The sequence below is a fragment of the Abrus precatorius genome, unplaced genomic scaffold (genome assembly GCF_003935025.1).
Source record: "Abrus precatorius isolate BTA unplaced genomic scaffold, Abrus_2018 Scaffold5, whole genome shotgun sequence".
NCBI lineage: Eukaryota > Viridiplantae > Streptophyta > Magnoliopsida > Fabales > Fabaceae > Abrus > Abrus precatorius.
Window position 1 is genome coordinate 3,656,233 of NW_020874395.1, and position 121,896 is coordinate 3,778,128.

General features: G+C 30.7%; 9 protein-coding genes and 1 pseudogene across 13 annotated transcripts; 9 read left to right on the top strand and 1 right to left on the bottom strand.

Annotated features, from left to right (window-relative positions):
- Nucleotides 1-4,084: 4,084 nt before the first annotated feature.
- Nucleotides 4,085-6,731, top strand: LOC113867662 (DNA repair protein RAD51 homolog 1-like). Its single transcript, XM_027503075.1, has 9 exons — nt 4,085-4,254; nt 4,413-4,491; nt 4,948-5,058; nt 5,147-5,238; nt 5,408-5,502; nt 5,594-5,707; nt 6,014-6,140; nt 6,274-6,365; nt 6,445-6,731. Exons 1-9 carry the CDS (start codon nt 4,174-4,176, stop codon nt 6,566-6,568), a joined length of 915 nt encoding a protein of 304 aa, XP_027358876.1. The 5' UTR covers nt 4,085-4,173; the 3' UTR covers nt 6,569-6,731.
- A 34,945-nt stretch (nt 6,732-41,676) lies between these two features.
- Nucleotides 41,677-42,126, top strand: LOC113868183 (pectinesterase inhibitor 10-like). The gene has a single exon (XM_027503789.1). It carries the CDS (start codon nt 41,677-41,679, stop codon nt 42,124-42,126), a length of 450 nt encoding a protein of 149 aa, XP_027359590.1.
- A 389-nt stretch (nt 42,127-42,515) lies between these two features.
- LOC113867759 (DNA repair protein RAD51 homolog A-like) lies at nt 42,516-45,165 on the top strand. The gene is made up of 10 exons (XM_027503211.1): nt 42,516-42,648; nt 42,786-42,896; nt 43,060-43,204; nt 43,297-43,407; nt 43,500-43,591; nt 43,770-43,864; nt 43,947-44,060; nt 44,367-44,496; nt 44,662-44,783; nt 44,865-45,165. The coding sequence occupies exons 2-10, from the start codon at nt 42,795-42,797 to the stop codon at nt 44,986-44,988; spliced, it is 1,035 nt and encodes a 344-aa protein (XP_027359012.1). The 5' UTR covers nt 42,516-42,648; nt 42,786-42,794; the 3' UTR covers nt 44,989-45,165.
- Nucleotides 45,166-50,857: 5,692 nt separating this feature from the next.
- On the top strand, nt 50,858-56,162 carry LOC113867292 (DNA repair protein RAD51 homolog 1-like). The gene is made up of 15 exons (XM_027502523.1): nt 50,858-51,003; nt 51,163-51,232; nt 51,667-51,777; nt 51,868-51,959; nt 52,128-52,222; nt 52,314-52,427; nt 52,722-52,851; nt 52,985-53,088; nt 53,172-54,529; nt 54,620-54,709; nt 54,888-54,982; nt 55,074-55,189; nt 55,470-55,599; nt 55,765-55,858; nt 55,938-56,162. The coding sequence occupies exons 1-9, from the start codon at nt 50,950-50,952 to the stop codon at nt 53,293-53,295; spliced, it is 894 nt and encodes a 297-aa protein (XP_027358324.1). The 5' UTR covers nt 50,858-50,949; the 3' UTR covers nt 53,296-54,529; nt 54,620-54,709; nt 54,888-54,982; nt 55,074-55,189; nt 55,470-55,599; nt 55,765-55,858; nt 55,938-56,162.
- On the top strand, nt 53,384-56,046 carry LOC113867701 (annotated as a pseudogene).
- Nucleotides 56,163-59,308: 3,146 nt separating the features above from the next.
- LOC113867702 (stress-induced protein KIN2-like) lies at nt 59,309-60,085 on the top strand. The gene is made up of 3 exons (XM_027503141.1): nt 59,309-59,362; nt 59,443-59,511; nt 60,011-60,085. Exons 1-3 carry the CDS (start codon nt 59,309-59,311, stop codon nt 60,083-60,085), a joined length of 198 nt encoding a protein of 65 aa, XP_027358942.1.
- A 6,092-nt stretch (nt 60,086-66,177) lies between these two features.
- On the top strand, nt 66,178-67,430 carry LOC113867703 (stress-induced protein KIN2-like). The gene is made up of 3 exons (XM_027503142.1): nt 66,178-66,231; nt 66,315-66,383; nt 67,356-67,430. The coding sequence occupies exons 1-3, from the start codon at nt 66,178-66,180 to the stop codon at nt 67,428-67,430; spliced, it is 198 nt and encodes a 65-aa protein (XP_027358943.1).
- A 7,641-nt stretch (nt 67,431-75,071) lies between these two features.
- On the top strand, nt 75,072-75,974 carry LOC113867705 (stress-induced protein KIN2-like). Its single transcript, XM_027503144.1, has 3 exons — nt 75,072-75,125; nt 75,209-75,277; nt 75,900-75,974. Exons 1-3 carry the CDS (start codon nt 75,072-75,074, stop codon nt 75,972-75,974), a joined length of 198 nt encoding a protein of 65 aa, XP_027358945.1.
- Nucleotides 75,975-78,510: 2,536 nt separating this feature from the next.
- Nucleotides 78,511-91,433, bottom strand: LOC113867723 (EVI5-like protein). Of its 3 annotated transcripts, none has more exons than XM_027503165.1 (9): nt 91,225-91,387; nt 90,223-90,427; nt 89,925-90,126; nt 89,254-89,409; nt 89,046-89,162; nt 88,652-88,849; nt 88,512-88,571; nt 88,329-88,427; nt 78,511-78,995 (listed from the first exon to the last, which is right to left on the bottom strand). In XM_027503165.1, the coding sequence occupies exons 2-9, from the start codon at nt 90,354-90,356 to the stop codon at nt 78,882-78,884; spliced, it is 1,080 nt and encodes a 359-aa protein (XP_027358966.1). In that variant the 5' UTR covers nt 90,357-90,427; nt 91,225-91,387; the 3' UTR covers nt 78,511-78,881. The 3 variants fall into 3 exon arrangements, with proteins under 3 accessions (XP_027358966.1, XP_027358965.1, XP_027358967.1); XM_027503164.1 differs by having other exon boundaries at nt 78,543-78,995; nt 89,239-89,409; XM_027503166.1 differs by having other exon boundaries at nt 78,613-78,995; nt 88,512-88,549; nt 88,645-88,849; nt 89,239-89,409; nt 91,225-91,433.
- Nucleotides 91,434-112,706: 21,273 nt separating this feature from the next.
- Nucleotides 112,707-119,621, top strand: LOC113867103 (probable inactive ATP-dependent zinc metalloprotease FTSHI 3, chloroplastic). 3 transcript variants are annotated; one of them, XM_027502114.1, is made up of 7 exons: nt 112,744-112,885; nt 113,022-113,142; nt 113,212-114,215; nt 115,960-116,283; nt 116,582-116,882; nt 117,282-117,667; nt 119,020-119,544. In XM_027502114.1, exons 2-6 carry the CDS (start codon nt 113,058-113,060, stop codon nt 117,482-117,484), a joined length of 1,917 nt encoding a protein of 638 aa, XP_027357915.1. In that variant the 5' UTR covers nt 112,744-112,885; nt 113,022-113,057; the 3' UTR covers nt 117,485-117,667; nt 119,020-119,544. The 3 variants fall into 3 exon arrangements, with proteins under 3 accessions (XP_027357913.1, XP_027357914.1, XP_027357915.1); XM_027502112.1 differs by having other exon boundaries at nt 112,707-112,885; nt 113,022-114,215; nt 119,020-119,621; XM_027502113.1 differs by having other exon boundaries at nt 112,711-112,885; nt 113,019-114,215; nt 119,020-119,552.
- Nucleotides 119,622-121,896: the final 2,275 nt, after the last annotated feature.

The window sequence follows — 121,896 nt, forward strand, 5'->3', positions numbered from 1 at the left end:
TTTATACATACTTATTTATTTAAAAAATATGTTATTAATATTAATAAACATAATTAAATAATATTATATAGATATATTATATAAATAATTATATATTTAATATAAATTACAAATACTAAAAGTTTAAAAGTTGCAATGACATTCATAAAATTAAAAATGACATTAAAAAAATTTTAAAATAATAACAACAACATAAATCAATGGCGGGAACTAGAAGCTTGAGCGTTGTTTGGACATGTCTTTCGTGTGTGACCAGGGGTATGACAATAAAAATAATTTTTTGCCTGACTTTGTTATTCTCTAATGTTCATATATGTTCTTATCCTACTCTCTCATACCAAAGTTTATTTATAAATATGTTCATCAAAGGCCAGTTGTTTTCATTCAAACTTGCATCTATCTTTGTTCTTCGTTTCTCTCTGTCTTTGCTCCCATTACTAAAAATGTTGTTTTGGAAGAAAAATGAACATAGGTCCGCCTTCATTGAAAGAACGGTAAGTTTTACACATTACCATTATTAACTGAATATGTAAATCAATATTCTATATATAATGTTACTAATTTATTAATAACTGCAAGAAACTAAAAACATGATTTCATCTTTCTGTCATTCAATGCTAGAACTCAGTCCTCTAGTTGTTCCTATACTTGAACAACTTGGTTTTGCTAAGATAGTAAAGTTAAAGCATCTTAAGGTGGATCACACATTGATAATAGCTTTGATCGAGAGGTGGAGACCTGAAACTCACACATTCCATTTTCCAACAGGAAAGTGCACCATAACTCTGAAGGATGTTGCATACAGAGATGTCCAACTGTGGACATCATGTACCGTCATCCTTTGTTTTACAATTGTTGAATGGCACCAAACAGATAGAGTCAAATTACAGTTTCGTCTCTTCCAAGAAATCCCTTTTTCACCGAATAATTTGAATGACCTCAACAAAATTGACATGAGAGGAAGACAAGATAAAAATTGGGTTACAAGACATGCTCAATGGATCGAGATATGGAACAATAGACGTGAGCTGATAATAACGAGTCATCCAATGCAAGGTCTATTGTGTCACACACAAGAATACATGGAATGGTATATTGCCAATTCAATTTATTTCTTATCTATGTCACCACTACTATGAGATCTAAGGAAGAGCGACCAACAACTAAGGACTGCCAACACATTTGAAATTGGTACGACTTCTACATCGTCATGCCACGAGACTGCATCAATTCCTCTGAATATTACGCCAGAAACAAACATAATTAACACAAGACATTCTTTTACAACAACATCAAAGGATTTTTTTACAAACTTATTTGGAGTTGATTTTACAACTTTATTTTCAGCACAAACTTATATGCAGTCTCTTTACCAACTGAATTTTTTCTTATGAACCTGGTAATTCATCAAATGCATTCCAACAACTAGACCTTAATAATGATCCAAATCCTCCACAAGTTCATCCTGAAATCCTAGAGTAAAAATCACAACGACAAAACTCACCACGTCACAGACGTTGCCCTCATTGTAGAACTGACCACCATTACAGACATAGTTAATTATTAATGTTGTTATGAATTTGTTATCATTTTTATTAATACACTTTGTCTTCATCAATGTTACATTAGTAATATGAAAACGTTAATTTCAAAATATTTGTCTCAACTATAAATAATTAACTTATAATTTAATATTTTATTTACTTTTTAAAAATATACTCCCTCTGGTCCTTTTTATAAGAAACAAAAGACTAAATCTCCATGATCAAGGAAAATAATTAAGTTACTTATGTTTTCCATAAATACCCATGATATTTAATGTTGTAGTTAGTAATTTGTACAATTAATAATACTAATAAAAGAAAGGTATAAAAGAAATTTAACAATTAATGCTTATTGAATCTATCATTTATTTCTTATAAAAAGAACCAAAGAAATGTTCTATTTTATTTTTTATAAAAAGGAACGGAAGGAGTATTTTTTATTTTCAAATAAAATTTATTCAAAATTATAATAGTAAAGTTTTAGAGTTTAGGGTATTAAAAAATTATAATATTAAATAATGTCATTTTTAAAAAAACTAATTTAATTAAAATAAAATTTTTATTCAAAATATCATTTTATCATACTAATATTTAAAAATATTAAGTCAAAATTACATATTTAAATAAATAAAATAATATTTAATATATTTATTTAATTTTTTAAAATATATTTATTATTCTTTAAGTATAAATAATCTAAGTATTAACATTATTATCTAAAATAATATACTTATTATTTAAATATTTTAATTAGTTTTTCAAAATATCTAAAATAATTTATTTATTATTTAATTATTTTTATTAATTTTTAAATATTATAAAAATATAAACATAATTTAAATAATAAAACTTATTTTATTATATATAACTAACAAAATATTTATAAATATATAAATATAATTTAAATAATAATATTTATTTTATTATATAATAACATAAAATAAAACTAAACTTAAAAAAAAAAAAGCAATTCAAAATTCAGTTACCTGAATATCAAGATTGTTGCTCAAAATTTAGATTTAATTGAATAATTAAAATGGTCTTCATTCTATTTAGGTTTTTTTTTTTATTTTAATATTGCTGTGAAAAACTCAACATTGGTTGGTATAAATACTGTAGCCTTGTTTTTTGATCACACAACCCCTCGGTCTTGGCATCCCTCTTAGGGATGGAAACAGACCAGGCCGCCTGACAGGGGCCTGTGGCTTGGCCTGATTTAGGCCTGACCTGACCTGACCTTTTTAATAAATAAACTAGGCTTAGACTTTTTTTAAAGCCTGTTTAAGTAAATGAACCAGACTTGAGCTGTTTATAAAGCCTGTTAAGCCTGACATGCTGACCTGTATAAAAATATATATATATATATATATATATATATATTATAATTTAAAAATAGAGCTGTCAAAATATATTAAAATAATTAAGTTATTTAATAATATATTTTTTATATTCTTAATTTTGTTATTATTAAATAAATATATTATGTTATAATTTTATTTATTTATAATTATAATAAACATAAATTATATTCTATTAAATATTAAAAATATTTATACATGATTACACTTTTTAAATAATAAATTTATTTAATAATAAGTTATTGCATTTATTATATTTAAAAAATTTAGAAAATAGTTAAATCTTTGCTAACAGGCTTCAGGCCAGGTCAGGCCTAAAATAAAGCCTTTAACAGGTAACAAGTCAGGCTCAGGCCTAATAATTATGTAACAGGTCAGGCCTGTTTAGAGTAAAGCCTGGGCTGACTTAACCTGTTTCCATCTCTAGTCCCTCCCCACTCTTTTGAACACACAACCCCTGTTCTTTCTGCCATCATCCATCACTTCTCAAAGATCGAAGATGTCAACCATGCTGGAACAATCGAAAAACCAGAAAGCTGTCCCTCAACATGGCCCTCTACCTGCGAGCAACTTCAGGTTCAAAGATATCTTCTTTTTTATATTTATTATTCTTTAAGTATAAATAATCTAAGTATTAACATTATTATCTAAAATAATATACTTATTATTTAAATATTTTAATTAATTTTTCAAAATATCTAAAATAATTTACTTATTATTTAATTATTTTAATTAATTTTTAAATTTTTTAATTATTATTATTTTTTAAAAATATTATTTATTATCTTATGTCAAATAATTTTAATAAACATTTAAAATTAATATTATTTTTATTTTTATTGATTTTTAAATAATATAAAAATATAAACATAATTTAAATAATAAAACTTATTTTATTGTATATAACTAACAAAATATTTATAAATATATAAATATAATTTAAATAATAATATTTATTTTATTATATAAAAACATAAAATAAAACTAAACTCTAAAGAAAAAAAAAAAAATTCAAAATTCGGTTACCTGAATATCAAGATTGTTGCCCCAATTTTAGATTTAATTGAATAATTAAACTGGTCTTCATTCTATTTAGGTTTTTTTATTTTATTTTAATATTGCTGTGAAAAACTCAACATTGATTGGTATAAATAATGTAGCTTCGTTCTTTTGATCACACAACCCCTGGTCTTGGCGTCCCTCCCACTCTTTTCAACACACAACCCCTGTTCTTTCCTCTGCCATCATCCATCACTTCTCAAAGATCGAAGATGTCAACCAAGGTGGAACAATCGGAAAACCAGAAAGCTGTCTCTCAATATGGCCCTCTACCTGTCGTCGAGCAACTTCAGGTTCAAAGATATCTTCTTTTTTATATTCTTACTCACCTCATTTAGTTTTTCCCCCCTTTATATACCTTTTTCGCATTTCAATTCACACCCATTATATTTTAGGGCAAAAATCTCTTTTGTGTTTTCTGTTGATACCTAACGCTTAATCACAATGTCAGACATTGGATATAGCCTCCACAGATGTTAAAAAGTTTAAAGGAATCAGAAAAGCTGAAGTTGACAAGGTTATCGAAGCAGGTATTATTCACCTTCATAAAATAATATTAATAAGTATATTCGAATACTAGTCTTTCTTTTTTTGGAAATAATTTCATTTTTTTATTTATTTTAGAAAAAACATTTCTATTTAGAATATATTTCATATTTATTATTCTATAAATATTCATTAACATAATAATCAGTAACATAATAATAATTCTCAAATGTTCATTCAAATCGACTAATAATTAATACTAACCCAGTATATTTTTCACATTCATAGGAGTCATTTATTTTTCTGCTCTACGAATGTGATATTTTTTGGGCATTTCTAATTTTATCAAGCTTTATCCCTATTTTGGCATTTTTAATTTCTGGAATTTTAGCCCCGATTAGCAAAAGACCAGAAAAACTTTGAGAATCTATTATCCTTGGCCATTTCTTTTGATTGTTATGAAGGTCTTCTGATGTTTGCTTTCTTTTCTTTATTTACAGCTTCTAAGCCTGTGCCTATGGATTTTATTAGTGGTAGTGAACTCCAGGCCAAGCGCAATGCAACCATTCAGATAACTACAGGATCAAGAGAGCTTGACAAGATATTGGAAGGTCAGAATCAGAAACAATAACACCTTGTTTAATGTCTGTGTGGAATTCACTGTTAGTGTCTTAAACTTGATACTGCTGTTTATGCCAGGTGGAATTGAGACAGGTTCTATCACTGAGTTACATGGTGAATTTGAAACTGGGAAGACTCAATTGTGTCTCACTCTCTGTGTCACTTGCCAGGTCTTTACGGCAGTCAGAATACATTCATGCTAAATAAGTTGTTGTAGTGTATTCAGTTTCAAACTTGTCTTGTCATGTTTGGCATGAAATTTGAGTTTGTGAAGCTATTGGTTCATACATACTGTGTCATACCTTTGCCTAATGTTTCAATTTATTGTTGATGTTGTAGTTGCCACTAGACAAAGGAGGTGCTAAGGGGAAAGTTATGTACATAGATACAGGGGGCTCATTTAGGCCTCAACGACTCTCACAGATAGCAGATAGGTATAATGATTCTTGATATTAAGACTTTGCTTGCATGTGTCTTTGATATGTTGGTATGTCCATTCAATATTTATGTTTCTTTTTGCTACAGGTTTGGATTGGATGGGTCTGATGTATTGGGAAATGTCACTTATGTTAGAGTGAATAACACTGATCAGCAATCACGGTTTCTGCTGCAAGCAGCTTCAAAGATGGTGGAAACAAGGTGTGACTTTTGATGGTTCCCTTTGCTCAGTTTTGTTTAGGTCTGCCAAAATCAACATAATATGCCTTTTAAATACGCATAATGATAAACAAGTGCATTATGCTTATCTTGATTTATCATAGGCTAGCATTATTACCAGATGAAGTGGCTGTGTTTTATTCCTTTGTGTTTTTTTTTTCTTGGGCCCAGACCCAGAGTTGTTAGATTTCCTTAAATAGTGATATTTGATTCTGCAAGTAAGAAAACTCTTTTTGTTTGGGTGGCAAAACATGCTCTTGAGGCTTAAATTTTGATTGATATACACAGGTTTGGTTTACTGATAGTAGACAGTGCTATTGCCCACTATAGAACAGATTTTGGTAGGGGAGAGTTTTCAGACCGGCAAATGCATCTAGGCAAGTTTCTGAGGAACCTTCAGAAATTAGCATATGAGGTAAAACTCATTGTTGGGCTGGCAGTGCACCTAACTTTCTTGGTCAAACTAATTCAAGATCCTGGCTTAGGATATTAAATTACATAACATAGTAGTTTGGAGCTAATAAGTTTTTTTTATTCTTTAATTGTAGTTTGGTGTGGCTGCTGTAATAACAAATCAAGTAGACGGTGGTGAACCTAAGCCTATTGGAGGCAACATTGTGGCTCATGCTGTAACAACAAGGTCAAATTTGAACTGCAGAATATGAAATGTTTCTTTTTTATTTCTTCTTTAAGTTTGACCCTTAATTTCTTGATGATAGGTTAGCTCTCATGAAAGGAAATGGGAAAGAGCGAATATGTAAAGTGATAAGTTCTCCGTGTTTGGCCAAAGCTGAAGCAAGATTTCAGATTTGTGCTGAAGGAATTGTGGACGTTAAAGACTGATATAATCAAATTTACTTTTTTACCTGTGCTTGTGTCTTTTTGTGATATACATCCTTAGTTTTAGAGTTTTTTGAACTTCTCTTGAATGATGGATATTCTTCTCAAGATCTATTTCTTTTGCCAAAGATTTCTCAAGCATTTGCAGAATATATGTTTGTTGCTCAACCGTTTGAAGTGTTAGCCCGGCATTTACATTCAAAAATTTATCATCTTCTTTGATGATTTCACCTGCTTCACAGTTATCTGTTGTCATCGAAAATGCACCAATAAGATAAAAAGAAACCTTTATTAAAAAAATGCAGACTTATTCACATTAATTTATTCTTAATCAAGGAACAGAAATTTTGAGCCAGACCGTTCAATGTCCTCAACAGAACAAACTTTCTTTCTTTCTTTCTTTCTGTTTCTAATTTTATAATAGAAGTAATCCTAAAGAAAAGTTCTGGCTGACTTTTATAGGATCAATTTCACATGGAAATAGAAGAGAAACCCCATATAATTTAGAACAGAAATAAAAGAATGCCCTTTTTAACATAACTTCATGAAAACATAAAATTTGTAAAGAAATGTGTTAGAAACTTAGAATATTATGAAAATATTCAATATTATCTACTTCGTATCTCAGAATATCGACCTTCTAGGGTCAGTTTCCTATTTCCTCAATATATCTTAAGATTGATTACCATATCTCCGTATTTCATGATTTGTTTCTACGTATTTAGGATCATGATTAGTATAAACAAGGGTTAGTGGTCTAACCTTTCATGAATAATTCTAAATCATCTTACCTTTTACGCCAACAAATTCTCCTAATTACTAAATGGAGAAACTGTAAAATATTTTTTATATTTTCAAGATGTAAATGCATATAGTTGTTCATTTAATACCTAGTTTATAAAGTTGGAGGAGGATTATTAGGAAGATCTGTAGGAGGACATAGCAAAACTCATCAAGTCAATATCAATTTCGTAGTATTTTATAACTATTCTTTCTATCATCTCCCTCTACACCTAAAACCTGATAATATCAACAAAATGAATAAAATGAGATCCCCAGCATACTGTTTTCTGCCTTCTTAAAAGAAGACAAAGTCCTCACAAAACTAGCTGATTGCATCTTAATATCATTAAACTGCTCTTCAGACTGCTTCAACTTTTGTTCAGAATCAAGCAATTTGTCTTGCATTGCCATGAAAGCCTCTCCCAAGTGAGTGCAAGAACACTCTCTCTCTCTAACTTCAGCAATCCAAGCTTGAAGACTGTCCAAGAATCCTCCCAACTCTCTTACCTCTGAATCCAACACCCCACATAACAGATCAAATTCCACACACTTTTCCAAAGAACCAAGCCCCCTGTGATCCTCCAAATCCAAGGACTTAAATTCACTCTCCATGGTTGCAAGATGCATCACAAAAATGCTCAAGTTGGAACTTTCTCTGAGAAACAAGCCAAACTAAAATCCAGCTTTGTAAGCATTGTACTGCAAACAATGCCCAGATCTCCCACTGCATCTCTATTTGATGATGAAACAACACCTTCAAGATCAACATTGACATCAAAAGTAGATGATGTAACTGCTTCAAGTTCTGCACTTTGAGCGCTGATTCTAACACCCCACTTACTAAAAGTAAAAAATTTAAGAATTTTAGTTGTCACAAAGTGGATCCAATGAATTTGGGTGAAGAGATTGGGAAAAAGAGGAACTTGAACAAAGTTACAGAGTTTGAACAGTAGAATACGGAGACAGAATCAGAATTTTCCAATTTACAATGTTTCGGATAGAATAAGAAATTACATCATACCGTTGATCCGATCTATAACTTGCAGTTTCCATGTTACATCCCGCCCTTAACGCAACGTTTTGGGTCCAGTGTCATTAGTTTTTTTTTTTATAATGGCTATTAATTTTTAGGCTTGAATATGATTCAGTGTTTTAAAATATATTAAATTTTAATGCTTATAAAATTAATTTTTAAAATTTTCACGTTTTTCAAAAATTTCTTCTTTTTAAATATAGAGATTAAAATGGCAAAAATAATTTTATAGGAATCAAAATCAAAATCAAAATATAATATATTTTGAAGAACGAAATATATATTTAAGGCTACTTTTATTTACTGTTATAGTTTTTATTTACATGTGGATTGGTCAAAATATTTATTTAAAACATTTTAGTATGGTTTGCTTTCATTGTTAAGAAGATTTTTTTAAAAAGTATTTTGATAAAAACAATTATAAAATAATATTTCTTTGCAGTAAGACAATACAATGATTCAATTCTAATAATCAATTTAAATTTTGGATTTTTTTTTCAAACTCATTTCTTCACACTTCCTTGTGCTCCTTTTGCTCATTATTAAAACTTACTTCTTTGAATCTCTTTCCACTAATTAAGTCATCTTCACTTTATATTTATCAGTAACTTTTTCTAGATTCACTTTTCTAAATTGAAATTTTAGTTTTGAAAATAATAAGCCTCCACTGGTTGGTACCTTAATATTTTTTAACAAAAGTCCAGCCAAAAGCATAAATAATATTGCAAAGAAATATTTTCTATTTTTATGTTTTATTAAATATTCATATAAAATGATAAAAAAATCATTTCAACTACTAATAAAAACACAAAATAATTTTTTTTAACTAAAGTAAGCATATTAGTAAGTTTTAATTATCAGTAATGTTTAAAAAATACACGACACATGGAGAGAAAGAAATTGATGTGCCAATGTTAATCCCTTCCTCAACAACTGAAGACTAATCCTTTTTGAGCTGAATAAATTATTAAAGTGAAATATAGTTTCTTCAAACAAAATATATTCTATACATGTAATCAATTAAGAATTAAAGTGACACTAACTTTAATTTCATTGAAGTGATTATAATTTCTTTCAACAAAATTACGTGGGAGTGAATTTTCGATACTTCTGTAATACGCACTTTCTTTGCTGATTTATTATTTATTTAGTAACTTCCTCTTTACTTTTAATTTAAAAAAACAAATAATAAAAAAATTATTCCAAAGAAATAAATAAAAGAGATATAAGATAAATATAAAATTTGAGGGTGAAAAATAATTATAATTATATATTCTTATCGATAGGTAATGCTACTTGAAATTTAATTTCTTTTTTCTTAATGACTACTTGAAATTAAAAGAAAAGAAATTTGTGAAATCACATAAAGCCCCTGGCCGACACCAGAACCACAAGGCCAACCATGCAGTGTCCTCTCCTTTTCTCTCCCATGTTCACTGTTTTGTTTAAAACATTATCTATGTGGGTCATCATTCTCATGCTACAATATCTCATTTTTCTTACTTAATTTTAATAAATTTTGTAAGTTTTGTTACAAAAATATAATTACATAAACATAATCATGCATGACACATGAAGCGTGAGATCAATTAGAAAACTAGTTCCTTGTATATTTATCAAACCTTGTACTATTTGCCTTTATACTATACAATGTTCCAAACATGACACAATGAATATCAAATTTATGTAATATGAATAAATAAATGATTTGTCAAAAAAAAAATAAAAAATCCCCAACTATACACCTTATGTGACTCTGCCAAGTAGAAGTAAGCATGACTTAGAAAATCTATAGTAGAATCTAAGTGACAAATCATATCAGCAAGCCCATGTAGGGCCGTAAGGCGGAGAATTGCATTGTGTTACAAAGAGTAGGAAAAAAAATTCACAATTTTTAAATTTTATAACAAATATCCAAATAAAGCATTTAAAATTTTTCTGTCACACAAAATAAATAAATATAAAAAAAATCAAATTATACCAATGTAAATAACACTCACTTTTACACCATCAATAACTACATAAAATATGATTTTCATTAATCCAATCATTCAATTATAATTATTTATGACCTTGACTATGGGTGTTAAAGTTTATCAATCAACAAAAATGTATATAACTAAATAGTCTTTATTTTCATATATTTTTAAAATATAAATTATGTTAATTTTAATGTATATGAAATAAGATATCAAATAATTTTCCATTGATTTAAAATGTTACATATATAATTTATGTGATTAGAACTTTAAATCTAACAATTGATTTTAAGATTAAATTATCCAATAAAAAATTCTTAAACAATGCAAGAATGGGTATAACTTATACTATATATATGTCTCCTATTTCTCATGGCCACATTCTAGCCATAAACACCTTGGATTGACTCTAAACCTTATATTGAACTGATCATACAGTGAAGTCTAATACTAGATAAAGGATTTAATATGCAATTATGCCTAACACACCACAACAAATTCTTTAGTCATGGTAATTTCACAACAACAAGACAAGATAATTCAATATGTTACAAAGAATTCAAATATGCTGACGCATTGCTTAAATCTTGATCATGAATCTGGAAGACCATGCATAAAAATTGTCCTCCCAGAACTGTATTTTCAACACTATTCCTATGGAATCAATTGATGAAAAACTTCTAGTTCTTGTTAAGTAGATAGCATATGTTGTTGTGATGCTCTTCTGCTTGCAAGCTTTCATAATATTTGACAAGAACCTTCCATCCACTTGGCACATAAACCATCTGGTGGATTCTCCCACTTCTTGCATAACCCCGCGTCTAGAAATATAAATCACCAAAGAAAACATAAAATTTTGCAAGGAACAGTTGTCCAATTGTCAAAGGAATTCAGAATCCAACTTATGATGCATGTTATTCACTTTAGTTATGTCTCTTTTGGCAAATTTATTTAAATAATGCTAATTTAAAAACAAATTCTCAAATTAGGATTTTTTTTAAACATATTCCCTGTCTGGTGCAAATTTTAGCCAAATCATCACCTGTATCGCACCTGCATATACGATAGCCTATTTTTTTAATTTTTTATTTTTTTAATAAACTATCAATGATGTCTAATCGATACTTGCTTAGATTTATACACATGTTGAAATTAGAGGTGTATTGTTTATTTTTAAACGATAGATAAGTCGTTAGTCAAAATGCGTAAAATCTATCGATTATCAAGGAGCGATACAGGTGGATGAATGACACGTGTCAACTAGATAACTGTATCGGTTAGTCTTGAGAGATAGCCAATTCGCTGGTCCAGCTGCGTCAGCACTATCGCCCTGTAGAGTGCGATACAAGTGGGTACCTGCCACGTCTCTACATCTGTTGGTTATATGAGTGATGCATTGAAAAAAAATCTATGTAGCAGTGGTATATATACTGCACTCTTCACGTTTGCCTAACATTGCTGAAGGAAGAAAAAGCTTTATGTTTTGCACTCTTCACATTTGTCTTACATTGCTGAAGGAAGAAAAAGCTTTACGTTCCTAAAGCCTTACGTTCCTTAAGGAAGAAATTTTTTTGGAGAGACCAGATTACTTGAGTTTTTTCAGTAATTATGTTATTTATTTATTGAGTTTTAATTATTTTTTGTTTAGATAAAATTTTATATTTTTTTTATTTTTTATAGAAATAATTTTCTTTTATTTAGTAGTTAAAATAAAATTGAATAGTGTGATAGAAATTTTATTATCAGATAAAATAATCTGTATAAACTATTATGATTTTATTTCACTATGATTGTAGTATTTTATAATGTATTAATAATTTAAATATTTGTATATATTATTTAAAAAAATTAAAAAACTGTGAGAAGAAATGTAAAAATAATGTAAAACAATTTAACAGAGGTAATAAAATTATTTTGAAATTAAATTGATATAAAAAAATATGCCTGATTTGAGTAAAAATTCATTATAAACAATTTAATGTTTAATTTATGTTGATATTTAAATATAATTATACTAATTTTATTGTGTTAAAAAATTACAGAAAAAATTTTATATATTAATGCAATATTATTTAATCTTTACATGGTAGGGTCTTAAAATTAGGTATTTATATTAAGAATTACATTACTTTGTCTATTTTATAAAATAAATATTTTAAATAAAAATAATTTACCACTGTTAATAAACTATACTTAATAAAATAAACTGTTAAAGTTGTAAAAATAAGACAAAAATATAGTTAAAAATAATTGTTTTATATAAAATGGAGAACATAAACTATTATTTACATAGTATATAGGAAAATAGATACTGAATTTAAGAAACCATGCTGGTAATTAAAATTTAATGATCTGTTATGTTTCTAATTTGATGTTGCATATGTGAATTTTTAATAAAGTAAGTTTGGTTACGTAAATAGACAAATATTTGTGATTATATGTATGATGCAAAATTAAATGATTTAGAATAAATTGTTAATTTTGACTGATCAAGATTGTTGTTTGTGGATTTAATTTGTTAATGCAGAATGATTGATTTTGTGATAATAGTATATTGGAATGGTCGAATATTCTCAAGTAACGAGGGTGTTACCTTTAAAGGAAATAATAAAATGATTAAAATTGAACTAGAAATTTGTTTTGAGACATTGAAAGGAAAGATTCATAAAAAATTGAAGCTCTCTACTAATCAGGTTTTATACAATACACAATGATGGATATATGTGGTGATGAAGATATTGATTGTATGTTAAGTGCCTTTTCACAACAAAATCAGAGAAATGCAATTCAAGTATATACAGATATTGCGTCCGGTGAAAGTTCTTGTATTCTATCAGAAGGCGTGGACTTAAATGTTTCATTTTTATGTGACATTACAAGTGATGATGATGAACCTCATTTTGGATTATGTATAGTAAAGTTTTTGGTTTGATGGAAAATGATATTAAATTTCTTATAACTTATCTTTATGTTATAACAAATTTTATGGTTATGTAAAAAGTGAATATGAGGATGAAGAAGGTGATGACAACGAAAATGAATGGGATTTCTCAACAAATAGTTCATCTGATACTAACGTGGAGGGTGAATTTAATTCCATATTGAATAGTCATGAAAATGCACAACATGGAGGTAATAATGTTTGTGGTTTGATTTATATGTTTCATGAAAAAAGTTTATTAACTGTTGCATTTCGTTTTAATGCAAGCGTCATTGAAACTCCTTTTTAGAATTCAAGTCAGAATTATACTTATATAAATTGGGAACATGCTGATCAAGAAATGGAAATTTTAGATAGTCATGTAGATGAAACATGGAAAGAGGATGATGCATTGTATGTTGACTAAGTGTTTGACTCTAAAGATGATGTAAAAATGGCTATTAAACATTTTGCAATGAAGGCACATCAAAGTTATTTTGTGGTGGAATCAAAACCAACAAAATTATATGTAAAGTGTCCAAATCATACAAGTGGATGCCCTTGGAGAGTTAGAGCAACATTGGGCAAAAATTACCACAAGTGAAAAATCACAAGATGTGGTGGAACACATACATGTTTTAATCTAATGATGTCTCTAGACCACAAAAAACTTGATTCAAACTTCATTAGCTCTTGTGTTCTTGGTAAGTTTTACTAAAGTAATTATAGATACTTATTTGAAGATTGGTAAATTTATTGAAGAACATTACTAAATTTCATATTCTTAAATGTTGTAGGTATGGTAAAAGAACAATCATCGATGTCAATCACATTAATTCAAGAAAGAATTAATGGTCAATTTGGTTATCAAGTTTCTTACAAGAAAGCATGGAAGGCAAAATAAAAAGCTATAGTAAGGGTTTTTGGTGATTGGGATGAATCATATGCGACATTGCCTATATAGTTAGAATACATGTAATTACATGCTCCTAGGTCTATTTATAAGATTGAAACCAATGACTATGTGAGGGGTCACCAAGTTGACAATAGATACAAAGTATTTCATCGCTTATTTTTGTCATTTAGACAATGCATAAGTGCTTTCAATTTTTGCAAGCCTTTAATACAAGTTGATGGTACATTCTTGTATGGTAAATACCGATAAATTTTATTGATAGCTACCACTCAATATGAAAATAACTGTGTGCTTTCAATTGCATTTTCAATTGTGGAAGGGGAAACTTTGTCAGCATGGAAATGGTTTTTGGCTCTCATTCGTCTTCATGTTACAGAAAAGTCAGGTATCTCTTTAATATTTGATAGACATCAAAGTATCAAAGGTGCAGTTTCTAATCCACATGTTGGATGGCAACCTCCCAATGCATATCATGTGTATTGTATTCGTCATATAACAAGTAATTTTAATCAACGATTCAAGAATCCTATTTTGAAGAAAGAGCTGATAAAATTAGGTATGTACTGTGTTGCTTTAATTTACATGGTTTAGGTGGAAAGAATATTATTTTGACGATTACTATTATGTCATTGGGTTTAATAGCATACACAGCATGCAAAGACAAATTTGAAGATAAATTGCAATGATTTTGTAATCAGTCAGAATCCATAAAAAGCCCGATCGACTGTATCTCCAAAGAAAAGTGGAGTTTGGCCTATGACGATCAAGGAAAGCATTATGGACATATGACAACAAATTTATCAGAGGTAGTTAACAAAATTTTTAAAGGAGCAAGGAATTTGCCAATAGCAGCACTGGTAAAATGTACGTATTCGCTTTTAGTTGAATATTTTGTTAAGTGTGGTGAAGAAGCAACAAGAGAACTGAATAATGGTAAAAGATTTTGTCATAAATTAATGCAACAAATGGCAAAAAATCAAGAGGAAGCGTCTTCACATCAAGTTCAACGATATGACATTGAAAGAACAAGGTTTGAAGTAGAAGAGGCATTTAACCCTGTCACGCAACGAGGTGGTAATAAGTTTGTTGTCATATTATCCAATCAATATTGCAAATGCGGAAAGTTTCAATCGTATCAATTTCCATGCTCACATGTCATAGCTGCTTGTGCATTAGTCAGTATAGATTATTAGCAATGGGTTGATCCTGTATATTCGATGTAGTATGTTGTGAATGCATACTCATCACAATGGTAGCCTCTTGGAAATGAAAATAACATATTAACATCCAACGAGTGGAAGTTATTACCTGACGATCGGGGAAAAGATCGACCAAAGTCCACACGTATTAGGAATGAAATGGTTTGGGTGGACTCTCAACCACCTCAACAATGTTCTTTGTGTAAACAAATTGGTCACAATCGTCGTCATTGTCCAATACAAAGTCAAACAACCGAGAATAATCTGAGTGTTTAGTTATTATCATTGTGGTGATGGAACCAATTTCATCATCGTTAATATTAAGTCTTTGTGATAATTTGGCAATGTTGTGTAATTTTTTGATTTGGACTATTTGATCTATTAAATCCTCATTTAGACCAATGCCAGTTTTTATGTTGGGAGTACTTCTTATCAAAGTTTTTATATTGGTTTACATTTTAATATTGGTAACATTGCTGTGGTGGCAAGGGATGCACATTGACATAAAAACACATGTGTTCCTACACAGGTTTGCAAGGTATATTTGTAATACCTTCATGGTCAAATTACGTATAACCCAGCGTGATGATATTATGATTTATCCTTTTCACATGATCCTCATTATGAGTATTTTAATCATTGTCTTGCAAAGCAATTATAATTTTTAATGTTATTGGTTATAATTTACATTAAAAACAAATGAATAAAGTTATAATTTACACTAAAAACAATACAAAAAATGAATAATAATGTTTTTTTTGTTTAACCATATTAAATTACAAAATAAGGTCATTATATTTATATGCATTTCGAATAGTGTAAACGGTTTATAAATAAGTGGCATGAGTTAATATTTTAAAATGATATGAGAATTGTTTGGTTTTGTATTATTAACGTAATGATAAATATTTAAATTATTAAATAGAAAAGTGTCGGTTTTTAATAATAATTAATGGGAATTTGCTGTACAAGTTTGTATATTATGCAAAGGCTAATATCAATCAGCCAATCAGCATGTAGTGTTCCCTTTCATCAAATTCCTTTTTGGTTTTTACATGTCAACAGGTGCAGTTTTTAATAATGTAAGTTTAAAATGACATAAATCTCGCAATATTTTAGAACGAAACATGAACGAACAACTTGTATGCATACTATTAATATGAGGAGACTGAAATACAATGCGATAAATTCATAAAATAGATGATGAGAATTGTTTAAAAGATAAACACATGAAGTCAAACACATACACGTTAATGCTATCTTTGGTCAAATATATAACATTTCAACAGTAATATCATTGTTATGCTCTGCGCTGATAATGTTCTCATGTGGCGTCAAGATACAATGATGAGGTCGATCTCTAGCCTTTCAATGAGGATTACGTCGCACATATGGCTCCCCAGCATCTGTAACTGCTCCAAACTGCTCATTGAGATCAATGCTAGTATCCCCCAATGATTCTGCATAAGACCCTCCACCTGTCTCATACAATGGACCTGGTGCAGATAGTGTGAACAATGACGAATCATATGGAGGGGGAGTCATGAAATGATGGAAGTCAGGAACATACTCTTGTCCACTATTGAACGGAGACCCAACATGTGTGGTAGGTTGTGATGAGTAAAAATATGAAATCTGTGTAGATTGAATGGAACCTGTGAAGGGACATAATACAATCTGTCTTGTCTAACCGGTAGGGGAGTATAGACCATGTTGCCACTTGCACTTGTGTCCTACGTCGTTGCAGACCTCTCCCTTCTTTACATCCCTCATGCTGTCCAAGATCAATATGAGGGTCTTCTGTGCGCCCACTCTGAACAGGTTGGTCAAATGACGAGGCTGGCTCCAAGATGCATGCTTGTTCTCTCCGTAAAGACAACATGGTCTCACTTAATGTACGCAGCTCATCGAATGAGAATGATTGTTGGCCGTCAGTAGCCAAGTAGTATGTCTTCTCATGTGCATCTCCCTGCATTGCATCTCTCGTCATCCAATGTCTAGTAACTGTCATATACCACTGCATGTACTCCGAATTGGAACTCAATAATGTCATATACCACCGCATGTACTCCAAATTGAAACTCAATAATCCCTCTTGAGGGCCATTACTGAAAACCCAATCAGTGTGCCTCTCCCATAATGCTAAAACATGTTTAAACTTATCATTCCAATTCTCTCCTGTCTTCCCTCTAAGTGTGATGTCATGTAATGCATCAGGTTGGTATGGAGCACGAGGAATATGTTGCACCATTCCAAACTGACGCATTACACGGTCCAGTTGGTGCCACTCACAGATCTGAATGCAAATCAAAGCCACGACTAACCTCCAAATGTTTATCCCTTGCAAGCATATGGGGGCAATGACTCAAGTATATCATGATTATAAGGCTGCCAAACAATCTGCAAAATGATTAATAAGATTCATTAAAATATAAACATTTGAATATTTATAATATTTATTTAAGTGTTTGAAATTAAATAATACATTGTCCCGTTTAAGACGATCAAGTTTATATCTATAATATGTGACATCCTTTTTCGCCTTTCTGGGCACCCAATTAACTAACCACCTAAACAATAACAAAGTAAACTAAGTTAATATAAAAAAATATAAATATATATATGGAAATTTATAAAACTACATAAGTTATATCATTTCATACCTAGCACCATACGAAAGATCATGCCGCAAATGTGGAGGTGAGGGAGGAGTAAAACATGGAAACCTATCCCACGCCCACATAACTAACAATAGAGTCAATCCTCCAATGGCAACTCTGTCAATGTTTGTCGCCATGCATAATTCTCTATATAAAAAACTAAGAGCTGCTCCTCCCCAATTATACTGTTCTATGATAGCAAAGTCGTCAAGTAAAGACAACTATCGGATTGTGACTCTACTGCTAGAGTGATCTGCTAACATAAATCTTCCAATCAATCCATTAATATACCCTCTAGCAAATCTCATCAGTTGAAGCTCATTCTGATTATGCATAGCCACGTCAAAGAAATATTGGTCTAACCAAGTAAGCTTCAAGCTGCTCCCACAAATGCCTCTGGTGGTGGCCTAACACCTAGACTATCCTCAACTATCTGTGGCTAGTTACCTCCAGTAACTGCAAATACTAGAAGCCCATCAACTCGAAGACCTATTTATATAGCTATATCTTGAAGCGTTATGATGCATTGTCCTGGTGGCATATGAAAGGTGTGTGTCTCAGGTCTCCATTTTTCAACTAATACGGTAATCAAATGTCTATCCAATGGAAAGTTGGCAAGCTGTGCCACTCCAGCAAAGCCAGCCAGCTCCAAATGTGTAGAATCTCCGGTGGAATACCGTCTAGGCCAGCTGGTATAAACTGACACTTCCTAACTTTCATCATGTCCTAAATGTGTTCAGGTACATGTATACTTTGAAAACGTAACAATGATGGATCCTTAGGCCCTGGATTAATCACTAGACCTTGTGAAGAAGATGATGTCATTTGATAATTTTTAAAAAAAAAGATGTTAGTATTATTAACATATTAAACATGACAAGAAAATGGTAAAATTAATATTTTACCGATCTAAATACACAACTACAAATTTAGTGAACTAAGTTACATAATAATTGAAAATTTTAATAATCATATAAAAAATATAAAATAATATTACAATTACATATTCATATTCAATATTACTTTAACTTCATTTTTGTACAAACTACAAATTTATTAACATTACAAAACTAGTTAGTGCAAATTAGCATTTTTTGCTTAAATGCACATAGAAATTTTTGTGTTAATAAATAGTAAATATAATAATTATGCGTAATATTTATTACATTTCTAATAATATACTTTAAATTTTATATACCTAATATTTCAGTTTTATTATATATTTACTTACATTAATGGCTGATTTAATATTTTACTACATGTATAATTTGTTTTTGTTTAATTTTATAATAATACAAATAATTCCTATTAGAATATGCATATTAAAATATTTATTTATTTACATATAATTTTTATTAGGCTGTACTAGTTTAATATTTATGTATGGCAATATATTTAATAAGTTATGTAAATAATTTTGTTTAATATTTCTATTATAATAGAGGTCAAAATTACGTATAATTATAAAACCACGTAATTACAATTTTTTAAACAAATGACCATTATAAAATCTATATTAGTCTATAATAACCTAAAAATTCAAAAAAAAATTAACTTTATATAAATATAATTCAAATAAGTTACTAGATTTTCTATCTTCAAAAAAATATTATTTGTCGTAATTATTATTTTTAACAATTTTACATTTTTATTATTTTAAATATACATATATTTCATTTAAACTATATTTTGAATTTCCTCTTTATATTGTTATTAAGAATGAATTTATTTATAATTTTAATCTTTTGAAATTCTATTAGTTCTAATCTATTGATAACAAATTATAAATTACTGTTTATTATTTTTTAAATTTATTTGCGTGAAATTTTGATTTACTCTACTCAAAATTATTCTACATATTAAACATGTTTCATAAAATTATACTTTCTACACTTATAATATACTATTCTAATTAATCTTAACAGTGATGAAATTTTTTTAAAATTTTATTTAATTTATCATGTTTTATTATGCAATTTTAATTTCTTAATTTAACTCATTATCTATTTTTCTTCTAAGTCAACTTAATATATTATTATGCTGTAATTAAAGATTACTTTAATTTTAATTTACTATTTTATAAAAACACTCAACCAAGAATTTATTTTATTCACAATTAAAAAAATATTAATCTATTTTTAAAATAATATTAATATATTTTTAATGACTTTACTAAATATTTTACACAAAATTTAGAATTTTTTCACAACTGCACTTAAACTTAAACATATTATAATTTTTTTCAATTTAATGCTAAACTTCAGAATTAAATATAAAAAAACTACTTATAAATCTATTTTTTAAAAACAAATTAATTCAAATATTACATTTTCAATTAATTTTATATTAAATTACTCAAAAAATATATAAACATTAAAATAAAATACAAAAAAATTATACATTAAAATTTTTATCCTTCAGTAACCTCTTTTGCCGATTGAAATGGAGTTTTACTTCTATATTCTTCGGTACCAGCACCTATAAATATTCAAAATATAATAAACTATTATTTTTCTTTTACAATTAAAATAAACATATTTATTACAAAATTTCATTTTTACCTTTGAATTTCGTTTAGAAGAACACGGTAAAATCAACAACTTGTTGTCCCAAATTTCACACCAGTAATGAAGAAATGCTTTTGGCAAGCATTAATGGAAGATGAAGCACAGGGAGGGAAGAAAAAGGGCTTCTGCGGCACCAGTATCTTCCTTGCCATTTTGTCGCAATCAGAAGCACTATCGCCACTGATACACCAATAGGCTAATCGAGGAGACAGAGTCGATACAGCACAGGATTTTAACACGTATTCAATTCTCCCTAACCGTTGATTTTAAAAAATGCTATCGTTGCTATTGGTGTGATACAAATGATGATAAGACACATGACAATTATCGCCCTTATTTGTTCGATACAAGTAAAAAAAATTTATTTTTTAAATTACTCAAAATTTTTTGCGTCTACATGTCATATTTTGATAAAGTATCAGTTGGAGGTTGCCGATAGTGTATTAAAAAATTAAAACAAATAGGCTATCATATATGCAGATGCGATATAAGTAATGATCTGTCCAAAATTCGCACTAGACAAAGAATATGTTTAAAAAAAACCCTAATTTAAGAATTTATTTTTAAATTAGCATTATTTAAATAAATTTGCCGTCTCTTTTAGGCATTTATATAATGATGTCATTAGGAACAAACATCTTATTGATATTTTGTATTTAACATACTTTGTACAAATGTTGCTGCCTTTGTTTAATTTTTCCAAGTTCCAACTCACTAGCATACACACAAATTACTTTTGTTTAAGTTGCAGCCAGCCAACAAGAGTGTAAATACAGCAACCAGGATGCTGACATTGTAACCTAACATGATACATTGACAACAAAGCTATGTAATTAAGAACCAAATCTGAAACACCTGATTGAATGACATTGAATCAAATACCTTGGTTCTAGATATAAAAAGGAAATCTTTAGCAGGCACTACAAGAAATTTATCTTTCTTTTAACGACCATATTTTAATAATGAATATAAAATTTGCATTAATAATTAATTATTTGTGATAAACTTTTTTATATCGTCACTAATATTATTAATAATAATGACTTAATTAAAAATCGTTGCTAATAATAAAAATATAATATTATAAATAATTTAATAATATATAATTTTAATATTTAAAAAATATATTTTAAAAATATTAATGTTTAAGAGTAGTTTTAAAAAAAACATCTTAAAAGAGTATAAAAATGACTTTATGATTTTGTTTTTTTTAAAACTATGTTTCATGATTTTTTTACATCAAATATTTAATTTTTTTAAATTCAATCAGTTTATAATTTACTCAAATTTTTTTTATCTCTTTGCAATAGTCTTTTTTATTATAATTGATCATGTAAATCATTAACATGAAATTATTTTAATATAATTATTTGTATGTTATCTTATTTGAGTGAAATATTGTATGAAAGATATTTGTACTTTTTGATTTAGGAAAAATAATTTTTAAAATTTAAAGTACTATTACAATAATTAATTTTTTAAATGCTACGGATTATGTTTGTTGACTAAATTATCTCTAGCAACTTTACACCTTCTTTAAGTTTACTTTTGAAGTAAAATGAGCCTTCATTAACTTGATTTTTTTAAAATTAATTTATGCTTATAAAATTTAAATTCAATATGTTTAATATTTATTATTTAATATTTTATATAAGGTAATAAGATAAATTTAGTAAATATAAATGTAGAAATTCTTTTGAAAATTTATGTATTTTATATAAAAGTAAATGAATAACAATTTTAAATATCGTCACAAACTTACTATGACTTTTAAAGTTTTTAATAATAAATACTATAATTATTATATATGTGGTTTCTTGTAGCAAAGAGTTAGATTAAAAGAAAAAAGCCATCTTACTAGCCACTTGTATTCTAAAAATGCCAAACAAAGCAACAGATATCATAGACTTAAGCGTGCTCTAAATAATCATAAAATAAAACAGTTCATCAGCATTTGGTAGTATATTAAACTTATGAAAGAAATTTTATGTAATAATGAACAAGTAAATTTTGTCATTTCCCTTCTCAAACAACAAGAGACATGGTATGCATCACCAAGCAATCAATTTCATCGACCAAATATCAAATTCAGTGAAACATTGCTAAAAATATGAAACAAAACATAGTGTAGAAGATACTATTAAAAGAACTATCTAATAGAAAAGAAAAATTAGCCATGGGTAAAAGTAATTCTACTTACCCTAAATGACAAAATTTTAAGCACCAGGACCATGCTGAGCACCTTTTTCCCATCATCAGAGTCGTACTTCCCTTTTCTCATTTGGGTGGCCATACAGGTCCTACTGAATTACAGTAGGTGCCAAGAAACGGATAATATTATGAAAAAATTATTATTATTATTATTATTATTATTATTATTATTATTAATTATTAATATTACTATTCGTTGGTTTAAAAAGAAACAGAATAGAAATAAAATAAAAATAAAAATCACTAAAAAAATTGTTATTCTTTAATTATTTACAATTTATCATAATATTTGGACTTTTATTTTTTTTATATGTATTATTGGTTTTTGAACACAAAAAATATAAAGAAAGAAACAAAAAAAAAACTCAAGAAAAAATTGATTATAAAAATAAATATAATGTAAATATTTTATTTAATCCAATAAATAAGATAAATTTGTTTTTATTTTTGTTTTTTTAACTTCTTTATGATGATATAGAGTTCTTAATTAATTTTCTCCCATTCAACTCTTAGATAATATGATAATTCAGAGTTTTTAGGCTTTGAGAATAAAGAGTTTTTATTTGCTAATGTTTTTAAAACTTTTATTCTTCTCTTAATCTCTCCTCTTCTATATATATATATATCATTCATGTTTCTCTTTATATACTTCTATCTTGTATCTTCTCATTAATTATCTTTATTATATTTTTATCCATCATTTCTTTATACCTTATTTTTTATCATTTTAAATTTATTCAAATAAATGTTTTCAAGTTCGTATAATATATAGTTCATTGTTTGTCATTCTATGGATACATTATAAATAAGCTTTAGTGGCTTATATTTAAAGTAGCTTTGGCTCATGTCATGAAATCGTATCATATATTAAAATAAAGGGAGATATTAACATATTATACATTCTATTTAACATTTCAATTTTTTTTCTTATAGACTATTTTCAAGAGTCCCATAGGAACCGAACCTGTTGTGGTAGATTTGAAAGGTTTAGGAAAAGGTCAAGCTTGGGTAAATGGAAACAATATTGGTAGGTATTGGCCTAGTTATCTGGCAGATGAGAATGGTTGCAGTTCAACGTGTGATTACCGTGGAGCATATACCTCAAACAAATGCTTGACAAAGTGTGGAAGGCCAACTCAAAGATGGTAACATGAATAATTTGAAATGATCATTGAAGAAATATTATGTATCAATGACATGTGTACTAGTTATTTTGTTACTTTCTTTTTGTAGGTACCATGTCCCACGCTCATTTCTTCGTGAAGATGATATAAACACGTTGGTGTTATTTGAAGAGTTAGGAGGTCAACCCTATGAAGTTAAATTTGCCACTTTAACTATTGGACAAGCATGTGGAAATGTTTATGAAGGACATGAATTGGAACTAGCATGCGATGAGAACCAAGTCATATCTGAAATTAAATTTGCTAGCTTTGGTGTGCCGGAGGGTGAATGTGGATCCTTTAAAAGAGGCCATTGTGAATCTCGTGAAGCTTTATCTGTTGTGAAAAGGGTATTTTACATTTTTTTTTCATCATCACTTTATTTTAATTTCCATCGTAAAGTGCGGGGAAAAAAGTGAAACTAATTTCTGTTCTTTTTATTTTTTGCAGCGATGTTTTGGCAAGCAGAGATGTTCCATTCATGTTAATGAGAAAATGCTTGGACCTACTGGGTGCAAAGTCCCAGAGAACAGACTTGCAATTGAAGCAGTTTGTAAAACAACAATAAGCAATGAAATGAGGAAGCACTAGATTTTAGTATTTTCTAGGAATTTTTTTAGAATTTTGTTTATAATTTTAGAGATAATAATAATGGTCCCCTATTAATGAAGCATGTTTCCTATTATTGAATCTTTTTTTATTCTTCATACTTCTGATGGGAACAATCTTGGGTGAAAAAAAAAGGAGAGTTTATAAAGGTGTGCGAGGCATGGAATGGACCATGGTGAAGGTTATGCGGATACTCATGAAACAAGTATATGCTCTCAAAAATTAATTTATTTTTGAGAGGTAAAAAAATGAGAAAATAAATTAAAAGTGTTTTTGGGTAATTTTAACACAACTAATCAATAACTCATTATTCTTTAAAAATTCCCAAGTATGGTTAATTAATCCATTTGAGACCTACCTCAAATGCCAAAAAAACATTAACTAGTTGATGGGTTTTTTTTCTTCTTTACGTTGTTTATGTTTGTTTTACTTTATTTTAAGAAATAACATATTTTTTAACTTTTTGGTAAATCTTATGAAAATTAAACAATTATTTTTCTATATTTAAATTGAAGTAAACATGTTACTAATACATTTTCTAGCATTGATATTTTGTTGGCGGTTTAAGGGCATGCGGCTTGGTTCAAGCACAAGCATGGCTCAGAGATCGTGATTGATGTGAAAAATTGGCGTCTAAAGGTGTTGCTTAATATACATATCGAAATACGTTAGGCAAATAAAATAGATGAGCAATCATTAATAAAATGAATTATGGGTTCAGGCTTCCTGTATCCTTAGCTATAGTTGTGCACTTAGAATCTCATGTGTATTGCGTTGCATTTAAGATGTGAGCTTTTATTTTCTTTGTTCAAAGATTGTGTACAATTTTGATATAATAATAAGTGTTTGTTGCATTTATGATTGAGGCCCAATTCATAGTTTGAAGAAAACTGATTACAACAAAACAAAAGGAAAATATATATGTGTGAAAGAGATAATGTTATTTTTCTAAAGAAATAAATGTTAATCATACAATCATAAATAGATTATTAAAATTAAAAAACATTAATGATTACATGTTAAATTTATAAAATGTCACATGATTTGTAATTTTAATCTTAAAATTTATAATTAGATTAAATAATTAAAAGTTATCTCCCTTATATTAAAATTTATAATGATTAAGTATTTATTATTATTTTAATTGACCAATAGAAAAGAGTATTTTATATATTTTTTTAAAAAGATTACAACAATTAACATTTTGGAGTGCCAATAGATGTATTCATTATTTTTTTATAAGACAATTTCATTATAAAATTACCATAAACTTATAACAGATAAATAAAAAAATTAAAAGAGAAAAGTTAGAGAAAAAAAGAGAATTTTCATATTCTTGATATAAATGATATGTCCAATATTTTTAAGTATGAATTAAACAAATTGTTACAATCTTTTACGCTTTTAAAGAATATGAAAAGGTAAAAAGATAAACATTCTCTCATAATAATTCATAACGCTCTTTAACGTGCCTTATTTAAGAATATGCTTCACTAAAAATTTACTAGGAAAAAACCTTGTTGCAACATGGGGTTACACTTTTAAAAAATATCAATTATAAATAAATATTTTTTAAAAATTAGAGAAAACGTTAGTAAAGTTTATTTAAATAAAACTTTGAAAATAAAATTTTAAAAATAATGTAATCTTTAAAATTAGGTGTGTATTTAGAAGTCATTTACGTGTAAAGAATGTAAGAAATGAGTTAGCTAAGATATCCTTATTGTAACATCCTCGTTTTTCTAAACAGTTAATTTGTTAATATAATTATAATTTAGATTATAATTCTTCAATTTTTTTGGAAAAAAAAATTATAATAAAAAAAATAAAAATAAAAATAATTGCTCATTTATACCGGTTAAAATTGCTCTATGAGGATAAAAATAGCATTTTTAATTACGAAGAATTATTTTAAATAATAAAATTTATATTTTTAATTAGAAATAATATTTGGAGTGTAAAAATAATTATTTTGGTAATTATTGCTTATTTTTAGATTTTGGTTGATAATGTTTTATGTGTTAACAGGAACTGTGTGATTAGTTTTTTTCCTTTTTCTTTTTCTTTTTAAGTGATAACCAAGGAGATATTGATGTCAAAAATTATGTTATAATTATTTTAATTGTTTGACATCAATTATTTTTATTTTTGAGTTTTATTCATAATTATTTTATTTAATTACATTAAAATAGCAAAATAATTGATTATTATATTATTATTTCTTTACCTATTTGACTAAATTGACCACTTTCTTACGTGAACCTTCTTCTTCTCCAAGTCCATAACCCCTTCTTCTCCCTTTCACCATTTTCATTTTCTTCCACTCATTTAAGCTTGTTTTAAGGTATGTTTTTAATATATATCCTTAATTAAGCTTAATTATTTGTTAATTATCATTTCATCCGATTAAAATTTTAATTTTTCCATGTTTTTTTGGCTGTCATGAACAGTAAAAAATGGGTCTTACTTTGCTTCAAAATTATTGGTTTTAAACTTGCTTTCTTTTGTACTATATGTAGACTATGCATGGCTTATATTGTTTACATAATTAGTTTTTCAAAAATGTGATTAAAAAGCACTAAACCCTCACAAGGGTTGGCTGCCATGTGGTTTTAGAGAAGGTGAAGTGAGTGTTTTTCACTTCCATTTTATTCCTTTTATATTAGTTAGATGATAGAAACTAATTTTGTGTTAATCGGACTTTTATAGCAAAAGTTAGAAAATTTCAATTTTTACATATACATATAAGAGTATAAAATTAACATCTCCTTAGTATTAATTATGTTTAGGCATGATTAATTGATTAGGTTGATCGTTTCGAAGATTGGATTGTTCGAGTTTTTCTAAAGAATCAGAAAAGAAAAAATTCATCCATACCTTCATCAAAGAACATCCGTAAGGTAAGGGGTGGGATGATTTTATTTCAATAGGTGGCATTAAGAACCATAAGGGAATAATTCTCTATTGTTCTAATCAAATAAAATGAATTTGGGTTGTTTTAGAGCTAACCCATAATTTTTAGAAGATTTTGTTATAGTACTGGACATGTATGAAAGGTTGCCTTAGACCAGGAAATTGATTGAACAAGGACTCTCCCTTATATGTAAGGTCCTTTGTGTATTTAAATTAATGTATTGGAATGATTTATGGTTGAAGTGCTGTATTGAATTATTTCTTTATAATTGGTTGAATTCTCATTATGTATTTGTGTAGATATTCTTGTTGGTATGAATGCCATATAATGGTAAAGATTGGAAGTAATTTAGTTTTATGTGATGTGAGCATATAGATTGACATAATCTAAATGTCCATTCAGACTTGTTGGAGAGAAGAAAATATGTTTTTAAGGTATATATATATATATATATATATATATATAATTATGTATTTTATATATAGTACAAGTATCTTTTGACTTCTTTGGAAAATGGATTTAATAAAAATAAATAAATAAATTATATTACTGAGAAAGTAGTATTAGATATTTTGAAGGCTTGAATCATTATTTTAAAAAATGATTAAGTCCTCAATTTTTAAGCATGAAAACATATTTAAAGAAAGAGGGGAAGATACGATTTTCTTGGATTTTGAGGTGATGGAGGTGGAATTTAATGAATTAGAAGTATTCTGGATTTTTTTCTGGTTGTTTTACAGGAAGAAGAAAATTTTGGAATATCTGATTTACAAAGGAGACTCTGTCGAATTTCATTGAGAAAAGAAAAAGTTAAGGATTGTACTTAACCAAAAAAGAAAAATTAAATTTTTTCTCTAATTAAATTAATTAGGAATGAAGACATGCATCATGAACATGTGATAGTGTGATGAGTGGACAGGGAAGTATAAGAAATCTAGGGGCGGCTCCAGGGTAGTCTTGGGGATAGTGACGTGTGATTGAATCTGACAGTGGCCAAGGCTCGCCACCTTGTGCTATGGACTCTCACTGCAAAACTTTACTATCCTGACTGGTCCCGAGAGATTCTTGTATTAGTAGAGCTGTTACTGTATTATGAGATTAACAAAGTTGGCAGTTAAGTAACAGTGAAACTCCTGATCCTTCCCTGAGTAAAAGAAACAGATTGATGGTTCTGGGCCCACATGCATGTGTCAAAATGTACTAAGTTATAATAATAGACTTGCATCATTTCTCATTCATGGCATATGCATTTGCTTGGTAGATTATGGGTGTTGATAATTAATTTTGTGATTGAAACCCTTATATGTCTTTTGCTGCTGGAGATTGAATCGAATTGTCTCACCCTTTTATTGCTATGTGTGTTGTGTGTGAATATGTTTATTAGGTAAGAACATTGATGGCTCGACCACCGTACCAATTCAGCGTCTCGATCAGATATGATCCCGAGGGAAGATGGGTGCACGACTGGGAGTAACAACGATTCACCCACACTGGATCTATTACCTTTTTGTTAGATAGAAATGGGCCAGGCCCACGAGCTTACCCTATCCCCATCCGAGTACCCATGAGACTTACTTTTCCATTTCCTCCAGATGTACAGTTTGTGCGACCCCCTACCCCACCTCCTGTCCCTGTATTATCACCCCCGGTATTACCCCCAGGTTTTCTTAGACCTTTACGTCCTTCTATACCATATTTACCACCTGTTGAACGGACTAGTTTAGTTGACACACTTTTAGCAAGACCTATCTCTATCTCATCCACTTCCTCTTCGTCTTCCTCTAGTTCTTCAGACTCTCCTGATTCTTCTCACTGTTCAAACACCTCTACTGCTATCGGAAGGAAGATGACTGCTTCTCAAGCAGGACTCTTTCCTAATTTTACCTCCTCTGAGTAGGAATCTAGTGGAAAGGAGAGTAGGATAGAGTCGAGTAAGGAATAATCTATACATATACGTAGGTGTAAGTACTTTTGACTGAAAAGAAAATTGGGTATATAGGAAGCCTAACCTTAGCGTTGTTGAATTTTGGGAGGAAATGGACACTTTGGTGATCATGGATCCAGGGGAAAGCTCGTGAGGTCTTCGTTTTGGGTTGTCATCTCTGATATCGTGACCCCACTTTATTTCGTATGTAATTCAGTTATGTATATATTTAGATAACTGGATGATTGTATAAATTAACAGATGACGTGTATGTATGAAATGAAGACTTCTAGTAATGGTAATGTATTTAATTTCACTATATCTGAATAAATATATATATACCCATGCATGTGATGTTCTTACTGCTTAGTTATTTTATGATTGTATTTATATTTATTGCTTAGTAAGTAGTAAGGGTGTCACACCTATTACTATTAACAGTTCTATCTCAATAATCATCTCAAACACTAGAGGTAAAATTTAGGGGTTACAACAATTTCTAAGTTACCTACACTTATATTTTACATATTAATATCTTATGTGTCATGTTCATAATGTATGATAAAATATTTTACAAACCTTCTAAGTTTCTTATTTATACAAATATAATACAATCCAAGGTAAAAGAAGGTCTAAAGAGAAGTCCTAAGTACATATAATATATAACTTTTCTTCCCTACTTGCTCCTTTTCTCAATCATCTAATCAATCAAGAGGAGGGTTATCATCAAGTTTTAAGTAGGCTGCTGCACAACAAAGGGGAAAAAGAACCTCAGCTCTTAGTTGGTCTTGTAAAACTATGGGTGCAACATGATAATTATGCATAACATATATAGTTAATATAATGAAACCTGTAAATATAATTATTTGGTTACCACCATTAGAGCTCTATTCCCCCGTTTCTAATCTCAATGTCAAGATTTGCATAGGGTGCATCTCTACCACTCATTCTGCATTCATACTTATTTAATTGACATAACACAAAGAAAGGACTGAGTATAAATATTCATAAATCATATCATAAGTCAATACTTAATGCTAAAATGAATAAAAATATGCTCAAATGATTATCCAAGTAATCAACAACCAACAACTATTGTAATGTCTTTTATTTATGTTTTTTACATTAAATAATTAATTATCCAACATTATAACTTCTGGTTGAAGATTAGGAGTTATGTGTCTATAATTCGGCTAGTGCCATAGGTACATTCTCTCTTATCGAAGACATAAATGTTAGTGCACAATTTCCTTTATAGTCACTCCTAGCAACACACTCTCACACCAATCATGGAATGTTTTAGTGTTTGTCAAGATAGCTTAGCTAGACTTGGTCTTTTGTAGTACTTGGGTACTCAACTATCCCTTATGGTTACACCAATACTATTGGCCTCACACCTATACCTAGCATTTTCAATCAGTTTTTTTGTGAAATTAATTCATATTTACAATCACAAAAAATTTACGGCCATTACCTTGTCTATCTAGTACAATTTCCTATCCTTTAAACAAGAGAACAATCATTGTCATGGACATGGCTACTTTTAGATTTTTCCAGATTCATACACTAACTTGTAAAATTCATAAATAAATCAATACAAGTCCAAAAATCATGAAATCACTAAGATTTTCTTTCTTTAAGTGTCTACTTTCATATGAAAATGCAAGTATAATTTAGACACATACAAAGAGCTAAATGAAGCTCAATTTCTCTTTGTTGTTCACAAATTACTTTTCTCAGTACTCAGCATATTAGAAAATTTATACCTAATTCATTTTAATTCCAAAAACTCTAAGATTAGTGAAGTTATTCTCCTATGTATGTTTATTTTCAAGTAAAGTACCTTAATAGTCCATAAGCTTACAAATATCATTTCAAGTTTTGGTTTCTATTTGCAGGTCACAGGTTGTCATGTTTTACAAATAGATTATTGAAAAATTATGGGTTTTGTTAATCTCATCTTATAGGAATGAAGATAAGCAACTAATAATAGTAAAATTTTATTAGAAAGAGAAGCATTTATTGTATTTTTATAACTTCAATACAATAACTGTGTACTTTTTTCATAAAATTTTCTATTTGTGGATGCTTAAACTCAACCCTAAGGGATGAAGTTATATTTATTTATTTGAATTCTATATTCTAACTATATGATTATTCAAAATTTTCAGATTGGAATAGAAGTTCTAATGCTTTTGAAATTTTTTCTAAGAACATTCAATTACAACTGCGAAGAACTGTGCTTCCTAATGAAAAATTCAGTCATTTTGTAGACTTATAATTAGTTTCCAAGATATAAATCAAAATATACGTATTATACTGGAAAAATATTAAATCAATACAAATATTTTTTTATCAATATAATTATTTATCATGTTATATTCTTAAAATTATTCATTTTTTAATTTAAAAAAGAATATTTAAATCAGGTTTACTAAATATTGACCTTTTTTTTTTTGTAGAACTAGGTAATGTATTAGATATTCCAAGACTCCTTATCATGCGTTTAGAAGAGAGGGGATAATTGAAACAAAAACAAGTACAGGAAGCAACAATGGTGTAACGCCCCGAATTTTATAATATAGATTATTATTAATGTGTGTGTGTGTGTATATATATATATATATATATGAATGGATGTTGGGATATGCACTTGAGTGCGTGATGAGTATTGAATGATGATTGATGTGTATAAATGCATGTGGATAAATATGCGAGTATAAAAGTATATATATACATGTAAATATGTGTATGTTTGTATAATTTGATGAGGATGCTGATTGTGCATCGAGATTGATTTTCTGGACTGTTTGAAATAGGCTAAGTGATGTTGCAGGGTGTTTTCGCTATAGCCACTATGCCAAAATGGAGATGTAAGAGCGGTCCTGTTTTAATTTAGAAAGTCTTTAGAATTGCTCTAAAATCTCTCGCTATTTAATATGTTACGCTTAAGAGAGCGGTTAAAAAACCGCTCTTAAATGTTAATATTTGAGAGCGGTTCTACATGGAATCACTCTCACAAAGCGAATGTCATTTAAAATATACCTCGAATCTAAAATTTGAAATTTCTTTCTTTGTGAGTTTTCTATTTCAAACCAAAATTAATTTATTGTTATACTTAAACTTTCTTCATTTTTATCACAAATCAAAAGTGAAACTTGTTGAGTTTGTACGTTGTATTAACTAAACAGTTCACATCTGCAACACTAATAAGCAAAAAAAGAAAACAAATTAACGGGATAGTTTACCGTTAATAGACAAAAAAAGAAAGAAAGAGATAACATAGAGAACAATTAGAAAGGTAACAACAGATGTGAAAGAAACTAACTTTTTTAATGCAAAGAAGAAGAAGAGAACCTACAGTGAAAGAGACAAAGAACAACTTTGTTAGCACATAAAAGATGAAGAAGATGAAGAGAACTTACAGATGTAAAAGTGACAAACTTTGTTAGCAAGACGAAGAGATTTAGGAGCGTGCTTCATTTATAAGATAGAAAAAAAGGACTTTAGAGAGCGGTTCTCTATTAACTGCTCTCAGAAATATACATTAAAGAGCGGTTCTTTATCATCCGCTCTTAGAAGTATAGATTAGAAAACAGTTCTTTATCAATCGCTCTTAGAAGTGTGTGACTTTAAAGAGCGGTTAACAAAGAACTGCTCTCAAAAGTATAGATTAGAGAATGGTTCTCTATTAACTGCAGCAGTTCAATATTAACCGCTCTTAGAAGTATACTTTAGAGAGCGGTTCAACGCTAACTGCTCTCTAAATATATTATTATAAAGCAATTCATACTAACCGCTGTTTAAGTTCGCGCTTTAAAAGCTCATTTCTGTTGTAGTGAGTGAGAGATGTCGAGAGGGCTCTGAGAGGAAGGCGTGAAACTGTCGCCTTCTCGCTGTAGCGAGAGGTCTCTTGCTATAGCGAGACAGCGACAGTGAGGGGTGCATTTCTTGGTTACAATCTTGCTGTAGCGAGAGGGTCTCGCTATAGCGAGATTCTGTAGAAATTAGAGTGCAGTTTCTTTTAAGATTTTCACTGTAGCGAGAGGGCGTGTTGCTACAGCGAGGTCCTCGCTTTAGCGACGTGTCGCAACAAGAGAGATATTTAAGGGGTTTAGGGTTTAGAAAAATCATTTTGCCACTTCTCCCTTTGAGCCCTCTCTTCTCAATTTTCAAGTCATTCTTACCGATTAGATTGCCTCTAAAGCCGTTTGGGAGTACGATTGAAGGTTGAAAACGAGTTTGGAGCATTTGGAAGTAAGTTTGTTAGTTAGGGTTTTTGGAGTTTATCCCCTTTTCTTTGATTTCTTGGTTTCTCATGGGATTTTTCCTATATTTAGGACAAAATCCGTTTGGGGAGCATGTTTATTGTTGAATTACGTCGTGAGTCTTTATTCGAGGTAAAGGAGACTCTACCTTATCTCCTTGTGTTTAGAATTAATTTATATTGTCATGTATTAGAATGTGGTTGAGATAGGGCATAGAAAATGTATATTTAATGTGAATTTTGTGCAGAATGCTATGCAATTAACATTGGATGCAATGTGTATTTGAATGGATTTGATTGATTGTAGTGAGATTGTGATGAAAATTGAGTATATTGTGGATAATGTAATAAGTTAATTGTGAGGAAGTTTAATGTGGGAAAATATGTCGTGTGATGTGAATAAGTGAGGACATATGTGCCATGTGTGAGCTTGGATGTAAATTGTGATGAGAATATAGTTGAAATGTGAATGATGGGCATGTTAAATGCGCTTGTGAATGTGCTATGAATGGTTCAGCGATACAATGGAGGTATGAAAGATGGAGACGATAGAAATACCTTAGGGAAGAGAGAGTGGTGGTGACACCAACAGTGAGTGTGGATGCACCACAGGCCACACACTCTCTTCTTGACTAAACCTTTAACCAACATCTTTGTCGAGCGACTCGTGGCCGCACACGTGGTATCCGTAAGGCGGGGGTAATCGGCGACCATCTATGGTGTGAAACTGTGATCACAGTGCCACAGTGAGCATGGCTACATGCAGTGAGCGCACGTGTGTGAAATGTTGTTGGTGCAATGAGCGCACCGGTTGTAATTTGAAATGGAATGTATGATGAGTGTTGTTTGCAACTAACTATATTTATGTAGGATGTGTTAGAAATTATGTGAAGTGTGTGAGGCGATTCTCTATGTGTGTGTGTGTTAGATAGTGTAGAGTACTCACCCTTACATTTGTTTTTCAGGTAACCAAGACGATTAACACCGAACTTAGTGAAGGGATGAATGAAACTGCTATAGGGCCTAGATTTTATTTGAAATTATGATGTAATTGAATTAGTCCTGTAGCAGTCACTGATATAAACTTGTAATCCCGTATCATTTTGAAATGTTTGATGATACTCTCTAATGGGAAATTATATTTTAAATGAAAATTTTATTATTCTCATTTTGTGAAATTGATTATTTTGAAATTAAATTAAGGTGTTACAAATGGTGCTAAAATACTTGTTCCGCAGATAGTTTTAACGACAAGTGACTCCAGATGAGTGTAATGTGTATGAATTAAGTGCATGAAATTTTGTATGCCTTGAATATTAAGACTGATATGTGCATAGAATGTGTAGATTGATTCTGCCCTTACATGTTGTATAGAATAATCTTAGTACATATACACAAAATGAGCCAATGAGATTTGTGTTAAAAACTAATATCTCAAACCAGTAGAGTTATGAATAAAGTTAGGAAAGGACTGAGGCATGAATGCTGATTTCAGTATGTATGAACCTTAAATACTTACGCAGATATTGGCTCACCTATTTTTATAAAATATATGTAAACTTTTCTTCTACAATTATTAAAGTGTACATATTGTATGTGTGTTGATTTCATCCTTGAAGAGAGTGTCGGCTCAAGTCCACATAAATTGAACTTTTTGGCCTCTGTACGATACAATTATTATTTAGGTATATGAGTATACAAATTTTACATGAAACATATGTTGCTAAGTTCAATACTGATACAGGCATTTGCAGGGGTAAATTTAATTTCTATTGAATATGTGAATACATATGAATTTTATAAAGGAAACATTAGATTAATTGATACATATATATATACACACACGCTGATGAACTAAGGTGGATGTAATAAATGTATACTAATTTTGTACATTATAGATGATGACTTTTGGTATATAGGAAAGAAATTAAGAGCACAAATTGTCTGTATATTATGAATATTAAGTACATTACAATATATTTCTTTGCACATTGGGTAAAATAATCTCAATATATATGGACAGAATGAACATGTTAACTCTTTTCTTGTATCTGATAGGAAATAAAGTTTATAACATGAATGTGTTATGTGCTTGTTACTTGTAACACCCTACTTTTAAAATTCTAAAAAAAAATATTAATTTGTCACAAACCAATGGAATAAATCGATTCTTCATTAAAACGGGTAGTATAAATATTTGAAATTGAAACTTTTCTTTATCGAATATATTCGCAATTAATTTAAACAATAAAATAATCAAAATTTAACTGCCCTTTTATGATAATAACTAAATTTAAATAATATTGAGTGTTCAAGTATTAAATTTAAGTTGTATTTAAAAATATACTTTTTACAGACTGTTAATCTAAATACATATTTGATTTAGAATACATCATTATATAACCAAAATAAGCAAAAATTTTCTTTTTAGAGCAGTTCTGATTTGTAACACCCTCAATTTTGTTATTATTGAATAGGAAAAATAGGAACTTGGATAAAAGATATCTCGCTCAAGCGACGTAGGATTTCCTAAAAGAAGAATGTTCTGGAACTCTCTCGCTTATGCGAGATGAGATAACGTTGCTCCAACTGTCCTCTTGCCCAGGTGAAAAAGGGGTCTCACTCAAGCTGGGAGCAGCTCCCCCAAGCGAGATAGAGCTCGCTCAAGCGAGGAGTCACGAAAAAGATAAGGTACTTTCTGGATTCTAGCTCAAACGAGGTAGATCTCGCTCAAGCGAGAGTGTTCTCGCTCAAGCGAGAATATCAGAAAAAATGAGTAGTTCTACTGTCTGGTTGTCTCGTTCAGACAAGGAAGGCTCACCCAGGTGAGGAAGGCTCGTCCAAGCGAGGATGGAATCTCACTCAAGCGAGAATCTTATTGCTCAGGCAAGATCACGCGAGTTTAGAAGGATATTTAATGAACCTCTGCCTCAAAAACATTCATTTCTCACCAAATGACTTTCTCTCTTCATTTTTTCTGTTTTCTCTCCTTCCTCTTTCTAAAGAGAACTCTGACAGACTACAAATCTCTTCCAGATCTTATCTTAAACATCAATTTTATTCAGATCTAAGTAAATTTCTCAGAGCTCAGATCTCTATTTTATTCCTTTTCTTCAGTTTTCTTCTCATATTAAGACATCTATCTTGAAATACTTAGGAAACTTCATCTTTTGGACTATATCTCTGTTGATATCATGGAATCTCTCAAGAAAACTAGTTTTGAGGAACCGTTACCAGGTAAAGGGAGTATTCTCTAGCCTTATATATATATATATATATATATATATATATATATATATATATAGTGATTCCATAGGGATTTGAGTAAACTGTTTTAGTAATAATTATAAATTTTATGAAATCATATGATTAAAGTGTATTTTTGTTATAAAGGAAGGTTTTAAGTTTATTTGAAATTAATGAAATCGGATTCTTAGAGAAAGTTATGGCTTAGAATAACATCAAGAAGTTTTAAGGCTAAGTTACTTAGAATGCATATGAGTTAAGTAAGAAAAGACACAAAATATTGAACTTTAGGATAGAAGATGTCAGGCCAACATATTTATAAATGAATTATTTCTATTAAGTCATGTTACATATATTTGGATAATATGAAATCTCATATGCTAGAATATGAGTGGATAAGTCGTTTGGTTACGGGTTAGAAGTTGGGAGTTGCAGTGTCGATTAGTTGGTTGTTGAATAAGAATAGTAGCGAGAGTTTTGATTAGATATCAAACATTTTATATAAGCCTTGCTCCTTAGATAGCATTATTATTGTAGTGATGTATGATTGTGTTGTTAAACGTGAGTAGCAGTGTGGGTTAGGGATTGAGTTTTAAGTGGGCTGTATGTGTGATAACTTAAGAATTATAGCCAAGGGCTTATATTGTTTCATTTTAGGAGGAATTGAGAGTTTTGGATGCTGAGTGTCTCGCTCAAGCAAGGTAGTTTTCGCTCAAGCGAGACTGAGTTGTGCAAAATGAAACATTATGGAGTTTTCTCGCTCAAGTAAGAGAAGCTCGCTCAAGCAAGGAGTAGTAGGAAAACTAGGTGACTCTCTGGAACTGATCTCGCTCAGGCGAGAATGCTGCTTGCTAAGGCGAGATGGAGCTCGCTCAAGCGAGAATTGCAGAAATCTGGGAGGTTTCACTATTTGGTTTTCTCGCCCAGGCATGGGTGAGCTCGCCCAGGTAAGAGAGGAGCTCGCTCAAGTGAGAATTAGCTTGCTTGAGCGAGTACGCGCAAATCTTTAAGGGGCCTCAATGCTAGAAACATTCATTTTCTCACTATATAGCTTCTCTCTCCCATTTCTCTTTGTTCTCTCACTTCTTATTTTTAGAGAAAACTTTCTTCAAGCCGAATTTCTTCCTGGTTAAAGTGAGATCATTTATCTCTTCAAGATCTAGGTGAGTTTTTGGAGCTCAGTTCTCCATCTTTACTTATGTTTCTTGCTTTCTCTTTCTCAAGAGACTTAAATCGTATTGTTCTGAGTAGATCTAAGCCGTCCAAGCTATAGATCATACCCAAACGGTTGATTTATCTCTTTGGGACCCATTAGGAGCAAGATCTTGGAACTCGTCCCAGGTAAAGGGAGTTTACCTAAGCTGATTTATTCGTCTAGTAATTACGAAGTTAATGGTGAACTTAGTCCTGTTATAGCTGAGAATAAGTCGTTGAATAATCAGATTCTAAAATAAACCCTAAAGTAGTATAGCTAAATAGATTCCTTAGTTACTTACCTAAGCTGATTTGGTTCATGAGATAGATGATTTCGTATTAAATAAGGATTAGCTATTGGAGGAACAAGTTTTAGGATAAAACCCAAAGAATGTATGGTTAAGTATATTTCTTTATTGTTTGATAATTGTTTGGAAAGTTATGGTAGAACATGACATGTTGTATATGCCAAGGATGTTAAATATGCAAGAATACTTAAATAATGTTTTAAGCAGTTTAATTTTATTATGCAATGAATGCTGGAATATTTAATTAATACTGTGGAATGCTTAGTTTTATTGTACTAGTATATGTATGGGTATGCTGTCAATACTGGATGAAAATGAATACATTGTTGTATTGCTGAATTTGAAATTAGATTTAATGTTGTTGTATTCTACTGATTTAATTGTGCTAAACCACATTCATTTTCATCATCATAAAACTGCATAAAACACTGAGCTATGCTTGTCTGGATCCAGACACCGGGATGGATCTCTCCTAGACTAGAATAGTTTCTATGGATTACTTAGGTTGTGAAACCAGATGAAAATTGAATCGCTGCATTTGCATTAGATGGGCTGGAAAAAGGGGCTAGACATGCTGCATTGCTTTATTGAAGTTGCTATGTTAGTTGCTGTAAACCATAAGTGTTGTGCAAGTGATTTTGCTATATTCATACTTTGTAACTATGATCTTTGTTTAAATAAGCTCACCCTTGTGTTTGTTTGTATTGTTATGTGTTTGTGCTACAATGATACGTGAGCAGAAGTAACAGGTAGAACGTCTAAATTACCTGCTGAGGAGTCTGGTTAAGGAGTGATCTAGGCTGAAGATTTTAGGATATGTATTTTATTAAGTTATAGTATCATACAATTTCCAATAAAATATAGGTTCTTATTATATATTAGATACATATTTGAATAAATTATATTCTAAATAAATGATTATAATTTTTTTAAAACTAAACAAATTGGAAACAAAATAATAAACCAAACTAAAATTTCAAAAAATTTTAATCTAATGAAGCTTAAGATTTAATTTTTACACATTTAAATAAATGACTCATGTTAAGGTATTTCTTTTTTACAAATCAACCTTCGATTTTAAATAAAATTTGCCTCATTTAGATCTCTATTACTACCATTTTTTACTGTTAATGACAGTAGCATTCATGCTTATATGATATAACTTAGATAGTTAAGGTTCACTTAAAATATTCAACACACACCTGTGAACACTTTTGCAACAAATATTTCAACCATAACATCAAATCAAAATTGTCCTATTATTAAAAAAAAAGATAAGATAAGATCCCATCTAAGCTAAGGTTAGCAACTTTCCAAGAATGGCATGACATGTGCCCTTGAAAACGCTTGTGAAGGAGCAAACTGTGAATTGGAATTGGTGTAAGAAAACATGAGAAAAACCACGTATTGAATGCTACAATGCATTAAGAAACTATATAAGTTACAACAGGAAGTAAGAAATATGCATCAGAAAAACTAAAACAACACCTGATTTTCAAAATATTTGGTTTGATTACAACAGTTTAATAGAAGAATCAAGATATGGACTCCCAAAACATGAGCTACCAAGCAGGACAAGCCACGGCCAAGCTCAGGTCTCTTAATCTTTTCACTGCTATGGTCACTTCACATTCTCAATTTTGATAACCCAGACAAATTTTTGTGCTGTTTCAGGAAAAGGTTAGCACCTTGATGGACAAGGTTAGCAATGCTGCTGAGTCTGCTCAAGAATCCATGCAAGAGGTTCCTAGTTTTATTTGTTACCATTTGTCTTAATCATGATAATGTGATTTGTATATGCAACACACACTAATAACCGCATGTTCAATTTCCGGTGGGTTTACTCTTAAAAGATTATTTTTTCATTCTTTGAAAAAACACACACACGCATTTTAATAAAAATGTGGTGAAAATTAATTTTAAAATATTGGTTCAATTTTACAGTTATATTATTCGAACATAAAAATAATAGACAACATCGTAAACAATTTTACAGTATATATACTGTAAAAAAAAAACTCTTTTTGTTCCATTTATATCCTCAAAAAACATTTTTCTATTTTTATAACTGTTAATAAAGTAGAACCCTAAAAGTAAAGCTTATATTCTGTTAATTATGTATAGGCCGGACAGCAAATGAAGGCTAAAGTACAAGAAGCTGCTGATGCCGTGAAGAATGCAACAGGGATGAACAAGTAGAGTAGCTAAATGGATCATTGTGCTAGACAGTGCTTTCCCATGAAATAAATCATGTTCTGCTAATTGGTATTTTTCAGAAACATGTCTTTCATTTTATTTCAAGCGTAACCATTTCAATTCCAGCTTAAGTTCAGCAAAATTAATTTTATCAAAAATTAATCTTCTTAATTCAATTGTCCAATTGTTTAATTTAACTTTTCAGAAAGTTCATTCCGTGAACTTTAAACGTACGTATTATCTGATAAAATAAAATAATGCAGCGAAATAACAAATAATTTTATTTTTTATAAATTAATCTACTTGATAAGAAACTTTAAATACAGTTGTATTAATTTTATATTTTTTAAAATGTTATTAAATAGTATAAATATCTAGTTTAATCATCGATAGTTGGTTTAATAAAATTTATTTTCAATAAAATGTTGCTGTATATGTATATGAAATTGTTGGATGATATATTACTTTGGTACTGTTTCAAGGTAGAATATTGTGAACTAGTTAAAAAGGATTGCATCAAATTTCACTGATACACAAATGGTACTGTAGAGGAAATTTAGATTAATCGGTTTAGATACCCATCTTTCTTACTAAACTTAATGACACTGTTTGTTATGCACATAAGAAAGAATAAAATAAAATCTAAGAAGTTCGAGTTGATTGATTTCGATAACTATTGACTTTAATCAAAATAAAACTGCAGTGTGTACAGAAAGAGAATTTTGATTTATTAATTTTGGAAACATAAAACGGAGTTCCATTAATTTAAATTTCATTAAACCTAAATCAAAGTTGTTTGAGTTTGATACGGTTTAAACTGCAATATATAATCCAAACTAAACCAAACTAAGTTAGTTAATTTAATTTGATTTTTTAAGTTTATCCAACTAGTCTAAACTACTGGACTGCCCTAGTTTAAACCAAATTCACCATTTTTATAATTAAAGATATTATTTTCAATTTATTTTTACATGAAAATAAACTTATATATGACACACCAGCATAGGCACAAACCTTACACAATGGCATCAAGAAAGACTTATAACCAATTTGTGCTGATGATTTGCTTTGTTTTGCTGGGTCAATGTGGTAGGATACATAACACAGAAGGAGGAGAGGATTTGGTGACAGCAACCTGCAAACACACCCTTCATTTTCAAGTATGCATTTCTTCCTTGAAATCAGTTCCTGGTAGCAAGAAATCAAATCCCAAAATTCTAGCTTATATTGCATTAAATCTTAGCACAACATATGCTGCGGAGACTTTGTCCTATATTCATGAGCTAAAGTCTTCTTTTACTGCCAATGGCCCCAACAACAACATTTACGTGTCCCGTTGCTTAAGTGATTGTGCTGAGGAATACTCAGAAGCCATAGAGAATTTGCGGGACTCAGCTCAAGCACTTCCTAATAGAGAATTTGACAAAGTGGATACATTAGTTTGTGCTGCTATGTCAGATGCTGAGACATGATTTTACCTCTCCTCTTACAGAGTACAACCGTTACTTCTCTGAACTCTCTAGTTGATTTGTTATTAGATGTAAAACCTGCATTCAGCAGTGTCATGCATGATTTATGTTTTAAAATACGGTATCAATGATTAATTGCTTTTGTAATGCCTTCACTTTATTTTTAATTTTTGTATTCTGACGTTCGTGAAAATATAAATCTTTATGATTACAATTCCTAAAAGAAAAAAATTGAAGACACATTTAAGGCTGCAAAAAAAATCAAATATAAAAGTTCACCCATAACTAAATTCAACCGGTTTAAAAATTTAAATTTTTTAAAAGATTAGAAAACTAAATCTGTAACTAAGCCCAACCGTTATAAATTGGTTTTAATATATTAAAATCAGATTAAATTTTAGGAAATCAGATTTATTATTCTCGTTTCTTCTAAACCTAGATTTCTTTCTTGACAAAAAAATCGCACTGATTTGATTGGCAGCAACAGAGATTCGGAGCAACAAAATTCACTTGCCTCGCACGCAGGTACTTTATGCAGTGTTTAGATGTTAAAGGAAAGCATGTTATGCATTGTTAGTTTTATGTCATCATCTACAGCTTGTAAGTTTTGTTCTTTACGCTGAAACATACAGCTTCTAATAAAATTAGAACCTCTACAATAGTTTTACGGGATGTCAACCAGCGTGCAGCATTCAAGAAAGCGGAAAGCTGTCCAACAACATGACGGTTCTGAAGAAATTCAACATGGCCCTCTACCTGTCGAGCAACTTCAGGTTCAAAGATCTCTTCTTTTTCGTATTCTTACTCACCGCATTTAGTTTTTTTTTTTTTCCTTTATATACCTTTTTCGAATTTCGATTCACACCCATTATATTTTAGGGCAAAAATCCCCCTTGTGTTTTCTGTTGATACCCTAATGCTTAATCACAATGTCAGGCATCGGGTATAGCCTCCACAGATGTTCAAAAGCTTAAAGATGCTGGTATTTACACGGTTGAATCCGTTGTCAACACTGTCAGGAAAGACCTTTTAAAAATTAAAGGAATCAGAAAAGCTGAAGTTGACAAGATTATCGAAGCAGGTATTATTCACCTTGGCTTTTATTTCCCTTGGCTATTTCTTTTGATTGTTATGAAGGTCTTCTGATGTTTGCTTTCTTTTCTTTATTGACAGCCTCTAAGCTTGTGCCTATGGATTTTATTAGTGGTAGTGAACTCCAGGCCAAGCACAATGCAACCATTCAGATAACTACAGGATCAAGAGAGCTTGACAAGATATTGGAAGGTCATAATCAGAAACAATAACACCTTGTTTAATGTCTATGTGTGGAATTCACTGTTAAAGTGTCTTAAACTTGATAAACCTGTTTATGCCAGGTGGAATTGAGACAGGTTCTATCACTGAGTTATGTGGTGAATTTCAATCTGGGAAGACTGAATTGTGTCACACTCTCTGCGTCACTTGCCAGGTAAATGGTTTCTTTACGGCAGTCAGAATACATACATGCTGAATAAGTTGTTGTAGTGTATTCAGTTTTAAACTCGTCTTGTCATGTTTGGCATGAAATTTGAGATTGTGAATCTTTTGGTTCGTACATACTGTGTTATACCTTTGCCTAATGTTTCGATTTATTGTTAATGTTGTAGTTACCACTAGACAAAGGAGGTGCTAAGGGGAAAGTTATGTACATAGATGCAGGGGGCACATTTAGGCCTCAACTACTCTTACAGATAGCAGATAGGTATAATGATTCTTGATATTATGACTTTGCTTGCATGTGTATGTTGGTATGTCCATTCAATATTTATGTTTTTTTGCTACAGGTTTGGATTGGATGGGTCTGATGTAATGGGAAATGTCACTTGTAATAGAGCGTATAACACTGATCATCAATCACAGCTTCTGCTGGAAGCAGCTTCAATGATGGTGGAAACAAGGTGTGACTTTTGATGGTTCCCTTTGCCCAGTTTTGTTTAGATTTGCCAAAATCAACATAATATCCCTTTTAAATACGCATAATGATACACAAGTGCATTATGCTCATCTTGATTTATCATAGGCTAGCATTATTACCAGATGAAGTGGCTGTGTTTTATTCCTTTGTGTGTTTTTTTTCTTGGGCCCAGACCCAGAGTTGTTCGATTTCCTTAAATAGTGATATTTGATTCTGCAAGTGAGAAAGCTCTTTTTGTTTGGGTGGCAAAACATGCTCTTGAGGCTTAAATTTTGATTGATATACACAGGTTTGCTGTAGTGATAGTAGACAGTGCTACTGCCCTCTATAGAACAGATTTCTCTGGAAGGGAAAAGCTTTCAGCCCGGCAAATGCATCTAGGCAATTTTCTGAGGAGCCTTAAGAATTTAGCAAATGAGGTAAAACTCATTGTTGCGTTGGCAGTACACTTAACCTTCTCGGTTAAACTAATTCAAGATTTGAGTTTAAGATATTAAATTACAGAACATAGTACGTTTGACTTTCTTGATAAATATACATCATCAGTTTGGAGCTAGTAATTTTTTCTGATTCTTTAATTGTAGTTTGGTGTGGCTGTTGTAATAACAAATGAAGTAGTTTCACAAGTAGACGGTTCTGCAGTCTTTGGTAGAGCTCAAGTCAAGCCTATTGGAGGCAACATTATGGCTCATGCTACAACAACAAGGTCAAATCTGAACTAATTTCTTTTTTATTTCTTCTCAAAGCTTGTTTTGACCCTGGATTTTAACTAATTTCTTGATGACAGGCTAGCTCTCAGGAAAGGAAGAGGGGAAGAGCGAATCTGTAAAGTGATAAGTTCTCCCTGTTTGGCCAAAGCTGAAGCAAGATTTCAGATTTGTGCTCGAGGAGTTGTAGATGTTAAAGACTGACCAGCTTTACCATGTCTGATTGTAAATGTTAGTTACAATGAACTTCACTTTAAAGGAGGGAAAGTGAAAAGAATTATGAATAGAGCTGGCAATTTGGCACTTTTGTTTTTGAAACTTTTGTTCTTCTCTTACTCTTTCCTCTCCTTTATATATATATATATCATTCATGTTTTTCTTTAGATACCTCTCTCATGTTTATATATTCTCTTTAATCATTTTTGATATATAGGTGGTTTATTGTATTTAGGTAAAAGAGATTGAGAATAGGCAAGCCTATGGTAGGGTGAGGTAAAATGCATGAATTAAGGAGAAACACTTAATCCAAAATGTTATTGAGTGAAGAGTGAAACATCATCTTGTTAGTTAGATAATTTCTTTGGATTATATGAGTCACATGAAATCTTGCCGAGTTTTTGTTTGAGTTTAGTGGGACTTTGCATGAAATATTTGACAAGAGTGTGATTTATCTGTTGAATGAGTCCATGATTGCGGAAATTTTGGAAGAAGTGCCAGATAGATGTCTAAAATTATTGGAATGAAAAATGTTGAGGAAATTTTTTGGATAAATCTAACCCTTATTGCTCAAGTTCCTTGAATTTTGATTTGTTTGAGGACAAGCAGAGTCTAAGTTTGAGGTTGTGATGAATCCACATTTTATTGAATTTTTACTTGTCTTTTTTATGTTCCTTAATAAAAAAAAAGTACACTTAGAGAGTGTAAATAACATAGAAATCTTATTCAAGTAAAATATCATAGGTTTTTTAATTTTTTATTAATTTATACTGATTTACATAGATATAGGTTATAACTTTGATTATTTGAATAATTATACAACAATTTCCAAATTTATTTTATGAATTTTTGGCCTTAAAAAAAATTTGAAGTGAAAGTGATCACTTTCAAAAGTGATAGTGACCACTACAACAAGCTAGATTCAGAGGACAAACCAAAGTGACTATTTTCAGATGTAATAGTGGATACTACAGGAAGCCCAGAACGCAATAGGCTTACGCGTATCTACTATCACAAACAATAATAGACACTACAGCGAGTGCAAAACTGACGCAGAACTGCACGTGGCCACTTTCAAAAACAATAGTGGCTACGCACGCTCCACTATCACTTGCAATAGTGACTATTACAAAAAGGGTGGGCAAATCTGAGAGCTGCACGTAGCTACTATCATTTACAATAGTAGCTACTATGGAAAACGTCTACTTCATTATAAATAAATTTTTGAAAATTAGGGTTAAAAGACTTTTTAAACTTTACAGTTTTTACCAAATTAGGATACTTTGCAGAGTTTAGGTCAACCTTAGGTGACAGCTAAAGGTCCAACCTAGGGTTTGATTTTCATTTCTTCTTTACTTTGCTTTGATTTTTGCATTGATGTTATTGAATTCTCTTTATTTTCACTTTGTATTTGTGAGACTCATCCTTATGGAAGGCTGAACCTTTTTGTAATCCCTAGTGAGTTCACTCAAATTCTTGAATTTCTAGGTTTTGAATGTTAATACAAATAATTTTCTTTCATGAATTTCTTCTTCTCAATATCTTGAATTGAATTAATGGTTGAATGAGGAAGATGTTGTGTAATTAACTCTAACTAATTTTAATACGATTCTAAACTTGGTTTGCTTAATTTTGAGTTTATTTCTATGATTGCTTAATCCTGGAAAAATAGATTGGAGCCTATTAAAATTGCTTAATTTTGTATGAGACATTAAGACTGATTTTCGCTTGTTAAATCAACTTAATTCTGAAAAAGAGGAAGAGTGTTAAATTTTGAGAGGAATGAGAATAGAATCATGTGAATGAACTAGGGGTTACTACACTTTATTGATTGAGTTTTATAATTTTAACTTCTGCATCTCTTTAAACTTGGAATCAACAAACTCCCCCTCCCCCCCCCCCCATTTTTGTTCTTTTAATTATTTTCTTAGTAATGTTTTCATCATGTTTGATGGGTGTTTTCAATCAATGTCCACGAGACAACTTAGACTTGCATCTTAAACTACATTAATTTTTCTGCATACTTTGATGATAATTAGCGACAAATCTTTATGCAAATCAAATCATTCATCACTAATAAGGATGACTTGTGGTGAATTGTATAGTAAAATGTGTGATAAGTGTTGCAAATGAGTCAATGGATGAGGGAGGTAACTTAGTAAACCAGTTCAGGGTTGGCTCGTGGAGTGATGTTGGGAATATTTGGCATAGTAAAGCATCATTGTCCGTGTATAAGCCAACTTGAATCGTGAATATATCTATGTGTTCTTTAGGGTCAGAAGTTCCATCATATTTCTCCAATGTTATACCTTTCCAAGTATCCGGCAGTTTAGCTGCCATAATCATTTGAGTAAATGGACTTCGTCCCGGTGTCCTGTCTTGTTCACTTGAAGGAGTAATAGTTTTTTCCTGTTAGAATGTTTTCAGCTTTTCTTGCCAAGCTGATGATTCCCCTTGCTCTTGAATAAAAGGTGTGGTATGAGCAGGTATATAAGTTCTAATTTCACTTCGCATGTTAGCATTCTCTTTACATAGAGCCGATAATTCGAGAACGTCTTTTTCTTTTTGGCGTTGTATTTGCATCATCTCGGTCCTCGGCTGTTTTACTACCAAGGAGAGGTCCTCATCTTCCCCCCTTTCAGCCAGGACCTCAGGTGTAGGCTGATTTGGTGTGTTCTTGTCTTGTTGGTGAGGAAACTCCCATGGCTGGCTCGAACCCTCGTGTTGGCTCCTTGTTAACGCTATGTCTAGTTCACGGTTGAGACGGTTAATGCCCCACGATGGGCACCAAAATGTTTCTGTATAGATACACTAAGCTGATCATAATGGTGACGTTTCCCAGGAATGCTTCCAAATGTCTTTGTATGTGAAGAGAAGGAAGGGTAGCTGCAAAAGGCACTCCAAAGCTCAAATAAGAGCTCGGTTTTAAGTGATAAATGCTAATTAAATGTTCAAAAAGGTTCTCCTTACCTTTCTCTTTTACTTTCTTTTTATAGGCATTATATTAGACTAATGAGCTTTGATAAGTCAACCCTAGATTAAACCTCTAATTATTGGAGTAATTAATCTTACCTTTTTGGGTTAATCATCTTATTATTTTAATGTTACGACCGAAAGGGTGTCGGTATTTTTAGAGTGAGGTCGAATGAGTATTTGATTTTTTTCTTCTTATACCTTTTGTCCTTGGATAAGACTGAAAAGGTATTCAGTTTCTTATCTAATACAAACACAAAATCTAAACCCCAAGGTGATGTAAAAACCAATGGTTATGAGTTCATCTTCGTCTCCATCTTCTTCAACTCCATTTTTATTGATACTTCCATTGGCGAAACAGCATTCCCTTGGCAATGATTTGGGAGTGGTGGACCACAAAGCACAGTATTCCCTTTATATGCAGAGGCATTGAAGGTTTGTAACTGAGTGCATTGTGGAATTTTTTCTAACAAGTTGTTGAAAGACAAGTCCATGTAACTGAGAAAAGAGATGGTTTCCTAACAAGTCAAGTGATTTCAACATTTTCATATGACCAATGTTGTAGGGAATGAATCCTGTGAGATTATTTCTTGAGAGATTCAAGCCAGCTAATGCCGCAAGTGTTGTTATACTTTTGGATATCTCTCCTGTTAATTGGTTGCAAGAAAGATTAATGATTGTCATAAGTCGTAGATTTTTCTCATATTCTTGCTTTTGTCCTTTCCATCCCAACGTTGCTTTGTTAATGAAATTGTGAATTTGATCAGGAACTATAAACATAGTATCATCTATTGGATAAACCATTGTCTGTCCTGAAAACGTCGTATTTCATAAAGCAATTATGCGACTGAGACACACTCGAATTCTCCCACTAATATTATTTCTAGAGAGATCCAACACTTGAAGAAATAGAAGATTACATAGGCTTGTAGGTATACTTCCATTGAATTTATTTGCCTCTAGACGCAACACCATCAATTGTGGCAAGTTATGGCCTACCCATGCTGGTAATGTTCCTCGGAGATATTGTTATTCCCAAAATCAATAAATCGTAATCGGCTACAAAAAGGTCAAGGATGAAGTTTCACCAGAGAAGTTGTTGCTATTTAAATTAATCGACTCAATTTGTAGTAAAGCGCCAAAAGACTGGGGTATCCTTCCTGATAAATTGTTTTTTGCCGAAGTTAAACAAACTAAATGACGAGGGTATCAGGGATGAACAATTAGTAGTTAAACGAACGATAGTGTTAAAAAGTTTCCTATTAAATAATTCATGTTTTCCTCATTGACTTATTTTACAGAATAATGCATTCTGTTTTATTACAGGTATAATTATTTCAATTCCATTGTAATTTTAGCTAAACCTATTTCATTAATGAGTTGAGTAAAGATTTTAATTTTAATGGCTTTAATATTAATTATTAATGCTTCATGTTACATTGTTGCAATTACGACCAACATATTATTATTTGTAATTCATGACACTAAAATGACTAGTTATTAAAATATTGATATACATCACATTAATGTATGGAGTGATGAAAGAAAGAAAGAGAGAGAAATGGAAAATGTAACAAATAACAGAAAGTGATGATAAAAATAAATTTTAAGTGAAAAATAAAGTAAAAAGTAATATTTACATATATGGTTTAATATATATAAAAACAAAATAAATTTGTGACAATAAAATTTAATTACTCACTAGATAAATTTGTATAAAAGATAATTAATTACCTTCATAAAAGTTTGACTAAATATGTTAATTTTAAAGAATAATATTATTTTACACTCAATTTGGATATGCACTCTATACAAATTAAAAAACAGTAATATTATAATTCTATAAAGTGTTTGACGTAAATATCCAAAATGTTAAAATAATATTATTTAATTTTAAATTAGCATAAATATAAAATAGTTGGGACATTCAATTACTTATTTTATTTTTTGTCCTATTTTTTATTTTAATTTTTTATAAAATATATATTTTTTAATCCCTCTTATTAACATAATTCAATAAAAAATTGTCACATTAATCTTTTTATTGAATTAGATTAACGACAAATATAAAAATAAAAATTTAAGAAATAAGATTAAAAAAATCAGAAACACCAAAGAAAAAGCATTTAAATATGTAGATGAATTTTAAATTTTATTAGCATCTAGATTAATATATTATTTAATATATTGTAAGAATTTTTATACAATTTCTTAGACGATACCAAATTATAGGTAAAACTCATGAAATTATTAACGGAATTCAAACAAATTAGACCTATTAAATGAAACATTCTTTATCATCTTTTTAATTAATCAAATTTATGTTTCTTTTTTAGCTTTTAATATTGAGCTTAGTTTAAAATCTTGATTAAGGTATACAACATTTTAACATAATACAATGGATGCTAATTGTGATGGTACTTTGTTTTTTTTACTGTTACACAAAATTTAAAAGAAAATAATAAAATTCCTAATTTATTATATTTTTTTATAAAATGTTTCTTACAATTATTAGAAAATGGTAATAAAATATAAAAAAATTTAAAATATTTTAAAAAGGGTTAAAAGATTAGAGAAAGAAATATCAAGTAACATATAATTGAAATAAATTAAAATTTAAATAAATCTAACTAAAATCAAATAAAAGTGAAATATGAAAAGAAATAAATAAATTTTCATGTGTTATTATAATAATAGAAAATTAAAACATATAAAAATATAAAATATATCACAAACATATTACTAGAACAAAATATTTTTATAATTAAATAATTTATGTTAGGGTTTTAAACCCAAGTTATTTTTTTTATATGGATCCTCATCTTAAGAAGTAGGGTGGGAGGCAGAATAAAACTATATAAGTAAGCTTCGTTCTTTTGAACACACAAGCCCTCGGTCTTGGCGTCCCTCCCACTCTTTTGATCACACAATCTCTCGTTCTTCCTTCTGCCATCCATCACTTCTCAAAGATCGAAGATGTCAACCAGGGTGGAAAAATCGGAAAACCAGAAAGCTGTCGAGCAACTTAAGGTTCAAAGATATCTTCTTTTTTATATTTTTACTCACCCCATTTAGTTTTTTTCCCTTTGTATACCTTTTTCGCATTTCAATTCACACCCATTATATTTTAGGGCAAAAATCCCCTTTTGTGTTCTCTGTTGATACCCTAATGCTTGATCACAATGTCAGGCATCGGCATTGGTTATACACTCCACAGATGTTAAAAAGCTTAAAAGAATCAGAAAAGCTGAAGTTGAAGGTATTATTCACCTTGTCTTAAATTTCTGTAAGAATATATTAATATTTGATAAAACAATACTAATATTAGTATATTCGAATACTAGTCTTTTTTTTTTTTTGGAAACAATTTCAATTTTTTTTAGAAAAAGCATTTCTATTTAGAATATATTTCATATTTATTATTCTATAAATATTCATAAATATAATAATCATTAATAGAATAATAATTCTCAAATGTTGATTCAAATCGACTAATAATTAATACGGATATGACATTTTTTGGGCATTTCTAATAATATCAAGCTTTATTCCTATTTTGGCATTTCTAATTTCTGGAATTTTAGCCCCGATTAGCAAAAGACCAGAGAAACTTTGAGAATATATTACCCTTGGCTATTTCTTTTGATTGTTATGAAGGTATTCTGATGTTTGCTTTCTTTTCTTTATTGACAGCCTCTAAGCTTATGCCTATGGATTTTATTAGTGGTAGTGAACGCTATGCCAAACGCAATGCAACCATTAAGATAACTACAGGATCAAGAGAGCTTGACAAGATATTGGAAGGTCAGAATCAGAAACAATAACACCTTGTTTAATGTCTCTGTGGAATTCACTGTTAAAGTGTCTTAAACTTGATACTGCTGTTTATGCCAGGTGGAATTGAGACAGGTTCTATCACTGAGTTACATGGTGAATTTGGAACTGGGAAAACTCAATTGTGTCTCACTCTCTGCGTCACTTGCCAGGTCTTTGCGGCATCAGAATACATTCATGCTGAATAAGTTGTTGTAGTGTATTCAGTTTTAAACTGGTCTTGTCATGTTTGGCATGAAATTTGGCTTTGTGAAGCTTTTGGTTCGTACATACTGTATCATACCTTTGCCTAATGTTTCAATTTATTGTTGATGTTGTAGTTACCACTAGACAAAGGAGGTGCTAAGGGGAAAGTTATGTACATAGATACAGGGGGCTCATTTAGGCCTCAACGACTCTCACAGATAGCAGATAGGTATAATGATTCTTGATATTAAGACTTTGCTTGCATGTGTCTTTGATATGTTGGTATGTCCATTCAATATTTATGTTTCTTTCTGCTACAGATTTGGATTGGATGGGTCTGATGTAATGGGAAATGTCACTTATGTTAGAGTGAATAACACTGATCAGCAATCACGGTTTCTGCTGCAAGCAGCTTCAAAGATGGTGGAAACAAGGTGTGACTTTTGATGGTTTCCTTTGCTCAGTTTTGTTTAGATCTGCCAAAATCAACATAATATGCCTTTTAAATATGCATAATGATACACAAGTGCATTATGCTCATCTTGATTTATCATAAGCTAGCATTATTACCAGATGAAGTGGCTGTGTTTTATTCCTTTGTGTTTTTTTTTTTCTTGGGCCCAGACCCAGAGTTAAATAGTGATATTTGATTCTGCAAGTAAGAAAACTCTTTTTGTTTGGGTGGCAAAACATGCTCTTGAGGCTTAAATTTTGATTGATATACACAGGTTTGGTCTCCTGATAGTAGACAGTGCTACTGCCCTCTATAGAACAGATTTCCTTGGAAGGAGAGAGCATTCAGACCGGCAAATGCATCTAGGCAAGTTTCTGAGGAACCTTCAGAAATTAGCATATGAGGTAAAACTCATTGTTGGGCTGGCAGTGCACCTAATCTTCTCGGTCAAACTAATTCAAGATTCTGGCTTAGGATATTAAATTACATAACATAGTAGTTTGGAGCTAATAATTTTTTTTTATTCTTTAATTGTAGTTTGGTGTGGCTGCTGTAATAACCAGTGAAGTAGTTTCACAAGTAGACGGTGGTGAACCTAAGCCTATTGGAGGCAACACTGTGGCTCATGCTGTAACAGCAAGGTCAAATTTGAACTGCAGAATATGAAATGTTTCTTTTTTATTTCTTCTTAAAGTTTGACCCTTAACTAATTTCTTGATGATAGGTTAGCTCTCATGAAAGGAAATGGGGAAGAGCGAATATGTAAAGTGATAAGTTCTCCGTGTTTGGCCAAAGCTGAAGCAAGATTTCAGATTTGTGCTGAAGGAATTGTAGACGTTAAAGACTGATATAATGAAATTTACATTTTTTCCGTTGCTTGTGTCTTTTTGTGATATACATCCTTAGTTTTAGAGTTTCTTGAACTTCTCTTGAATGATGGATCTATTTCTCTTGTCAAAGATTTCTCAAGCATTTGCAGAATATATCTTTGTTACTCAACTGTTTGAAGTGTTAGCCCAGCATTTACATTAAAAAATTTATCATCCTCTTTGATGATTTCACCTGCTTTTCAGTTATCTTCTGTTGTCGAAAATGCACCAATACGATAAAAAGAAACCTTTATTACAAAAATGCAGACTTATTCACATTAATTTATTCTTAATCAAGGAACAGAAATTTTGAGCCAGACCGTTCAATGTCGTCCACAGAACTTACTTCCTTCCATTCTTTCTTTCTTTCTTTCTTTCTGTTTTCAGTTTTATAATAGAAGTTCTGGCTGACTTTTATAGGATCAATTTCACATGGAAATAGAAGAGAAACCCCAAATAATTTAGGACAGAAATAAAAGAATGCCCTTTTTAACATAACTTCATGAAAACATAAAATTTGTAAAGAAATGTGTTAGAAACTTAGAATATTATGAAAATATTCAATATTATCTACTTCGTATCTCAGAATATCTACCTTCTAGGGTCACTTTTCTATTTCCTCAATATATCTTAAGATTGATTACCATATCACCGTATTTCATGATTTGTTTCTATTTATTTAGGATCATGATTAGTATAAACAAGGGTTAGTGGTCTAACCTTTCAAGAACATACCATCACATCATAGTTAGAATAATTCTAAATCATCTTACCTTTTACACCAACAAATTCTCCTAATTACTAGATGGAGAAACTATAAAATATTTTTTTATATTTTCCAGATGTAAATGCATATAGTTGTTCATTTAATACTTAGTTTATAAAGTAGGAGGAGGATTATTAGGAAGATCTGTTGAACATATCAAAACTCATCAAGTCAATATCAATTTCGTAGTATTTTATAACTATTCTCTCTATTATCTCCCTCTACACCTAAAACCTGATAATATCAACAAAATGAATAAAATGAGATCCCCAGCATACCGTTTTATGCCTTCTTAAAAGAAGACAAAGTCCTCACAAAACTAGCTGATTGCATCTTAATATCATTAAACTGCTCTTCAGACTGCTGCAACTTTTGTTCAGAATCAAGCAATTTGTCTTGCATTGCCATGAAAGCCTCTCCCAAGTGAGCTTGACAAGATATTGGAAGGTCAGAATCAGAAACAATAACACCTTGTTTAATGTCTGTGTGGAATTCACTGTTAAAGTGTCTTAAACTTGATACTGCTGTTTATGCCAGGTGGAATTGAGACAATTTCTATCCGAGTTATATGGGGGATTTGAAACTGGGAAGACTCAATTATGTCTCACTCTCTGCGTCACTTGCCAGGTAAATGGTTTCTTTACGGCAGTCAGAATACATTCATGCTGAATAAGTTGTTGTAGTGTATTCAATTTCAAACTCGTCTTGTCATGTTTGGCATGAAATTTGAGTTTGTGAAGCTTTTGGTTCATACATACTGTGTCATACCTTTGCCTAATGTTTCAATTTATTGTTGATGTTGTAGTTGCCACTAGACAAAGGAGGTGCTAAGGGGAAAGTTATGTACATAGATACAGGGGGCTCATTTAGGCCTCAACTACTCTCACAGATAACAGATAGGTATAATGATTCTTGATATTAAGACTTTGCCTGCATGTGTCTTTGATATGTTGGTATGTCCATTCAATATTTATGTTTCTTTTTGCTACAGGTTTGGATTGGATGGGTCTGATGTAATGGGAAATGTCACTTATGTTAGAGTGAATAACACTGATCAGCAATCACGGTTTCTGCTGCAAGCAGAGCTTCAAAGATGGTGGAAACAAGGTGTGATTGCTCAGTTTTGTTTAGATCTGCCAAAATCAACATAATATGCCTTTTAAATATGCATAATGATACACAAGTGCATTATGCTCATCTTGATTTATCATAAGCTAGCATTATTGCCAGATGAAGTGGCTGTGTTTTATTCCTTTGTGTTTCTTTTTTTTTCTTGGGCCCAGACCCAGAGTTGTTAGATTTCCTTAAATGGTGATATTTGATTCTGCAAGTGAGAAAGCTCTTTTTGTTTGGGTGGCAAAGCTTAAATTTTGATTGATATACACAGGTTTGCTGTAGTGATAGTAGACAGTGTTACTGCCCTCTATAGAACAGATTTATCTGGAACGGGAGAGCTTTCAGCCCAGCAAATGCATCTAGGCAAGTTTCTGAGGAGCCTTCAGAAATTAGCAGATGAGGTAAAACTCATTGTTAGGCTGGCAGTGCACTTAACCTTTTCGGTCAAACTAATTCAAGATTCTGCCTTAGGATATTAAGTTACAGAGCATAGTATGTTTGACTTTCTTGATAAATATACATCATCAGTTTGGAGCTAATGATTTTTTCTGATTCTTTACCTGTAGTTTGGTGTGGCTGTTGTAATGACAAATGAAGTAGTTTCACACGGTTCTGCAGTCTTTGAGCCTATTGGAGGCAACATTATAGCTCAACAACAAGGTCAAATCTGAACTGAAATGTTTCTTTTTTCTTTCTTCTCGAAGCCTGTTTTGACCCTTAACTAATTTCTTGATGATAGGCTAGCTCTCATGATAGGAAGTGGGGAAGAGCGAATCTGTAAAGTGATAAGTTCTTTTTGTTTGGCCAAAGCTGAAGCAAGATTTCAGATTTGTACGGAGGAGTTGTAGATGTTAAAGATTGATGTAATGAAATTTACCTTTTTATCTTTGCTTGTGTTGTGATATACATCTGAACCTCTGATTAACCAATAACTAGGCTCCAGATAACAATTTTTTTGTTCTTTTGTATATACTATAAATAGTCAATATTGTCCTGATACTCATTTTAGAACACAATATTCTAGTAAAATGGAACAGACTATTTTTTAGGGCAATTAATCTTTTAAATTGAATTGATTTTGAGATTCTTGCTATTCAGTCATTTTCATGATAAATCAAAATGCAAGTGAAGAAATTTCAAGGTTCCAACCTCATCGCCTGTGGCTCTAGTCTCACTAGCTTCTCAAGAAGGGTCCTTATAAGTCTGCTTTAACTTCACTATCAAAATCTTGTTCTCACTTGCGAGGGAAGATAACTGTATAAAACCACAACATTTTCAGCAGGTCAAATAAAAGTACAATTGTTTTTAACCTATTCATCAGTCTATCTTAACTATGATTCTGAGTTCTAAATACTGAAAGGATCTTAAGAGAGAGTGGAAAATTCAAAGGAAAAAACTGCTTGGTCTAGTCGAGCATATACCGTGCATATGCACATGAACACAAATATATGAAAGTAGTAAAATGACTAAACTCATTCACAAAGGTATGGAAAGGTAGGCATGTAAACTATGTCATTGATGCAGGCATCCTTACCAAGGCATCCATCTGTTTATAGGGGTGAGATGTGTATGAATTTTTGTGAAATCTTAGTAATCAAAAGAGATCAAAGAGTGAAGACAAGTGACATACTCTTGAAACAGTATGACAAGGGATTTGAGAGAATTGAATCCTAGAAGTCTATAAGCATGCTCAGATAGGACAGGTTATGAAAGATTTATGATTCAATCTCTATCTTAGTAATTACCTGCTGCTTAAGACGCTCTCTCTCAATGGCTAGCTGTTTCAACAATGAATTTATACCAATAAAATATTTAAATAAAAATACAATATAAAGTATAATAAAAGTCTTAAGAAAGTTTGAAATACTAAAAAGATATAATAAGTAATTATTGGTAATTTAAACTACACTGCAAGGAAACAGCCACACAATGGACATTGCTCTCGTTTCTTCGTAATTTGTTTGGATAAAATCAAAATTTATTATTATAATACTTTACTTCTTATTAAATTACCAGCAATTATTTATTAATAATTAAATTAATAAAAAAATTTATAAACAAAAATAGAGTAATGAATAAAATAATGAACTAGTTAAACTCAAACTTTAAATTGAGTAAAGATAGAAAGTATTGGTTTATGATGAAAATACGTTAGACTATTTGATAGAAATTTAAGTTTAACTTTTTTTAAAGTTTAGTTTGACTTAATTTATTTAATTCATAAATTTAATTTAAAAATTTAATTAATTAAATAGATTAATCTTAAATTTTAAAAAAACTTTGTTAATTTTTAGAATAATCTATTTAAAATTTATAAAAATATATTAAATAATTTTATATAAAAATTATAATATAATATTATATTAAATAAATTAAATTTTAAAATGAATAAAATTTTAAATTAGAAATTATAATCCTTTTTGTTGGAATTAAATAATGTCTCTACTACATACCCTCTAAAAAAGAGAGTTATATTTACTAGAATCTTTTTTGTTATTATTGTTTCATCTATCTTATACACATAAAGTTGATTTGCATTTATGTTATTTTATCTATAATCTTCCTATGTACTTGTTTATATTATATATAACTTTTTTTATTATTTTTTTATTTTTATGCTAACAAAATGTCTTCTTTAATTAAAATAGTTTCTTAATTTAAAAATTTTAATACAAAGTTATTTAAAAAGTTAATAGACTAAAATAAATTTTTTAAAATGTTAGATTAAGCTTAATACAAAGTCTATAACACATATTATACTAAATTTAGATTTCAAAATAATTATACAAATTATATCTATTTATATAAAATCTATCTTAACCTAACTTATTTTATTTTAAATGTTAGATATATTAGTCCATAACTTTTTAAAATTGCCTCGTTAGTCTCAATTATGATAGTCGACAATGGTACAATATGTTATTCAAGTGAGAATTTTGCAAACCAAACTTGTACCTCCTTTTTCCTCATATTAACAACCCAATTTTGAATGTGTATATATGAAGCCAACGCGATACTAAAATAATATTTTATTATCTTTTACAGGAATATGCCAAAAGAGATTTGGCATAATTTTTAAGTCTTGGGACGTAGAGAGAGAAAGTTATTACTTGCCAAGAAAGGAATCGTAGTAAGATTTAGCAGTTCAAACATAGGTTCTCAACAATAAAGACAACTATGCAGTGAGGAAAGGAAAAACAAGTTGAGTTTATGAGATTCCCATATGAGTAGCAGACTAGAGCCATAGTAGTTGTGACAACGACTCTACAGATTAAAGTAACATGTTTGTAAAAGTTAACATTTGTTATGCATTAATTAATAAACGTGGGAGTATAATTGCATGACAAACTGTAATATAAGAGACTAACTAAATAATTATAAAAAGTAAGAGACTATGTAATATGCTTACTATCTCAAAAGATTAATATGTGAATTTACTTTTATATATTTTGATCAAATTAATCTCAACTTTTAAGTTTATCTCATTTAGATAAATAAATTGAACTTAAGCATCCATTTTTTTTTTCAAAAGTTAAGCTTCAACTTCAAATGTTTAACTAAACTTGATTTATTGATACCCCTAACTTCTACCATTTTTTTCTCTTAGTTTGACCAGCAGGCATGCTTGTATGATAAACCTTGGATAGATTGATTAACGGTACACATACATCACTCATAATATCACACACTGAATTATTGTGTGGACATTTTTGTACCGAAGATTTCAGCCATACATCAAATTAAAATTACCCTATTATTAGCAAATAAGATAAGAACTCGTCCAAGCTAAGGTATAGGAGTTGAAACCAGTGAAGGAATCTCTTCCATGTGCATATATGCTGATCTACAAGCTAGGTGCCGAAGTTGCATTCTAAGAATGGCATGACATGTGCGCTTGAAAACGAATATGAAGGAGAAAAATATGAATCGCAATTTGTGTAGCAAAACATGAAAATAAAAATAAAAATACACGTGTTGAATGGTGCAATGCCTTAAGAAACTATATAAGTTACCTAAGAAAGCCAGAATTTTGCATAAGAAAATCTAAAACAACACTTGATTTTCACAGTATTTGGTTCAATTACAACAGTTTAATAGAAGAATCAAGATATGGACTCCCAAAACATGAGCTACCAAGCAGGACAAGCCAAGGGCCAAGCTCAGGTCTCTTAATTTTTTCACTGCTATGGTCTCTTATGTTCTCAACTATGATAACTCATAAACAAGCTTTTGTGCTGTTTCAGGAAAAGGCTAGCACCTTGATGGACAAGGCTAGTAATGCTGCTCAGTCTGCTCAAGAATCCATCCAGGAGGTTCTTAGTTTTATTTGTTATCATTTGTCCTGATCAAATAATAATGTGATTAATTAATATGCAAGATACAACGAAAACATGCATCTTCTTTATCAGTTCGATTTAAAGTTGAAGAATTAGCCTTACTTTCTAAAGAAAAAAATGAATTTTAAGGGAAAAAAAATACGGTTAAGATTAATCTTAATATAACCCAATGAAGTTAAATGGTTGAAATTTTTTTATCAAAATTAGTTGTAGTCAATTATACAATAAACGGACCCTTAATCTATTTTTACAATTATGCTGTTTGAACATAAAAATATTGACAATATAAAGAAAATTCTATATTTGTCACTTGTATATATTTTTTTTATATACATGAATATTAAATATACACACTAAAATCAAAAGAATAATTTATTCTTGTCTCATTTTTGTGTTCAAGAATTTGTTTTATTTTACTTTTGTGATATTTAATAAATTGCACACTCACAGTAAAGCTTATATTTGTTATGTATAGGGTGGGCAGCAAATAAAGGCTAAAGCACAAGAAGCTGTTGAAGCTGTGAAGAATGCAACAGGGATGAACAATTAGTATAGCTTAACGGAATCATTGTGCTTCATAATTTGTGCTTCATAATTTACCATGAAATAAACTTTGTTCTACCGATTGACGTATTTTGTAGACTGCATTCCATTTTATTTCAAGTGCAAACATTCTATTTCATCGTAAGTTTAGTTAAACCAATTTGATTAATGAGTTTATTAAAGTCTCAAATTTGAATAGCTAGCTCTAATACTAATTACTGATGCTACTTACTAAATTGTTGCAATGACTCCCCAAATATTAATATACGTAATTGACAACAATCAGTTACGCATTTTTATGCTTAAGAAAAGAAACCACTTGTGCAGTCGTAATTGCACACAGTTGCCTTCATACAGAAACAAGGTAGCTAACCCCAAAAAGTGACTAAAAAATTAGTGAACCAAAAGATCGTTGTATATCAGTAAGTGTATGTACTTAGTGACTGACAACGAGAGAGGTAAAAGATATAAAGACTAACATAATGCGATAAGAAAGAATAAAATATAGGCAGAGAAAAGTGAGGCAAAAAGCAGTACAAATACTGTTTAAATATATAAAAATCAAAATTATGTAGCAAAGAAACTCAACTATTCTGTAGACTTGTTAACTCCTTAGCAGCTTGACTAATTGTCTTAATTTTAAAATTTATTAATATCTAGTTCATGTCTAATACCAATGTGGGACTTAATTACTTAATTCAGGTTAATTTGCTCATTTTATGCTTTAGCTCATGGCCTAGTGCATGTTCGTTTTATCTCAATGTTAGAGAAATATTTTTTTTTATATATTTTTTATGAAGTTATAAAATAAAAAACATTTTATTAAAATAAATAAAATTAAACACGACTTAAAAATGAGAATAGGAAAGTCAATGGAACGAAGCTATCATGAATAGCAAATACCCGTCATTCACTCCACGGATAAGAACTGACTTCATCCACACTCCAATGCGTCTGAATCTTCTACAATTTGAAATTTTTTTATTTTTTTATTAATGACTACCTAGTTATCAAAGATTCTTACATATATTATCCTATTAAATATTTTAAATATATTGTCTAGTGAGATACTTATGTTAATCATTGATGATGTATAAATATTTAGATTTGAGTTACATAATCTAGGATGTAGGTATTGTAGTATGACAATTCTTACTTGATGAGTTTTTCTTTAAGGAAACAAGTGAGTGTTGAAAAACCTCCAATTTGCATGTTAGACATTGTGACTTTTGTTGTTTTTCATTTTCTGAAAAGACTTTTTAAAAATGAAGTCATTTGTACATACATGACTTGCAATAAAGATGACCTTTATAAAGTATGACAAAAAATCTTGCACAAAGGTTCTTCAAGTTATTCTTGGTTTAGAAAAAGAAGAAGACGAAGTTTTAAATTTTTTTACAATTTTAGGTTAAACAAATTTTTTTGACTTAAGAAACAAATTTGAACTACAAATTGTAATTTGCGCTAAAATTGTAAAAGATTTGGATTCCACTCCAACATTCACATAGGTTACCTAATTTAACGGATACACATGAATACTTACAAATTTTTATGTTTTCTTTATAAAAAATATAAAATTACAAAAAAAAAGATAAAAAATAAACTATCATCAATTATCCAAAGCATTCATATAATATTAAAAGGTCAATTAAAACATAACATTAGGGTTAAGTAGTTTTTTTATTTATATAAAAGGAATAGTTTTATAATTTCATCCGTAAACAGATATTGCAAGCACAGGTATCTCACTTGAACTCGTCCGTTTAATAAATGAATTTTAAAATATTTATTTATTACATTCGTGGGTACTCATTTAAAAACTCGAACCCAATCCACAAAAGTACTACAATGGGTCGGTATGAGTTTTTCCACCATATATACCACATAATTATTCTTAAAAGATAATAGTCTTTGATATAGCTTTAATTCTTTTTTAGTTGTAAAATTAAATTGTTTAACAACACAATAAATACTACTATTATTAACATTGCCATAATTTTCATTAGCACCATTAACAAATACTTATTATCGATATCACCATCACTTTTATCGCACTAATTAATGTTGTTATCTATTGTCACCCTTATTAACGGTAACTCTTGCCTTTATCACTATTATTACAATTTTTATTATCACCTTTACAATATCATTATTTATATCACCTTCTCTATGACCACTTTTAGGATCATTATTATTAGACTTAAATATATTTTAATTGCATTTAAATTGAGCTTATTTCAAATTACTATTGATTAAGTTTTTTTTATTTTAATATTTAACTATTTTTTTTAATTTTGTACCTGACGTTAACCTCCATTAATTAAATGTCACATCATTCTCAATCTCTCTCCTCCACCTTACCTTTAAATTTTTACATTACGAATTCACTTAAAAAATTGAAGGCTTAAATATGTTTTAATTACCTCTAAATAGGACTTATTTCAAATTACTACTTCTAATTTTTTTTATTTAATTACTACCTCTAAATAAGATTTCTTTTTCGTTAGTTATTGTTGTTCATCTCAATCTCTATTTCCATTCTTTGTCTTCACAAAAAAAGTAGTGTGGGTGATTTTTCATGTTCATCTTCTACACGAGCTGTTGTAACTTGTAAATCGAAGAAGCTCGCTATAATTTTCACCTCACGAAGTAAGAAAAATTCTGATAGAAGGTTTTGAGGATGCTCTAGTTGTATTTGGAAATAGATGTGTTTTTGTGTTTATAAATTTGTGAAAAAAATTAACAGGTAATAATTTGAAATAAGCAGTATTTAGAGGTAGTTAAAACATATTTAAACCTTCATTTTTTTATGTAGATTCCTGAAGTGAAAATTTAAGGGTGAGGTGAAAGAGAGAGATTGAGATGACGTGACATTTAACCTCAAGTACAAAATTAAAAAAAATAGTTAAGTATTAAAATGAAAAAATTAATAGGATAATTTAAAATAAACCCTATTTAAAAGTAGTTAAAATATATTTAAGCCTTATTATTTTCATGGTATAATCATTATCTCTAATACTAAATTAAACATTATTATTACCACCCTTATTATTAGCATAACTAGTATCATTATTTTTATTACCACTTATCCATTGTTACATCACTTTTGTTTAATTTTTTTGATTCCTGCCTCAATCGTCACTGTAATGCTCTGAGTTTTGTAATGCTATTATAATTAATAACATGAGTATATGTGTTATGATGAGATGTGCATTTGATTTATGTGGTGATGTGAATATGTATATATGAATATATGTGGATAATTATGTAAGTATATGTGCATATTGTAAATTAAAGTGTGAATGTTGATTTGTGGATTGGGTTGAACTGGTTGGAAACATAGGCCAAGGGGTGTTGCAAGACTATTCACACTGTAGTGAGATTATGCAAAAATCAGAGTGCAAGTTCATTTAATATTTTTGCTGTAGTAAGAAACATAAGCCATGGGTGTGTTGAAGGGGTATTCTCGTTATAGCGAGATTATGCAAAAATCAGAGTGTAAGTGCATTTGATATTTTCGCTGTAGCGAAGAGGAGTCTCGCTACAGCGAGAGATACCTCGCTACAGCGAGAATATCGTGACGTCTAAGGTATTTGAAGGATTTAGGATTTGAAAAACTCATTTCCCACTCCTCTCTTCGATCCCTCTCTCGATTCTCTCGATCCTCAATCCATCTTCACCGATTAAATTGCCTCCAAAGCCGTTTGTAGCTAGATTAGGGTTTGGCATCACATTTGGGATGTTTGGAGGTAAGTTTCACGAGTTAGGGTTGTGTTTTTCATCCTTTCTCTGTTCTCTTCAGTTTCTCATGAAATTCTTTCATGTGTTTAGGACGAAATATTGCATGGGGGACGTTTTCTACCATTATTTTGTGTTAGGTCTTTATTTTGAGGTAAGAGAAAACTCTATTCTATCTCTTTGCATGTAGAATTTATTTAAATCATTAAGTATTGAGATGTGAATGAAATAGAACATAGGAAAATATGTGTATTGATGGAAATTTTGTGTAAATCATAATGGGTGATATGTGAAATAGAAATGCTTGGTATGGAATTTGTATGTTGAGTATGATGTTGTTGAATATGCATGGACGTGCCTTGATTGATAATGAATACTATGAGATAATTGAAATGGGTGTTAATGGCATGATAAATGTGGATGCAATTGTGATTGTGAAATATTCAAAACTATGAATGGTTACAGCGATATACTAGGAGTGTGAAAAATGGGACGGTAGAAAAAACTTGGGAAAGAGAGAGTAGTGGTGACACCAACAGTGAGCATGGGTGTATCACATGCCACACACTTTCCTATTGACTCGACCTCTGACTAACGCCTTTGCTAAAGAGTCTGCGATCGCACATGTTGTATCTATGAGGCGGGGGCTAATCGGTGACCATTCATGATGTGAAACTGAGTAAGTCCCTGAGGTTGAGAGTATCAGGCAACTGTGGTCACAGTGTCACAGTAAGCGTGACTGACATGCAGTGAGCGCACATGTGTGTTTGTGTGTGGATTGATTAAAGGTGCAGTGAACGTATTTGTACATGAATTAAAGTAAAATATTGTATAGTACTAATTTGTGTTTGTTCAATGCATGATTCAGTTTATGTTGGAAATGTGTGAGTTAGGCACAGTGAATATCTATGCTTGTGTGTGTGATAGTGTAGAGTACTTACTTATATATTTATTTTTTAGTTTACCAAGACAATTAACACCAAGTTTAATGAATAAGATGGATAAAACTACTATAGGACTTAAAAAATTTACTTTTAAAATTGTATTAATGAATCTTGTAGCAATGATTTGATTCAAACTTGTAATTTATCCTTATTTTGAAACACTTTATGGAAAGGATTGTTTCAAATGATTTAGAATGAAATTTTACCATTTATCTCTTTTTAATTTGTGAAAAATAATTGCTTAAAAATAATTACACAGAAATTAAATTAAGGTGTTATAGTCACCCATTACCAAATAAATTTATATTAAAATTAAAAAATAATTTTTGTAGTTTAAATTTTAATTTTGATTTTAAAATTTAAAAATTAAAAATAACAACATTTGAAACTCAAAAACTATAAAATTAAAATTTGATTTTAAAATGTTTAAACATTAAAACTAAAAATCACATTAAAGAGGGCATATTTAGTTCATTTTAATTTTTCAAGTTTATGTAATTAGTTCAATCTAATTTTCTCTTACTACTGCCAATGTACGTATTATGATTATTAAGGGTATAAATGAGGCGATATATTGGAATTATTTAAACTTGACCTATTACATATTTCTTCAAATTCTAAACAAATGAGTTTAGGTTTAAGTTAGATTGGATTATTTAAATTATTCAAATTAAAATTTTATAAATTTGACTTTAATAGCTTGAACATATTTGTATACTTAGATAATTATGATTTTATTTATTATTTTACTTAAAAAATATAATTTTAATTATGTGTGGATATAACATTTATCTTATTCAAAATAAATGATCAAAAATTCATAATGTTTATCAAGAAAATTTACCATTTCATAACAAAAGTTTTATTTATAATCATAAGTTAATTGTTGGATTCATTTATACCTTTAGCTATTACTTTCATCATTAGCTTGCCTTTAACATGCATGCTTTTATATATATATATATATATATATATATATATTCGATAGATTAATTAATGCTACACATGCATCTCTCGTAATATCCCACTCGATGATATAAGAGTGGACATTTTTGTACCAAAGATTTTAGCCATAACATAAATTTAAAATTAGCAAATAAGATAAGATCACGTCCAACCTAAGATAGGAGATGGGATCAATGAATGGATCTCCTCCACATGCATGTGTGCTGATCAACGAGTGCTGAAGTTGCTTTCTAAGAATGGCATGACATGTGCCCTTGAAAACGCATGTGAAGGAGAAAAATGTGAATCGAAATTTGTGCAGCAAACCATGAGAAAAAAAACACGTGTTGAATGTTATACGGTATTAAGAAACTATATAAGTTGCAACAAAAGTGAGAAATATGCATCAGAAAAACTAAAACAACACCTGATTTTCACAACATTTGGTTTGATCACAAACAGAAGAATAAAGATGGACTCCCAAAACATGAGCTACCAAGCAGGACAAGCCAAGGGCCAAGCTCAGGTCTATGACATAACTTTCTCTTTGCTATGGTCTCATCATTTGCTCAATTTTGATAACTCAATCAAGTTTTTGTGCCAATGCAGGAAAAGGCCAGCAACTTGATGGACAAGGCTAGCAATGCTGCTCAATCTGCACAAGACTCCATGCAAGAGGTTTTTACTTTTATTTCTTAACATTTCTCCTAATCAATTAATAATGTGATTAGTAATCAAGACATAAGAAAAACATGCATGTTCTGTGTCTGTTTGGCTTACAGTTAAGAAAATCAATTATTATACTCTTTTTATTCTTTTTATAAGAAATAAAAGACTAAATTATTAAGACTAAGAAAAATAATTAAGTCTGTTATGTTTTCTATAAATATATATTTTATTTTAAAAATACCTATAATATTAAATAGTGTATTTAGTAATTTGTATATTTAATGTATCTTGAATTTATTATTTATTTCTTATAATAAGAACCAAGAGAATGCTCAATTTTGTTTTTTATAGAAAAAACTAAGAAGATACTTTTTAACAAATTACACCTATAATATAAGTATTTAGTTAAAATTATTTTTAACATATTCTAAATATGCTAAAAAATGGTTCAAAATTTATTCTATCAAATTTTTTTTTATCAATTAGAAAAAATGACCTACAATTTATTTTTACAATTACATTGTTTAAACATAAAAAAATTAATAATATTATAAATAATTATTTTTTAAATGAATTTAATTGCATTGTGTAACCTATATAGTCAACTTTATTAGTAGGATAAAACTTGATTTGATGTTGTTGTTATACTGTAAATAAATGTTTCTATTTTTCAATTACTTACGAATTTTTCTACCAGGTGCAACAATGTCTATAATAAAAAGTTATATAAAATAATTTTTTATAAGAAAATTATAATATTTAATACAATTAATAATGATATTGAATTATGTATTTTTTTAATAAAATTTTATTATATATAACTTTTCATCCCTTGCAATCTTGCATGTATTAAAAAAATTATACTTTAAAATCAAAAGAATAACTTTTTGTGATCAAACTTCAAGAGACATTTTACTATCTTTATAATCTTTAATAAATCAGAATAACCAAAAGTAAAGTTTAAATGTGTGTTATGTATAGGCTGGGCAGCAAATGAAGGCTAAAGCACAAGGAGCTGCAGATGCTGTGAAGAATGCAACAGGGATGAACAATTAGAGTAGCTAAATGGATCATTGTGATAGATAGTGCTTTCCATGAAATAAACCATGTTTTGCTAATTGATGTATTTTGCACAAACATGTATTTCATTTTATTTCAAGTGTAACCATTTCATTTCAATTCCATCGTATGTTTAGCAAAACCAAATGCAATAATGGGTTCATTAAAGTTTCAAATTTGAGTCTATAATATTCATGTCTTATTGCTTATAATAATTAAATTTTGTGGTTCAAATCATGTGACATTTGATGCATAACAGACTTAATATAATGACATTTTTATAACTTTTCATTAAAAGAGAATTTTAACAAACCAACTATTCAACTTAATATTATTGTAAAATAAATTAAATCTACACAAATTTCACACATTGTAAATATTAGTTAATACCTTGCCACCTCAATATGTTTTAACACGTTATACACTGTTTAAATATAACCAAATAGTTATTATTGGATTAAATACTGACAAATATTTAAATTTTGTAAAAATTTTAAATATATGATATTCATGATAGTATTATAATAATAAACTGTTGAATCAATATTAATTTAAGTTGTGATCTTTTATCATATTTTAAATTTAAAAATTAACTTTTATTAAATATAATACAATATTTATTATTAAGAATTAAAATTACAATTTTTTAAATTTATAACTTTTATTAATTTTTAAAATGATAAAATAATATATTTTTATTTATTATGTAGTAGTTATTTTAATTTAATAATTGGTTTAGATACCTAGCTTCTTTTTCTTTTTTTTAACCAAAATGACATTGTATTATGCATTCAATCAACAATAACATAAAGTCTAACGAGTTTTAGTTGATTGGTTTCGGTAAAATCGCATTGTGTAAATAAAATTGAAAGAGAATTTGGATTTATTAATTCAGACAACAAGTCATGGGCTCCCATAATTTGAATTTCACTAAATTAGCTGAATTGAATAAGTTTTAGTTTCCTTAATTTCATTCCGTTGAAACCCAATATATAGATCCAAACTAAACCAAATTAATTAATTAGCTTAATTTAATTTTTTTAAGTCTATCGAGCTAGTCTAAACTAATCGACTTTTCTACTTATGCTAACATATTATTATTTATAGGAATATTAATCAACAGCGCTATTCCTTAATTATTTGAAATTATTGATTAAATAATAGTTTAAAAAATAAATTTAAATTTCAAATCGTGTTTAATAATTTATATAAGTCATAAGTCAACCTTAATATATATATATATATATATATATATATATATATATTTTTGTAATTAATTATTAATTAATTTATTTTAAGATAAATATATTGCTAAAATAAATATAATTTCCATCATAGTCAATATATCCAGAACACTTATTTATACAGTACTGAAATAACATTATTACAATATTAAATAAAAATTTAATTAGAATACATAAATAGTGACCAAAAAAATTTATACTATCATCTAATAATTATATGACTATACTTTGAAATTGATCTCTAAATTTGTTAGATCAAATATTCCATTTTTTTAGATTTTAAAATATTTTTTATGGTCTGTAAAATTTTCCTTCGTCTACCAATTTAGTTCTAAAGGTCATTCTATGTTAGAAAACAATGACAAAACAGTAGTAGTTATGTGAATGTTTGTACTCATGTTTCTTATGCGAAGAAATACATTTTCATCTTTCAACTTAAATTTTTTTTTTTAAAAGGCCTTTGATTGTGTGTGGTTGTAAACTCTTTTTTTTTCTTCATTTTTTTAATTGAAAGAAAAAAATATACTTTTAAAATTGGTAAAGCTGAATTTACTCAAATCAATACTATACAAATTTGAATAAGCGTGACAAATAAATTAGTTCCTAAACATGAGGTTCTACAAATTAGAAACATATCTATAATAATAACAACATAAATTAGAAACATATCTACCATAATAACATTATCTTATCGCTTCCTTTAAGTTGGTGCATGCGAATTATGAATGTTCAATTTGACTATCAAGAAAAAGAATTGCGATCGACCAAGCACCTTGGGGAGTATGTCGGCTAGTTGTATATGGAGACATAAATTGGTTGAATGTTTATACTATTGATCTCATCTCGCACGAAATGACAATCAATGTCGATGTGTTTAGTCCGTTTATGAAAAGCTAAACTTTTAGCAATATGAATAATAGCTTAACTATCACATAAGACATACATTGCTTGAGGATGAGAAACACTGAGACAAGATAATATTTCCTTCAACCATTTTAGCTCACATGTGATGGTTGACAATGGACGATATTCAGTTTCGGTAGACGAACAATATACTGTATGTTGTTTTTTAGTCTTTTAAGAAATTGACGGATGACCTAAGAACACAAACTACCCTGTGAGAGATCGTCGAGTTAGAGGGTAAACAACCTAATCAGAGTCATACCAGCCATGCAATTTTAAGTCACTATCTCTGTGCAATAGAATTCTTTTTATGGGATTGCCTTTCAAATATCGAAACAATTTGCAATGCATCCTCTCATATTCATACCTTGGCTGTTGCATAAATTGGGAAAGAGTGTGCACATAGTATGAGAGTTTCAATCTTGTAAAGCAAAGATAGATAAGTCGTCCTACCAATCATCTATGCCGCTCTGGCTGGTCAAGAAGGGGACCATCAACAAGTGCCAAGTGATGATTCTATTCCAAAGTTGTGTTGGCTCATTTGGCTCCAATGAGACTAATTTTAGCAATTATATCTAACATATATTTTCGTTAGCAAAGGAAAATACCAGTTGAGGAACTAGTTACCTCAACTCTAAGAAAATACTTAAGAGTTCCTAAATCTTCAATGTGAAAACAAGCGTGCAAGCAAATCTTAATCGTTGGATAGCTTCTTAATTGTTTCTGCAAACAATTATGTCATCAACGTATACTAACATGACAAGGTGCATTTTTGATTTCTGCAGCACAAACAAAGCGTAATCATAGAGAGATTGTGAAAAACCATAGCATTTGAGGAAATTTTATAGCTTGGAGAATCAACACCTAGGAGCTCTTTGTGCAAGAACACGTTATGCACATCCATTTGGTGTAATTCTCGATTTCTCGTTGATGGAACTGCTAATACTATCTGAATAGTCACCATTTTTGCTACAGGAGAACTATCTGAATAGTCACCATTTTTGCTACAGGAGAAAAGGTCTCTGTATAATCTACCCCTTCTACTTTTTGATTTCTGAGGATGACCAACCGAATTTTAAATTTTTCTATTGTTCTGTTAGATTTATGCTTTATCTTTCAAACCCACTTGCAGCTAAGTGCCTTCTTCCCTTTGAAAAAAGATGCTATTGTCCACATTCCATTGGATTCAAGAGCTTGGATTTCACTTTGCATGGCTTCCCTCCATTTAATATGCTTCACAGCTTCAGCGTATGCGGTAGGTTCATGATAGTGTGTTATACTTGCAAGAAAAACATGATGTGCCAAAAAAAATTTGTCACAATTTACATAGTATGCTAAGGAATAGGATGCAACTAAGGGATGTGTTGGAGAGAGTAAATGAGAGAATGGGCTCAACTTCTAAATTGTGTTGGGCACATAGCCATGCAACCGAGTAGAGGGTTGCTTTACTCTATGTCCTTTACTAAGAAGTTTGGTCTCATGAAGCGTAGCATTCACGTATTCTTGTATAGTTGCAGGTACACTAAATTCAGGCCCAAGTTCTGTGATTCCTTTGTCCATCTCACTCCCCCTAACTTCAGTATTTAGTTCAAGACTGGTCTCAACTTGATTTATAGATTCATATTCTAAAACGCTGCCTGAAACCCCTAAATTTTCTTCAAGAGTGTCAACAACAGCTTCATCATAAAAGAACTCTATGTTTGGCACCATTATTAGCAAAAAGATATTTCGACTCAATAAACTCAACATCTCGAAAAACAAAAAATGTTTTTGTTTCCAAATCAAACAATTTCCAACCTTTCATACCATACCAATACCCAACAAATACATATTTTTTACTTCTACTGGCAAACTTTTCTCCTTTCCTTCCCAACATAACACAATGAACCAAATACTCTCAAGTGTTTCAACGAGAAGGTTTGTCCATGCAACACTTCATATAGAGATTTCCCATTTAACATGCTAGATGGAGTATAGTTTATCAAATAACCTGTAGTCAAAATACATTCTTTCTAAAATTCAATAATAAGGTTACCTGGAAACCATAGTGCTTGTACAACATTCAATATATGGCGATGTTTCTTATAACATCCTATACTTTGATTTAAATAAAATGAGGTTTGTTAAAGTATAATTGGAATAGATTTGGATAGAATTTATATTTAAAAAAAAAAATGTGAACAGTAAAATCGTCTATGAACAATGTCGATGAATAGTAAATCTGCCTATGAATAGTAAAACCGTGTATGAACAGTGAAACCGCCTATGTACAGTGACCGATGACGTCATTAGTGACATCATCATGACATCACATACGCGTATAGTTCGTGTACAGTAAGCGTGCACAGTGTTTTTGGCATGAACATTGACCGCGAACAGTGTTTCCGGCAATGAACAGTAAATTTTAAAAATTTTCTATAAAAAGGAAGTCTTACATGAAATTTTCATTTCTTCACTCCTATTCAAGGTTCTCAAAGGTTCTAAGGCTATATCTCACCATTTTCTCTCATACTAAACCCTCCTAAACTTATATTTCTCTTCAGATCTGTGATTCTACATCCGTTTTAAAGGATTTCAAGTAAGTTTCTCTAAGTTTGAAGTTAGATTTACCATTCATTTCTCTTCTTTTTCTTTTTCTTATAGATGTTCATGGTGTTCTTAGGAAAAACTTCGTTCTAGAGTTAAATCTTCGGTTAAATCTTTATAAAAGCTCTGTTTTGAGGTAAAGGAGGCTCTACTTTATCATTTTGTTATGTTTATTACTTGTATTCTCATAGATCTTGTCATGTATGTGATTATATGTGGAATAATCCTTGTTTTATGAGAAATAATCAGTGAAAAGTGAGAATAATTGGCTGTTTATGTGATTTTATAATGAATACATGGTGAAAATGTGATATTATGTTCAAATAGTGCATGATAAGGTATATTGAGGATGGTTGATATGATTTTATGATTTTGTGATATGAAATATACAAAGAGATGGATGTTTCATGTTTGAATATACTGTGTTTCATATAAAAATGATGTGTTTTATGAATATGCCATGGTTTGATGTATATGATGAAAAGTAGTAGAAATATGATGAAAAATATGTGTGAACATGAGAAATAGCATATGTGAACATGTGAATATACTTGAAAGAGTATGAGATGGAAAAAGGATATGATGTAAATAGTTACAGAGATACACTGGAAAAGTGGAAGATGGAGACGATATGGGATATCTTGGGGAAATGCAAAGTGGTGAGTGACATTTAGGATTGCGCATGGAATATTGTGTATGAATGCACCACATGGCCGCACACTCGTTTCCCGATTTGACTCTGACCATTACTTTTGTTAAAGAGCTGTCTATTGCATGTGTTGTATCCGTATTGCATTGGACCATCTGGCGACTATTTATATGGATATGTAAGACCTCGGGATAGAGGCATTGAATAACTGTAGCCACAGGACGCAGTAAGCGCGGATAAAAGTAAAAAAAAATTGTGAATCTGTGGAATATAATGTGTTGAGATGAGAACATGCTTTATATGACACTGTGATATGTAATGCCATGATGTTTTCTTTAATCGTGATAAGATGTGTTTTGTGATGAATATGTGTGTTATGTATGAGTGGTAGGGTAGAGACTCACCTTTATACAACATTTTTCAAGAAACCAGGTTGAATAGTACCAAGCTCATAGTGCATGGATGGATGAGAACTGCTGTATGACTTAGTTATTTTGAGTTATGTAATGGATATTTTCAGTTCTATAGCATTCTTTTGAAACAGTTGTAAAACTACTATTTATTTTTTGTTGCTGATGAAAATTTTAGGATCTTTATTTTTCTAAAAGTACTCATAAATTAATAAAATTTTACTCTATGAACTTTATATCATTTCATTGTTTCTTTCTCATTAGAGAGTTTTTGAAAGAAAATTTACTTTACTATTTAAATTTTTATGAGAATTTATCATATATTTAGAAAAGAAATATAAGGCGTTACATTTCCTTTTGACTCTTCCATTTTATTGTGGTGTCCTTGTGCAAGATGTTTGAAAAATATTTCTATGATAAAGAAAATAATTCTTAATAAAAATGAATTATGTCCGATTATCACTTCTAAATATCTTTACTTGTTTGTTATATTGTCTTTCTACCAAAGCAAAGAAATTAGTAGTGTTCTTGACATTTCTCTTTTATCAACAAGTAAATAAATCCAATAGCACGTGAGAAATTATCAACTATTGTTAAGAAATAAAATGATCTACATGAAGAAGGAGTTCTATATGCTCTCCACAAATCACAATGAACTAGTTCAAATGCACTATTTGCTTTGTAATCACTCAAAGGAAACTTTTCTCTAATTTGTTTGGCTCTAAGACAAACATTACAAGCCTCATTCAATGATTCACATTTTTTATTTTCACTAACACCAAAAACTAATTGTGTGATTTTCTAAGAAAGGTGTCCTAAATGGCTATGCCAGAGTTTCACGTGGTTCACTCTATCAACACGAAATGTCTTTGCTCCTTTAATTCCATGAAAGAAATAAAGTCCATTCCTTCGGTCACCTACTCCAATTAATATCCTTGTAGTGTGGTCCTGTATAACACACAATTTGTTAGTAACTTGCATAACGCAGTTGCATGCATCTAATAGTTGGGTTACAGTTATTAAGTTGCATTGCAACTTAGGAACATAGAGGACACTAGTAAGTTTTAGACCCCCATCAAGTACCACATCTCCTTCTTTGGTTGCAAGAGTGCTCTCACCATTCGAAAGTCCTACTAGACATGCTTAAATATCCCGTATGTTACACTTCAAATTTCATGTCATATGATTTGATGCTTCGTAGTCAATTATTCACGGAATGATGTTATATTTACTTGTCATCTTTTGGTTTGTCTCATTCAAGCTTGCCTTCCGAACATTCAACATTCCACTAGCACTTGCCATTGTTCATCATTCTATCCAGCAAGTCTGCTCATGTTGAAGTGTATATATTTTTTTAAAGCTTCAATTTTAAATAAAATTTTCCTCATTTATATCTCTAATTACTACTATATATTTTTTTACTATTAATTTGACAGTAGCATTCTGCTTCTATAATATACCTTGAATAGATTAATTAACGGTTCGTAGTTCACTCATAATATCCAATACATGTGTGGACACTTTTGCAACAAAGATTTTAGCCATAACATCAAATCAAAATTGCCCTATTATTAGAAAAAATGATAAGATCCCATCTAAGCTAAGGTTAGCCACTTTTCAAGAATGGCATGACATGTGCCCTTGAAAACGCACGTGAAGGTAGCAAAATGTGAATCAAAATTTGTGCAGCAAAACATGAGAAAGAAAACACGTGTTGAATGCTGTAGTATATTAAGAAACTATATAGGTTGCAACAAAAGTGAGAAATATGCATAAGAAAAACTAAAGCAACACCTGATTTTCACAACATTTGGTTTGATTACAACAGTTTAGGAGAAGAATCAAGATGGACTCCCAAAACATGAGCTACCAAGCAGGACAGGCCAAGGGCCAAGCTCAGGTCTATGACATAACTTTCTCTTTGCTATGGTCTCTTCATTTGCTCAATTTTGATAACTCAACCAAGTTTTTGTGCCAATGCAGGAAAAGGCTAGCAACTTAATGGACAAGGCTAGCAATGCTGCTCAATCTGCACAAGACTCCATGCAAGAGGTTATTACTTTCATTTCTCAACATTTCTCCTAGTCAATCGATCATGTGTTTAACAATCAAGACACAGGGAAACATTACATGTTCTGTGTATCTTTGGCTTACAGTTCAAAAATCAATTTTTATACTTTTTAATAAATTAGACCTTATAATAAAAATATTTGGTTAAGATTATTTATAACATATTCCAAATATGTTCAATAATAGTTCAAAATTTATTCTATCAACATTAATTTTAGATGCAAGATTATAATAAATGAAAGACAGTGATAATATGCGTATTTTCTATTACAATTGAAAAATTAATTCTCATTATTTATAATAAAATAGTGCATGTTTTGATAAAAATTTATGGCTTTTAGTGTTGACATGTATCTCATTTGTGCTCAATAATTTAAATTTAAATATACTAAATTATAAAATAAACACACCATAATCCAGTACGTTATTTGAACATTAAAAAGTTGGCAACATTATTTACAACTATTGCTATTTATCACTTTATAATAAATAAAATAAAATTTTAATTTGTTGTCCCAGTTTTTTGTGTACAAGAAACATCTATCCTATTTTATATTCTTTGATGAATTGGACCCAACTATGGTATTTTGTTGTGTATACATAGGCCGGGCAGCAAATGAAGGCTAAAGTACAAGGAGCTGCGGATGCTGTGAAGAACGCAACAGGGATGAACAATTAGTGTAGTTAAATGGATTATTGCTTCACTTAGAACCATGAAATAAAACTTGTTTTCTTGATTGGTGTATTTTTGCAGAAAGAAATTTGATTCCATTTTATTTCAAATGTAATCAATCACTTTGATTCCTTCATTTTACTGGAACCTATTTGGTTAACGAGTTGATTAAATGTTTAAATTTGATTAAATATTCTAATAAGTAATGCAGTAATATGCTTATAAAATGAAACTACTTCCTCCGGTCATCCAGTTTAACATCAAAAAGTGACTAGTAAAAACAATAATTATATTTATAAGATTTTGTTAACTTTAAGCTCTTAGTGAGTAGGATGAATAACAGTAAAAATTTATTAAAAAAAATATTTATTATATTTTTATAATTTTAATATAATAATAACATGTTCTTTTATAAAAAAAAATTTATTTGTAGATGCTTAAACTCAACTCTAAAAGTTGAGGTTAGCGAAACTCATATTTATATACTTAATATAAGTGATTAAGATTTTTGATTTAGATCTTTGTACTATCAATAATTTATCTATAATTACAAGTATCCTGATTTTTTCTTTTCTTTTATGTTTTTGTGCATATCTTGCACAAGTTTAATCTTTGTGAAAATCATTAGTTTCTAGATTTCTCCAGCGATCATCGAATTAATTTGGTAACCACAAATGATTTCAGACAGGAAAGCTCCTTTTACATACATCCTTAAAGTTATTTAATTTAATTTTTCAAGATGCATAAAACTTTGTGTTCATAATATATTTAAATATTTGCGTACTTAAAAGTATAAAACACTGAATTATATTATTAATTTATTATGTACAGTAGTTATTTACATCACAAAGTTAGTGATACTTCGAAAAAGAATTTAAACTATTTTTTATATAAAAAACTCTAAATCTAAAACTTTGTTTAAGCGATATCAAGTTATTTGTTATTTTGACAAATTTTGGTCGATAAAATTTAAACTATTTTCTTATTATGTAACAAATAACGTGCATCTAGAATATATAATAAAAATAAAATTTTTATTAATTTTTATTGAAATAAATAATACATTTTTATTAAAAATTACATTAAAATACACTAAAATTATGTTAACGGGTGCACTTTTAAATTTTTAGTAAAATATTTTTATTTTTAATTCCTTAACTAAGTATCCTAAAGGTCACTCTTGTTGACATTTTCTAAGAATTATGTATGATAAATTTTTATTATAATTCACAAGATATCACATAATTCAATGTATTATAATAGGGTTAAATAATATTTTTTATTAAAAAAATATAATATTTATTACACTTTTATATTCTTAATATAAATTAAAAAAGTATTTAAATAAAAAAAATATCATGTTGTTTATCTTCAACTTTAAGAATGGAGGTTAACATTCTTTCATAGTACATTTTAAAAAAAAAAACACCTAAAAACCAAAGTGTTTATTTTTTGGAAGTTGCATCAAAACTAAATTTTTAAGCAGAAGAAAACAAAATCTTCTAAAAGCAGTTAGTAGCAATAGCTAACTTTAGTTGCCAGTAGAAACAAATTATTAAATTTTTAAATTTAAATTTACTTATAATATTATTTATTTTTAATTTTCATGCTTATATTTTTAACTAAATGTCAACATTTTATTAAAAATAAATTTAGAGTACAAGATGTACTCTAATAGTTTTAATTTTCATGTTATTAAAATTTAAAAATGCTATAAATATAATGTTCTTTTATGTTTAAAGGAGAACATATGGTTTTCTGTAAAAATAAAGCATTTATGTTAAATTTTAAAATTCATTTAAAAAATGAAAGTATTTAAAAGTTAGGTATAAAATAATAAAAAATACATTATACACTTACATAAATTATGCTGGTTTCTGTAAAATACATCATGTCATATATGTTATTTTGATTTAATTATGTCTTTTATTCATATAAATATTAGATATTTTATAACAAGTTCTTATAAAACAATTTTTATTAATATTTAATTTTAAATTGTTAAAGAAGTTAGAATTTGATCTACGTCATTAACCTCTTTAAATGCTGAGCTAGGGTAAATGCTGAGTTGGGACTTACAAGAAGGCCAGCTCATCCATTTTCATGTATCATGTTATATCATTTAAATTTTTAATATTTTATTATTTAAAATTATTACTTGTAAACAAATTTTTAAACACATTTTAAATATTTATAAAAAAATCTTCTAACTTTTTTTTCTTTTATTTTCATAAACACTTACCAGAAAAGAATTAATGTAAAGATTAAATGTAAAAAAAATTATAAAAACTTATCATAAAATATTCAATATTTATAAAGACAAAAAATATAATTAAATCTATTATTTTTTCTTCCTAAAATATTTAATGCTGTTAAGACATTATTGGATAATAATTTGAACAAGTTTCTTTAACAAAATTGGTAATATTAAAATCTTGAGAAAAAAGATCTTGCTTCAATTTTGCCCATGACTCGTCGATAAGTAATTTATGACAAAATTTGGAATTCGATATCATTTTAACAAACCTCCAGGAAGTATAACGTAATTTACCCAATAATGGATATTAATTCCATAAACCATTTTTTCTCTTTTTTATTGGTCCACCAAGAGTATTCCTCGCCTCAGCTGAAAAGTAATTCCTTTCAGCAAAATGAATCCCCTTTAATAATAACAAAAACCATAATTTCTAAAACAACATTTTTCAGAGTTGAAAACAAAAAAGAAAGAGACCCATATCAGTCTCTAAATATGCAACATATTTTCATATTCACTAAAACCTCATAAACTGAAATTTGACAAGAGTCAGCAACCAATGCAACATAGAATCATGAGAATGCTATCTACATATGGGGTATGGAATTTCTCTGCTTTAATAGTTCTTCATGAGAATGCTATCTACATATGCTCATGCTTCAGTTGCTCTGGACACTTGGAACTATTTGCTTTTCAGAAAGTTCTCTAGATCGACTTATCTTTCCATTCTTCTTCTCATACTCTTGTTTCAGTTCCTCTAGACGTTTGGATATCTGATGAGAAACATAATGTAGATCCGTTATGTGTAATCCTAGAATTATATCTGACTTGAACAAATATTATATGGTCTAATCACATCATAGCCATGCATTATTGCGATGGCCATAATATGTAGTGTGGTAAAGAAGAAACATAATTACAAAGGGATGTGGAAACAAACCTGAAATAACTTGTTAATTAATACGTGGCAAGGAACTTAATTTTGGACTTAAATCATAAGATGATTGCCCTATTTTGGTGAGCTTGTTGATAAGTTCTTGTAAGAGAAGAAAAACTATATAAAAAACAAATAATACTTTTTTTATTAGTTACAAATAACTTATCTCTTCAAGTTCTAGAAAAGTTAAATGAGAGTAACTTCTAAAATATAAAAAAGTATAATTTAATTTTAACTTATGAAAGAAATTTTGTTCAATTTTTATATTATTTTTCTTCTATTACAAAGACTTATCCACAAACTCACTCAAACGGAGCCTAATTAACATTTATAAGCTTTACTTTAGCTATATTTGTAATTAATGTGGAATCTCAACACACCACTTTGAACACGATAGTGGACACTAGAGAATGGAAATTATAGGACTGACTTTTTTCAATTGCATTGGAAAAGCTACAGGACCAAATAGACTGTAGTAGGAAAGGCCTTGGGACTAAATAAATTGTACCAGATGGAAATTCACGGGACCGAGTTACTTGCAATGAAAAAAATGTGGGGCTAATTGATCTAAATCTCCTGCTTTCTTTTCCCAACCTAATAAATTGCATGCTACCTATTTATTTATGGGAATTTAGGCTAATTTTAGAACTGTGTATTATCATTGAAAGTTAAATTTTCACATAAATTCACCTATATGTTGTAGAGGTTAATGGTTTGGATGACAGACATTAAAATAAACTAAAAAGAAGCCATTCTCAAGAGACTTCAACTAGAATTTTCAAAGTTTTTCAGACCTGGAGGTATGCTTGGTTGTGCAAGGCCATGCAAAAGGTATGCATAGTAAGCATTCCATGTTACAAAAACAAATAATTTGACATCAACATATGCATGGCTGAGCAAAACAGTGCACAACCTTAAATCAACAATAGGCACAGCCATACAACAACATATTAACAAATTTTGCTGGAGAAATGTAGGTAAAGCACCTAGCCCAAAAGAGCTTGAACATGTTTGATTCATGAAATATTGGTACTTTGATAGGTAAGTCTTTAAAAGTGGTGGTCATTGTCATTTTAAGAAAGATTAACATCATGTGTCTTTAAGAAACAAAATGGGATCGAGAAAAGTTAAGCAGCTTGTTACTACAAGTTTTAAACTTTGGTATACAAAGAAAGTCAAAGTAAAGAATGAAGTAAGTATCATTTTGTACAAGACTTGATAGAAGAATGTGGTAGAGGTTAAAAGATTGAGGACAAGACACTGATTTAGAGGGCTGGATTCAAGACATTCCATAAGTTGAAAAGATTTTTATAAGTGGGAATTTAAATAGTTATGTTGGCTATAAGGCAAGACAATTTAGAACAATTTACAGTGATTTTGGTTTTGGAGAGTTAAATAAGGACAAACTATTCCATGATTTTTCAATGACATGATTTCAAGATCATACACACTTGTATTGAAAAGTGAGAGAAACACCTTATCACTTATAGAGTATATTCTCAAAGTTGCATAAGTGATTTAAGTTTTGTAAGGATTCCAAATAAGAGTTTGCAACCATTATAAAGTGATTCTTCAAGAGAATCTTACTACACAATATAAGGTCTGGACCCTTGATGTTTTTTTCAAAAATGGTAAACAAAGAACTCGACAAGTTATAATTTTTCACCACTTAAAAGTGATAAACAATTGGATTTTCAAAAATAGTTATTAGAAGAATGTAATGGAAAAGTACAAGACAATGTTAACCTCATTTGGAATAAGATATCTAAGAAGATTAGGAGAGTTGTTAAGGCATTTATGAGTGAATCAAGAGGCTTCAGGCTAAGAGATAAGAAATCTTAATAGTGGAATGAAAGAATACAAGAAAACGTTAGAGACAAAAGGAAATGTTTTAAATCTCTACATGGATACAATAATGCAGAAAATTAGGCAAGGTATTAAAATACATTAAATAAGATAAAAACAATGAGTGGAGCACGATTAAAAACTTTTGAATTGTTTTAACAAAATCTTGAGACAAATAACGAGGAAAAAAGATATATAAATCAGCCAAAATACTTATCACTCTTTGTTATTGTTGCTTGATCAAGAGCGACCATATAAATAATGTTAATTAGGACTCATAGGGGTGTTATGTTGTGCTATTCCATGTCAATTTCAGCATTCTAACACTTTCTATGCCCTTTTTTTGGAGAGGGACAGAGGTACCGTGACAGATCTTTGAAGTGGAGACTAATCAAGGAGATTACAAAAACGAGCTTCTTAGGAAGAAAAGGGTTTTTTTAATTTTCTCTTTCTTGATCTTTTCCTTGTTTATCATGCAACTCGTTTTAGATTTGCTTTTGATGTTTAATTCCTATTATGTATGACTAAAGCAATAGAAGAGGTGAATAACTTTTAAAGATTTCTTTTCTTTAATTAGGGAGAATCACAATTGATTGCAACTGAAACCTAAGGCTTTGGATCTCACCAATAGTCAATTATCCTTGCATTCTCGAAGCTCTTGGCTTACCGTTGCCTCCTTTCCTTGATCTATAATTAATTTTGGAAACCAATTTAATTCATTTGTTTGGATAGGCAAGAATCATGCAAATCTGGTACCTATTATTTGGTCTAGGAGGGTGCCATACGCAAGAATAAAAACCCTTTATTACTTTTGTGACAAGGTGTACTTATCCTTAAGGGTATTTTCACGCATTGCATACCCTAGCATATTTGTATATATGTATTTCCACTAACATAACAAGAAAGATTTTGTGTTCACCAGGCTAACCACCTGTTCACTATCTTTCTTATCTATGTAAATTTGCCCTACTAAAGCATTCTTCTTTAGCTTTAACACTCAATTCAACAATCTCCTGCCAACATGATCTTTACTTTTGGGACTAAAAACTACTTCTGTTACCCTCTAAATCCCTAGCCTGCTAGCCATCTTCAACCACCAGATGTCAACCCCTTCTATCCCCAAAATCCCCTCTAATATATATTTCTCCAAAACACCAATTGTCATCCTTCATTTAATCAGTTCAAAGTTAGTTTGATTTCTACTTTCCCACTCAGCGCATCTCCATCAAGAACCAAAACCCCATGCTAGGTACGTGGGATCTCTCTTGAAATGCATTTGCAATCCTTGCAAACCCTGTTGTCCCCATTCCTTATTTGTGCTTCTATCATTGAAGAGGCTATCGTCATTCTTAATTGGCTATCAATTATGAAAAATGCTAGAAAGCTGAAAAAATATGCATTTTGTCATCCTTCATTTAATCAGTTCAAAGTTAGTTTGATTTCTCCTTTCCCACTCAGCGCATCTCCATCAAGAACCAAAACCCCATGCTAGGTACGTGGGATCTCTCTTGAAATGCATTTGCAATCCTTGCAAACCCTGTTGTCCCCATTCCTTATTTGTGCTTCTATCATTGAAGAGGCTATCGTCATTCTTAATTGACTATCAATTATGAAAAATGCTAGAAAGCTGAAAAAATATGCATCATGGAGTCAACCAAGAAGCAGAAATTTCTCAATATACAATTATGTTGGTATGAAAACTGCCAATTAAAAATGGATTTGAACCATTTTTGAGCTGCATGTTCAAGATAATAAATGTTTAATGCTAAGTCCAAACTATTTGACAAAGGATAAGGAACAATGACATCGATCAAGAAAAAAAATGAGTGACTCAGTAAAACCATATTTGCTTGGGCAGAGTCGAAAATTATATGGAGACAGATATCTTCTACATGCAGATTCAATGTTGTTTGATATTTTAGAACTAGACCAACTTCTGAAATTGTATCAATTCTATGATAACCACCACTTGATCAACCAAACCAATAAATCAGAGATTTAAAAGTAACATAGTGTAACACTCAATTTTAAAAGTATCTTTGAGTATGACAAAATAAAATGCATGTGGATGTTATGAAGTGAAAGAAAATGTGGCAAGGAGAAAAATGTGTATCCTGCTCCAAGTCATTTCATTCATTGTCTATGACAAGGAGGAAAACATGTATTTTTGAGTCTGTAGTGTTGTTAGATACCCAAAACAGAATAACACTGAATAGGACTTTTATTAACGCTTTCTAAAGAATACAACAAGAACAGCTGAAATACAATGACAATCTCAGGATAATTCGAGAGTCCTATCTCTCCCTCCCTCGTAATGAATTTCTTATTCTTCCCTTCCTCACTAAACACTCTCACCCACCCTTTATAGGGTTCCAGATTACAATAGGCTGACATGGTTATATCTGTTTACAGTTATAACTAACTTCTATTTCTGGTTTTAGCTTTCCTTTGATAGACCTTCTTTATTATGGGGCGTGGTTTATGCCTATCAATACCCGGCGCCAAAAGTTTCACCTTGTCCTCAAGGTCAAAGGACGGAAAAGCTTCTTGTACCCTTGCAGCTGATTCCCAGCTATTTTCGCATAAAGGCAGGTCTTGCCACTGTATCAAGACTTCCACCTCGCCCCCTATTGTTTCACGCACTTCCAATACGTTTTATGGACAAACTAGCAGCTCATGGTCTTCTGTCAACATTTTTGGTAGAGGTTGAGTTTGTACTGGTGGGCCCACTCTTTTCTTCAGTAATGATACATGAAAAACTGGATGAATTTTGCTGTCTGGAGGTAATTCCAACTTGTAAGCCACCTGCCCTATTTTAGCTATAACCTTGAAGGGGCCATAGAAGCGAGGACTCAGTTTTTCATTTAGTCTCTTAGACATAGATTTTCGTTTGTAAGGTTGGATCTTCAAAAACACCCAGTCCCCTTCTTGGAACTCTTCATCTCTTCTATGCTTATTAGCATGTATGCGCATGGCATCTTGGGCTTTAAGGATGTTGTTTCTTAGTTCGTCCAGCAACTCATCACGGTTCTGCACCAACTGGTTGACCTCCTCCATTCGGGATGGAGTCACAGACCCCTTGAGAAGGGATGGGGGGTCAATTCCATATAGGGTCCCGAAATGGGGTCATTTTGCTAGAGGCATTGTAATTAGTGTTGAACCAGTATTCTGCCCAAGCTAAGCACGACATCCAGTTTTTGGGCCTTGTCCCGGTTAGACATCGTAGGTACACCTCCACACTCCTGTTTACTTTCTCAGTTTGGCCATCCGATTGTGGGTGGTAAGCCGAACTGAATTTCAACTCCGTGCCAACTGCTTTGAACAAACTTTTCCAAAAATTGCTCATAAACAGTGAATCTCTATCCGAAACAATAGAGCTAGGGAAGCCATGTAGTCTCACTATTTCTTGCACAAAGATTGCTGCCACTTCTCCTGCTGTATAAGGATGGCCCAATGGTCGTTAGTCTATCTACCACAACAAGGATAGTATCTTTTCCTTTAGACTTTGGTAATCCTCCGACGAAGTCCATAGAAATGTCCCTCCATACTACTGTAGGGATGGGTAAGGGCTGCAATAACCCTGCTGGAGTTAGAGTGGAGTATTTGTTTCTCTGGCATACATCACATGCTGCCACAAATTCCTTGATGTCTTTCTTCATGCCTTCCCAATAAACTATATTTGCAATTCTCTTGAAGGTTCTGAAGTATCCAGAATGTCCCCCTATTAAAGAGGAATGAAATTCCTTTAGAATGATGGGAATTTTAGCGGAAGCTTTAGGGAGTACTAAACTGTTTTTATAGAACAACTTGTGGTCTCTCAAGGTGTATCCAGGATGAGAAGTGTTGTTCAGCACTAGATCCTGTATAATGGTTTTCAGTTTGGCATCTTGTTGTATTTCCTCTTGCCACTCTTCCCAATCTGCCATTTGTAGGACAGATAAGGAGTAATATGAGCTCCTGCGAGACAGAGCATCTGCGGCCGTGTTCTCTCTCCTTGGCTTATACTGAACTTCGAAGTCATACCCAAACAGCTTTGAAATCCATCTGAATTGTTCTTCTGCCCATAGCCTCTGATCCGTAAGGAATTTTAAGCTTTTTTGATCTATTCGTATGATGAAGTGAGTTTCCAGCAAATAGTGCCTCCATTTCTGAACAGCTTTAACCACTGCCATCAACTCTCTTTCATAGAGTGACTTCCTTTGATTTATGTCAGATAAGGTAGTGCTCCAGAAGGCTAGAGGCTTTCCCTCTTGGAGCAAAACAGCCCCTAATCCTATCCCTGACGCATCAGTTTCCAGGATGAAGGTTTTGGAAAAATTTGGGACACTCAGGGCTGGGAGTATAGTCATGGCCTGCTTTAGTTTATCAAAAGCAGCTTGGGCTTCTTTACTCCACATAAAGCTGTCCTTCTTTAAGAGTTGAGTGAGGGGTTTTGCGATCAAACCATACAGTTGCACAAATCTCCGATAGCACCCCGTTAAACCCAAGAATCCTTTGAGGCCTTTCACGTTTTTTGGTTGGGGCCATAGCCACATAGCTTCCACCTTTTTTGGGTCAGCTGCTACAGTGCCTGCCGATATAATGTGACCCAGGTATTCCAGCGTGGTTTGGCCAAAGGTGCATTTCCTTTGATTGACCTTCAGTTCATGCTTTAGCAGTAAATTTAATACCTCGGTTAAGTGCTGAGTGTGATCCTCTTTGTTTCTGCTGTAGATAAGGATATCATCAAAAAATACTAGCACACAAGTTCGTATCAGAGGTCTAAAGACTTCATTCATCAAGGATTGGAAGGTTGAGGGTGCATTAGTAAGCCCGAAGGGCATTACCACAAATTCATAGTGACCTTCGTCGGTTCTGAAAGCTGTCTTCTCTATATCCTCGCTTCTCATTCTAATTTGATGGTATCCAGACCTTAGGTCCAGTTTTGAAAAAATTGTAGCATTCCCCAATTCGTCCAGCAACTCGTCAATGATGGGTATAGGAAATTTGTTAGGTATGGTTACCTTATTAAGCGCTCTATAGTCCACACAAAATCGCCAACTTCCATCCTTTTTCTTTACCAAAATCACATGGCTAGCGTATGGGCTTAAGCTATATCTCACAATTCCTGCTTCCAGCATTTCCTTCACCATTTTTTCAATTTCCGATTTTTTATAATAAGGGTACTTATATGGGCGGATATTAGGAATAACAGCTCCCTCTTGTAGGTGTATGGCATGATCATGCTTCCTTGCTGGTGGTAATGTTGTTGGTGCCTCAAATAGCTCCTGATATTGATGTAGAACAGTCATTAACTCCGTGGGTATCTCTTTTGCAGCTTCCTCCTCTGGCTGCCTCATTCTACAATCTAGTAGTAGCCCTTCCCCTCCTTGTTGTATGGCCTTGAGTATTGTGTTTATTGAGGTTCTGCCTTTGATTAATTCTGGTTCACCTTTCAATGTGACCATCTACCCTTCTATATTAATTTTCAGGGTCATTTGCTCAAAATTTGCTCTGATTTCTCCCAGTCCAACAAGCCATTCGAGACCCAGCACCATGTCTACCCCGCCTAAGCCAAACAAGTAGAAGTCTTGCCTTATGGGTATCCCTTGTATCATCACGGAAACACCAACACATTTCCCTTTACAACGCACCTTATGTCCATCCCCAACCTTCACTATGTAAGAGGGAGTATCTTTAATGGGTAATTGAATTTTGTGTACCAATTCGTGGGAAATGAAGTTGTGTGTAGCGCCACAATCAATTAACACTATCACCTTTCCCTGGCCCAACTCCCCCCATACCTTGAGGGATTTTTTGGATGTGAATCCCCCAATACTTTTGAGGGATAATTGCCTGAATGATGCTCCCTTCTCTTCCTCTTCCGGGCTGTCCTCATCACGTCCCTCCATTTCTTCTATGAGCATCACCCTCAACTGTTTGTTTTTACAAACATGGTTGGGTCCATATTTTTCATCACATCTAAAGCACTCTCCTTTTCTTATTTTCTCCTGCATTTCCGCATTGGACAGCCTCTTAAAATCCCCTGTTCTTCGTCTAAACCCAAACCCACTCATGTTGCTGCCTGTTGATGAGGCTGTGGACGCCCCTTCTATTGCCCTTCCTCCTGGTTTTTGCTTCTGTCCCGTGTCTACAATCACTGTACGTGAAAAAGAGGGGGCTCTATATTGGTTCCCTTGCCTTTCAGACCCGCCCGCCTCCTTCTTGACTATGGCAGCATTCTTTTGGTCTATCATCAGGGTCTTTTTCATCATAGCTGACAGGTTAGCAGGCTCATACAGTTTCACCTCTGCTCCAATTTCCTCTTTTAACCCATTCACAAACATGTCCATCAAATGTTCTTCTCCTACTCCGCCTAACATGCCTGCCAATTTCTCAAATTGCGAGACAAACTCTTCCACGGTATCCTCTTGTTTCAGTGCTAGCAGAGCAGCGAAAGGACTATGAAACATGGCTGGCTGGAACCTGTCAATAATGGCTTCCTTAAATTGTTCCCAGTGCTGGTGTGGGTGGCAAGATTCCCACCATTGGAACCAGCTTAGAGCCTTTCCTTCCAGGGCCACCATCACAGCTTGCAGTTTCTCCCTTTCATCAGCCCCTTGCAACCTGAAGTATCTTTCAAGTTTGTTCACCCATCCAAACACATCATCTTCCCCTTCATACACAGGAATCTTCATCTTCCTCCACCTTTCATTGCTTCCTGTGTTAGAATGTGTTTCCTCCTCCACTGGTGGGGCCCCTCTGCCTGATGGTCGCTCCCCTCTGCTGTCTGCAATGTGGTCCAAGCGACGGATCATTGATTCCACCAAATCTTCTAGCCTCCGAAACCGTTCTTCCTCACTAGCACGGTCCTCCTCGCGCTCACGGCTCCAAGACTCCATGTGTTGTTCCAATTTTTCGATTCTTGATTCCATTCTTGTTTTGACTCTAGGCATTACCGGTCTTGATACCATGGAGCTTTGATACCAATTTGTTAGATACCCAAAACAGAATAACACTGAATAGGACTTTTATTAATGCTTTCTAAAGAATACAACAAGAAAAGCTGAAATACAATGGCAATCTCAGGATAATTCGAGAGTCCTGTCTCTCCCTCCCTCGTAATGAATTTCTTATTCTTCCCTTCCTCACTAAAAACTCTCACTCACCCTTTATAGGGTTCCAGACTACAATAGGCTGACATGGTTATATCTGTTTACAGTTATAACTAACTTCTATTTCCGGTTTTAGCTTTCCTTTGATAGACCTTCTTTATTATGGGGAGTGGTTTATGCCTATCAAGTGTACAAGTGAAAAAATAAAAATGCAGGGAAAGGAAGGGAACCTTGATAGAATATGCCAGTGGTAACAACGTATTTGGATTCATTGCATCCTCAGGGAAGTTTTTCAACGCATGTATCAGTTTTTCAAAAGGTAGTTTAATCTGATAAACAAACAAAACACAAACAATGAACAGAAGTTTGCTTTGATTTATAACAAACAAAACATAAGTTCACATGATACTAACCAAGTCATCATGGCAGAACTGTAAAAGAGCCAAGCCAACTTTAAAGACAATTTTAACACCCTGGAAAGATAAGAATATCATCATTCTAGATCCATGTTTCTAAACAATAAATGATTCTACAGAGGGAAAGCACAGCTAACCTCATAGAGAAAGACATCCCAAATTCGAAGAGCCAAATGGAAGGGAAAGGAATATGAAAATACAGTTATGAACCACTGGCTTGCATACATGCTAGGATTTATCATTTCATGGGAAAAATGTTCTCCCAACTTTGGTAGATGCTCCCTCACCAAGTGTTCAAATTGAAAGAGGTATTGCTGTACCAGAGGCAATCCTGCCTGCGATCAATAGATCAGTAATTGTGCTGAAAGGGAGTTACTCTCATCAAAGTGTATATAATGGTAACAAGAAACATGCAATTCAACACATACAGTTCTTTCCTCATAGAATACATATCTTATATAAGACAGGGATAATGCATTGACAGTTTAACACCATAATCAGCACCAATGAATTCATGGAACAAATAGTTACCAGATACAAGCCCTCCATTGGGGCATGAACTGCTCCTTTCAGCAATGCCACCAACAACCAAAATGCATCTTCTTCACTCATATAAAGAAGCAAAAGCCCAGCTAAAAAACCCATTCCCTGGATTTTTAAAACAATCAGTATTATGAATTACTTTGCAACAAGCACAAAAAGGTGATGGGCTCCTGAGTAGAACCTGAACATATCCTACATCTCTGTCAAAGACTGAATAAGCTTTTAGAACATTGTAGAGGGACCGCTGTCCAGGTCCATGTCTCTGTTGAAAGAATACATGTGAAGGGAAGGTCCGAGAAATGTCTCGAATTATATCCAGTTCAGAGGCTGACGTCTCATATATGACTAGTTGCTACAAGAGACATAATATCTTGTCAATGTAAACTCCGGAAAGTGGAACAGTAGTGTAATAGAACTTGATATAATTTCAAAAGGAAAAGGTGGAAACCTCATTATAAAAAAACTAGTTAATTCAAACCATATCTGCAATTGCATACAAAATGATTCTTTTAGGAAGACAACTCCAAAGTGGAATTTCATTGGAGCAGTCAAACAAAATTTGATCAAACGAATTCAAATAGTGTACATGCCCATATTCAAGGTAATTTTTAAGCAGTGTATTACCATGGAAAATAATGTGCAACTTAGAAAACCCAGCATATGCACCATGGTGGTGACACTGACAGCAAACACAAATACACAAAGTGATAAAACAGAAAGATGTGCAAATAAAAATGGAGAATATTCTTTAATTCATATTAATTGAAGAATGATAACAAGCAACAGTGTGACGAGAACTTATCATAGCTTACAGAATGCTCTACAAAATATATCAGAACTTTCATCAATATAAATTAATTTGATTACCTCATAAACTCCAGGGTTCATCAGCAATAGGTCTCGACTTCCAGATATCAATTGCCAAACAAGGCCCCTTAAACAATCAGGAATTCCTTTCCTTATACGCCTTTTAACAACATGAGGTTTTCTCCTTAGATAATGCTTCCAATCACTCCCACCAACCCCAATCATCTTCCTCCATTTTCTAACCCTTCTCTCATCCCTATGTCTAATGAAAGATAGATGAAAATAAAGTTAAAATCACTGAAAATATCTCATGCTTGAAACACAGAAACACATCAATCAACGAGAGAAAACAAAATACCTCTCATATGCTGATCTACTCTTGACTAACCCATCAGAAGTATTAACATCCTGTTTTACAAACCCAAATCTGTCTAATGCTCTTGGTGAAGGAACAGGACCTGGTTCGTAGTCATCTAATCTTTTCTTTTCCATTCAAATTAACCCTTTCAAACCAAAAGACAAATGATATAGCTCACTTCCTTTAACATTACAACACGCAAAAGCTGAAAATAGAAGTGCAATTACACAATGTTATTATCATTTTACAACAAATATTGAAAAAAAGATAATAAATTTGTCATGGTTACAGAGTAGTTACTCATTTGATCTAAGTATACACAGCAAGTATGCAATAACCAATAATCATGATAAAATGTATATGAGACTACAGTTTGATGTGCCATAACCAATAAGCACGAAATCAAGAACCTTATCCATATCATTATATCCTAAATCTGAATCATTTGTCAAATGGTATCAATTGAGGAGCCAAAACAACTAATTCATAAGTTCCAAGAAGTAAATTAAGCCCACCTCCCACACAAACAAAAATCATGGGTAACTGGATATTGCAAATTCCTTATGATCGTAAATGCAAAACACGTATCTTTCATTCTTCATTCGGTTACATATATAAGCGAAGACCAGTTCTAAACAAAGAAATATGATGTGCTCCAAAGAAGCATTATCTGTAAATTTAAGTTATTTTCTTTTTCCCATTTAACATTGAAAGCAAAAACCAATAGCAAGACAACAGCAGCAACCAAAGTTTACAAAAAGAGAGAACAATACATAACTTAAATCTAAAATGCTTATATTATGTCGTGCCAGCACAACACCTATGCTTTCAATTGGAAAGTTCAAATATGGGTAACGTGATTCCATGTTCAGCCTATAAGAAACTACAGATTATTCGATCTAATTGTCAAAAAAGAAAAAGCAGGGCCATCCAAATTGTGATTCATAGCAAAAGAAAGAAGAAAAAGGGTGATAAAATACAGATGTGTAGAAAATATCAAACCTTGATTAGTTGAATGATGAATTGAGAATTGGGAAATGAAGGTAGGGTTTTGAAGATTGTGACTGGGAATCCGAGGGAACACACAAACACAAAAAAGACGAGAAAATGGGGGTTGGAGTGGCCTGCAACAACCTCGGAAAAAGGAAATGAGAGTGAAATGGACGGATCAATTTAATAAGGAAGAAGGAAACAAATTCAATCATTTCAATAACACCGTGAAATTGCATAATAAGCCTTAATTATTTTGGTATATGTTGGATTTTCAATAATTCTCTTTATTATGGATAGAAACAAAACATGTCAATGATTACTTGAAATCAAATATGAAATTATTTTATTTCACATTTTATGGCTGAGACTTAAATGAAAAAAAAAATCTTCTAATTTAGATCAAATAAAATCTTTTAGTCATTTTTTCTATGTTATAACTTAGTTAATGAAAAATATGTACTTAGCTCTTTAAATTATTTTTTAGCCTTTAATTCTGCTGAATCTCAATCAATGTAAATTAATGCTTTTATAACAAAACTTAACAAGACTCCCACACTTTCTCTCAAGTGAATCTAGTAACGTTTCTCACTTGCTTTCTTTTGTTTTATTTATAATATTATTTCAACTGAATCATAATCATGAAAATAAGAAAAAATTGTTAAAATCAATTAATATAAATTTTTAAAAATTAATTAGAATATTTCAAAATCATTTTTATTTAAAGTTAAACTATATCATATTAATCATTGGAAAATTAGAAATGATCAATAAATTATGAAAGATAAATATAAAAAAATAATAAATATTTTTAAAATTTGTAAAGGATGTTATACCAAGAACTATTAAAAGTTTTTGAAAAAAATTAAAAAAGAAAAGCAAAGAAAACATGTTTGCTAATACTCCACTCATAAGTTGTGTATTGCTATTGGAATAATATTTTAAGATGCTTTTAAGAGAAATGCTAATAAATTAATAAAATATTATTTAATTTATTATTTTTATTATTAGATTAAATTTATTAAAAAATAAAATTATTTAATTTTTTTCTTAATTTAATTATTAACACTCATAGTCTTATACTTTTTGTAAAATTTATCTGATAAATAAAGTATATTAAAAAAGTGTGTCACAAAGTATATTCTTAATACTTTTTTTCCATAGTAACATTATAGTACCATGGGTATATGTTTTTTTCTATTTATAAAAAAATAACTTTCTAATTTATATCAACAGTTTTTTATAGTTAAACTATAAATAAATTTTAAATAATTATTTATTTAGATTTTTATTTAAAAAATATGATTAAATTAAACATACGTACAAATATATAAATAAACATTATTTTAATCTTAAATTAAAAACATAATTTCCTATAGCAGTTAAATATAAGTTTAACTTGTTTTTAATTATGTATTAGGTCAGATTTATTATAATTATTTATTTATTTTTCTTATTTTTTACATGAGTATTTAAAAATAAAACATATTAAAACAATATTTTCATAATTAAAATAAAAAATTCAAATAAAATTAATTTTATAATCTCATCTTTTATAAAGATAATTTATGACTCTCGCAATTTTTTAATTTATTTTAATTTTTATAAAATGATTTATCAAAATAAATTAATTGTGCATTTAATAGCTTGAGTGCACTTCTGTGTCATGAGGTTTTAAGAGATTTTTTTTTTGTTATTATAGACAAAATTTACTAACAAAATATTAAAGTAGAATATTTTTGAAATAATTTATTAAAATATATAAAAAAAACACTCAAAATAATTTAAAATTCTTCTTGAATTAGCATCAAAATTGACACATGGCATATATGCACAATAGCTCTTGTTAGACAAGTGCCACTTATTCTACGTATGACACATTTTATTGATGCAGAGTTGCTCAAGTGAGAGCTATGTATGACATATGTCATGCATGTAGAATTGCTCAAGTGAGAGAGACATTAATTTCTCTACTTCTACCATGTGTTAGCCAATCAATGAAGGTTTTTGAATTTATATGTTCTATTTTTCCTGTGAGACTAACAACATTTTTTTTTCCTATTTTGGTTACTAGTAGCAACAATGAAAGGAAGGACTGTGAGAGGGAAGTATTGTGTGTTTCATAAATCAGGGAGGCAAAGAGATATTTGAAGGGGAGGTACCAACATTATGCCACCTACAAAATTATATATTATATAAATTTGGTTTGTGATAATATGTAATATTTTAAATGGAAGCAATTGTAACGTATGCTAATTAAAGCATGAACGGAGTACAATTTTTGCTTAATACAAGAGCATGAAAATCACAATGAGCTTTTTCTAATTCCTTGATACTAGGTATCAACTCTAGCCTTTGTCATTCTCAAAGTTAACTTATTGATCAATGCAAATGCATTGTTTTGTTGGAGATACTCAAATGAAAAGGTGATTCTACTGTCCTTCCTTTCTTTATAAAAATAATAGAATTGTAAAAGTAAAGATGTTATATAAGCAAATTTCAAAATAATTAAGACCGTTAATTATATTGTGTGTTAAATCAATGACTACGATTGAAATAGAAAAAGAAAAAGACCAGATGAGTAACCTAATTCTGTTGTTAGTCATAAAAGGTAAAAAAAGTAAATTGCAAGCTTTTATATATATATATATATATATATATATAGACCGTTGATGAATGAGTAATATGAGTTTTTTGTTTCATAGGTAGAAGTTCCTTTCAAGGATGGGAGTGTCAACATTGATTATGGCATCCCAAAAAATTAACAACTGACGTTATTCATCTTGTCATATTTATTATGCACTGTCAGAGAAGATGAAACGTCGTTCAAAAGACAGAAATTGGAGAAGAAATGGTACAAATAATGTTAATGAATTCGTACTTTGTATGACATCCTAACCCGTTGCATCATTTTTGTTCTGATTGTGATCATTAACAATTACAATGACAATGAATGCAAATGATATAATGTAGAAAGTAACATTTTATGTTGTTAATTGTATGTCGGATTTAACCCACATCCATTGTAGAAAGTGTAGACATATTTAAAAAGCGCACTTTCTACATTGGTGCGGTGAGATAATGTATGTAGAAAGAAGCGAAATATAACATGTAGTCTTATAAGTCGGTTTTGTGAGCGACCAATGTAGAAAGTGAAAATTTGAAATATAAAATATTGTTTGTACATCAGATGTCTCAAAGAACCATTGTAGAAGAAATATACATAAAAATAAAATAGTGTATGTACATCAGTTGTCTCCTAAAACCCATGTAGTTAGTAGTGATAAATTGTATTTAACATTCTAAAGTTTGAAATGGATTTAACATTTTTTGTTAAAATTAGATTAATACATAGGAACAAGAGGTGAATTTGAGAAAGAACCATCAAAGGGTAGCATTTGTTAAACAAAAAAAGGAAAGGGACTAGGACGAGAAGAGGAAGAGGAAGAGATTGGGTAATGCAAGCTGAATAATATCCATTGTTAGTCTCTAAGTTAAAATGAATGTTAGTGGAAATAATGATAGAAACGAAAAGGTTTGTATACAATTTGTATGTTTAAGTGAAAGACCATAGTTGTTGTATTTGATTTGCATGCAGTAACTTCCATATTGATTTCAATTTGTTATAGGTTTTTGTTGATGAATGTAATGTTGAAGAGGAAATTACTACTTCAGATGAAGTTGATATGCAGAATGATGGGTACGAATATTTGTTTGATTTATCTAACAATCAGAGTAAGACATGAAATTTTTGAGTGTGAATAAAGGTTATAAATTTTATAACGAATACGGCAAAATGAATGGGTTTGGTGTGAGGAAAAATAAACATGGTAAAAATAAGAACGAAGATGTTGTATGGCAACAATTTGTGTGTTCAAGCCAAAGTTTCCAACAACAAATGTATCAAAGTTTGCCAAATCGTCTTAGGGACCACAAAGCGATGACTAGATTTAGTTGTGAGGCTGAGTTGAAGATACAAAAAGATATAGATAGAGGGTGTTAGGGTAGTTTCATGAATTTTTTATGATCATAATCATAATCATCATTTAGTTGATGACAATTATTATGGAATATTAAAGTCACATCAAAAAATGTATGTTGCTGATGTTGAACAAATGTGGATAATAAAGAAAATGGTATTCCAGCGTCAAAAATATATCTCATTTGTTAACCAAAGAAGAAGTTATGAGATGGTTGGATTTTGTAAAAAAAGATATGTACAATCAGATTGAGAAAGATAGAAGAAGAGAGGATAGGGATGTCAAAGAGGCAGGAAAATTCTTATTAGGATTACGGTTTAAGGATTTGAAGTTGTATTATGGTCATAAGGTAGATTATAATGGAAGATTGTTGCATCTTTTTTGTGTGATGGTATTAGTCAAATTGATTATGGAATATTTGGAGATGTTGTTGCTTGTGATGCTACTTATGGGAGAAATAAGTATAAATGTTCTATGGTGGTATTTTCAGGTGTTAATTATAAACAGACGTATGTGTTTGGGTGTGCTATTGTGTCTAATAAAAAAGAAGAGACTTATGAATGAGTTTTTTTATCAGTTCTTAACAACCATGAAGGATAATACGCATAATGATAACATTGCGGCTCCCAACGTCTAAATGTTGCTACGATTATCAAGTTCATATTTAATTTGATTAAGAACTTGAAACGGGTGAAACGTTGGTTAGTTTAGTAAATTTCGAACAATTTCCACTAGGACGTCGTTGAAATCCAATTACATTTGTTAATGGTTCGAGGGATATAATGAAGAAGCACATACATAAGCATATAACACTATCTGATGCACTTTTTTTTTTTACCAAAAAGGGATATGTGTTAAAATCATGCATTATGTATATATTTGTCCTTACATGTATGTAGAGTAAATATTCTACTATCCTTATAATTTATTACATATGTTATCTTATGAAGTTTATATACTAATAGTATTTCATAGTTTGTTCTGTACATATAAGTAATATAAACATTATTGTCCAACATCAATGTTTTCTCTTTTTTAACTAATATACATGTAAAACGTAATACATTCTAATAGTGTAATATTATATATATGTATATATGATAGAACATGTATTCAACAAGTGGAATAACATTTGTATTAAATGTGATATAAGTAAAAGTATTGTTATCAACATAATTAATAACATAGTTTATTATAAATATTGTCAATTTAGTTGTTAGTTGACTTGAAGTATAAAAATATAAATATTGTTAAACCATATTGAATTATACATATTTTAAATTGATCATTACATTCATATATATAATATTAATTATGAACATGTATACTAAGGGGTATGTATGAACAATTGTACACTTCTTTTTCATTTACAAATATAAATGACTTACCCATCAATTACTACAAAAATTCCAATTAAGTAAATAAATAACGTTAAATAATTGTTTAATTGTGTATATTTGTATTTAACATTTTTTAATTATTTTCAAGTATTGAACGAGGCATATATACGAATAATTCTTTATGTTAGTGGTTAATTAAAAAAAGTATTCATCTTTCATTTTACTTAATTATGATTACCTATACCATAGCAAGCACCATAAAAAAAAACATTAATATTACAATTGTCATAATGTTATTCACCATAAATGTTTCTAAGATGTAATTCCTAAAACCAATAAACATTTTTGTATCATTTTTATTCCCTTACTTATTTAAACAAGGCAAATGGGATGATCTAAACAAATACAAGGAGCACACCTTTTAGCTCTAAGCTTAGCAAGCTAATAAGCATTTTGATTGACTCCTATGACAATTAGCCTAAACCCTAAATAATAATGAATTAAAGATATACAAATCATACCATGCATTATGGGATACCATATAATTGATTGAACCATTGAGACCAAAGACCTTTCATGGACTTGTCTAATAGCTCAAAGTGATTTCTTGCAACTAATGTCAATTCATAATGGTATTAATAATAATATCATAACATAATTAGTATAAACATTTTTAGTCTAATTAAAATATTTGCAATTAAGATTGAATTTTATTATTTTTTTTGTTACGCTATTTTATTTAAAATTGTATTGAAAGAATAAATGCAAAGTTTGACAATGAACAAACTCATTTCACAGTTACAAATAGAAACACATATATCATAAGACATAAAACATGAGAAAAATTAATCCACTATTGGCTAATGACACTCAAACATTATGTGAAATTAAAGCAAAATTAAATAAGAATGTAAAATTATCTCACATTGTCTAATGTTATTGTTAGTTATATGTCAAATTGATGCAAAATAAAATCAGATTTATAACATTACAGAGTAGTCATATTAAAAAGAGAATATGTATAAGAACTAAATAAGAGATTAAAAAGTGTTTTATTTGTTTTGTTATTGAACTATTTTATCTTTTCAAAAAAAAAAAAGAATAAATCTTATTACTATTTATTGATAGATATTAGTCATTATATATTATTTCCACTACCAATAACAAATTATTACACACTTGGACTATTTTAATTAAACACAAAAATTGAATATAAATTCTTTAATTATTTATAAGTATATTAAAATTAAATTTATAATCGAGGCCCAAACCAGTTGTTGTAATTGCTTGCCTTTTAAGGTGACTTATCTTCTATATATGTTAATAATAGTAATATAAATATTAAGGCAAAATATTATGGCAAAAATTGTACGTCAATTGGGTGGTCAACCCTATGTAATAAACCAAGCAGTCCTTTTTAATTCTGATGTAAATAATTTTTAACATTAGTTACATCCTCCAACTGATAAAAAAACACACGTCATTTTAAATTGGAAGGAAATTTTTTCTACATCAATTGACATAATACAAGTGATTAGTTATGTAATAATAGAATGACATATTTCACATCACCTCTTTTCATGAACCAATGTGGAAATGAATCGTTAAATTCATGGAAGAATATCTTTATGAAAGGTCGACGTCTAACAAAATTGTCACAAATCATAGTTAGAGGTAATGCTGAAGAGAGGATTCCAATAAAGTTTGATGTTTTGACAGACAACCCATTGAGATCAAATGTAACATAGTTCAAGAGTTATATTGCACTTCTTGCTCATACTAAGGTTGAGGTTGATATACTGACAAAGGATTAGGAAGGAGTAGACATGTGTGTGAAGGATCAAATTTGGCAAACCATCCTGGTATATAAAAATTTTCATTATGCTCTAATTTTAATTTGTTACTGTGCTTATAATAACATTAACCATTGAAAGCATGAACTAATGTGTTATAGCTCACTTATGATGTTCCAAACACAATGAATTGAAAAAGGAAATATATATTATTTGCAGAGAACGGTGGAAGGCCTTTAAAACACATTTGACTCCAAAATATGTTTTTGGAACCCTAAAAGATGTGTCCCATTGTGAACAATATGATTTCATAAATAACCAGACCTGACAGAAGTTTGTGGAGAGTTGACTTGATCCTGCATTTTAGGTGAGGGTGAAACTAATTGTTAGGGTTAATGTTGACTTTAAATTTTAAAGCAATTGCATATCCATTTACTTGTTACACAAATTTTCGCACATATCATAGGAGAAAAGAAAATTGGGTCAATTAATTCAATTAAAAGAATGCTACCCACACACATTGTTACGCAGGGGAGGGAGGGATATGCCTTAATGGAGAAAAAGATATTAGAAGAAGAGGAGAAACTATGTAAATCCCTTTGTGAATCTAATCATTATGGTGTTATTTCACACCCATCACTGCCTACGCGTCATGAGAAATAGAAGAAAGCAAGCCTTAAGAAGTTTGGAGAATATATCTCTGACAAGTTGCATTGTTGCAGAGAAAATTGTTAGTATTTCAACCCCAAAATAGATAATTGATGTAGGACATATTTAAGAAATTGTACTTACGAATTGATACTGTAGGATTCTTTATTGGAGCAAAGTTCATAGGTCACCTTTACACCTATTAGACGTAATGACATTTTGTCAACTGCTATTGGCTGACCAGAGCATGGGGGTTATGTACGTGATGTTGGTTGGGGTGTTGGCATTATAAAGTATTTTGGGTCAATTCAACATAACCGAATGGTGACATAGGAAGAATTTCATATCATTCGAGAAGAATCAGACAAAAAGTACAAGCTAAAAGAAAGGAAGAACTTACATTATTGGGTCATTCTCAAGGAAACACAACAAATGGGGGTGTGTTCCTGAACCATCTCAACTTGAAGACCGTCTCAGCATGAAATGCAGTTGTGCTTTGATTTATGCTTTTAGAAATAATGGTGGCCGGTGTAAATTGTTTGTATAGAATCCTACTATAAACTATGTGGCATTTGGTAGAGTACAAAACTTGCCTCAAACATCTCACCTTGATCGTATTAATAAAGCATCATCCACAATACTGAGTGAATGGGTTGAGGTTGTTGATGTTATTGTCCTTATGCCAATTGAAGAGGTTAAAATTGTGAGTGAAGCTTAGAATAAGGTCATACATTAACCAATAAAACTTTTACAAATAACAAATGATGAGGTAGAGTATGTTTCTATTATGTCCTCTGATGTAACATATTTTAGGTTTATATTTATAGTTTTATTTTAATTAATAAACACTTTTCATATGCTTTATTTTTAGAGTTTTTTTTATCACTTTCTACTTATTTAAATAAATTAGGCTTATTACAAATAAATGTTTTAATTTCGTATTTTCAGTTATTTTGACCTTTGACTACTCTTTTGGCCATAACTTTGTCTATAGATATCATTTTTGGCTGATTCTAGTTGTATTGGATTCTACATATCTAGGGATTCAAAATGCATATATGGATCACTGGATTTGGAGTTGTTTTTTATTTTTTATTATTTTTTGAAGTTAAGCAAATTTGCTAAATATTGTTGCATAATTGCATTTGGACCCTTGTTATTTAATAATTATATTTAGGCTTTTAAATATTATTGAGGCCCAAATTTTGGCCACTTAATTTACCCTAATCAAAATCTATAAATAGATTAATAAGGTTCTAAATTAGGAGGAACGATTAGACACTTTGAGTTTTTGAGATTTGATCGAAATAAGAATATTTATTTTTACTTTCTCTCAAATTCTCTCATTCTTATGTGAATTAATTGTTTCGATGGAAGGCTAAACCTTTCGTTCAATCTGTGGAATCTAAACGCTATACATTCAATTTGAGTTCTAAGTCAAATTACTCTGAGTTTATTCCCTTTTTCTCTAATTTTGGATTTGTGTATTGCGATCCTGATTAACTTTCTGTGCTTAGAATTTAAATTAGGATTCGATTAATATTCTAAATTGATAATTAATTTGGGTTAGGTTCAATAATAATTTGATTTAATATGTGATCTACTTCAATTAGGTTGTTTAATTGAATTAATAATTGAATTGGGTAAACGTTCAAATTCAGATTAAAATCTTTAGATACTGTGATAATTGGGGGTACACGCATTTGATATTTTGTTTATTAATATTTTTTAATTTCTTTTTACTCAATTTTAATTTGTTCGTAATTTAATTTAATTAATTTGAAATTTTTAAACCCTCAAACCTTACTTTCATTCTTTTAAAAAACTTAAAATTGAATTTAACTAAAGATGTGTCTTGGTGAATCAACCTAGGTTAAACTATATATTGCAAAATTCTTAGCGAAACTTAGTTATTTTTCTAGCGACTCGACATCATCTATCATCTTCCTTCATCCATTATATTATACCATTAATAATAAATGATTAAATATAATAAAATTTTATAGCATATTCATGAATGTGGAACGGATAGCGCTAATAAGTTTAAAGAGACTAAAGATGATGTCCTTTAACGGATATGTATAATTGCCATTAAGATATGAAGACAACCTTCGCAATTATAATTGGAATCTGAAATAACTAGGTGTCCATCATCAATCTCATTGTATTTGAAATTAAAGGATATTATAGCTCCCATTGTATTTGAAATTAAAGGATGTTGTATAGGTCACAATGACTAAGGAGATGATTTGCATCTCTATGATTTAAGTGTGGTTAATGTAAGTCTCTATTGGTTTTGAATGAACCATGAATATAGGGTTAACTTTGTAAATTATTGATTCAAAGTTGATAAATGTTTCCTATACTTGATCCTACATTGTAATTCATGAATGATAATTTAGAATTTTAAGCTATTTATTGAGAAAATTTACTATTATTAATTTTGATTTTTTATTTATATTTCAGGAAAAAGGATCAAGAAGTGAAAGCTTTAAAAGATATTGGGAATTGAAAAACACAATGAAGTCAGAGATATACACGGGCAATTACATGCCCGTGTGTATGAGCGTATATCTCACTGGTCGTGTCAAGTGTATCATCAAAATCAGAGATGTACACGGCCAAAGTACATGGCCGTGTACATGAGCATGTACTTTTATGGAAAGCTTTGAAAAGCGTCTTTTAGAAACTAGAGATGTACACGGTCAAAGTACATGACCGTGTACTTGGGCGTGTACTTTTAACGTGCGTCAGAATTTAAATTTCTGTGAGAAAATGAGCCTTTGAGCCACTCATATAAAAGGGAACTTGGCACAGAAACCTAAGGGAGACAGTTTTAAAGGGAAGAAAGACTCAGAGACGGCTGGAGAATGGGATCAAGCATTTTATTTCATCTTTTTTGTAATTTTAGTTTGAAGATGTTTAGGTTCTAATTTTCCTTTGAGTATCTAGACGTAATGAATCCTAATTGACCAAATTTTCTGGAATTCTTCTAATGCTATTTCATGTTCTTTTCTCTTAGGTTTAATTAAGTAGTATCAATTTTCTTCTATCTTGTTTTCTTGTTTGAATTTGAGTAAAATTCCTGCATGAAATTAACATTGCTCAATTAAAAAGACTTGAATGTATTTCTAGAGATAGAAAGACGTGAGTTTCCCTAATTATGGAATTCATAATGAACTTAATGCAACCTAGGGGTATTAATTAAGGAAGAGATTCCGATACTGAGGGCTAGGAAATATTATCCTTGAGAAAGGTATTGATTTAAATTTAGAATTTCTTGCAGCAATAAGAGTTTGGAACTAAGTAGTTGAAGAACAATTTCAGTTATTTGGACACTTAAGGGGATTTACAGTCTAGATACTTGCCTACTTCCTTTAAATACCTTTAGTCATAATTTTCTATAATTTTTTTTCATAGGAATATTTGCTCCTTTTAATTTATTATTCTTTTACTTTTAGCAATTTCATCAACAAATTTTATTTTTCATATTCATTAACAATTGCGTAATTAAGGAAGTAATTCTTATTAACAGTTCGTGTGAATACGACACTTAGTACTCTATTTTTCATAATATTACTCTGACAATAGGTACACTTACCCAGTAATCGATTTTTACAAAACAAAAGTTTGTGGACATTACATATTATGTAGGTATCTATATAAGGTTGCTATAGAAGGTAGTGTAATACCTTAAATTAAGTTCCAAGTAATAATTTCGCAAAATGGGAGTAATAAATTTTCATTTAAATAAAAGATCCCCTCACAAAGTTTCATAAAATAGTTCAAAACAATAAAGGATTACAAATTTATATCAAAGACTGCTATAAGACTAATTCAGTTACATCATAATTTCAAAATACATTCTAAGTCCTATAGTAGTTCATCTTTCCTTCATTGAGTCCGGTACTGATCATCTTGGTCACCTGAAAAATAAATGTAAAGGTGAGTACTCTACACAATCCAACACACATAAACATAGAAACTCACCTCAAATACTACATATTTACTAACATATTTTAAATCATGCATCTTAATCTCAATCACAATCATCATTCATCATCTATTCCAATTCAAAACATAATGCACCAACATTTCACAAACATGTGTTTACCACACTTAGCCATACTCACTGTGGCACTGTGATCACAGTTTCACACCATGAATGGTCTTCGATTATCCTACCTTACGGACACTGTATGGGCAATCACAAGTCGCTCAGCAAAGGTAGTAGTTAGAGGTCTAGTCAAGAGGAGAGTGTGTGGCTCGTGGTGCATCCACACTCACTGTTGGTGTCACCATCACTCTCTCTTCCCCAAGGTATTTCTATCGTCCCCATCTCTCACACTTCTAGTGTATCGCTAAACCATTCACAGCATCATTACAACGACATTCAACATGCCCCATTCACACACATTTTAACCACACACATTACTCATCCACAGCACACGGCACAATTATCCATAGTTATTAACATTACACGACACATAGGCCAACATTCAATCGCACACACGGCACAAGTGCCCACATTCATTCACAGTATACGGTCCAATGGCTTATATTCATTTACCACACACGACAAACATGTCCATTTCATACACTTAACATTTCAACATGCCATCCATACTCATTTCCATCCATTTACATCATTCAAGGACACGTTAACACATCTATTCACCTATGTTGGGCTCAACCATTCCACTTATCACATTCAACATCAATTCCTTATAAAAATTCACTCAAATCACTTTCAAATCATCACAATCATACCCACCACATATTATCTATCTCAATCACATTACAAAACATAGTAATTAAACAGGTTTTCACGCAAAATGAGATAGAGTAGAATCCCTCTGTAACACCTTAAATTTAAATTTAATTAGATAATAATTTTACAAATCGGATAATCAGATTTTCATAAAAGATTTCGAAATAAGTGAAGGGTTACAAATTAATATCACGTAACTGCTACAGGATTAGTTCAATTACAACAAATTTCAAAACAAAATCTAAATCCTATAGCAGTCCATCCGTACCTTCACTGAGTCCGGTGCTGATTGTCTTGATTACCTGAAAAATGAATGTAAGGGTGAGTACTCTACACTACCAAAACATACAGTTAAGCATAGAGTCTCACCTCCAACACATTTTTAATACATTAAACAAATACAGGCACAGGCAACATTATCACATCCACAACCACAAATCATAAACCCATGTATACGCATGCCAACCACTCTCACATTGACATTGTAATCATAGATTTACACCATAATTGGCCGCCGGTTACCCCCGCCTCACGGATACCACGTGGGCAGTCACCGGTCGCTCAACAAAGGTAATGGTTAGAGGTCTAGTCAGAAAGAGAGTGTGTGGCCTGTGGTGCACCTGTTCTACAGTCGGTGTCACCACCACTCCCCTCTTCCCCAAGGTATTTCTTCCGTCCTCATCTCCCATACCCCCAGTGTATCGCTGAACCATTCACAGCCCACACAGCACATAGCCTATAATTTATTCAAAACACACGGCCCCTAGCCTATTTCCATTCATATTACACGGCCCTCGGGCCTACCCTTTCACATAATGTTCATTTAATTATACGGCACGAGTGCCCACACCCATTCACAACATCCAGTACAAAATTCACATCATTTCCTTGCATCCAATGGCAACCAACACAAGCACATCGCTTAATTTCACACAATATGCCGGAGGTCGGACACCTCCGAATTCAACCCAATTCGTACAATTCATCAATACACATAATCATCTCCTATTTCTATCACATTACTATATTCGTTCAAATAAACTCATTCCTAACAGAGATAACTAAAGTAAAGTACTCCCCTTACCTAAAAAACGAAGACCCGACACGAAATGTTGATGGAATCGCTTCCCCACATAGATTTCATCCCTAAAGCATACAGAAATTCCAAGGAAACTTAAGGAAAACCTCAGAAAATGAAAGTAAGGGACGAAAACCAAAACCCTAGCCATGGAACTTACCTCTAAGAGCTCCAAACATTTCCCCAATCCTCAATCTAGCTTCCAATCGGTCTTGGAGGGCTTTTAATCAGTAGGAATGGGTTTGGGTAGAGAGAATCGTGAAGGAGAGAGAGGGAAATCGTGAAAAATAACCCTCTTCTTAAACCCTAACCCTTCAAATATCCCTCTGATTGCGACACTCTCGCTACAGTGAAAAAACCAGAGAAAATTGCACTTTGGTTTCTGCAAAATCTTGCTACAGTGAGACTGCACCCAGAAATGCACCCTAGACTGTCGCTCTCTCGCTACAGCAAGAAGGCGACAGTTCTCCTCCTAGGGCCTTCTCGCTACAGCGAGAATCCTCTCGCTGCAGCGAGAACAGCTCAAGGTATCGCCTTACACTCAACCCAACCAGTCCAATTCGACATACATCCACCCATATATATATATACATACATATTCACAGCACATCTCCAAAATACACACAGGAGAATACCTTTATTTTTCATATAATTATCAATAATTAACATTACAAAACTCGGGGCGTTACACCCCCTTACCTCAAATGAAGACTCACACACAAAATCGGCAATGAGAAGACTCCTCACACTAACTTGGTCCTAAACACATGGAAACTTCTCGTGAAAACCAAGAAAAACCTAGAAATAAGAGAATAGGGATGAAAAATCGAAACCCTAACCATTATAGGTGGGGTCAGTCATTTGTATGGCTTAATTGACCGTCTTCAAATTCAGGCAACAGGGAACAAGATTGACGCTATCAATGCATACATTAAAAAAATAATTATTGAAGGAATAAAGTGTTGTTACCTTGCACCTTATCATTATGGGTTAGTATTGCTTTATTATTTCAATATTAATGGTTATTATGGGATATACGTAAAAGGGTTTTTGTTTGTAAGAAGTAATAGCAATTGATGATACTTTGTCCAAGAAGTAATGAGGTGGTGTTACTGTGCTCATTATGGAATAAACTCATAATAGAGATAAAATCCATTATTGATGTGTAAGTTTATTAATAAATGGTTTTAGTTTTGGATTAATAACGTATTTCCTGCTAACCTAAACACAACAAGTCATGATGTGTAGATGTCTAGAAGCAAGCAATGTCTAAGACACCAACAATGTGACCATCAACAAGCCAACATGGATCTGTCCACGTGTGGATAAATTTATACATGACTAATTCATTGTGGCTTAGATGACATATTAACAATTTAAATCCGTTTATCAAATTTTCCTTGTAGACACACAAATAAAAAGGGAGTTGGGAGTGTGGATATTACATCATGAAACATATGTTGACTGTTATCACAACTATAATAACATATTCCTGGGAATTGAAATAATTAATTTATAATAATAACATCTTCCAACATAGAGTGTATTCAATTTTCACCCATTTAGTATTAATAAATTGTTCTTCTATTAAAACTCTATAGATATTCGAAGATGAGGATCCATTACTTGAAGAAGAAATTTCTGACATTCAAAGACGGTGGGCAAAGTTTGTTTTAGAATTGAAGAACACATAATTTATTTACAATGCTGGTGGTATACATTGTGCACAGTCTTAATGAAAATTGTATATAAAAGGCTTCTTTAAATAAACATGTTTATGACATTTATTGGGGAATGCCAACTTAAGGCCTATTAGAATATATGTTCATAAGTGTCGTATTTAATATTACACATGACCATGATTTCATATGATGTATAATTATGATTACAACATTACTAATATGGAATGAATATATAAAAGAAATTATGTAGTTAATGTAATGTTCTGTGTCATATGTGTTAATGGAAATAATTAAAATGGAATATGGTAATTTATGTAGAACTTCAGAAAATAAAAATGCCTTGTTTCTACGTTGGTTATGGCTTAAACCGATGTACATAATAATGACATTGAAAATGCATTGTATTAGCCATCATTACATATTAAAATATTGTGTACATCATAGATTATTTCTACGTTGATGATGGAAAAAATGTTCGGATAAATTAACAAGAAGGGACTGCAAATATAATACACAGATAAATTAAATTTAAAATATTATTAGTGGATGACAAAACTTATTTAAACAAACAAACCCACATCTTTATGCTGAAGTGTGACCTTTTGTGGCTTCTGAGCCAAAGCTTCATAATAGAATTTGGTAGGCAAAACCTGTCCATAATAAATTTAGTTATTTGTTATTACAATAACATTAACACTAACATATTTTCATGCTAAAACATTTTTCAAACTAACATAAACAACTTACAAAGAAGTTGTTGCACTGAAGTATAGAAACACATTTCTGAAATGAAAAATAGAACCTGTTGTCCTCAATTTTATTAATCAAAATATACCAAAAACACTTTTTGCAAGTTCACGTCATGCTTCCTCTATACATTAAGATGTTTCATAAAATATTTTTTTGTTTTGGATAATTTATTTCAGTTAAGAAGCTACCATACACTCTCATCTAACAGTGCTCTCCTCTTGTATAATAAAATTCCAACCAACATTCGTTCTCTAAATCATATACTCTGCCCAATATTTCCTATCCATGGCTAAGCCACAATTTTATTTCAGCTCTCATTACATCTACTCTTATAGTTGTACTAGTTGGGTCATGCAGAGAAATAATTTGAAGAATCTCATCAAATCGTGATCTGGAAAAAATAGATGGAATTTCTAGAAGATGCTATAACCAAAATTTATATTGCAAACTAGTCAAATACCTTCATTTCCACATTGTATATTTAAAATATACACCATTAATTACTTTTACCTAACCAACTAACCTCTCTCGGATGAAATGGCAAATAAAACCATAGTGATTTGGGTCTTGACGTGCCCTTACCAGCAGCAATATCCAATATGCCACGTACTAGTCAAAGTAAGTAAATATCCAAATGCCATTAAAATACACTGCACACAATATCCATGTACAATATATACATACATACATAGACATTACAAAATGATACAAAGTAAGTAAATATTACTTCAATACACCTCAATTAAATTAAACATTTGCAATTAATGACAATAATCTAAGTAGACCAATGTGTAGATATAATCCCCATCATTGCATAAACCAACAACCCTCATTCTACTTTTACACTTGTAATAAAGCCCACAAATATACGCATTTCATACAACGTTCAATCCCACCATTATATGAACTTAACAATTTTGGTGATAATCAATACTTTACTTATACAACATATCATACATTTCGCAAAGAACTAATCAAATCAACTATAAAATATGTTAACATATGTAACAAAATCATCCCAATGGTTCTATGCACAATAATTTATGTACAATACCAACTAACTTTACACAAACTTTTACCAAAATATGGACTTTGGTCGTCCACGAAAAAGAACAAATTAACCTTTAGTTACACTTTTCTTCAAATTATTCGTCATTGATCTTCTTTATTGTAAAACCCTAAAAATATTGGGTCCAAAGCTCAACCACTAATGTCCACGTTAAGTATTTCTCTTTCTACTTCTTCTACACGGCGTGTAATAACTATCAGAAAGATGGACGGTTGTGGGCGACTTCTTTTAACTGCACAATGATTTCTGTACAATACAAACTAACTTTACACAAATTTTTACAAAAACATGGAATTTGGTCGTTCACAAGGAGTAACAAATTAACCTTTAGTTGCAATTTTCTTCAAATTATTCGTCGCTAATCTTCTTTATAGGAAAACCCTAAAATATTAGGTCCAAAGCTCAGTCATTAATGTCCACGTTTAGTAATCCTCCTTCTACTTATTCTATATGACGTGCAATAACTACCAGGAAGATGAACGGTTATGGGCAACTTCTTTCAACTGTATGTCAGTTGAAACACCATGCATATGTAAAATAAATAAATCTAAATCCACTATAACAACTCCATATGAAATTATATTGATGCCCTTCACTAAATACAGTCTCAATTCAAGAGCCAAGGCTATCAAAATCGGTTCGGTGGACATCTCTTTAAAAAGTACGATTTCATATATTACATCTTTTTCCACATCGATTCTGACCTCCACCAAATGTAGAATTGAATTTTTTTAAATACCTCGCCACTTTCTGCATTGGCTTTCCACGTAACCGATGTTGAAACTTATTTCTTCCAAAATGTTACTTTCTACATCAGATGTTTAATCTAACCGATGTACATAGTATATGACCCATAAATATATCCCTACTTTCTACGTTGAATCTTCAAAACTCAATGTTATTTTTCTCTTTAACCTTACTTTATACATTACTAATCCGAGATAAAGTTGTATAAAGCACCATTTTTTATTTAAGATAATGTACCCCATAAACTCTCCACACCTATTCATCAAATGCTCTCTAAGTGGGGTTTCCAAAAATTATATTACAAAATCCTAATGTCTTGTAATATTTTTCTATAAACAATTCTGCACATTTCAAATGCTTTATAGTGCTCAACTACATAGTGGCCAATGGAGAGTACAGTAGACAGTGACCAAATTCCATTACGTTTCAATGAGAGGAGAATAAAAGAGGAACAAATGGATACCGAGCAACAAAAGGTAGAAGACAATGAAGCACAAATATGAACATGTATATTAAATTACCAATTTATCCTTTTATAAATGTAATTTGTATAACTGATTTTATGTGTTTCATTTTATACCATCCGATTTTAATCATCAGTCCACATTGTTTACAAGCTTTGGAAAAAGTTTAATTTTACAACGAAAGGGAAGACCGTAAAATTGGTGGATTCTAATATCCTCCTTATCTTTGCTGGAAGTCTTTAAATAATAGCTTCTCAAAAAGCTGGATGATACTTCTTTAAGTTTTATGACCATTGATTTTATTTTTTTAATCGGATGGTTAATAATAGATGATGAAAAATAGTTACATAAGTTACCAAACCGGTTACACAATTTATCATAACTCCCTCAATAATCTCGTTGCTAACTTGTTATCTCCATCAATTAGAGGTAAGCACCAGAGCATGTAGAATACGATAATTCTTGGAAGAGTTTTCTTGTTTGGTGACAGTGCAAGTGTTAACGCTGAACACTACATTTACATGCTCTTAACTCTGGTCTTACAAAAGATTTCAAGGTTTTGTGTCTTACCATGGTGAACCCTTAATTTTAGGGGAATGAACTAGTTGAGTGGAGATCAGTGATACATGGGTGTGATGATCCTTTAATCAACCCTTTGTGGAAATAGTGGACATATGGGTGAAACAGTGGTTGGAAAGGTCAGTGATAAATGTTTTCTATACTTGGTCCTATAATGTAATTCATGAATGATAATTGAGATTTTTGAGATATTCATTGAGAGAATTTATTAATAAGTATTTTATTCATATTTCAGGAAAAAGAATCAAGAAGTGAGAGCTTAAAGGATATTAGGAATTGAAGTAAGAAAAGAACCAGAGATATACACGGGCAAGTACATGGCCGTGTACATGAGCGTGTATCTCACTGGTTGCATCAACCAAGCACAAAATCAGAGACAGAGATATACACGTTCGTGTATATGAGAGTGTATCTTACTGGTCACATCAATTGAAGTACGTCATCAAAACCAGAGATGTACACGGTCAAGGTACATGGTCGTGTATATGAGCGTGTACTTTTTAGAAAAGCTTTCAAGGGCAATTTTTAGAAACCAGAGATGTACACAGTCAAAGTACATGGCCGTGTACATGGAGCGTGTACTTTTAACTTACATCAGAATTAAACTTCTATGACAAGATGAGCCCTGAGACCACTCATATAAAAGAAAACTTGGCACAGAAACCTAGGAGGACGCCGTTTTTGGGAAAGAAAGAGTTAGTGACGCTGGGAGGATGCAAGGAAGATCTTTAATTTCTTTCTTTTGTAATTGTAGTTTCGACATGTTTAGGTTTTAATTTTTCTTTGAGTATCTAGACGTAATGAATCCTATTTGACCAAACCTTCTAGAATTCTTCTTAATGTTATTCCATGTTCTCTTCTCTTGAGTTTAATTGAGTAATATTAATTGTCTTCTATCTTATTTTCTTGTTTGATTTTGAGTAAAAATCCTGCATGAATTTACCATTACTCAATTAAAAGGACTTGAATGTATTTCTAAAGATAGAAAGGTATGAGTTTTCTGTATTAGGAATAACCCTAATTATAGAATTCATAATGAACTTCATGCAACCTAGGGGAACTAATTAAAAAAGAGATTCTGATTAATCAACCAAAGGTTAGGAACCATTATTCTTGAGAAAGGTATTGGTTTAATTCAGGAATTTTTGCAGCAACAAGGGACTAGAACTAAGTAGTTAAGGAAGAATTTCAGTTATTTGGACATTTAGGAGGATTTACAATCTAGATACTCACATATTTCTCTTGAATACATTTAGTCATACTTTTCTAGATTTTATTTTCATATAAATTTGTTCCTTTTAAATTGTTATTTTCTTAGTTTAGCAAATTTATCAACATAATTTTTTACCAATATTCATTAATAATTAGGTAATCAAGGAAGAAATTCTTAATAATAGTCCTTGTGGATATGACACTTAGTACTCTAATTTTCGCAATATTATTCTGACAATGGATACACTTGTCCAATAATCGATTTTTTACACACCAATTAGACTTTTGGTGTTTTTATATCTTTAACCACAATTGTGACATAGCCATGGCCAAGAGATTGTTTAACCGCATGTTTCATTCATTAACAATGAAACGTTACAATGATAGTATTGCACTGTTATGTTATCTATGTCAGAGACTCTTTTTGGTTGCTCATTATGTAATCTTAACCATTGAATTAAAAACACTTCAAATCAACACTGGAGAAGCCATATAAATTTTGAAGAAGCTATCCTTCAAAGACTTCTAACAAAGATAGGGAGGATATTAGAATTCACCAAATTAGGATCACCACAAATGAAAGGAGAAAGTGCTTATAAACTTTTGTTTGTGTGTAAAGGCTTTTACTTCCTTTGATCCAAATGCGATAGAAATAAAAAAAGTGGTGTGTCTCAATCACTTGAGCAACTTTGCATGTGCAACACTTATCATGCATAGAGCAAATGACGTTTGTCCATCTTAAGCTCATTTTTCAAGAGAATGGCCATTCAAATGAAACTTATACTTTGATATTTTGTTTGTAAACTTTATTTATAATGACAAAAAAAAAAAACTTACTTTTAAGCATTGTTACAATAAAGTGAAAGCGTTAACTTCTTCTTCAAAATTATTTTTATATTAATTAAAATATTTTAATTTTTAATGTGTATAATTATTAATTATTTTAATTTTTATAGTTTTGATAATTTATTTATAAATTAAATAAAAAATATTTTATTATTCAATACATATAATTATCAATCATTTTAATTATCAATTGTCAATTGTCGATTAAATATTATTTATTTTAATAAAATAATTAACTTCCACATTATAATTTAAAAAATATTATTAATTTAATTTCTATAAAATTAAATTTTTAAGTCTAAAAATTGTTTAAAAATTAAATTAACAAATTTTGAAGAAAAATAAAGTTGAAAGTATGTAACGTGTTTAAATAAATATTATGTTCAGTATAAAGACTATTTCGATGAAACCATTTAAGACTAAAATGATTTATAGTTACATAGTTTAATAATAAATAATTATTTTAATCCATTTCAATCAAGGGTATATGTGTCAATGCATCCTCCATATAATCCTCATCTCTCTCTTCTTAGTTACACAGGTTGACTGTACCCAACTTACGCTTCATTCCTCTTCCCAACCGCTTATATCTTTCTCTTCCTCGCGACACTGCCCTCGTAACTTTCTGTTCCAACGTCACACTCTGTTCATCAAAGAATTCCACTAGACACAATTCTTGTTCTGGTTTCACCTAAGATGATAACATGAGACCAGGTAATAGATACCCTTCTTTTTAATGTTCGTGTTCATGTTCATGTTACACAAGCTTCTCTGCATTTCTTTAACTCTTCCTACTCCTGTGCTTTCAAAGTTCAAACCTTTTTTTTGTGTGTTTATGGGGCACTAGCAGGTTTTATGGTTATATATCTTTGATCGTGGAAGAGGCATGGCTTCTTTTTCTTTACCTTGCACTATTGGGTCATTTGTTGCCCCAATTATTGCACAAAGAAGATATTTTGAGGTGTGTGGTGGTTCTTGCACTAGTGGGTCATTTGTTTCCCCACTTATATTTCAAAGTAGATATTTTGGGGTGTACGGAGGTTTGTGCAATAGTTCATTTTCTTCTTCTGGCTTTAACCAATTCTGCAAATTTCAAAATGGGTTGGTTTGGAACCAGAACCTTGGTTATTGTGATAGAAAAAATAGAATTTCCTCATCGAGGTTTCCTTGCTGTTGTAAGACTCAAGATGGTTTTTCTGGTAACAATAAAATTGAGCCACTTGTGAGTAGAAGCAGGGGTGACAAAAAGACCCAATATAGTAAGGGTGAAAGTGATAGGTTGAAGAAGAGATTTTTGTTGAGATTACGCCCAAGGATACGGTTATTAGCTATGAGAATGAAAAGGGCTTCCATTAAGTCCATTTTGAATGAGGTTGGAATCTTTATTCGTAAGAACATTAGAACAGTGGCATTTTCTACTTCACTTTCTGTTGTATTCAGCCTTTGTTTCTTGTTTCTGAAAGTGACTGCACTCCCTCCTCCAAAAATTGTCCCGTATTCAGACTTGATCACGAGCCTTCAAGATGGATCTGTTGCAAAAGTTTTGGTTGAAGAGGGGTCTCGACGTATATATTACAATATGAAGTCCCAAATTGTTGAAAATGATGAGGTTTCTGGGGAAGAATCACAAGTAGCAAATGTTTCAATTGATAAGAATATTGATAAGATTGGGAGTGAGGATACTTCAAGAACTGGCCAAACTCCAGTAAAGAATATATTGAAGAAATTCTCTAGGACTCGAGCTTCTATTCCTGAGTGGGAGTATTCCACAAGAAAAATAGATCATGATGAAAAGTTTCTTGTTAGTTTAATGAGAGAAAAGGGGGTTTCATATAGCTCTGCCCCTCAATCTGTATTAATGTCAATGAGGAGTACTTTGATCACTGTGATAACACTGTGGATACCTTTAATTCCATTGATGTGGCTTCTATATCGTCAACTTTCTGCTGCTAATAGTCCCGCCAGGAAGCAGAAGCCTAATAGTCAGACAGTTGGATTTGACGATGTGGAAGGTGTTGATTCTGCAAAAGTAGAGCTCATGGAGGTAATTATCTATACTATAATGTTTACAAAAATTATGTAACATAAAAGTGATTTTTACTGTATTGCTAGTTTGGTGAAGGTGTGGATTTTAATGCTGACATGATTTATTTGTCCACCGCAGAAGAAATATCATCTTGTGTTAGCTATTGGTGTTCAGTTTGCAATTTTTTGGCCCTTATTTTTAGAAAGATTCTGAATGCTGGGTAAACTAATGCTAATCAGTTATTTATGCAAGTAATATTAGAACGTAATTTTTTTGTCCTTTTCTTTTTCTTTTGAATTTTCAGAGTCCTGTGATCTGAAATATTATTATCAGTTATGACATTGCAAGAAGAATTACGGAACCATTTTGTTGGAGAAGATCAGAAGGTCTAGTTGACTTGGTAGTATTGTAAAGTGAATATTAGTGTGGGCAGATAGTAGTAGTTTACTAGAAATGAAAAACATCTTTTGTTTTGATTTCATTTTGCATTTCTATTAATTTATAACTTTGAATTTAGAATTAATGATTGATTGTAACATGTGTCTTATGAAAAGGTAAAAAAAGCTTAGAAGCTTTTAGTATTAGGAGCTACGAAAGTGCCGCTAACTTAATGTTTTGTAATTTGTAAGATATGACAGTGTTTATAGATAATATTCTTGTTTTCTTTATAGCCAAATTCATAATTCATTATCTTGGAATAATAATTATGTTCAAGTCCATTTGACTGTTGTCCAGATAAAGAAAACTTTGATCGTGCACTTATGTTATATCCTAAGGTTTCATTGTGTACTTTTGTTAGATCTTTGCAATCTAAAAGGAAAGGAGTGATGCAGTTCCCTGCATTGATCAATACTATTTAAGTATTCTAAGATAGGTCATACTGCTTGCTGTTGCCATATGAACATACTAGAGCAGGGTTGGACAACTAAGACATTGAGACAAGGTTTACGTGCCAATTAGATGTGCTAAAAGTATATCCTCTGGCAATAAATGATTTTTAAAATTACTCCTACCTCTTTGTTATGAGTATAACCAGCGGCAATTAGATGCTTTATCATGAAAGTAAACACAATTGCATAAAAAGTATTGTAGTTTGAAATGTTATATTTGTATGAACTATTAAGTATTCTGTTAGGATGGATAATGAAATGAGGGCTGAATAAGAACAGTTATTAGTCAGTTACTCTATCTGTTAATTAGGTAGAAGGGGTGAGTTAGTTAATTCGTTCTGTGAATCTGATAGTGTGTGTGAAAGGAGAAAACCTATGTGAAGGGGAAACACTTTGTGGAGAGACCTCTTTCCAATTCTCAATCATATAATATTGTTTATTTCTTTTCATTTGTTTCTATCAATTTTCCAGTTCTTTTTTCTTGGTTTGTACATATTCATTGATTAGTGTCCAAAGTAGATTGCTTTGAGATATTTGATCAATTTGTTGAAAAATATTAGAGAAAATAGTGGTTTGGAAGAGAGAAGGAGAGAGAGTTAGAGAGGCAATGTGAAAATGTAAGAATGTTGCATGAGAGAATTATATATCATGTCAATTAATCAGCCCTCAATCAAGATCCAATCATAGAATTTGGAGGACTAAATTGTAACAATTGGAAAATGAATTTCCAGTTATACTAGAGTGAGTTAAAATATTTTATAACCGGTACCTTTATATATTGATTATTTTGTTTGTTTAGTAGATTTTTTTTCTTGTCAATGATCAAGCAACTTTATTGTATTCCTTCTATTGACTCAGTCTCTTTTTTGTAGATAGTTTCATGTTTGCAAGGGGATATAAATTACCAAAAGGTAGGGGCAAAGTTACCTAGAGGTGTGTTGTTGGTGGGTCCTCCTGGAACTGGGAAGACATTACTTGCACGTGCAGTGGCAGGAGAAGCAGGCGTACCCTTTTTCACTGTATCTGCCAGTGAATTTGTGGAGTTGTTTGTTGGAAGAGGGGCAGCCAGAATCAGAGACCTTTTCAATGCGGCAAGGAAATTTGCACCATCAATCATATTCATTGATGAACTTGATGCAGTTGGAGGCAGGCGTGGAAGAAGTTTTAATGATGAACGTGACCAAACATTAAACCAGGCAAGTTTATTTAATCTTTTGTATTTCTTTAGTGCAAACAAATGATCAACAGTTTGTTGTGGCTCACTACTGAATACCCAGCATTCTTTATATAGTGTAATGTGTGGAGGGGAGACAATGTTCAAAAGTCTAGTTTCTTCAGCTGTTATTTCACAGTATTAGTGTATACTTTCTACATGAGAAGAAAATACTTCATTTATTAATTGGAATTTTATGAAAATTAGAAAACTATCCATATGCTCACAATAGTAGTATATGCTCTATAAGCTGAACTTTAAAGTATTTTTTGTTCATGTAGTTGTTGACAGAAATGGATGGATTTGAGTCAGAGATGAGAGTGGTTGTCATTGCAGCAACTAATCGGCCAGAAGCCCTGGACCCAGCCCTATGTCGCCCGGGCCGTTTCTCAAGAAAAGTATATGTAGGGGAACCTGACGAAGAAGGAAGGAGAAAAATTTTGGCTGTGCATCTAAGAGGAGTTCCTTTAGAGGAGGACACTAACATCATTTGCCATTTAGTTGCTTCTCTTACTACTGGTTTTGTAGGAGCTGATCTGGCTAATATTGTCAATGAAGCTGCTTTGCTTGCTGCTCGTAGAGGCAAGACCTACTCTAGATTTTATGTTAATTTCACCTATAAGCTTATTGCATTTAAAAATTAGGAGTAAAACATTAAATTACTCCTTATTAAAAGACAATCATTTTAGCCCCTTAAGTCATTTTCAGTGACTAAACTAAAATGACATTTTAATATTTAATAGTTTAAGGGATTAATTTAACTTATTATCTAAAAGTTAGCTTTCTTCAGTATATTGTATCTCAACTTATGTTAAAGCTTTTTGGCTGTATATCAAGTGTTGTAACTCCTAATCCATATATAAATTAATTTTAGTTGTCTATTATCTCCCAACCACACATCCCTTTTGCCTTCATTCCATCACTTAGTTGAATTTGGTGGCATTGACCATTAAGTCATACGTATATATTTGAACTTTGCAGGCAGTGAAACTGTGGCAAGGGAAGATATAATGGAAGCTATTGAAAGAGCGAAATTTGGAATCAATGATAAACAACTGAGGTCTAGTAAAATAAGCAAGGAGCTAAGTAAGTTATTCCCTTGGATGCCATCATTGATGGGAAGAAGTGATAGGAGACAAGATGACATGCAAGGTCCACTAGGTTATCAATCATTGAGTTCGTGAATTTGCATGCTGAATTTGCCATTTTTCCCCTCTCAATATTTGTTTCCTTATGCTTTGTACGATGCTCAAGAATACACTATCAGCATAAAGGGAAAATATAATAGCTGGTGACACCCAAGTTTTTTGCACTATGCACTTGATGCCACTTCGATCCTTGACATGAACATTTTAGGCAGCTATGGGGTTAGTATTCTCACTCTTTATATTGCTATTGTGCATCAGTTTTATTCTGCAATTAATTTATATCATCTTTAGGTTGTCTTTGGAAGAGTAATTCTAAATTACTAGATTTCAGGTATTTGAATAATAAGGAATTTCAAATAATGTCTTCAGAAATAATTTAAAAACTCCTTTGTCTATTATTATGCTTAATTTTTTGTAATTATCATTTGTAGTTCCTTTTATACTTGACTGTTACTTTAATCTTTTCTCATTATTGATTTCATATTCTCGACGGTTCTAAAATTCTCTGTTCAAATACTAACCTTGAAAAACTTGTTCCATCAGATATCACAACATCAAAAATTTCCTTATAAATGAAGTTACCTATTTTCAAAATTACCTGTTGTTAATTGCTTATGTAAACACTATATATAGTAAATTGACAGTGGTTTTCAATAAAAATTAAATCTGTCTCTATATATGATTGGAGTTTTTATTTTTAAACGAAAATATTTTCAAAGGTCATCTATTTTCCGGTGTTAATTCTCCTTTTCATAATTTATTTTTTTAATTTTAAAATTTCTATGTCTTTATTTTAATTTTGACATAATAGAATTTTTATTATTAACAATTAAAATATATTATTTATTAAATTTAAAAATAATTATAAAACATTTTAAACGAACAATTTTCTAGTTTATTATAACTTACCAGTTGTAGCTTAACTTCAAAAACATTCCAAACATATACTTTATCCAATTGTATATAAGTTTTGTATCCTAAAACTATGCTTTATAGTGTTAATATTTTGTGGTCAAATATAATAAAAAGAATATAATAAAAAATAATTTATTTTTCTTTCAATTGTTTGAATTGTTTCAATAAAATAAATAAATAAATTTATCATGATTATAATATAAGCATAAATCAAACAATAGATTGTGTTAAAACTATAAACAGGTAAAATAAATAAAAATTTAAATGACTAAACTTTTAGGTCATTATATGTGCTTGATACTGTATCAATGCTAGTTTAGAAAATATAAGAATATGTTTATGAAGTGATATAACAAGATATTCTTATGTAATATTTCATTCTTGAATATGTTATTTTGTGCATACACTATACTTATATTCTTAAATATACATGTCTGACCTCAAAATAAGTCTTTAGAAAGGTTAAATGCATTTTTTGGAATTTAAATAATTTTTTATTCTTTAATCTTATTTTGTACATTAGCCAATAACAATTTTCATTCCTATGTGTGAGCATACTCATGGAAATCTTTCTTAATTTTTATTATATTTTGTTAAGCTGAGATTTATCTCCATTTTTTTGTTTGTATTATTCAAATGCTATTTTATTATTTCAGGAATACTTCTCTGTTTGGGAATTTGTAGATACAAATTTGAGAGGTGTTGTGCAAGTGAATCCTAGCCTAAAAGAAAGCGCATCACTTTCAAGCTTGTAGAAACTATTAGAGATTTGAAAGAATTAATTGTTTTTTTGCATTATGCAGATGAATTTGCTATAAAAATTAATCACTACTAGTTATGTTTTACTTAGAACTTTCTTTTACCAGTTATGCAGCTTAATTCTTATTTCTGATAGGTACAACTTCCACTGTATGTGATTTGCAATATTTTGGTTGATTTGGAATGAACTAATATGGTCATTCCAAGGTTTGACTTTTCTGATGCAAATTTCAACAAAGACTAAAGATTTTATTATTGATGCTTTGAAATTTTGTATTTACATGTATCATCTAATATTGAATGCTCTTTCTTGTATTTACATGCAATACATGTAAATTTCAAACTTACATGTAATGTTTGAATTTTTGACTTTTCTGATGCAAATTTTATATTTGGAATGAAGTAATATCGGTCATTCCATTTTCATTTGTAATTTGTTTCATACTTATTGTTTAAAAGTTTTTAACTTTTCGATGAAGTAATACATGTAAATGTTCTTTCTACCTTTGATTCTCTTTACCATGACCTATGTTCTTTATCACATGTTTGCAAAATTTTTACAATAATCTTATCTTCACACTAACCAATTTTTATTACATTGTTTAGGCTTGGAAGATGTTAAAATTGGAGAAAAAGTTGTAAATAGGGAGTATGTTGTGTTCATTTTATCTTTTACTGCAATCTTTATATATGATTTGTAAATACTAACTTTGAACGAGATCATTTTTACAAGTATTTAAAAATAAGGATGTTTTTTGGGTTTTTTTTTGTTTTTTGTATCATGCTAAGCGTTTTTTTTTAGATTGTATATTCAATTTTTTAAAATTCATTTAACATAATAAAATATTTATTATTAACAATTATAATATTTTCTTTTTTAAAATTTATAAAATTTCTTAAATTACAAATAGTCATATAATATATGTTAAATTATTTAAAAAATTAGTTTAATGATAGAAAAAAAATTATTAGCTTTTGAAATCCTATCCTACCATTTTTAAACTTATTTGCTTTATTGTTGTTTTTAGCATGAATTTTTTAATTACTTAAATTATGAAAATTTTATAAATAAAATCTTTGCAGATATTATAATGCAGATTGAAGATTGTGTCGTCTAAGTAAATAGATATTAAGATATCAATTAATATAAACTTATGAATGCTCATCCATTTTTTATTCTTTAGTGTTTTTCTCAAGTTTTATTCTTTAGATAGTCATAGTTAAATTTGTTGATTTATAGCGTTACATACCTCACCCTTTATAGTTTGTTTGGCCAAAAGGCCAAGTTGCTTGTTGACTGAAAAATTGTGTTGAAAAATGTGTTTAACCCATATAGATTAAAAGTTGCTTGTTGACTGAAAAATTGCTTGTTGAAAAATGAGGAGAAATAAAAATAAATTTATTTTTAAAATAAAAAAAATTATAACATTGAGACAAATTTACTTAATTTAATGATGTTATCTTTTGTAGTGCTTTCTTGGCCCCTATCAATTTAGTAACAAAATTAGCAAGAAGTTTTCCTTTGATCGCATTTCAAATGCAATGGTGTATTCAAACAATTATATGGTCCACCAAGTCATTTTACCTACCAGGTCAAGATTGTCAACATTTGAGAGGCCAATGTATGTTTCAGGCTTTTGAACGTGGCTTCACATGCTGGAGTCCACTTAAAATTGGCATATACTTCAGCAAGGTTATGACTCTTCCGTTCAACTCTTCCCTCAAAGACTTGGCTCATAATGGCCCTAACCGTTTTTAATCAAAATGGCATAACCTTGTAGTAATATACCCTTATCCATGAATGACAGAAATTGATATCCAGAGCAGTTATCAACTAACCTGTCATTGTTCATTTGTCACTGTTTTTTCACCAGAACCACGTTACTGGCTTGATGGAGGGATTTGTAGTCAACTTGTGGCAACAAAAATTTGGGTCAATACCTAGCATATCTATGAAAATCCATGCAAACAAATCTTTATTAGTTGTTAGGAGCTTTTTTAAACGTGCCTCTAAATCCTGATCAAGGTTGACCACAATCGAAGTGCACTTCTTAGGTTTTGGTCTGAGCTGAAGAGGAATAGTTTTCCCTTTTGACCATGGTCATTTGAGTCCAAGCTCCTACTCCAGGCTTCGAGGTCCATTATTTACACATTACGGGCATTGAGGGAGGTTTGTTTAGGCTTCAACCTTTTGCTTGGATATTTCCCTTTGAAATTTTGAAGGCTAAGATTGTACCAATTTTGAGCCATTCATTGATCCTTTCTTATTGTAATTACGTTGCCTTCATCTGTTGCAAATTTTGCTACAAGGTATTATTTTAGATGATCACTCTTAGTGCATCGAGAGAATGTCGGCCCAATGTTACTTTGTAAGGACTGTAACAATCAACTATCAAGAATTTAGTCTTCATAATTTTGGAACTTGACTTATTGTTGAGGGTTAGCCAAGCTTTTGACATAAACCTTTAGCTATATCTAGTCCCCGATAAATGCAATAAGGTCTTCGTAGTGAGGATGAGGTCGACATTTGTGAATTCCATCTTCTTAAAGACATCATAACACAAAATCTCCACTGAACTCCATTGATTGATGAATACTTTGCCAACATTAACATTGGGGATTAATGTATGGATAACAAAGGGTTGTTATGATCCTGAATCATTTATCCAAAGTTTTCATAACTTTTGGTGATTGTAGGAGTTCACTTTTTAAGGGACTTCTTGTCGGGGGTCCATATGATCATCACTTCTCTCGTCTTTGACCGCATATCCATC

What these genes read in the sequence shown, in the direction of transcription:
- LOC113867759 (XM_027503211.1), top strand. Translation starts at nt 42,795, where the DNA reads ATGTCAACCAGCGTGCAGCATTCAAGAAAGCGGAAAGCTGTCCAACAA. An exon ending in TACCTGTCGAGCAACTTCAG is followed by an intron (nt 42,897 to 43,059) that starts GTTCAAAGATCT and finishes TCACAATGTCAG; the next exon opens with GCATCGGGTATAGCCTCCAC. An exon ending in TCAATGATGGTGGAAACAAG is followed by an intron (nt 44,061 to 44,366) that starts GTGTGACTTTTG and finishes TGATATACACAG; the next exon opens with GTTTGCTGTAGTGATAGTAG.
- LOC113867702 (XM_027503141.1), top strand. Translation starts at nt 59,309, where the DNA reads ATGGACTCCCAAAACATGAGCTACCAAGCAGGACAAGCCAAGGGCCAA. An exon ending in AAGCCAAGGGCCAAGCTCAG is followed by an intron (nt 59,363 to 59,442) that starts GTCTCTTAATTT and finishes GTGCTGTTTCAG; the next exon opens with GAAAAGGCTAGCACCTTGAT. An exon ending in CTCAAGAATCCATCCAGGAG is followed by an intron (nt 59,512 to 60,010) that starts GTTCTTAGTTTT and finishes TGTTATGTATAG; the next exon opens with GGTGGGCAGCAAATAAAGGC.
- LOC113867292 (XM_027502523.1), top strand. Translation starts at nt 50,950, where the DNA reads ATGTCAACCAGGGTGGAAAAATCGGAAAACCAGAAAGCTGTCGAGCAA. An exon ending in CTCTCTGCGTCACTTGCCAG is followed by an intron (nt 51,960 to 52,127) that starts GTCTTTGCGGCA and finishes TTGATGTTGTAG; the next exon opens with TTACCACTAGACAAAGGAGG. An exon ending in TCAAAGATGGTGGAAACAAG is followed by an intron (nt 52,428 to 52,721) that starts GTGTGACTTTTG and finishes TGATATACACAG; the next exon opens with GTTTGGTCTCCTGATAGTAG.
- LOC113867703 (XM_027503142.1), top strand. Translation starts at nt 66,178, where the DNA reads ATGGACTCCCAAAACATGAGCTACCAAGCAGGACAAGCCAAGGGCCAA. An exon ending in AAGCCAAGGGCCAAGCTCAG is followed by an intron (nt 66,232 to 66,314) that starts GTCTATGACATA and finishes GTGCCAATGCAG; the next exon opens with GAAAAGGCCAGCAACTTGAT. An exon ending in CACAAGACTCCATGCAAGAG is followed by an intron (nt 66,384 to 67,355) that starts GTTTTTACTTTT and finishes TGTTATGTATAG; the next exon opens with GCTGGGCAGCAAATGAAGGC.
- LOC113867723 (XM_027503164.1), bottom strand. Translation starts at nt 90,356, where the DNA reads ATGGAAAAGAAAAGATTAGATGACTACGAACCAGGTCCTGTTCCTTCA. An exon ending in AGTAGATCAGCATATGAGAG is followed by an intron (nt 90,127 to 90,222) that starts GTATTTTGTTTT and finishes ATCTTTCATTAG; the next exon opens with ACATAGGGATGAGAGAAGGG. An exon ending in CAATGGAGGGCTTGTATCTG is followed by an intron (nt 88,850 to 89,045) that starts GTAACTATTTGT and finishes TATTGATCGCAG; the next exon opens with GCAGGATTGCCTCTGGTACA.
- LOC113867705 (XM_027503144.1), top strand. Translation starts at nt 75,072, where the DNA reads ATGGACTCCCAAAACATGAGCTACCAAGCAGGACAGGCCAAGGGCCAA. An exon ending in AGGCCAAGGGCCAAGCTCAG is followed by an intron (nt 75,126 to 75,208) that starts GTCTATGACATA and finishes GTGCCAATGCAG; the next exon opens with GAAAAGGCTAGCAACTTAAT. An exon ending in CACAAGACTCCATGCAAGAG is followed by an intron (nt 75,278 to 75,899) that starts GTTATTACTTTC and finishes GTGTATACATAG; the next exon opens with GCCGGGCAGCAAATGAAGGC.
- LOC113868183 (XM_027503789.1), top strand. Translation starts at nt 41,677, where the DNA reads ATGGCATCAAGAAAGACTTATAACCAATTTGTGCTGATGATTTGCTTT.
- LOC113867103 (XM_027502112.1), top strand. Translation starts at nt 113,058, where the DNA reads ATGGCTTCTTTTTCTTTACCTTGCACTATTGGGTCATTTGTTGCCCCA. An exon ending in GTGACCAAACATTAAACCAG is followed by an intron (nt 116,284 to 116,581) that starts GCAAGTTTATTT and finishes TTGTTCATGTAG; the next exon opens with TTGTTGACAGAAATGGATGG. An exon ending in TTTGCTTGCTGCTCGTAGAG is followed by an intron (nt 116,883 to 117,281) that starts GCAAGACCTACT and finishes TGAACTTTGCAG; the next exon opens with GCAGTGAAACTGTGGCAAGG.
- LOC113867662 (XM_027503075.1), top strand. Translation starts at nt 4,174, where the DNA reads ATGTCAACCAAGGTGGAACAATCGGAAAACCAGAAAGCTGTCTCTCAA. An exon ending in CTGTCGTCGAGCAACTTCAG is followed by an intron (nt 4,255 to 4,412) that starts GTTCAAAGATAT and finishes TCACAATGTCAG; the next exon opens with ACATTGGATATAGCCTCCAC. An exon ending in CTCTCTGTGTCACTTGCCAG is followed by an intron (nt 5,239 to 5,407) that starts GTCTTTACGGCA and finishes TTGATGTTGTAG; the next exon opens with TTGCCACTAGACAAAGGAGG.